This window comes from Lissotriton vulgaris, chromosome 10 (genome assembly GCF_964263255.1).
Source record: "Lissotriton vulgaris chromosome 10, aLisVul1.2, whole genome shotgun sequence".
NCBI classification, from domain to species: domain Eukaryota; kingdom Metazoa; phylum Chordata; class Amphibia; order Caudata; family Salamandridae; genus Lissotriton; species Lissotriton vulgaris.
In genome coordinates, this window is record NC_141698.1 from 807,427,136 (window position 1) to 807,571,314 (window position 144,179).

At 45.9% G+C, this 144,179-nt stretch overlaps 1 long non-coding RNA gene and 1 pseudogene across 1 annotated transcript; one reads left to right on the forward strand and one right to left on the reverse strand.

Moving 5' to 3' along the window:
* Nucleotides 1-49,087: 49,087 nt before the first annotated feature.
* LOC147688816 (uncharacterized) lies at nucleotides 49,088-103,530 on the reverse strand. Its single transcript, XR_015300711.1, has 4 exons — nucleotides 103,475-103,530; nucleotides 66,266-66,350; nucleotides 53,946-54,119; nucleotides 49,088-49,849 (listed from the first exon to the last, which is right to left on the reverse strand). It is a non-coding gene; the product is annotated as an uncharacterized LOC147688816 (long non-coding RNA).
* Nucleotides 103,531-117,526: 13,996 nt separating this feature from the next.
* Nucleotides 117,527-117,961, forward strand: LOC147688817 (small nuclear ribonucleoprotein E pseudogene; annotated as a pseudogene).
* The last annotated feature ends 26,218 nt before the right edge of the window (nucleotides 117,962-144,179 follow it).

Below are 144,179 nucleotides of genomic sequence, written 5' to 3' on the forward strand. Positions count from 1 at the left end.
TGCTGTATTCAAGCGTACCAAATTCATAGCTGACTGATTTTCATTGTGCACATCTGTCTTTTAGGCCAAATGTGTTTTTTAAAGCTTTATTTATTCGATTAATCAGAGACACATAATGCAAAAAGAAGCAATATCTCAAAAATTAATAGTTCCAGTTAAAAAAATAGTAATGTGCAATATAATTCTTGAATGCCATTAAAAGAACATCTTTATCTTAGCAGAATGCATACAACAGACAAACTCTAATGCCCTATAATAAAATCAAGTTCTTATTACTACTACTGATTTATGTGCGTCTATTTTTCCCCTCTTTTCTACATTCTTTACAGATTTTAGTCTTCTCCCCAGATTTGTATACATTTTTGGATAGCCCCTATCCTGAGGGAATAGATTTCTCCCCTTTCTTTAGTACTTCTCATTTTGGCAACCCACTGTGAGAATGTTGGTGAATCCTGTAATCTCCAGATTTGTGAAATCAGGGACTTGGCTATCAGAGAAGCAATAAAAAAACTGTTTTTTCGGACAGTGAAAGTTCGATTAGAAATCCCAAATGAAATATCCATAAAATGGGGATCTAGCTTCGATTAAGGTGCCTACTGATCCACTGAAAGGTCATAGTCCAATAATCTGACAATTTGGGACAAAAAACCAGATATGAAACCAATCCCCTCTTAAATGATTACATCTAAAACAGCCTGATGACATTTCTGAGAACATCTTCTGCAGTTTGTCCGGTGTATAGTATAGCTGCCATTTGGAAAAAAATGCCATTCGTTTAAAACTTGCCCCGTGACTGGCCTTACTGGACCAGCTATTATAATCCTTCCATTGTGCTGCATCAATATGACACCCCGTGGACGCCTATATTTTTAAAAGAGCACTTAGAACTATTTGGTTGTAGAATTGTTGCTGCAGAATTTGATACCAGTTACCCATTCCCAACATTTCCTTAACACATAATGCATAGGTTATGACTTCGGGAAGCGGGCCGTTGGGTAGCTGTAACTTTTTTGCTAGACTAGAAATCTTTTTAGGCTCAAAATTATTGGGTGAGAATTCAATATACCCTCACAAAATATCAGACCGAAACGGAGGCTCTAGCTAATGATAAGAAGCACAAGTTACTACTTGTGTAACGATTTATCTGTAAGAGACATTAGTCAGTGATAGATTCCTTTCCCAGGCGTCAGACAAGATCCGGAAAGTTTTGCTTAGCAGTACCCCTGCACGTCAGTAGGTGGCGTCCTGCGGCTCCGCGTCCGTCACTGGCGTCGTAAGCGCCGAGATGACATCACGGAGACTACTTAGGCACCACCCATGCGCGCTGAAGTCAGTTCTGTACACGACTTTCCGCGCCAGGAACGCAGAGCCATGCAAGATACTGACTATTAGTGCATAAAAGTAGGGCCCTGAAAGGGATGACCTTAACCCTAGCAATCAGTTGGGGAGGATGGGTGGGGCGGTAAGGAATCTATCACTAAGTAATATTTCTTACAGATATATCGTTACACAAGTAGTAACTTGTGCATCTGAAAGAGACATGTTAGTGATAGATTCCTTACCTTAGAATAGATATCCCAGCAATACCAACCCCAGTGGTGGGTCTGCGAACAAGATTACATCAGAAAGTCACAGAGCACAGAACGGCCAAAGAAGCCGTCTCTCCGGACCTGACTGTCAAGGCAGTAGTGCTTGGTAAACGTGTGCAGCGAGGCCCACGTAGCTGCCTGACAAATGTCCTGCAAGGGAACACCGCGTCCCAAGGCAGTAGTGGCTACCGTTGCCCTGGTGGAATGGACATGCAACCCCAGAGGAGGCTCCTTCTTAGCCAAGGAGTAACATGCTTTGATGTACAGAATGACCCACCAGGAAATGGTCCACTTGTGCACGGCCCGACCTTTTTTTGGCACCCACATATCCAACAAAGAGCTGGTCATCCACCTGGAACTGTTGTGTACGCTGCAGATAGAAAGCGAGTGCCCGTTTTGGGTCCAGACGGTGGAGCCTCTCCTCTAAGGAAGAGGATGGTCTGCCCAATGTGGAAGGGCGTGACAAACTTTGGCAAGAAAGAAGGACGGGTCCTCAGAACCACCTTGTCCGGATGAACAGAGAGGAAAGGAGGTGTAGAAGAGAGAGCCTGGAGCCCACTCACCCTTCTGGCAGAGGTGATAGCTACCAGGAAAGTCGTCTTGAGAGTGAGAAGACGTAAGGGACAGTTATGAAGGTGCTCAAAGGGAGCGCACACCAGAAAGGTCAAGACAAGATTCAAGTCCCACTGAGGCTTTATGAAAGGCACCGGTAGAAACCTATGCATAATGTGTTTGAGGTAACGGTTAACAACCAGGGACTTAAAAAGAGAAGGCTGATCTGGAAGCCGTAGAAAGGCGGAGATGGCCAAAATATAACCTTTTAGATTGCACAGAGCAGAGCCCTGCTGGGCCAAAGATAGAAGAAACTGTGCACCATTCCACAAATTTGTTCCACCTGCAGGCGTTTACCGTTTTAGTGGAGGGACGCCTGGCTGCCAAAATAACATCACAGACTTCGGGAGGAAGGTCGAAAGCTGTCAACTGTCGCCGCTCAATCTCCTCGCATGGAGGTGGAGGCTGGACAGATTCAGGTGAAGGACCGTCCCCTGCTGTTGCGACAGATCCTCCCGAAGAGGCAGATGGATCCGGGGAACGACCCCCATGCTGAGTAGCTCAGGATACCAGTATCTGCGTGCCCAATCTGGAGCCACAAGGACGACTAGGGCCCGGTCGCACCTGATCTTCTTCAGCACTCTGGGCAGAAGTGGTATAGGCGGAAAGGCGTTCAACAGACCGCAACTCCACTTGCTACGAAAAGCTTTGCCGAGCGAGTGCCGCCTTGGAAATTCCAACGCACAGAACTGATTACATTTTGCGTTCTCTTCTGTGGCGAATAGATCTAACCAAGTCTCTCCCCACTGCCGAAAGAGACCTTGCGCCACGTCCGAGTTTAGACACCATTCGTGATCCATCAAGCACCGGTGGCTGAGTTTGTCCGCCCTGGCGTTCAGAGAACCTGCCAGGTGTTGAACCACCAAGGTAATGATGTGTTTTATCTAGGAACCCAATTCAATATTGTGACTTTATGCCCCTATACGGCTATAATCAATAATATCCCTATAATGGCATAATAATCAGATCCATATTTCAGTAAATCGCCCTTGCAGTCCAAGGCACGGCAAAAGCTACTTCCTTGGATTCCTAGAGAGCACACCGAGTTCTTTCGACACACCAAACCTCCAGCAACCTGGGAAAGCCCCGCTTGCTTTGTCTTGATTTGTAATAGAACTCCTGCGAGCACAGTAAGAACGGCCAGTTCTTAGTGACATCTTTATTGACGTCTTATGTCCAAACCTTAAGTCAAACTCAGCACCTTTCAGGTATAAATATACCAACGTTGCCGTAAGCAAACACGGGGTGGTGATTCTGGAGCAGAGCAGCTAATCTACTTTCCGAGAGCCCAGCAGAAGCGAGAAGCCCACGGACGCTGCCCCTCCTCTTTGACGCGCTGAGAAAGACGCTGTCTTTTCTCCTGCCGAGAAAATCCTGCTCCGGCGTTTCCAGCCTACCCTTGCGGCTGACTGGGATATCGGATCCTGAGAGGGAGATACCAAGTCAAGTCAAGTCAAGTCAGAATAATTTATATAGCGCGCTACATACCCAGAGGGTCTCAAGGCGCTTGAGGAAGGGTGGGGAATTACTTGTCAAATATCCAAGTTTTAAGTTGCTTTCTGAATGCTAGGTGGTTCTGAGTGAGGCGAAGGTGAATGGGAAGTGAGTTCCAGGTTTTAGCTGCCAGGTAGGAGAAGGATCTTCCTCCCATGGTGGTTTTGTTGATGCGAGGTACGGCAGCAAGGGCTTGGTTGGAGGAGCGTAACTGACGGGAGGGGGTGTAGAAGGAAAGTCGTGTGTTGAGGCATTCGGGTCCAAGTTCGTAGAGTGCTTTGTGTGCGTGGGTTAGGAGGCGGAATGTTATCCTCTTATTGACGGGGAGCCAGTGGAGGTTTTTCAGGTGACTAGAAATGTGGTCTTTACGCGGGATGTCTAGTATGAGTCTGGCTGGTGCGTTCTGGATGCGTTGGAGTTTTTTCTGAAGTTTTGCGGTGGCACCGGCGTATAGGGTGTTACCGTAGTCCAGGCGGCTCGTGACCAGTGCGTGGGTGACCGTTTTTCTAGTTTCGGTGGGGAGCCAGCGAAATGTTTTGTTGAGCATGCGCAGAATGTTGAAGCAAGATGATGAAACGGCGTTGACTTGTCTGTTCATCGAGAGTGAGGAGTCCAGGATGACGCCCAGGTTCCGTGCGTGGTCCGTCGGAATGGGTGCTTTTCCAAGGGCCTCTGGCCACCAAGAGTCATCCCAGGCGGAGGGGGAGGTACCTAAGATAAGGACTTCTGTTTTGTCTGAGTTCAGTTTCAGACGGCTGTGCTTCATCCACTCGGCTACTTCTTTCATTCCTTCATGTAGGTTGGTTTTGGCGGTGTTCGGGTCTTTGGTGAGTGAGAGGATCAGTTGAGTGTCATCAGCGTAGGAGATGATGTTGAGGTTGTGTTGGCGTGCGATGGTCGCGAGGGGACTCATGTATACATTGAAGAGGGTGGGGCTGAGTGAAGATCCTTGTGGCACGCCGCAAATGACTTCAGTGGCCTCTGACTTGAATGGTGGAAGGCGGACTCTCTGAGTTCTTCCGGTAAGGAAGGAGGTGATCCATTCCAGTGCTTTTCCTTGGATTCCGATGTTTCTGAGGCGTTGTAGGAGGGTGCTATGACAGACTGTGTCAAAGGCTGCGGAGAGGTCAAGGAGGATGAGGGCGACTGTATCTCCATTGTCCAGTAGAGTTCGAATGTCGTCTGTTGCTGCGATAAGTGCGGTCTCAGTGCTGTGTTTGGCTTGGAAGCCGGACTGTGAGGAGTCGAGGAATTTGTTGGTTTCGAGGAAGGCGGCGAGCTGGTTGTTGACAGCTTTCTCGATGACTTTGGCCGGGAATGGTAGGAGCGAGATGGGGGGGTAGTTTTTGAGTTCGGTGGGGTCAGCTGTGGGTTTTTTCAGAAGGGCGCTGAGTTCGGCGTGTTTCCAGCTTTCCGGGAAGGTGGCGGAGTTGAGGGAGCAGTTGATGACGTCTCGGAGGTGTGGTGCTATGATGGAGTCTGCTTTGTTGAAGATGTGGTGGGGGCATGGGTCTGTAGGGGATCCTGAGTGAATGGAGGTCATCAGGCGGATGGTGTCCTCAGTGGAGATTGGGTTCCAGTCATTAAGGATGTTCAAGAGGGGTGAGGGTACGGCAGAGGGTTGGGTGGGTTGGTCTCCGGGTTGGTTGTCGAAGCTGTTGTGGATGTCTGCGATTTTGTTGTGGAAGAACGAGGCTAGGGAGTCGCAAAGGGTTTGAGAGGGAGTGATGTCGTTGGAGTTGGCTGAGGGGTTGGTAAATTCTTTGACGATGTTGAATAATTCCTTGCTGTTGTGGGCGTTGTTGTCTAGCCGGTCTTTAAGTGCAGGTTTCTTGGCAGTCCAGATCAGTTGGTGGTGTATGCGGGTGGCATTTTTGAAGGCGTCCCTGGTGCTGGTGTTTGGGTCTTTTTTCCAGGCCTTCTCAAGGGAGCGACAAAGTTTCTTGGATTTCTTAAGATCATCGTTGAACCAGGAAGCGCATTTGCTGCCTGGATTGAGTTGACGTTTTTTCAAAGGTGCTAGGTTATCGGCGCTGTTGGTTAGCCATTGATTGAGGTTAATGGCTGCTTGGTTGGGGTTCGAAGAGTGGGCAGGGGGTTTTGAAGAAGCGATGAGGAAATCTGGTCGATGGTGATTTTGTTCCAGTTTCTTCGCAGAGTAGGTTGAGGATGGTTGTGGGATGTGGTCTTTTTGTAGACAAAGTGAACGCAGCTGTGGTCCGTCCAATGGAGAACTGTGGTGTGACTGAAGGAGATATGTTTGCTGGAGGTGAAGATGGGTCAAGTGTGTGACCTGCGTAGTGGGTGGGGGTGTTAACAAGTTGTTTGAGTCCAAGGTTGGCGAGATTGTCCAGAAGGGTGGTGGCGTTGCTGTCGTTGCTCTTTCCAGGTGAAAATTGAGGTCTCCCAGTAGGATGTAGTCCTCGGAGGGGAGGGCGTGTGGGGTGATAAAGTCAGTGATGTCTTCACTGAATTGTGCCCGGCGTCCAGGTGGCCTATAGAGGAGGGTGCCTCTGAGTGTGGTCTTGGGGTCGGTGTGGATCTGGAAGTGAAGGTATTCGGCGCTAGCCAGGTTGACGTCAGAGGTGGTTGAGATTCGGATGGAATTCTTATGGACGATGGCGATGCCTCCTCCTGTTTGCTTGGTGCGGTCCTTACGGATGATCTTGTATCCTTCCGGGATGGCAATGGTGATGTCTGGGGCTGAGGAGGCGTTCATCCATGTTTCTGTTAGGAAGGCGACGTCCGGAGAGATGGTGTCTAGTAGATTCCAGAGGTCGATGGCGTGTCTGTGGACTGAGCGGGTGTTGAGCAGGATGCATTTTAGGTGGTTGGTGTCGGATCTCTGTTTGGTGTTAGTGGAAGAGGAGTTGGTCTTGGTGCTGTCATACTTGCAGGAGTTGCAAGAGAAGGGTCCATGGGTGTGTCCAGGAGCGACTTGGGTGCAGGTGGGGAGTCGGCCGGGGTTAAGGGCTAAAAGGGTGGAAGCGTTGTATGTAATGCGGGTGGGGTGGGTGGTACGGGGGCCAGGGGGTCTGGCGCTGGGCGCGGTCCAGGCGCGGACAGGCGTAGACGGGCTTACCTTTGGCGCACCTTCGGCGCGGCCGTAGCACGTGGACGCTGCGCGTTGGAACATCAGCTTAAAATGGATAGTGGAGGGGGCGGAGGGTGGGAGGGGCAGCTGGGAGGGTAGGCGGGCCAAGGGAACACACAACAAACCAGAAGCCAAAATGGAGAATTGAAAGTGAAAACGGGGACAGAGCTCGGCTATTACAAATCTCTATTCCACGAGGTAATGCACACAGTAAGCCAGCACAAAAATGCAGAATGCAGATGGCAGCAGCAGTTACAATCAAACGAAGTTGCGGTAAATTGTAGGATGGCAATGCGAGGTTCGGCGCTATGTTACAGTTAATGCGCTATCTCTCGGGGTCAATAGCAGTCACGCGCTATGTCAACACATGAAATCTGATCAAGCGCGAAGTATACAATGCCAAAACAATCAAGCGCTATGTTCCAGTGCTACTTGCAGTCACGCGCTATGTCAACAAGTGAAGTCTAATTAAGCGCTAAGTATATAATGCAGTTAGGCTCGATGTTAAAAGTCCTACGATACCACAAAGATCAGCAGGAGCGTTTCGAGGCTCGGATAGCAGGCAGGCAGAATCTCTGGTTAGGGAGCGTGAGGGGGAGCGACCGCTTAGGATCAAATCCAGGTGGTCACAGTTGCGAAATGGAGGGGGCGAGCGTAGTATTCGTGGGTGGGAGGGGCAGCTGGGAGGGTAGGCGGGCCAAGGGAACACACAACAAACCAGAAGCCAAAATGGAGAATTGAAAGTGAAAACGGGGACAGAGCTCGGCTATTACAAATCTCTATTCCACGAGGTAATGCACACAGTAAGCCAGCACAAAAATGCAGAATGCAGATGGCAGCAGCAGTTACAATCAAACGAAGTTGCGGTAAATTGTATTCTATTCCCAAGGTACAGTGCTGACTAAACCCTTAGAGAGAATTCTTGAACAGATCCTTGGCAACAAACCTACTTAACTTAAACTGCTACTTACTTACTCCTTCCCACGTATTAGGCTTAGGTCAGGTACACCGGGGTAGGTGTTTTTTAGAAGCCCCAGTTGAGAACGTTAGCCTATGTTATGTTATGTTATGTTAAGGGGGTGCTTGTAAAGCGCACTGTCACCGTGGGTTTCCTGGCGCTGATTGTGATTGGATGCTGAGGGGACAGAGGGATTTTAGCTAGATTGAGGGAAAAGCCAGGTTTTTAATGATTTACGGAATTGGATGAGAGTATTGGAAGTCTTGACTGGGGAAGGGAGAGAGTTCCAGAGTATGGGGCCAAGGTATGCGAATCTCCGACCACCAGGCCTACAGAGTTTGATGGGGGGGACAGTCAGGAGGTGTAGGTGTGATGATCAGAGATTGCGAAGGGGACAGTAGGGCTGGATGAGAGATTTCAAGAAAGCAGGGCAAGAACCGGAAAAAGATTTGAAAATAAGACAGCCAAGCTTAAAGGCTGCCCTCAGCCTGACAGGGAGCCTGTGCAATTTGATAAGGAGGGGTTTGGCAGAATGTCATTTCGGTATCCCGAGGGCCAGTCTCGCCGCCTGGTTTTGAATGATTTGCAGCCTATGGATGGAAGATTTAGGCAAACCGTAGTAGATGGAATTTGAGAAATCCAGGCGGGAGAGGACGAGGGCCATGATGACTTGCAGCAGGGCATCGGTGGGAGAAGGTAAGCCACCTTCCTGATCCTGCGCAGCTGGAACATGCAGGAGGAGACCACCGTCCCCACCTGAGGCCCAAGAGATAGTCCGGCGTCAATGGTGACCCCAAGACTTTTCACCGCGGCCACCGGGATAGGAGGGGGACCAAGTTCTGCCGGCCAAAAATGCGAACCCCAGTGGGCAGCGCTCCTACCAGGAAGGAGGAGCTCCGTCTTTCCTGGGTTCAGTTTTAGTTGGTTCTGACACATCCACTGAAGGATATGGGACATGACTGCCTAGAAGTTAGAAATAGCGGAGGGGGAGTTTAAAGGAAAGATGAGTTGCAGGTCGTCCGCGTAATTAAAAACGGTAACGCCCCACTGCCTCAGAGAAAGAAGAAGAGGGCGAAGATAGAGATTGAAAAGAAGAGGGGATAGAGAGGAGCCCTGGGGGACCCCACAAGGCAGGTGCTCGAATGGAGCCCTGAAAGTGCCTAGGCTGAGGGTCTGGGGTCTCCCGGTAAGAAAGGATTTGACCCATGCCAGTGCCAGGCCCTGGATGCCGGCCTGCTCGACACGGCGGAGAAGGATGTTGTGGTCCACCGTGTCGAAGGCGGCCGACAGATCTAATAATACCAAGGCCTGGGGGGTACCCTTGTCAGCTCCGTCTCTCAAGGCATCCAGGACGGCCAGGATCACAGTCTCCGTAGAGTGGCCGGGACGGAAGCCGGCCTGGTTAGCCTCGAGGAAGTTGAGGCTCTCGATGAACCTTGAGAGACAGGCGGTGACATGGGCTTCCAAAATTTTAGAGAAAAAAGGCAAGAGGGAAATAGGACGATAGTTCGCCGGGACGGCAGGATCTGCTCCAGGCTTCTTCAACAGAGGCGCCATGTATATATGTATATATGTTTTATCCATTTTAAAGTGTCCTATGGCTAAGAAACCATATCAATGCTTTTACAGTATTATTTTATAATACTCCTTTTACTGTACGTACTTTACTTCATAATAAGTATTGCAATTGTGGCAATTCATTTCTCTTGCATGAGAAGAAAGACTGCTCAATAAATAATACCTTTTATTGAAAACGCCCGTCTCTCTATTCTCTGCACCCTGGTGAAATTAAATATGCACAACTTACTGAGTGAAATAGCTGTCTATTGTTTCACACAACTCTAGAGATTGACTATTATTCTGAGGGAGCAAAGTTGTCATGTTTATGCGGTTGTCGGAAGCTGAATCCCTTCTTGTCTGAGCCAGGGAAGCTGATCACTTCCTATTCAGTCAAGAAAGTTTCCAGTGACCTCTGAGCTAGCTGGCGCAAACCTAAATTAAGTCTAACATAGTCAGTAGAGACCTAGAAGACCTCAGTCCTACGTCTAAACTGGTGTTTATGTTATTCCAATGCGCAGGGCCTATAGGGAAAATAGGATCTACACTACATGGCACCCAACGTTTGGTAAGGCGATAAAACTGACGCAAGACGTTAGAGTAACTCAGTCGTGCTTTTTGTCACAGACCCTTTCTCCCGTATATACTCCAATAGACGTCTGGAGTGGGTGAAAGGTTAAAATCCGCCGGAACTTAGTAGGAAGAGATTCCTATGTAGAGTTTCTGGTTTAGTCAACGTTGAAGGATACAGTGTTCCAAAATATTGTGCACCTAATCATTTGTTTCCTTGGAAACCTGCTCTGCAAACTTTTATTAAAACAATGTCAGAAAATGGCGATAACAACGAAACCGGTGAAGCCGCAGTAGATGCGAATCAACAGAGTTTTGATGTTACAGGGTTTAATGAACCGGGTGCAATTATCATCCCGGCAAACATAAGAAAAACTATAACTTTAAAACTTATAGAAAACGGACAGTCATCACGAGGTGGTACAGTCATTTTCGTGATAGAGGCACACGAATATCGGCAGACAGAGGTATTCTATTCATGGATAAACTTTCCAGCGGCAAACGCTACAACACACGAATTCCACTATTACAGAATAGAGTAACCACCGGAAGAATATACACCTTTCGAGGATATTGAAATACCACTAAATTACCAAGAGCACCTGCTCTGGTTTAAAGGCACCCTAAAACATAATGATCACATCACCAGGCTCGGTCCACCAGGTAGACCAGGAGCAACGTGGCCGGTTCTAGCCAGCTACACACCACATCCAGACATTGAAAAAATGTCAAGAGAAGAACTTCTAGCACAGCTAAAATTACTAATTAAAATTCACAGACAGTTAGTCCAATATGTAATGCGGACTACAACAGTCCAACTAGCTATTAATATTCCACAGCTGACCTCTCATCAGGGAAACACAAATAAAATTACACCACGGAACATACAATCATGTCTGGGAAAAACACCCGCAAAACGGGAACAAATTCCATTCTGGCTAGCACAGAAAATAACTCAAATAGAGGCAGTATTCCCGAATACTACCCCTATTGAGAAACACAGAATTCTGACTATCTGCCTTCCAATGGGGGTCGCACCACATGTGGAGGACTGTGACACTTGGGGCACAGTCTTTGCTTCCATTTACACAAAAACACATGGTGTTCCGTCTCTGGCAGTAATACCAGAGGTGCTAAAACAAATTCAGAATGACTACGGTCCAGAACCTGCTTTAACTCTTGGTATGAAATTACTGAAAGACTTCAAGCAGGTCTCTGCTATATTATTAGCCAACATAAAAGGAGAAGCAGCATCTGTGGCGATCCGCCAAAAATTGAAAGAAACAGATATAACAGATCAACCAATTGAGCTTGCCAGAATCATAGAAAAATGATATGAGGAACTAGGTAGAGATAGTTTGGGTGGGAAACCGGTAAAACCCCAACTACTTGAAAATCCTGAAAAGATATTTATTAAAAATAATCTAAACACTCCTAAAAAGAGCTGGGATGGAAATAAACAATCCACTCCCAAAGAAAAAGGTTTCCAGTCCAGAGGAAGATCTCCTCGGCGGAGAGAAAGAACTCCGAATCGAGAACACCAGTCTCCCCAAAGGGAGCCCTCTGAAAAAAGATACAACCTTATAAATAGGGATAATTTGAAAAAGCCTGATAGATATCAAGATATTGATACACGTGCCTCTCGATCTCTTTCGCAGAAATCGGAAAGAAGAGGACGGTCAGAACAAAGGGAAGAGCACGCCAAGTCCAAAGACAAGGAACCTGCTCAAAGTAAAAAATTACAGTTTCCAAGAAAGAAGGTAGCCAGTATTAAAATAATCAAACATGCCGAGGATACTGAGGACACAGCTGAAAAATGGAGAGTGGGCACAGATAATGCTAGACAGCACAGCAGAAATCAACATAGCTCGCAAGATCCTAATGAATCATCTGGAGACAGTGGACACGAATGAATACATTCAAGTGGAAACTGCAGATACCAGAGTTAGCGAACCTCATAAAATATACGAAATAACATTGCGTATAGAGGGAGATAAGAATAGGAAAATAAGGGGTCTGTTTTGGGATAACCTCTCAAAAGGCTATGACATCCTGTTAGCTGAGAAAGATTGGCCCCCAGAGTTTGTCAGGGTGTACCCTCATGGCGAAGAAATTATTATACCTGCTTTCTCAAATCATATTCCAATTCACAGAAAATATATATATGCAAGAAAATGGGCAGTAGCTCAAGCACCTGCATTATATAAGAATCATTTAGGATGGGATGAGGACTCTCCTCCTCACAAAATCCAGTTAAAATGTCAACCTACTGCACAAAGGCAGTACCCGATTAAGCAAGAAGCTAAAAAATAAGTCATGGAGATTTTAGATCAACTTGAATACCAAGGGGTGATTGAAACATGCATCTATCAAATGAACAATCCTTTGTTTCCTGTCTCCAAACCAGACGATTCGTATCGTCTAGTCTTGGACTACAGACACCTTAACTCATGTTGCAAAACATTTGCGGTACAAAATTCGCACAGTGCGGCACTAATGAATAACATAGTTCGCAAAAAATACAAAACAACATTAGACATCTCTAATGTGTTCTTTTGTCAAAATATTGCACCGGAAAGCAGATACTTGACCGCTTTCTCAATAATGGGGTCACAGAAAAATTTCTGTAGACTCCCACAGGGATTCAAGAACAGCCCAGGATTATTCTCAGCCAGAGTAACAGAGTTACTACAAATGTATGATGATGAGGCATTATCTTATGTCGATGACATCTATCTCACAGACGACAACTTGGATACTCACTTGAAAAGAGTGAACGCCATAATACTTGGATTCGCAGCAGAGGGTTACAAATTCAACTTTAAAAAGTCACGAATTGCCCATCCAACTGTCCTATTTTTAGGATACGAAATATCAAGTGAAGGCAAAAGCCTAGCAGACAACTTCTTAAAGAAGTGCGCTGTACTCCAAGCACCAAAAACGCTGAAAAACTTACAATCGATTCTAGGTTTCCTGAATTTCGGAAGAACTTACATTCTAAATTATGCAGAGAGAGTTAAACCTCTCTACGAATTAATAAAACCAGATTTTAAACCAATCAACTGGACTCAAAAACACACAGAAATTTTGAGATCACTGCAAATAGACATGTTAGCTAAAACAAAATTAGAAACACGTGACAATACAAGCAACCTTGTAATCCGAGTCATCCCAGGAAGATGCGGATTCACGTACCTGACCTCTAATGAGGAAGAAACAGTACCAATAGCTTACAAATCACATATGTACACACAAGCAGAAAAAACATTCAGTCTCACAGAAAATACTGTAAAGGCAGTTCAAACTGCTGTAGCAAGAGAATGAGCCCTAGCCCAAGGCAAAAGAATAACTGTTTTCACAGCAGAATCAGCCTTCGAGGCACTATTCAGCCCAGTAAACCTAAAAACAGTGGCACTTGATCTGAAATGGATACAGTGGGAAAATTCTCTTGATACAAAAAAAGTGACATACTATTATGTCCCGAACATGAAAAAACTGAATGATTTGCAATATGAAGAAGAATATCCTCTGCCAATCTAAATTCTGCCTCTCCAACAATACTCTTGTATAATCTATACAGACAGATTTGTACAGCATTACAATGTAGATGATAAATCCTACAATGCAGCCTGCGCAATTGTTAAAGGTCGCTGGCTCTGCGGTACATTCAGAGCGAAAATAACAAAAACTGAATCACTGAGAAACTGTTCGGCTCAGCGAGCTGAAATCAGATCTTTAAAGATGGCGCTTGAAAATGCGGAACGTGAATTCCTGACACTAATAGTGTGCGATTCGCAATTCTGTGTCAAATCTTACAATAATGATTTGCACAACTGGGTTCAAAATGATTACAAAGACGACACAGGTGCCACAATCAAGCATAAAATGCTTTGGGAACAAGTAGTTCTTTTACAGAAAGAACTACAAAAGACTCACGTGATACACACTCTGAGTCATCAACGTGATGGCGTTCACGTTGCAGGGAATTCATTGGCTAATACAGCCACAAAAAAGCGTTCAGAAAAGTACATAGACGGGGAAACAATGCTGGCGGTAAAAACATCTTCAAAAGGCAACTGTGCAGCACTACCCGTGAACTATCCACTCAATTATACATACATAGTTGACGCAAACTCCGTTCCTTTTGCTCGAATCCCTGGAGTGGGGGATAGGGTAATTCCAAACACGAACCGGAGAGTCTTATTAATAGCAGATGCACACATGGGTGAAGGTCCAAGGCACAAACAGATGAAGGAATCTCTGACAGAATTACAATCAGAATACTGGTGGCCGGGGATGAGCCTGCAACATTATAAATTTGCGAAGAGCCGTCCAGACTGCAACAGAGACCGCAGTAACGAGCCAACCGGAGTATTGCCATGGCCATTTCTGTAGTTAGCATAAGGCTATCTATACATAAAATCCAGCGTCCTATTAATTCCTTTTAAAGACTAAAATCACTTAAGAATGTAGCCCCAGCGCTCGGCCGACGCCAGAACTGTTATAAAAGATTTGCGAGTCTTTATCGGCACATACGCAATTGCCATGCTTCATTCTGACCAGGGCCCTGCTTTTAGCTCTCGAGCTTATAAGGAGGCGATGACCAGCATGGGCATTGGATTGCCGTACTCTTGTCCCTTCCATCCTGAGGGAAACGGGGTTGTGGAAAGAAAAAACCGAGACATAAAGCAATCTATAACGGCAAAGGTATTAGGTTCGGGTGATCGGTGGGTCCAGCATTTAACAAGTGTCCAACGTAGTCTTAATAATCTGCCAAGAAATTCTCTAAAAGGTTTCAGCCCGTACGAACTATTGTTCGGAACTAGAATGTATGTTCAGGACTTAGATAGTCATGCTTCAGTGGTAGAAGATAAGAAAAAATGCTTTGACATCAAAGATCGTTTGGCTGTTTTACAGGACTTAAATGAAACAAGAAAAGCCCTGAGCAACATAATGTTAAAACAGCAGCCAACAACCACTGAAGACACACAACCTGTCCCAGCAAGACCTGTCTGGATTCCAATGATTGGGGATCTGGTCAGAGAGAAAATAGCTGTTAAGAAGGAATTTGGGCCTTCTTACAGAAAAGCAGTACCTGTCTTAGCAATCAACGGAACAAGATCAGTTGTACTACCGCCCCTTGCTGGTAAAAAGGAGAACCGAGTTGTATCCATCGACCTGGTAAAACCACAATCATGCGGCCAATAATAAGTAGTAGGCCAAGTGGACTCCCAAGAAATAGCAGAATACCAAAATTTGCTACAATCCAAGAGGTTCAAACTGAGAGACTAATCACATTTGATAAACCTGCACTGAATAAAAAAGGGCTATGCAGAAATGCCATGGAACTTGTGCCTCTTGAAACCCAAATTGAAACAGTTCGTCAAGAAACACCAGTCTACAATGATGTAGCATCAGAATGTGCTAATGAAAGGCAAATTGAAAAAACAATTCCAACAATTGACAGAACTGCATCTGGCTACTTCATCAATTTCGATAACTTTTCTGAAGATCAAAGCGAGCCTAAAGTAACGCCAGCAACAAAGACTTTTAAAGACAAAGCAATAGTACTCTTTCATCAACTCAAAGAAACCTATATCATTTCTCCATGGTTAGAATTTTGGATTGTGCTAGGGGTATTTTTCCTCCTGCTTTGGCTCATCATGGTACTTTGTTTGGGAAAATTCATTGAGGGAAAATACAGTACAATGGACACAGCAAGTCAGAACATCAACTTAGTTCTGAAGCCACACAAGTCATCTCACATCGAGAAAAGAGAACTGTCATCAGTGAATATCACAGCAATTCCAATACCCGGCGGGGTAGTTTGGTACAAAACAGATTACGAAATATATGGACCGGTCGAACTCTTGAAATATCCTCATCAGTTTAAGTTTTCTTTAAGTGACTTTGTAAAACCAAGTACATTCTCTGATGATTGGGATTTTGAAAGCATAAATAATATGATGTCAGATTTAGTATTATCAGCAAAATTTACAGAACATGATTATTTGCAAGGGTCATCGAATTATGAACAGATGTATTGCTATACCCACTATGCAGACCACTATTTGCATAAATCTGCTCAACCTAGAAATGTTTTTACATATAATCAATGGGAACATTGTGCAACTCCACCTAAAAGCAGTTCAAAAACATTCTATGAGAAATTCCAATACTTCTCAGGGTTTAACACAAGTGATGCAGAAACATTTTATTATAAACTGTTAGATAAAACAGGGAAAAAAACATGCTGACAAATACCAAACTGATTTATTCTGAAACATTTTATGAACAAATTATTACATTTGGTTTTGATTTCTGGAAAAACAACATTGAAACAAAAACAATCTGGGGTACAAAAGAATGGCAGGTACAAGGCCTAGAAGCATTATTTCGAGCCTGCATGATACCAGAACAAATAATGTTCTTGAATGACACCATTCAACAAACTACCTGTTTTTGCCCAGCCAAAATCAAAGACTTAAACAAACCGTCTATTCCAAAGCCAATACCTGATAACACAACCACAGATATTGAGATAGACGTATCCAAAATTTTACATTAAAATAGGACACATCCTGATTGGAAAAAGTAGTTAATCTGGCCAACCGCATACAAATAAATGTCAAGATAGATTCCTGAACAACACACAGGGGTTAAAAATGACCAGACCAGACCCTAGATACTCCCAGAGACAACATCCAGGGATAGTAACAACATACAGTGTAGGGAAACTATGCCTTGAATGGCTACAAACATCCACACTGGCAGAAATTAAGCAACACTTGTCTTTACTTAAAGATGGTGCTGACTTGCGCGATTTCATAATGGGACCACGCAAACAGCGTCAAAAACTTTTCATAGAGGCCAGTATATACGCTGCTTACAACGAGGCATGGAAAGTGACTCAAATTGAGACAGCAGAGAAAATACGAGAAATTGATCGTATTAATTTGGGAAAATCACTTTCTGTTGTGGACAACGGGTTAATGACGGTGTCCTCCAGAATATATTCACTGGACAGTATTGTATCATCTGCTATAGATATAATAGCTCAGGACTTGTTAATGTTACAACATGGACAGTCCCAATTACGTTCTATTGTACAGCTTGGCTGGACGTTGCAAAACCTGCGTTCAGGCTATGTGCCTTGGCGTTTAATCAACACAACGTCATTGTTCTCTATCTTTAACCTTACTGATAAACAAATCAGTTTGGCACAGAAAGGAGCAGACTATACGATTCTGAGCATTGAAAAACTTGAGAGATTACCATTGACAATGTCAGAAAGACCTGTCATTGAATGGATAATACACGGGATTATCACAATTCCGATAGCAACTTTCCAATTTAAAAAATGCCAAGAGTATATACCAGCAGGCCAGTATGAAAGGTTGGGTAAAGGGTACATTAAGTCATCATGGAAATTACCTTATACACACACGTTATAGTGACAAAAACCAGAATGTATTTCTTAGTGGTAATAATTGTAAACAATCACTAAGCGGTATATTTCTGTGCCAAGGTATTAATTTACATGGGGCCTGTGAGGGGACTTCAAATAACCTTTCATGCCACCAGCACGGCACACCTGCAACACAGACAGAGCCATTCTTTAGACAACTTTCTAACAGGAGTTACGTTCTAATAACGGACCACAGCTGTTGTGGCATGGTGCCAGGGAAAGCATATCTCATAAGCGTTAGTTCCATGGTCACTTGCTGTATGCAAGCATTGTATCCAAACGGCCCTGGAGACTCAGAGGCGACGATTTGGCCTCCGTTGAATATCTCTTCTATACGAATTGATACTTTAAGCAGAATGAAGTCTGTGCTTTTACAGACAACAGTGCCCATCACGTCATCAAATGAAACGTATGATCTTCAAGTTGCAAGGACAACGGCAGAGATACATACACTTTTATCAACTAATTGCCCCGTGCATTTCGTAGAAATGCTAAGACAAATCCTAAATATGTCAGATGCCAGTTGTATCTCAAATGTATTTAAGACAATTTTTTCGGGACTATTAACACCCTTCGGTTTTTGGTGGCCTACCACTACTTTTGGGACTCGTGGCAGGAATCTTATTTTTGACTCTTCTTCTCCGATATGGCAACCCAAAACGCAGACATGGCTCCAGCAACAATGGAAGAAACGATCTTAGCAATACGCTACCGGGACCGCATAACTAAAGTCCTTGGATTAGCCCGGCTAAGAGATCTGAATATGACCTGGTTTCTTTCATTCAGACCTATATGGCAAAACTGCATCTTACCTGTGCCTTGATGTATGCTATGCGGAGAAGAATGCGTGTTAGACACCTGTCTTACACTGCAATCAGCAGTACCAATGGATATCAATACTTTGCTAAGTCCTGTAACGGCTCATGCATCGTGTTGTCCCCAGCGGTTACCAATCCTGATGACTGCATTTGTTGAGACTTCTGCACTACGATTAGGTGGTGGCAGTGAAGCAAGAAATGAGAGCAACATCACCCAGGTACGACCTTCTGTGAGCATTGCTGATCCTGAAATCGATGATAGCAATCATTCTCACGACTGCCCAGTTACAGCATTATCATCCTTGGTCGAACTTTCACCTGAAGCTGTAGACTGTTTTTTTGCGCATCTATCTGAAGTCATGTTCTCCCCTGAACCAAAAGAATAACTTTTAAGCAAACCGGCACACAGCCTTCCCATGAACTCTGAATTCGGCCTTCAGCTTTGAAAAACAAAAGAAACTGAAAACATTTGGAACTATTTTTTCCCCTGAAAACGAAATTATTTTTTCCAAATTCCCAAATTTTTTTTTTTGGGCACACGTACTCTGCTTACAGTAGAACTATTCATAAAGAACAGAGCTTCTATTTTTAGCAAATCTAGAGACAATATGTTACCGCAGCCTCTAGCACACTGACAAGCAATTTCATTTATATGTGATGAAATAGTCTCGACCTTCTTTTCTCTAATTAAGAGACATTTCATGTGTAATTTTCGCAAATTGTTCAGCTAAAGATATATGCAATTTTTTTGTATGATTACACTGCTTAAAAACGTAAAGTACCTATAACGTTCCGTGTATTTCGCATGTACCATTTCGAATGCAAAATGTATTTTGGGGTGGGTTGGAATACACATGCATCTTTATTGCTTAGTTTTTAGTAATTTATGGACATAAAATCGTGGAGTGGGTGATGTGTTTTATCTAGGAACCCGATTCAATATTGTGACTTTATGCCCCCATACGGCTATAATCAATAATATCCCTATAATAGTATAATAATCAGAACTATATTTCAGTAAATCGCCCTTGCAGTCCAAGGCACGGCAAAAGCTACTTCCTTGGATTCCTAGAGAGCACACCAAGTTCTTTCGACACACCAAACCTCCAGCAACCTGGGAAAGCCCCGCTTGTTTTGTTTTGATTTGTAATAGAACTCCTGCGAGCACTGTAAGAACGGCCAGTTCTTAGTGACATCTTTATTGACGTCTTATGTCCACACCTTAAGTCAAACTCGGCACCTTTCAGGTATAAATATACCAACGTTGCCTTAAGCAAACACGCGGTGGTGATTCTGGAGCAGAGCAGCTAATCTACTTTCCGAGAGCCCAGCAGAAGCGAGAAGCCCACAGACGCTGACCCTCCTCTTTGACGCGCTGAGAAAGACGCTGTCTTTTCTCCTGCCGAGAAAATCCAGCTCCGGCGTTTCCAGCCTACCCTTGCGGGTGACTGGGATATCGGGTCCTGAGAGGGAGATACCAGACCTCCTACATTCTATTCCCAAGGTACAGTGCTGACTAAACCCTTAGAGAGAATTCTTGAACAGATCCTTGGCAACAAACCTAGTTAACTTAAACTGCTACTTACTTACTCCTTCCCACGTATTAGGCTTAGGTCAGGTACACCGGGGTAGGCGTATTTTAGAAGCACCAGTTGAGCACGTTAGCCTATGTATATATGTTTTATCCATTTTAAAGTGTCTTATGGCTAAGAAACCATATCAATGCTTTTACAGTATTATTTCATAATACTCCTTTTACTGTACATACTTTACTTCACAATAAGTATCGCAATTGTGGCAATTCATTTCTCTTGCATGAGAAGGAAGACTGCTCAATAAATAATACCTTTTATTGAAAACACCCGTCTCTCTATTCTCTGCACCCTGGTGAAATTAAATATGCACAACTGACTGAGTGAAATAGCTGTCTATTGTTTCACACGACTCTTGAGATTGACTCTTATTCTGAGGGAGCAAAGTTGTCATGTTTATGCGGTTGTCAGAAGCTGAATCCCTTCTTGTCTGAGCCAGGGGAGCTGATCACTTCCTATTCAGTCAAGAAAGTTTCCAGTGACCTCTGAGCTAGCTGGCGCAAACCTAAATTAAGTCTAACATAGTCAGTAGAGACCTAGAAGACCTCAGTTCTACGTCTAAACTGCTGTTTATGTTATTCCAATGCGCAGGGCCTATAGGGAAAATAGGAACTACACTACAGTAATACTTTGACGTTCCAGCCACGTCCAGAGGCATAGAGCCTCCTGACATAGGGTCCAGGACCCCACCCGCCCTGTTTGTTGCAATACCACATGGCGGTGGTGTTGTCCATGAACACCTGCACCACACTTCACCGGACAGAGGGAAGGAAGTGGGTGTCCCACTTGTGGGACACCCCCGCGCCGCACGGCCACCAGCTGCTGCGTGTGCCCCAGTGCCTGCCTCCTGCCTCAGCGCCGGCCTCGCTGCCGCCTTGAGCGCTCCCCTTGGTTTTCGCCGGTTTTTGGCCGTAATTTGTGCTTGTTTTCTTTGTATGCCCTATGATCGTTTGTTAACTGTTTTGCCTCCGTTTTGACCTGCATTGTTGCCTGTATTTTTTGTACCTTTTCTTCTTCGTGTTTTGCCCTCCATTTGTGCATTTGTGCTTGTCTCCTTCCTGTTTGCCCGCCTACCTCGCCGCCCCCCGCTCTCCCTCCCCGCTCCCGCTTCCCGCCACCGCCATTAGCCCCGCCCCTTTTCTCTTCTGTTCCCTCCCCGCTCCCGCCTCCCAGCTGCTCCGCCCACCCGCGCACTTCGCCTTTAAATGGCGACCGTGCGAACGCGCAGCGGTCACGCGCTGCGGGAGCGCCGATTGTGCGCCGAAGGCGCGCCAAAGGTAAGCCCGTCCGCGCCAGGACCCCTGGCCCCCGAAGACCCCGACCGACCCGCCTGACGTACTCCGCCGCCACCCTCACCGCACTCAACTCCGGCCGACTCCCAGAATGCCACCAAGCCACTCCACGACGTACCCACGGACCTTTCAGCTGCCACGCCTGCAAGTTCTCCTGCATCCGGACCAGCCTCGCACCAGCACCCGCCAAGTCGAACACCAGCAGCACCCACCTCAAGTGCATCCTGCTCAACTCCCGCTCCGTCCACAGACACGCCATCGAACTCTGGAACCTCCTAAACGCCACAGCCCCTGACGTTGCCTTCCTCACAGAGACCTGGATGAACGCCTCTTCAGCTCCCGACATCGCCATCGCTATCCCAGAGGGCTACAAGATCGTCCGGAGGGACCGAAACGCCAACCAGATGGGAGGAGGCATCGCCATCATCCACAGGAACACCATCCGTCTCACGACCAGCACCGACAACACCCTGACCAGCGCCGAACACCTGCATTTCCAGATCCACACCAACCCGAACACCACCCTCAGAGGCACCCTGATCTACCGACCCCCTGGACCACGCACACAATTCAGCGAGGACATCGCCGACTTCGTCAGCCCGCATGCCCTCCCCTCCGCTGACTACATCCTCCTGGGAGACCTCAACTTCCATCTAGAGAACAACAACGACCGCAACACCAGCACCCTGCTCGACAACCTTGCCAACCTGGGACTCAAGCAACTGGTGTCCACCCCCACCCACCTCGCCGGACACACACTCGACGCAGTCTTCTCTTCCAGCACAGACATCGACTTCAGCCACGCCACAGAGCTTCAATGGACGGACCACAGCTGCGTCCACTTCACCTTCAAGAGAACGACGACCCACCAACACCAGCAACAGGCCGCCCACAGAAGCTGGAACAAGATCACAGCAGACCAGCTCGCCACCTCCCTGAGCCAGCACCCTCCTGCCAGCTCAGCGAACCCCAGCCAGGCCGCCGACAACCTCACGAAGTGGATCAGCAACTGTGCGGACGAACTCGCCCCACTGAGGACCCTGCCTAGCAGACCCGGCAGCAAGAAGGCTCCATGGTTCACCGACGAACTCAAGAGCTCCAAGAAGAACTGCCGAGCCCTCGAGAAAGCCTGGAGAAAGGAACCGACACCGGACAACAGGACCTCCTTCAAACTTGCCACCCGGAAACACCACCAGCTGATCCGCGCCGCCAAGAAAACAGCATTCAAGGACCGGTTGGACAACAACGCACACAACTGCAAGGAACTCTTCAACATCGTGAAAGAGCTTTCCAACCCCAGCGCAGGAAACAACGACATCACCCCATCGCAAGACCTCTGCAACTCCCTCGCTTCATACTTCCACAACAAGATCGCGGACATACACAACAGCTTCTACAACCAACCAACGCACACCATGACCGAACAACCACCCCCCACCACCACCCTCCACGCCTGGACCCCGATCAGCACCGAAGACACCATCCGCACGATGAACTCCATCCACTCCGGATCACCGACCGACCCCTGCCCTCACCACGTCTTCAACAAGGCCGACGCTGTCATCGCACCCCACCTGCGAGACATCATCAACACATCCTTCGACACCACCATCTTCCCTGAGAGCTGGAAACACGCCGAACTCAGCGCTCTACTCAAGAAACCTACTGCGGACCCCACCGACCTCAAGAACTACCGCCCCATCTCGCTCCTCCCGTTTCCAGCCAAAGTCATCGAGAAGACCGTCAACAAGCAGATGGCCGCCTTCCTCGAGACGAACGGATCCCTCGACCCCTCACAGTCCGGCTTCCGAGCCAATCACAGCACCGAGACCGCCCTCATCGCCGCCACCGATGACATCCGAGCCCTGATGGACAATGGAGAAACAGCGGCCCTCATCCTCCTAGACCTCTCCGCGGCATTCGACACGGTCTGCCACCGCACCCTAGTACGGCGCCTCAGCAACATCGGAATCCAGGACAAGGCGCTGGAATGGATCATCTCCTTCCTCAACGGAAGAACACAGAGAGTCCGCCTACCACCGTACAAGTCAGAGGCCTCCGAAGTCATCTGCGGCGTCCCTCAAGGATCATCTCTGAGCCCCACCCTCTTCAACGTCTACATGAGCCCCCTCGCGGCCATCGTACGCAAACACAACCTCAGCATAATCTCCTACGCCGACGACACCCAGCTGATCCTCTCCCTGACCAACGACCCCACCGCCGCCAGAGCCAACCTACACGAAGGGATGAAAGAGGTAGCCGAGTGGATGACGACCAGCCGCCTGAAACTGAACTCGGACAAGACGGAGGTCCTCATCCTGGGCCCCTCACCCTCCGCCTGGGACGACTCCTGGTGGCCTCCCGCCCTGGGCACCGCACCCAAACCGACAGACCATGCACGCAACCTGGGCTTCATCCTGGACTCCTCCCTCTCCATGACCAGGCAAGTCAACAACGTCTCCTCGTCGTGCTTCAACATCCTACGCATGCTACGGAAGATCTTCTGGTGGATCCCCACCGAGACCAGGAAGACCGTCACCCAGGCCCTCGTCACCAGCCGACTGGACTACGGCAACGCCCTCTACGCCGGTACCACCGCCAAGCTCCAGAAGAGACTCCAGCGGATCCAGAACGCCTCAGCCAGACTCATCCTCGACACCCCACGAACCAGCCACATCTCCGGACATCTGAGAGACCTTCACTGGCTCCCCGTCAACAAAAGAATCACCTTCCGCCTCCTCACCCACGCACACAAAGCCCTACACGACCAAGGCCCGAGCTACCTCAACAGCCGAGTCAACTTCTACGCTCCCAAACGCCACCTCCGATCAGCCAACCACGCCCTCGCCGCCGTCCCCCGCATCCGAAGAGCGACTACAGGAGGAAGGTCCTTCTCCTACCTGGCCGCCAAGACCTGGAACTCCCTCCTGACCAACCTGCGCCTGACCCAAGACCACCTCTCCTTCAGGAAGAAGCTGAAGACCTGGCTGTTCGAGCAGTAGCGGCACCCCCCCCCCCCCCAGCGCCTTGAGACCCTACGGGTATGTAGCGCGCTTTATAAGTGTCATTGATTGATTGATTGATTGAAGGAATGCCTTCAGTGCAAGTCAGATCGCCCGCAGCTCCAAAAGGTTGATATGGAGCCGGGACTCCGCCGGAGACCAGAGACCCCTGATCTCCACCTCTCCCAAGTGGCCTCCCCATCCCAGGAGGGACACATCCGTCACCACTGTGTGCTCCGGTTGGGGAAGAGAGAGGGATCTGCCACTGACACAATCTCGATTCGTGAGCCACCACTGCAATTGTTGAGCAGTGCCCTCCGAGATCTGGACATGATTGGACAGGTTGCCCTTATGCTGCACCCACTGGAACTTCAGATCCCACTGCAGAGCCCGTATATGCCATCTGGCATGTGGCACCAGCAAGATGCAGGAGGCCATCAGGCCCAGAAGCCGGAGGGTCAATCTGACAAACCCGGGATAGAGGCTGAAAGATCGGTATCATACCCTGAATATCCCAGACTCGCTATTCGGGAGGATAAACCCGAAACAGTAGTGTGGAATCCAGAACCGCTCTGATAAGGGGGAGCTTCTGAGAGGGACTCAGGTGCGACTTCGGCATGTTGATGGAGAACTCCAGCAGATGTAGGAGGTCGGCCGTAGTCTGAAGGCGGCTGACGACTGTTTGGGACGAGCCCGCCTTCAACAACCAGTCGTCGAGGTAGGGGAAGACTGACACCCCTGACCTGCGCAGGTGAACTGTGACCACCGCCATTACCTTCGTGAACATCCGAGGAGCGCTGGTAAGGCCGAAGGGGAGCACAGCAAACTGAAAATGCTCCTGGCCTACCATGAACCGCAGGTAACGCCAGTGGGCCGGCAGGACGGAGATGTGAAAATAAGAGTCCTGCAAGTCCAACGCTACCATCCAGTCACCAGGGTCGAGGGCAGCCAGGACCTGAGCCAGAGTCAGCATTTTGAATTTCTCCTCCTCAAGCGATTGACATCCCGGAGGTCTAAGATGGGGCACAGACCCCCCCCCCCTTGTCCTTCTTGGGGACCAGAAAGTAGTGGGAATAACAACCACTCCCTACTTCCTGCCTGGGAACGCACTCAAAGGCCCCCTTGGCCAAGAGGGCTGTGACTTCCTGTTGGAGAAGAACCAAATGATCCCCCAACATTCAGTGGCACGGAGGTGGCATGGCTGGAGGGGAGGACTGAAAGGGAAGGGTGTAACCCTTGCGGATTATCTGCAGCACCCACTTGTCGGATGTGATATCGCACCAGTGGGGGAGGTGGTGGCGGATCCTGACACCCACCCTCGTGGGGTGCTCCACGAAGTTCAGACTAGGAAAGTTTGGAGGTAGGAGCAGCAGGGGTGGAGGTGGACTGACCCACACGCTGATTCCCAGACCCACCAGAAGCCGCGACCAAGGCAGAGCTGAGGCTGGTTCTGCACAGGCTTGTTGAAGGTACGTGCCTGGGTGCCTCTGCCCTGGTCACGAAAGGAACGAAAACCAGGAGTGGCCGGGTTCTTTGCAGAAAGACCCAAAGATTTGGCTGTGGCCCGTAAGTCCTTAAAGCGCTCCAGTGCACTGTCGGCCTTATCGCCAAACGAGCGGGTGCCATCAAAGGGCATGTCCATGAGTGAACTCTGGACATCGGGTGAGAACCCAGTCAAACGCAACCAGGCGTGGTGTCGCAACGCCACAGTTGTAGAAAACGCCCCGTCCAACGAGTTGGCGGTGTCCAAACCACACCGAAGGTACACAGACAAAATATCGAGTTTTAAATTTTGATATACAATTATATCGAAGTTTAAATATCGATGGGACAAAATATCGAAGGTAAGTAATATCGACAGTCTTAATATCGATATTAGTATGATATCAGTAATATCGAAGTTTTAAATATCGATGTCAATAATATCGAAATAAATAACTTCGATGTTACTAATATCAATTTTTAAATAAATTTAGTGTATATTATATTGTATTTATTATGTTTTATTATTTATTTTTAATGTAATTTAATTAAATATTGTCTTTTACTACTGTAGCGGGTTGTGGGTTTATAGGGGAATAGGGTGGGAAGTAATTTAATTATGTTAAATTAATTATTAATTAGTAGGAATTATTAATTAATTAATTGAGAATGAATTTTTAATTAATTTTAATTAATTGATTACTTGATAAATATGTTCTGTAGCGGGTTATGGGTTTATAGGGGAATAGGGTGGGAAGTAATTAAATAATAATTAATTAATTAATATATGTTTGTACATATTTTAATGAATAATTAATTGGTAATTAATTTATATTAATTAGTTAATTAATTAATATAATTTTGTACATATTTTTATTTATTAATTAGTTGGTAATTAATTAACAATAATTAGTTAATTACATTAATTAGAGTAATTATTTTTATATATAATTTTTTGTTATTCTTAATTAATTAATTGGGAAAAATAATATTAATTATTAAATTAAATTAATTACAGCTAATGTGCTAATATATTTACTTTATTGTTATTGTTAATTAATAATTAATTGGTAATTAAATAATAATAATTAATTTTGGGTAAAGGAGTATTTTTAGGGTTCAGGGTCAGTTTTCAGTTTTTGGGTAAAGGGGTATTTTTAGGGTTCAGGGTCAGTTTTCAGTTCTTGGGTAAAGGGGTATTTTTAGGGTTCAGGGTCAGTTTTCAGTTTTTGGGTAAAGGGGTATTTTTAGGGTTCAGGGTCAGTTTTCAGTTTTTGGGTAAAGGGGTATTTTTAGGGTTCAGGGTCAGTTTTCAGTTTTTGGGTAAAGGGGTATTTTTAGGGTTCAGGGTCAGTTTTCAGTTTTTGGGTAAAGGGGTATTTTTAGGGTTCAGGGTCAGTTTTCAGTTCTTGGGTAAAGGGGTATTTTTAGGGTTCAGGGTCATTTTTCAGTTTTTGGTAAAGGGGTATTTTTAGGGTTCAGGGTCAGTTTTCAGTTTTTGGGTAAAGGGGTATTTTTAGGGTTCAGGGTCAGTTTTGGGTTTTTGGGGTACAGGGATATTTTTAGGGTTCAGGGTCAGTTTTCAGGTTTTGGGTAAAGGGGTATTTTTAGGGTTCAGGGTCAGTTTTGGGTTTTTGGGGTACAGGGATATTTTTAGGGTTCAGGGTCAGTTTTGGGTTTTTGGGGTACAGGCGTACAGGGTAAAAATATTTTTTTTTTACATTAAATCAATTAAATGAAATTAAAAAAAAAACATTACATTAAATTATTAAGTGTTTAATTTATTTTAAATGTATATGTATTAGTTTTAATTTTGTTTTAATATTTTTATTTAATATTTGTAAAATTATATGTATTTTAAAATTATTTTTACATTATTATTAATACATTTAAAAAACGATATTTGTAATTTCGATATTTTTGTACTACGATATTATTTTTTCGATATTTTTGTACTTACCTTTATGAAGATATGACTCCGATATTTTTGATGTCGATATTTTTGTGCCGATATTTTTGTATTTCGATATTCTGTCTGTCGATATTATGTCAGACATTCACACCGAATGGTGAACTTAGCCGCATCCTTACCATCAGCAATCGCCTGAGAAAGGACAGCCTGGACCTCCTCAGGACACTGAGGCAACACCTGAGCAACAGTATCTAATACCGCGTGGGAGTAGCGGTCCAATAAGCAGGCTGTGTTCAACGACCGCAGCGCCCAGCTGGCCGAAGAGAACAACCGCTTACCAAACTGTTCCAGTTTCTTAGAGTCCTTATTCGGCGGGGCCATGGGAAAGGCACTCTGCGACGTCGAGGCCTCAATGACCGGACTCTCAGTGGGATGAGGGGTCAGAAAGGCGGGGTCACCCGGCGCGTCTGGCAACATTCTTATCCACACCGGCACCCAATGGTGGCCGCAACCAAGTGTCCAAGAGGGCTTCGGTAAGGGCATCATTGAAGGGAAGCAACGGCTCCGACGAAGTAGATGTCATCTGAAGCACCTCGGTGAGGAGGTTAGTTTTGAGGGCCACCAGGGGGATGTCGAGGTTAAGGGCCTCAGCAGCCCGACGGAGCACTATCGTGTAGGACGCACCTTCCTCCATCGTAGGCGAGGGAGAGGCAAACCCCGGGTCAGAAGAGACATCGAGGTCGCCTGCGTTTTCCAGGTCGTCCACTCAAACCTGCTCGGAATCACATTGCCGGGCAAGAGGGTCCTCAGACCCCTCCCAGTCCTCGTCCACCTCCGGAGCAGGAGGAGGCGGTCGCGGCTGCATAACCGGAGCCGGAGAAGGGACAAACGGTGTCGGAAACAGCACCGAGAACGGTGCCGGCCGGGGCCAGACTGGCGCCGCCTCCCAATGCAGGTCCCAGGTAGGAACAAAATGGTCCTGGAACCGAGGCAAGGGTGGAATGAACGGCACCCACTGCAGAGCCGAGGGAGGCACTGGGGCTGGAGCCGGCAGAGCTGGACCTCGTGGCGCCAGGGCCGGAGGATCTGGACACAGGACCGCGGGGCCCAAAGGCACGCCGGCCGGAGCCCAAGGCCTAAAAAGGCGGTCCATAGAAGCAAGAAACTCTTGCACCTGTTTGGGAGTCACCAACGGACCTGGGTAAGGCGGTTAGACCGCGGGGCTCCCAGGCTACAGAGGAGCCACAGGGGTAGAACCCCTGTCTCCCTCGTCCGCATCCGAGGAGCGGCGGGGGGACGTCGGAGAGCGAACGCGCTTCTTCGACTTCTTTTTGTGGTGTCACTTACCGCAATCCGAGGGCGAAGACTTGGAGCCCGAGGAGCGACGACTTCGGTCCCGCAAGCGGTCCCAGGGAACGGCCCCTAGACCCAGAGCGGCTGTTTGATGAATGCCTGACCTCCAGCAACTTCCGGCGCCGCTCCCTCATGGCCTTCGGGGCCATGGCTCGACAGTCCCGGCAGGCCCGAGGGTTGTGATCAGTCTCCAGGCAGTAGAGGCAAACATCATGGGGGTCCGCCACCGACATATTACGGCGGCAGGCCCCCCAAGACTTAAATCCAGGCATCCCTACGTGCACCAGGAGAAACAAGGGGTGAGACAAAAAGTCTCAAAAAGCAGTCAAAAGGGGGCGTGGCCAAGATGGCGGCTCGGTAGGACGTGTTCCATGGAGGCTCCCCGTACCCGATCCCCCGACCGGGCTTCCAAGCGGACCTACTCCCTACTGAGCCCGCCACTGACAGCTGGTAATGCCGAAGGGGAGCACAGCAAATTGAAAATGCTCCTGGCCTACCATGAACCGCAGGTAACGCCAGTGGGCCGGCAGGACAGAGATGTGAAAATAAGCGTCCTGCAAGTCCAACGCTACCATCCAGTCACCAGGGTCGAGGGCAGCCAGGACCTGAGCCAGAGTCAGCATTTTGAATTTCTCCTCCTCAAGCGATTGACATCCCGGAGGTCTAAGATGGGGCACAGAACCCCCCCTTGTCCTTCTTGGGGACCAGAAAGTAGTGGGAATAACAACCACTCCCTACTTCCTGCCTGGGAACGCACTCAAAGGCCCCCTTGGCCAAGAGGGCTGTGACTTCCTGTTGGAGAAGAACCAAATGATCCCCCAACATGCAGTTGGGTCCGCCACCGACATATTACGGCGGCAGGCCCCCCAAGACTTAAATCCAGGCATCCCTACGTGCACCAGGAGAAACAAGGGGTGAGACTAAAAGTCTCAAAAAGCAGTCAAAAGGGGGCGTGGCCAAGATGGCGGCTCGGTAGGACGTGTTCCCTGGAGGCTCCCCGTACCCGATCCCCCGACCGGGCTTCCAAGCGAACCTACTCCCTACTGAGCCTGCCACTGAAAATTGAAAATACGAATTGAAAATTGAAAATACGAGTGGTCCCGTTTTAAAACGATGTGAAAAATAGCTCACACGGACCGTGACTCATGCCAGACGGGACTCGGCCGTTCGAGAGTGAGCAGCGCAATCCTCTCGCTTATTTGACTTGTGATTGACCTTCCGGCATTCCATACCAGGTTGTGACTTATTTGCCTCCTGTGAATCCTGAACCCCCCTGTTCACCCTCCCTTCCCTGTCTTGATAAAGACCCGCCGTGACCACCAATCGGGGCACAACAGGGTCGAAACGGCGACGCATAACACTGGTCAAGATACCTCCAGGAACGATCATAGTAACCATCTGTCTCCTTGGAGTTTTAATTAAGAACACAGACCGCCAATTCAAAATTGTTTTTCCCCCCCTTTCCCTGTGTATAGTACTGTATATAATTGTAAATAAGTGTCACTCCATATATTGCACTATTCACTTTGTTCACTTATAGTCACTTTTCACATGTTCTTAGAATTTGTATAAAATAAAATGGAATAAAGTAATTCCGGTGTTTTACAAATGTGACTTTGTTTCCTATATAAATACCTTGAACTACATTCGTTTTCAGAGAGGTTTCATTCAATTTAATTGCACTTGAATTATTACATTGTGTTTTTGAGCTAACCTAGCCTCTTCTTAAAAGCAATTTATTCGGTTACCCGACAGAACCACTCTTGTTTTTAACCACGCCTACCCAGGTTCTGAGGGACACAGGGTTACCCCTTTTTGTTAAAACGATGAATTCCATGGGCCATCGGGTGAGGGGACGAGAACGTTCAGTGGAGGTCACACTAGTACACCACGCACACACGGCTATACACACCGGACAGGGAGGGGGGGGAGGGTAGGGGTCAGTTCTAAGGACAGGGTAGTTGGGGTTAGGGAGGTTTAATGGGAGGCAGGGGGTGGGGGAGATTTGAAAGACAGTTTTCTCAAATGAGACTCATGCCCTCATGCGGGTCTTCATGGCACATTGCCCAGTATCCAGCTTTCTGGTAAGTGCAGCGGACTTTGGGGCGGTACTGCACCGGGGCTATGTCTATCGGTTTACTGTATTGTTTTATTTGAATGCAACTGTCAATAAAATATATTTGATCAAAAAAAAGCAGTCAAAAAATGACTTGGGTACGTGCTCTATCCGGATCTGCGCTTGCTGGCGCAGAAAAAGAAAGAACTGACGTCAGTGCGTATGGGTGGCGCCTAAGTAGTCTCCGTGATGTCATCTTGGCGCTTCCGACGCCAGTGGCGGTCGCGTAGCCACAGGACGCCACCTACTAGCGCGCAGGGGTGCTGCTAAGCAAAACTTTCCAGATCCATTCTGACGCCTGGGGATTATTCTAAGGTAAGGAATCTATCACTAACGTGTCTCTTTCAGATCCCTAAGGTTTGTCAGAAATAGCTGGAGTTTAAGACTGGGGAGGCATAGTTTACAGCTAAGAAAATCAGGTGCCAGTCTTCGGTAAAATTACAATTATGACACACTTTGAGGATGACTGGAATTGCGAGGAAGATGTACAAGCAACATCACTGTATTTTCTGAGACAGATCTGGGGAGAACACTGTTCTTCTGCAAGAAGAACATAGTCACTGCTTGTTTGCTCCCTATGTAGTGGCAGTAAGAGAGACCCCAATGCATAATCACAACTGATGACCTTAAAAGAGTCTGCTGGACAACAGAACAACCCTCCAACATGATAACAATCACCAGTATGCTATCGGTAATAAGATGTTCATTCTTCTTTTACCCTGATCTCTGGGAGTCCCTCTATTGTGCCACCATATGTCAGATGATCCATTAACGTTTTATGGGTGTGAGCCAAAGCCAAGACCCTCCATCTCTCTCCCCCCCAGCAGATTTTCTCTCTCATTGATAATTCTTTGACTAGATATTTTGACACAGGTTCCAGAGCAGGCATAGAATCAGTGGTTATCAACAGCATTCAGAAGAATTTGATTGTCTTTCCTGCACTAAACACTGCCTCCTGCTCAATTATGAGCTTGATTCAAAGGTGCGATAGGACAATTAGGAGCCCTGAATACTGACAAGTATATGAATAAAACTGCCATTAGCTCCCATCCTTTTAACTTTTCACCCTCATTCTAGGTGGTTTTGCTTAGTGCACCTGCGCTCAAATTTGAAAAGTATTTCAAAAGCTCACACAATAGTAGTTCAAGGTATTCTGTTTGCTCTACCCACTGATCCATACAACACTGCTAATCTAATACTTCTTCTGAACAGGTAATTTTCTCTGCATACTTTCAATCCTTCTGCTAAAGCACCACAACTTCAACTCTGCATACCCTCTAAATTCTTTTGACAATACTTGGCTAATCATCAAACACTATGTCTCATGTGCACACAGAGGACTCAATAAACTGTTTTTCTTTTTTTTTATTCTTTCACATTTACTCCCTTGCCTTAAACTCTTCTAGTGAGGCCCCTTTCCAATCTCTTATGTCTCTTGGTTAATATCCCATCATTATGCCAAACAATATTTCCCCCTTCTCTGCCAGATACTACTACTTCCTCATCCCTTTCTGCTTCACATTTATCATCCAAAATGGATGTTATCTGTGAATATTTTTCACCAGTGTCTGATTAAATATCCAAACGTGTACTTGTCAATTCAAATATATTCAACTCCACCCTTATTACAACCACTAATCCACAGGCGCTAAAGTTTCCTGATCATTCTTTTTCACTCCTCACTGCTAATCTGAATTGTTCACTCTTCGATACAGTAGATCCTGGAATCCTTCTCCAACATGCAAAAACTGCGGGTATTTTAGGAACAGCATACAAATGGCTACATTCTGTCTTACAAGCAATATATTTATCACTCTTTAAAGATACTGAGGTAAAAACTGATTGTGAAGTTCTTCAATGGTCTGTACTTTCACCTCACTTATTTAACATCTATTTGTAACCTTTGATTAAGGAGTTGGTAAGAATTTGGTTGTTGTGTTTTCATTTATGCTGACAACTCTCAAGTTTTACTTTGCTTGGAGAACCAGAATGAACCCCAATTAGTGTTTTATGATTTGTTGCGCTTAATTTAAAATTCTTGAGGTGCACATTTAATCGGCTGCTGAATCAGGTTTTTGTACTTTGTACTCTTGACTTTGGTCTTTCTCTGATTTCTTCCAAAGAGCACTTTTCCCGATTCCAGCTACATTTGACCTGTTAGCTTTAAACATGAAGAATAACATTCCCTTGTGTAAGCTCTTTGTTCCCAAATATTTCATTTTAAGCCAGAGGCTACCTACCATTATGCATATTATCTTTTAATACCTCTGTCTGTGGCACCTTTAAAGAGCATTCAACAATAAACAATCTAGAGTTAGACACTATAGTCCATATGTAACCCCATCTCAGAACACTTCGGGCCCGATGTAGGTAATCCCAGATTACCGATTCTTAAATACCGAATCATACCGATTCTGTATTTAAGAACTGGCAATTGGGATGTAGGTAATTTTACCGAATCGGTATGATTCAGTAATTAATGAATCAGTATTTACCGATTCTGTAATTGCCATTGATTCCTATGGGCATTGAGGCCCATAGGAATCAATGTCAATTACCGAATCGGTAAATACCGATTCTGTAAAATTACCGAAATTGCAAGGGGGACAGGGTGTCACTTTGACACCCTGTTGCACCCCTTATTCTGGCTTGTGTGCCCTAAGGGCATGTATGTGTGCCACATGGCACAGATGTGCATGTACACAGGAATTTGTTATTTACCATGACATAATATGTCATGGTATATAACGAATTCTTAAGGGCCGGTGGCACTGTTTTCAGTGCCACCTAAATCACAAATTTGAGATTCTGTAAATTTACAGATTCGGTAATTTACAAAATCGGTAAATTTACCGATTCTGTAAATATACCGAATCGGTAAATTTAAGGCCCCCTACATCTCAATCACCAAATACCGGTCGGTAACGGCCGAAATCGGCCGTTACCCACCGGTATTTGGTGACCTACATCTGGCCCAACCTCTTTTAAATGCTGCTCAACGACAGATAAGTACCTTTATTGTTTGAAGATGTTGTTTGTTTGAATAGAAAAAATGTGCATTTGACATTACGTGTGTATTTATGAAAGAAACGTGTCAGGTTAAGTAACTTTGGGGTAATTTCATAACACTTCTAATTTACAGAAGCACATTATTTAGAAACAGGTGACTTTTGAGCATTCAAGGGCCCGATATAGGTAATTCCGATTTACCGACTCTTAAATACCGAATCATACTGATTCGGTATTTAAGAGTAGGTAAATAGGAAGGGGGCAGATGTAGGTAATTCATATTTTAGAATTACCGAATCTGTAAGATTCGGTATTTACCGATTCGGTAAATACTGAATCGGTATTTCCTATTGTTTCCTATGGGCCTTGAAGCCCCTAGGAATCAATGGGAAATACCGATTCGGTATTTACAGAATCGGTAAATACCGAATCCTGGCAGGGGGAACGGGGTGTCACTTTGACACCCTGTAGCACCCCAATTGCAGGCTTGTGTGCCATGTGGCACACATACATGCCCTAAGGGCATGTCTGTGTGTCACATGGCATAGGTGTACATGCAAATATGTGCATGTACACTGGAATTCGGTATTTTACGAGCCAATAGGATTGGATGGTAAAATAAGAATTTCTAAGGGCCTGTGGCACTGAAAACTGTGCCACCTACATCTGGAATTACAGATTTGGTAAATATACCGAGTCGGTATTTTACCGATTCTGTAAATTTACCGATTCAGGAAATTTACAGAATCGGTAAAATTGGGGCCCCCTACATCTCAAAAAACAATTACCGGTCGGTAATGGCCGAAATCGGCCGTTACCGACCGGTAATTGGCGACCTACATCTGGCCCTTGGTGCACTCTTTTGACGGTCAGGTTGCTGTGTAAACAAAAAGATGAGGACAGTGTCAGACCGGCCGAGTGTTTGAAGTGAAGGCATGTAGGCTTCATTTTTACGGCGTCGGATCGTTTGTAATGGCCCAAGGGAAGCATGCAGGCCTTACTGGTGTTGTAGCTGTGATGTACAGGCTTGAGCTCTTTGCGCTTTCGAGACGCATTAGCTCACGGCCTCAAAAAGAGCAAAAGAAGGCTAGATTCATGAGAGGATCTGGTGAGTTTTAACCTCCCTCTTGAATTGGGCAAAAATACATGGAAATAAATCAGTATACGTGAGCGGGTATCTCAGAATGTTGTCAAAAGAAAGGGTAAGGAGATTAATCCAATCAGTTTTCCACTCGAGGGGTTCTGTATTTGAGATAAGTGGGACAGTTTGGCAAATAGTGTCTAATTGTTACGTTAGATAATTAGTAGTTTCAGTTAGGTGGTTAACAATTTTTGTTATTGTATATTAATGGGGAAATTCATTTTTAGGAAGGTATTTTGAGGAGAAATATTAGATTTTGAGACAGTGCAAATAGGCGTTTTAGAAATAGAAAGTAGATATGGAGTCAGAGCAAGGAAACCGTGTTGGTGGATCTTTGATAGATGAGGAGAAGGTGAGGAAAATAATCCAACAGGAAGTAAAGAATAACGTTCAGGAATCCGTGGTAAATATTCTAGGGAATAAAAGAAGGAAAGAGACAGAGTCTGGTGAGGAATTTATTTTCCTGTCTGAGGAGGAAGAGAATTTGGTAGGAATTGGAGGAGAGAGACTGGAAAAAACTAAACATGTGGAAGACTTTTATTTGTCTAAAAAGGGAAAAGATGGTCTGAATTCCATCAAAAAGAGAGGTGTCCTTCATGGCACACAGAGAATGGGTGTCCCCAGCAGCACACAAAGAAAAGATGTCCTTCGCGACATGCAAGGTGATGTAAGAAGAAAAGGTGATGGGAGTTTTACACCCGAGAATAGTAAAAAGTATGATGAGCTTATTTTGGACTTGCAATAGGATAAGGAATTTGATAATGAATTTGATAATTTAGAGAATGTAGCGTTTACAGAGGTGCTTAGGGATCCATTGAGAGAGAAGATGTTTTCTCCCTTCAATAAAAGACACCTAAGAAGTGGTGACTGGTGGTCCAGGGAGCATGTAAGCAGATTAGGGAGCATGTGAGTAGATGTATTAAGGAATCAATCATTCAATCAAGAATTTTTAGAGTGCACTAATTACCCGTAAGGGTCTCAAGGCGCTGGGAGGAAAAAAGGGGGGCGCTACTGGTCGAACAGCCAGGTCTTGAGTAGCCTCCTGGAGGTCAGCAGGTCTTGGGTCTGTCGTAGGCTCAGTGGGAGGGTGTTCCAGGTCATGGTGGCGGGGTGGAAGAAGGATCTGCCGCCGGTGGTGGTTCTTCGGATGCAAGATACAGCGGCGAGGGTGAGGTCCGCAGAACGGAGCTGGCGGCTGGGGATGTAGAAGAAGAGTTATCTATTGAGGTAGGCTGGGCTGGTCTTGTGGAGTGCCTTGTGTGCGTGGATGAGGAGCTTGAAGGAAATCCTCTTGTTGATGGGGAGCCAGTGCAGGTTTCTCAGGTGAGGGGTGATGTGGCTGTGGCGTGGTACATCAAGGATCAGGTGAGCAGGGGCGTTTTGAATGCGTTGCAGTTGTTTGATGAGCTTGGCCGGGGCTCCCGCTTAGAGGGCGTTTCCATAGTCGAGTATGCTACTGACGAGGGCCTGGGTGACTGTTCTTGTATCTGTCGGGATCCACCTGTAGATCATGCGGAGCATGCGGAGGGTGTTGAAGCAGGAGGAGGAGACTGCGTTGACTTGCTTGGTCATGGAGAGTGTTGAGTCAAGGATGACTCCAAGGTTGGGTGCATGGTCGGTGGGTATCAGGGCTGCTCCCAGTGCCGTAGGCCACCAGGAGTCGTCCCAGGCTGAAGGGTTGGAGCCAAGGATGAGGACCTCCGTCTTGCCTGTGTTCAGCTTCAGTCGGCTGATCTTCATCCAGTTGGTGATGGCCTTCTTTCCTTTGTTGGGGTTGGATTGGGCGGTGAGGGGGTCCTTAGTGAGGGAGAGGATCAGTTGAGTGACGTCGGCGTAGGAGATTATATTGAGGTCGTGCTGTTGGGCGACTTGTGCGAGCGGGGCCATGTAGATGTTTAACAGTGTCGGGCTGAGGGATGATCCCTGGGGTACGCCGCAGATTATCTTGGAGGCTTCGGATCGGAATGGGGGGGAGGGGGACGCTCTGGGTTCTGCCGCAGAGGACGGAGGTGGTCCATTCCAGGGCCTTGTCCCGGATCCCTGCGTCGTGGAGGCCTGTGCGTAATGTGCGGTGGTAGGCAGTGTAGAAGGCGGCGGAGAGGTCCAGGAGGATGAGGGCCGTGGTCTCACCATTGTCCAGCAGGGTCCTGATGTTGTCGGTGGCGGTGATGAGGGCAGTCTCAGTGCTGTGGTTGCTGCGGAACCCTGACTGAGATGGGTCCAGGATGTTGTTTTCTTCGAGGTATCGGGTTAGCTGTCTGTTGACGATCTTCTCAAGGACCTTGGCTGGGAACAGAAGCAGGGAGATGGGCCGGAAGTTCTTGAGGTCTCTCAGGTCCGCCTTAGGTTTTTTGAGTAGGGCGTTGATCTCGGCATGTTTCCAGTTCTCTGGCAAGGTCGTGGTCTCGAAGGAGAGATTGATGACGTTGCGCAGGTGAGGTGCGATGGAGCTGCTGGCTTTGTTGAAGATGTGATGCGGGAGTGGGTCTGAAGGGGAGCCGGAGTGGATTGTGCTCATGGTCTTGATGGTGTTGTCTATGTTCACGTTGGCCCAGGCTGGCATGGGGTCGTGGTCGATGGTGTGCGGGGGACTGGAGTGTCGATGTCTGTTGGGGCTGTCTGGGTGTTGAAGCTGTTGTGGGTTGTCAGCAATCTTGCGGTGGAGCAAGGTGGCGAGGGAGTCGCACAGGGCTTGCGACGGCGAGATGTCATTGGTGTTGGAGCTGGGGTTGGAGAGTTCCTTTACGATGTTGAAGAGCTCCTTGCTGTTGTGTGCGTTGTTGTGAAAGCGGTCTTTGAAAGAGGTCCTCTTGGCAGACCTGATGAGTTGATGGTGTTTGCGGATGGCGTCTTGTGGGCTGCGAGGCTGTACGGTGTCTTTTCATCGTGCCATTTCTTCTCTAGTTTCCGGCAGGTTCGCTTGGAGGCTAGGAGTTCTGGGGTGAACCAGCTAGCTCTCTTGCTGGTGTCTCTGTGGGTGGGTTTCTTCAGCGGGTGAGGGTGTTGATAGTTGATCCAGCATCTGAGGTTGCAGGCAGCGTCATCGATGTTGGAAGTGTCAGTGGGTGGGCTGAGAACGAGGTTTGCGTGTAGTTGGTCTTCAGTGATTTTGCTCCAGCAGCGGTGGGGGATCTTTTGGGTGTGGTGGTGTGTGGTGGGTTTCTGGAAGGTGAAGTGGATGCAGCGGTGGTCGGTCCAGAGGAGTTCGTGGTGTGGCTGAAGGAGACGTGGGAGCTTGAGGAGAAGACGGGGTTGAGCGTGAGGCGGGTGGAATGGGTAGGCGTTGTAACAAGCTGCCTCAGTCCGAGGTAGTCGATCAGGGTGGTGGAGTTGCTGTTGTTGTTGTTGTTGTTCTCAAGGTGAAAGTTCAGGTCTCCGAGGAGGATGTAGTCGTGGAGGTCAGGGCGTGCATGCTGATGAAGTCGGCAATGGATACGCTGAATTGGGGTCGGGGTCCGGGGGGTCTGTAGATGAGTGGTTTGAATAGAGAAAACAGCAAAGTGCTTTGTAAGTAAACTTTTTTGAGTCATTATGAAGGACAAGGGATGGAGACTAGTGATCAATCTCAGCAAGTTAAATCGTTGGTATACAGAATTTTAAAAATGGCGGGAATCCATTATATGAGAGATCTGTTATTAAGAGATGATTGGTTGGTGAAACTAGATCTAAAGGATGCTAGAAAGGAGAGTCAGAAGTAATTACAATTCAGTTAGAGGGGATATTCATATGAATTTCAATGCCTTCTGTTTGGACTTTCATCAGCCCCATGTTGTTTTGCGAACGTCATGAGAGTAGTAATGGCATATTTGAGGGAAAGAGGTTTAGAAATGATTGAGTATTTGGAGGACATCTTGATTATGTCCGAGGATATGAACAATATGAACTGAAGAGAGATTTGGCGCAGGTGATGAGCAGGTTGAAAGGGTTAGGATTCATAGTAAATAGAGAGAAGTCCATTTTGGAACCGATATTGAGATTGGAGTTTTTAGGGGATTCCTAGTGAATATGAAGGATGTGATTTTACAACTTCCAGAAAAGAAGGTAAAGATGATAAGGAAGGAGATTTTGCAGATGTTAAAGAGGGAGTTTTAATCAATAGGATATCTGGCACGGATGATAGGTTTGTTATCTTCTTCAATACAAGCAATCTTTCCAGGACCTCTACATTATCATGCTTTCCAGAGGTTGAAGGGAGATGCTTTAAGGAAAGGGCTTTGGTATGGAAACAGGATACCCTTCAGTTTAGAGGCAAAGGAGGAGTTAATATCGTGGCTGAACAATATGCACTCTTGGAATGGCTGGACCATTTTTGTATGTACCCTGACTTTTGTGTTAGAAACAGATGCAAGCCTGAGATTATGGGGAGCTCGTTTGGGAGCTCAGGAGGCAGGAGGAGTTTGGACACAGGAGGAGAGAATACGACATGTAAATTGTCTGGAGTTGACAGTAGAGCTTTATGCGTTGAAAAGTTTCAAAGACGTTTTGAAGGGACATATAGTGTTGATGAGCATGGAAAAAGTGTCAGCAGTTGTGTATATCAACAGATTAGGAGGGTGCAGATCCCAGGGGTAATCAAACGTTTCCTGGAATTTTTGTCTGGAACATAGAAATAAATATGGCAGCAAATTGGATTTCAAGACATTTGGGGGATCACAGCCATTGGCAATTGGATTGCAGTTGTTTTTGCAAAATAGACCAGATTTTGTGACTGTTGGAGGTGGATCTGCTTGTGACCAGGTTGACTTGTCAGTTGGGAACTTATTATAGTTGGATGCCCGATCCTGCAGCGAGTGCAGTGAATGCATTTCAACAGGTATGGAAAGGAAGGAGAGCTTATGCATTTCATGCTTGCGCAATGTTACATCATGTTGTTGAAGGTAACGGAGGAGAGAAGTCAGTTAGTTTTGGTGACACTTATTTGGGTGTCGTGGGTTTGGTTTCTGACTGTGATGGCGTTGGCATGTGTAGTATCTTATTTGATACCGGTAGGAGAAGGTCTTTTAAGAAACAGCATAGGAGGGGAGCATCCTTTGCTTCAGGTTGGAGTGTTGAACCTTCTTGTTTGAAGGGTGTCAGGAGATCTGGTTGTCTGCAGGGACTTTTGAACAGAGCTGTAGAATTATTGGAGGAGTCCTAGGCTCCAGGGACCAGAAGATGATATAAAGGGATATGGAGAATATGGGCTTGTTGGTGCTTTTAGAGGAGTCTTGATCCTGTGCAGGTTCCTGCTGTGGAAGTGATACATTTCTTAGTATGAAAAAGTTACAGGACTATGAATTGTTTCAGATCAGCAATTTTGGCAGGACATGGTCAGGTGGCTGGTAGGTCAATTAGTAGGAATGTGTTGGTATGTAGAGTTATGAAAAGTATGAGGTTGAGGAGACCACCCAGGGCAGGATATGATGTTTTGTGGGATGTGAAAATAGTTTTAACATTATTTCAGGGATGGCCTATGGATAGATTTTTGAGTTTAAAACAGCTTTCTGGAGAATCATGTACACTTTTATGTTTGGTGTCATGCAGGAGGCCTTCCGATGTAAGAGCATTGGAAGATAAGTAGTAGATTTAAGGTCCACAGGGAACACATTTTGAAATATGGAAGAGAATTAAGACCATGTCGGAATCGGCTTTTTACCCAAGATTTCCAGAGAGAACACATTGTGTGTGGTAAACTGTTTGCATGAGTATGAGGGGAGAATGATGGAACATAGGAGGCATGTAGAAGATCAATTATTTATTTCATATGTTAAGCTACACAACGCTCTGAGTACGGCAACAATTGCCAGATAGGCCAATAACATTATAAGGCAATGAGCAATTGATGTGGAAAAATGTAAACCCTTATTCACTGAGAGGTGCAATTGTGAGAATGTTGTATATGTCTGGTGCGCATTTGGAGGAGATTCTTAAGGAGGCTGATTGGTTGATGCAGGAACATTTGTAAGGCATTATTTTAGGCCAAACATGCATAATGGAAGCCTCCAGTCCTGAAATAAAATGGCAATTCTCCAAAGGAGTTGAATAGAGATTCAAAATTTCATTGAAGACACGAAGGCTAACAATATCCAGCCCTCCATGACCCTGGAATAAAAGATACAAAAAAATGCAAAAGGTAACAGGGAGTATAAGTTGTATTTAAAGTGTTAAAAATTTCAAATCAGTTTATGTATTAATAGTATATTTTGGAATTGTTTAATACATTAGAAATGTACGAATATGGAATAGGATTTAGTGTTCAGTAGAGTTTGGATTAGTGACATAGTTGATGTTCTTTGTAGAGACCTCATAGAGAAGAAAGAAGTTCAGGAGTCAGTGGATAATTGGGGAAAAAAGTTATGTAGGAGAAGTGCTTATTCGCTGCTTTTAAAGGGGAAAAGTGTTCTGAGATAGGGTTACTTATGGACTATATTGTTCTAACTCTAGATTGATTATTGCATCAAAAAGGGAAGAAGGCAATAGGGCTATCAGAATAATTGCACCAGTATCTTATCCATCTAATCAGTAACAGAAAAAAGACTCAACTCTCCTACTGCCCATGATTCAATACATGGAAAGCCTTTTTTTGCAAAGATAAAACAGGAGTCCATTGCATCACTAATTGAGATTCCCGTATATTCGGGTTATATTTGATGGACTATTTGCCGACATTCTAGATTGTTTATTGTTAAATGTTCTTTAAATGTGCTGCAGAGAGTGGCATTACAAGATATTATGCATAATGTTAGCCTCTGTGTCTTTAATAAAATCTTGATTCAATATTCATTTCATTTGGAGAATCGCCATTTTCAGCTACGGCATAGAAATATCTATCGTTTTACACTTTCCTATTCAAAGTTCTGAAAGAGTTTTTCTTCCTCTCTTTTATATGCGGCCAATTTATAAGGCACTGTCCCTCATCCTCTTGTAATTCTCAACAATGGGTATTCCATTTTTCCTTCCTCAACTTTTGTTTGTTTGTTCATATGCTTTACATAGCACTTGTATGCATTTGGGAGAACTCTGTGGCACCCCAAGTATATAAAAAGTCCAGATTAAAGCAATATCCAGACACTCCATGTGCAAATTGAGCATCATGTATCAAGAGGTACGTTCTAGTTGTTTTGGCCACATTAGTATGCATATATCACAGGTATTCGTTCCATGTTGAGATGTTTCCCTAGCCTTCATTCCTCGTGGACCACCTGCCACCTTAAGAAAGTCATGAGCTTCTTATTTTATTGAGCATTTATGTATGCTAATCTAAAGCCCTTGGTAAAGAAGTAAACTCTACTTACCTGTAACACCAGTTTTCAATCACTGGGATCTTTGTTAAATTCATAACCAAGCCCTGCTCCTCCCCAGCAGCGTCAAGAAGAATATACAGCCTATACCATTCAGATGTCAAAAGGAACAGAGAGACTTATTGTCTCTGATGATGGGGAAACTTACAATTACAGCTCACATTTTTCTCTAGGTTAGGCTTCATGCAGAAGAGAAAATGTTATTTGCGTTTTTTTCTCATTTATAGGTTCAAATCTTTTTATTAGGGTGTTGACAGGCCAAATAACCAAAGTTGAACCACTTGAAAGCAAAAAATGTGTTTTACATGGCAGAATACGCTTCACCTTATAAACTTCACACCCATATTATATTGGTCATCTTTGCCTAAGCTTGGCACCAGCGATGCATTCTTCCCCAAAAGAGTACATGAGTAGGACCAGAGGTCACAGGGTGAGGGAATTATGGAATGAAAAATGAAAGGTAGAAGATAACAAAGGGAACAAACCTCTTACAAAATGGAGTAAAACGTAATCAAATCCCCTGCCCCAACCAAATGGGAAGAAAACAGTTCCAAGCAGTTCTAATACACCATAGTCTTTTGCATTCAACATCACTGCAGTCTTCAGTGTGGGTTTACGATAAAGTATCCCTCAGCGCCCAGCTTTATTTTAATCCAACATGGCAGAATATTTCTAACCCTGGTCGGAGCTCCATGTGCCCACCCAGAGGTGCATCTATGGAAATGGACAGCCTCTCCCATATGGTCACTCTACACTGGTTCTGGGGCAGCTCCCCCACCCACAGGGATTGGTGCTAGCATGACAAGAGAGACTATAGAAGGGGCTGGCCTGGTTATGACCTTCATCTGCCTGTGACAAGGGAGGCCTCCTTTAGGACTGCTACACCGCCGCAGACATGCAAGACCTGGATCCCAGGACCATCAACAACAACTAGTGCCACATATCTCCATGCACCACCAGAGGACTGTTCTGTTGCCAGCACTGCTGCTTCAGCTACAATCCCAAAGCAAATAACAATGCCGGAGACACCATAAACACGACTGCATTCGCCACGCCGACAGAGACAGCCACGGCACAACTCCAGTGCATTCTACGCAATGCACTATCACTCTGCAAACATGCCACTGAGATCTGGTACACTATCTCATCGCTCACCATGGATGTCATCTTCCTCACAAAGACTTGGCTAAACCCTGACTCTGTATCGGACATCACAAGCCCGAAGTCTACAAACGAACACACTGAGACTTAATCAACAAACACAGAGGTGAAATTGACACCATCCGCTGCATGACCTCCTCAGACGACTCCACCCCGATAATAGAGCATCTCAACTTCCAACTTTCCACTGATGGAAAATGCACCATCAGAAGCACCCTTGCCTACAGACCACCAGGATCACGCTCCAGCTTCTGCCACGTCATCCCTGTCCTCATCACCCCGATCGCCATAGATTTAGAGCACAGCATCTTCCTAGGGGATCTTAACTTCCACCTTGACAACCCCAGTGACACCAACACATCCAACCTCCTGGAAAGCATGATCAACATGGGCTTCAAGCAACTTGTCACCGACCCTACCCACATCGATAGACACCCTCTACCCCATTTTACATCGAGTAACAGAGCCAAGTACAACTACAGCTCACCTGGATCGCCCACGACAGCGTCCACCTCACCATCTAAGGACCTACCAACACTGGCACCATGCCCCCAGCTCCACGTGCAGAAACTGGAAAAAGGTGTCAAAAGACCAGAGGAACGACACTCTCAACACCCACCTCCCAGACACAACATTGAACCCATAACATGCTGCGAAGAACTTCTGCCAGTGGATCACAGAATGTAAAGAAACAAACACCCCACAGAGTCATCCAAAATAAAAAGGACTTGTCACACCCCACCTCAAAAAGCTACACTAGCTCGCGATCCAGAAGAAATACCAGTTCAAGCTGTTGACCCATGCATACAACAGCGTGCAAAACGAAAGACTAGCCAACATCAACAAACGCATGACCTTCCACTAACCAACCAGACACCTATGATCAGTCTCCCTCTTCATTGCAGACACCCATGGGTCCGCTGGGGCAACAGTGAGGACGCTCCTTCTCACACCAGGCAGCCAAAGCTTGGAACAACTTTCCCCTGCACCTCATCACTCCGGCAATTCAAGAAAGGGCTCAAGGCCTGGCTGTTCGATTGAACAGATCAGCACGAAGAAGTTAGCAACTACAGCATCTTGAGACCCGCATGGGTGATTTGACGCAGTTTATAAATCCTTGGTTGATTGACTGAAGACTACCAAATGGCTGGGCATAAACCCCAGGCCATCCTGTCAAGGGAAGGACAACACCTCTCCACATCAAAGGCCCTTTGTCCCTGTCCTTGGAGCAATTCACACCTCACTACAGGAAAGCCATCAGCTGTAAAGTGACAGTTGGAATTCCTACAGAAAGCCCTTAGTGGTTTTAGGTAGGGAAAAGGGGATTTCTCTAAAATACCTTTTCCTTAAGAGTTGTATACAATTTAGCTTTACAATTAATTTTGTCTACTAAAGAGAGTCCTTTAAATATTTATCTGGCTGTTACCAATCTGAATTTAGCATTATTAAGTGTTATAATAATTCAATGTTTTGATAGGGAAGCAGCCACTCTTGTTACAGTACAAATAGCGTTTAGACTTTTACCCTGTAAGGGCATGTTGAACATTAAACTTTACATGGCCTACTTTTAAATATCATGGACCCTGCTTTTATGGGCATTAAGGCCCACCTTAGAGGTGACTTATTAACACTTAAAAGGAAGGTTTAGACCGGTCAAAGGGGTTTATTTTGATAGGTTGAATTAGAAATTTTAAAACTGCTCTGCCATGCCTGGGGTCAGGTTTGCTGGGTCACTACAGTGGGTGGCAAAATGGATGCTGCAGCCCACTGGTGACAGTGGCCCGAGTACACTTTGCTAACATATACCAGGGGATTATATGTGTAAATGTAAATGTGTATGTATAGGCATTTATATAGCGCACTACTTACCCGTAGGGTCCCAAGGCGCTTCGACCGCTGCGAAACCCTTCCTGGCTTCCCTGAGAGATGGTCCTTTAATGGGTACCTCCAGGGTGAGACCAGGCATCCCCGGCGGTCTGGTGGGGCCGTTAGTGAAGATGAGGCAAGCTAATGCCCAGAGTTGCCGAGTGTGAACGCTGATCAGAGTGGGCACCGAGGCGAGAGAATTATCGAGTCCGCTGACCCTGGTCCAGAAACCTGCCGCGCCGGGAATCGAACCCTGGTCCCGGGCCGTCCTCTGCTCTCGGGTCTGCCGCCTCTAACCAGTGAGCCACACTACTTCACTAATGTGTCAAATGTGCTAATCGTTGTATACCAATTTCATTATGTGTAAAGAGGGAGCACAAGCAATTCACCCCAGGTTAGCAGGGATAAAGTGCACAGATGTCTAAGGCCAACAAGACAGTCAAGAAAAAATCTGGGGGAATGCCACACAAAGGATGGTCAATTACAACAAGTTCAATCAGGATGGGGGTGATGTGATCATATTACTTCAGACTTTGAATGAGATGTCCTGAGGCATGTAGGATGCCCGCAAGGGTTGCGAGTGTGGAGGTTGGGAGGCCATTGAGCAGTGTATTACCACCATTCAGATGCAAGAGTATGAGGGCTTCAAAAGCAGCTCTCCAGTCGCTTACTGAAAGAAACAGTCTTAAGTTCTTTAGGCACGAGAGGTCGTACCAGGCCGCCTTTGTGTTTTTTAGCAATGTATTACTTGAAGCTGAGTTTGGTGTTCATGGTGAACCCAAGTGACTTGGCATTCAATTAAAACAGATGTTTGAAGCCAACAAGGTTCATGTCATTGAGCAATATTTGTACTGTTCTTGTTTGATGTTCTTGGCAAATAGCATATATTCAGACTTGGTTGGGTTGTGCTTCAGGTAGGTGATGGGTATTCAGGTCTGAATGATGCAGAGGCAGTGTTTAATCATGGGATGTCTGAAGCAGAGGAGGCTTTCAATTTGAGTTGTGTATCATTGGTGAATCTTGATACTGTGGTCTGTGAGTAGATATGCAAAGGTTGAAGCTGACAAGAGACCGAATGGAAACCTGGGGTAGGCTGTGGGTAATAGGAATTTTTTGGGACCCAGTGATGCCCATGTGAACAAACTGGTGTAATTTCTAAAAGTATGAGGGGAAGCAGTGAAGGACAATGCAGGTGAATCCCATTTGAGACTTCAATAATCAATTTGTTCTCACTCAGATCCTTTTCTGCCTGCACATCATAGGATATTGTGCTATTCTTTAGATTTGTGTGGTTAGCTTTATAATATGTCTATATAGTTTATACTGCAATTTATTGTTTAATTTTTCTATTTATATTTTTTTATTGGACTTTTTTTATTAGTACTCATGATCTTTTATTTTCTATTTGTACTGCATTTTAATAAAAAGCTCTCCAATTTTCCTGGGGTCTACCTAGTGCTGTATAAAACCATAAATACTTTAATAAAACTAGCTTGGAGAAGATGAGCTTCAAGTTGCTTTAGAAACTGACACGGACCTTGTAATGGACATCGTGTGAAATAGAATCCCATGCCCTGTGCACTCTGTGAAGTGAAAATATTCTGATGTAGGTTACACCAACAAGGGTAAAGTTAAAAACATAAATTCTAGGCTTCTGTAACAAAGTACGTAATGTGAGAAACCTCAGAGGCAAAGACTTTATGCACTCCAAACTGTGTCTGCAGCACATTTGCAGGTCCGTCGAATTCTGTAGCAATAAAAGTAGTTTATGGTGATTACAAATGATCAAAGCTGTAAAAATATGTTCTACTCCTCTTAGGCAAGATTCACAATAATTTATTTCAATAAAGCAAGCTGGATGATGAAGGAAGTGGTTAAAGTAATTTGATGTTTTAGCAAAAACTTGGTTAGTATTCATAAACATGGACAAACTCCATATACCACTATGATACCAGGGTGACGCATTTGAGAGAAATATTACTTGTGGCCCATGGGACTCATTTATGAGGCTACCATTATATATATTGAACCCGTATGAATTATTTTGCATACTCTAAATTAATCAGATCGAATGAACAAATAAATGTACAAAAGGCCACTTTAAAAAAAAAATGCTTTTTTCTAGTTGCATATAACACTGTAGTCAAACAAAAAACATTAGGGTGCAAAAAGCACAGTGCTCCTATCGGTGTGTAGGTTTGCAGTTCAACATAAAATCGCTAGTGTATCAAAGGTTAGTCATATTTAAATGGATCTAGTATAAGCTAAAAATGTATTGTCAAAACGATACATCTTGGGTTGCAGTTCGATCCATATTTTGAAAAAAGTGGCCTTTTGTACATTTATTTCATCATTCGATGTGATCAATTGAAATGTATGCAAATTAATGAATTGTTTAAGTCATACAAGTTGATTTATACGATACTAGTCAAATAAATGAGTCCTATAGCAAAAACTTGGATCATCAATTTAACATCCAGAGCACCGGGAAAAGTTCTTACTTAAAAGTACAAACAGTAAAAACATTAGGAGGACTATTCTTTTCCAACTGCCTTGGTGACTCAACATAAGATGATAATGTCATCATAAAATGCTGTGCTGTAGTGGAACACACATCACATTCTACTTATTTTTATCATATTTTCTATTATAGCCCATTTTACCAATTGACAGTGTTTTAATTCCCTGTTCTTCCCTTCTTAATTCTTTAGGTCTGTGGTCTACCTCGTTAGCAATTCTTCAAAACACACAAAAAGTACAGAGAAAGGGGACTTTGGGTCACCTCTTATCACCCACTTGCTAACCTGTTTTTTTATTGGTTTATCATTGCTTAGATGGATTGTCCTTTAAGACCATAGCATTTAGTCGAAGGGTATATAGTCCTACACAGGATTTGATGATGGGCCAGCAAGTAAGCATTTTATTAGGCTAGAACCTGTGTCTGCTATTTTGCTGACATGACATCATTTAAATTGCTGGTTCGTGTTTTTTGTGCTTCATAAGTGCATAATATTTTAATGCACTAACTTGTTGGAAAGGCGCAGTGTAATTTGTTAATCTCTCTTGTACATCATTTTGTTTTATTTTGTAACCACAATAATATGATTATGGATTTTCAGCTTTTTCTATTGGCAAAGACATGCACACTTAGGCTGTTCTTAAAGATTCAATGAAAATACAGAACCCTAGTCAAAAGAATCTACAATGCAATATGTTGGGGTGTATGCTTTTTAGCTTTACCACTTACAATGCAAACGTTATCTTCGTACTCTTTTTGATGACACACTTGTTTGGGGTTCAGCAAAACTCTGCTAATGACGTCTATTCACCACAGGGGCTGCACTTCCAGCTTTGAAATTTTTGTGGATCATGATCACTTCATTGCCGAATTTTCTCTCTGACAGCTGGAAACAGCACACAAAGTGGCCCTAGTATTACCAAACACTTTCTCTAACAACAATCCAGACCTATTAGCTTTACAAATGCTTGTTTTAAGGTTTGTGTGTCCAATAAGTATTTCTAGTACCTGGTCTCTTTTGTGCATTAAACATATGTTATGTTACCCAATGATGTAGGGGATTATTGGGATATTTTTGGTGTTTTTATGGTTATTTGTGACTGTGTAGACATTAAAGTCTATCAGACATATTAATGAAGTCACAAATTCATGCAAGGGAAAGTAATAAAAAGTACCCATTAAACTTCTGAAACCTAGTAATTTTGGGACATAGCTTTATTGTGTTTAGCGTGTATTTAACCGATTTGCTCCACAGTTAATATTCTTAACTCTGTTTGAACACTAAACATGAAGTAGTTTGATCAGAATCGGATTTATTTATACAAAAACCTCTTTTCGTTGATCTTTGGCAGTTGTGTCCTATTCCCAACTAAGCTGACATTCAGGAAATTTGAAAGCAATATAAATAAAATTAATTCCTTTGCAACTATGAGACAAAGTTTAAAATTATAAACAAGTTCCCCATTATGTTGCCGTTTGTTGTAGAGCAGTTCAACAGCATAACTTAAAGGATTACAGTGCGTAAATAGGCAAAACATATCAACTTTCATGTTAGCAAGTTAATTGTAAAGGTTATGAAGTGTGGATTGACAGTTTTTTATTCCACACATTTATCTCATGACCAGAGTTTATTTATTTAGTTGTAAAGGGCAACAAACAAAGAATTAAAATGATAGTAGCTAAGTAAAAGCAGAACTAGAGCGAGTGGTAGGGTGAAAAGATGGCGGAGTTTGTACGAAGAATGATTTTCCACTGTGGCACTCAAAGCATGCTATCACCAGTCGTCATCAATCGCTGCTCGTTCTGCTTTATGTACTTCTTGCTGCAGCAGCGCTTTCAAGAGAAATTCAATGTTGTTGATACCATGTCTCAAGCCGTTGCTATTCTTCATTATCTGCCTTTTACCAAATCGGCCAATCGGTCGGACACCACGGCCCACATACCAAAATGGATCAATCTCAGGACCTGCAACAAAAAATAAATGAATCACCTAAATAACTTTCACATCATTGTGGGAGTACATACAACCAACAGTGGCTATGTTCTTCAGATATGAATATGAAAGATTAAGTGTGTACAGTGATTACTTTGTCACTGAACAAATAAAACAATAAATCGTTCAAAGCTTTAGTTCCATAAACACAATTCATGATTTTTAGTTTTAAGGTTTACATAGATTCTGAAACAAAATCTACATGTAAAAATTTCAATATTTTCTAAACACATTTTGTAAAAAATGTAATCACATTTTTCAAGCGTAAGTAATCCTCTTTAATATTCTGTAATAGTGCAAGCTTCATCTCACACCTATTTTCCAGATGTAGAGTGCAACAACTTGCACTACTCAAAAGAATCCAGAAATTTAATTATGGCTATAAAGCCCTTGTTGGAACCGGGACTGCCGGTCCACTTAGGGTAGCATGGTTCTGGGTGGAAAGGCTAAATCAGGAAGGCGACTGTGTTGTGCTTGCATCACACTCACTACAACACCCCAGTGCAAACCCACCAAAAATGACACCACACCTTCTGAGTTGTTTAGTAAAAATATTGAAGCTTAATCTCTTTATATTGTGAAGGTCAAATGAGTATTTCAATATTCAGCAAATTGTTCTTGGTCATTCTTTTCAAAAGTTAAATACAGTATCTGGACAGTACATCAAATCACTTATGGCAGACCAAACACCCAAATCTTAAATACATTCAGCTTGAGCTACAGTAGACAATATTCATTGAATGGTTTAACTGTATCTGGGTGTTATTTCTCTGATCAACAAGGTACATTGACTAATAGCATAACAAATGTGTGCCACTGTCAAGCATAAAAGATTAATGACATTCCATGTCAGCAGGGTTTTTCCTTCTTCTCATTCTGAATTAATCTGGAGAAGACATTTATTCTCGAGTCACCGATAAAGGAGAGTTTGAGGTCACTTCCCCTTTACCATTGGGCAGAAATATGCTTAAGCGGGATCTATCTCTGGGGGAGTCGGAGGATTATTATCTACTCCCACAAATCTAAACCGCTTCAGCGCGGCACGAATTTTCACGCTGTGCTGAAGATTCTAAAACGGGCGTGGTCGTGACCGAACGGTTCTGTCACCAGCACAGCTCAACCGACACTCCTTGGCAGCCCTCCCTCTCCCTACACAGTTTCACTTCTTTCCTTCTCTACCCTTCGCTATGGGGGTTCCCGGTTTACCTCTGCGCTCGGCCGGCCTTCTTCAGTTTACCGGGGATCGAGTCGGCAGTCCGGTCTTCCTCCTACTTCCCCGCTCGGGTCTTAACACTCTACCCGAAGCAGAGCGGGGACTGAGACTGGACCGCGTTGTAACTTTTCCTGGGCCTCGCAGCTGTCAGGCCACACCCCGCGCACTCTCCCAATCCGCTGGGGAGTCAGCTGCGGGACAACCTGGCACCGCTGACAAGCCGCCCTACTTCCGCCACAGCAGAGCGCCGTCTTGACAAGAAGAAGCAATCCGCTGGGCAGGAGTCCGGTTGCTAAGTGACCCCACCCAGAGTCTCTCCCCGGCTGGCGCTGCTCCACCTCACCTCATGCCTTGAGCGGGAATCGCTCAATCACGCGATCTCGGCGACACAAAAGCTCAGGAAGGCATGAAGAAAGGGGTAAATACAAGAGCTTTATCCAAGACAATGGGGTCAGAGCTAGCGATCTGTAACCTCAGGTAGTACAGCACCTCACCAATGAGGCAAATCGGCCAGTCAGAGCAAGCTTTATATCTCCAGGCTATTCCAGGGGGTTTAATCAAGGTTCCTGCTTCCGCTTGACAAATTCTCCAGCAGCACCACCCTCAAAGGTTCCTGAGGTAGAGCCAGATCACTCTCACCGGTTAGTCATATAGTTTAGTTCTTTTCATCTGGTGGACATCTGGGTATGGTACTCTCTCCTTTTCCTCCAGCAAGTTCAGATCAGCAGGAAGGAGGGAAGCCCCCACTACTAACTAGCAGCCCCTAAGAGCAATCAAGTCAGCCTGAGTCACAATCCCCCTACTCTACAGTCTACACTCCAGCCAACCTAGACATGAACAAAATGGCCGCCCAGTGTCCACCCTTATATAGCCTGGGCCCTGATCACTAGAATGGCCTGGAAGGTTCTGGAACTCTCCAATGTTATCCTATGGCCCAAAAGCTCTGAGGTAATTCCTGACAGGCGTCCATCTTAGGAACCCGTCCACCATTTTAGGAAGGCGCACCTGTACCTCAGCACTGGATAGCAGTGGTGGGGCACCCGGAGACCTAAAGCCACATAAACAAAAAAGGGCTGGTGGACAAAAATAATGGGAGGCAGAAAGGGACCAAAAAAAAAATATATATAAGGGGAGTCCACCCAAAAAGCTGACAGGTCTAACAGCCCTCAACCAAAAATGTAGGTGAATTTTGCTTTATGATCGTAGGCAACAGTTTTAGTGATGGGAATTGCTCATATGTCATCAATCAAGGATCACTGCAGCTGCACCCAAAAAGAAAAAATTATGTGGCCAATTCTCCAAGTTTTTTTTGAGTGTGTGAAGTAATACAACAGAAGTATTACGGAATGTATCGCCCTCATCTGCTCTATGATTTTTGTTCCCACAATTACAAGCTATTACTCTTTTGTCCACTTAGGCATGTGAAATACGTCCAATGCCTCACTGGACCCTACAGTGTACACTGACATATAGAGAGCTTCTATCTCCATTTTTAAGTGATATTATAGCTCAATAGCTCATACATTTTGGCCTGTTTTGTCTCACATCAAGGTCAGATGTCTTCACTGTCTTCTGTGAAATACCTGAAGGAGCTACAAAGAATACTCTGCTGTGTTAGCAGTGGCAGGAGAGCCAACAACCTGAGGTATTTTAGATTAGGGACTAAACTCAGCTGCAGGCACTAGCTTGCTATTCCCTGCCCTATTCTTGTATGCCTGCTCACCTCGATCCTCTATTTGTGTCCCTCCCAGTTTCTCCTTTCTTCTTCAGGACACAATCTTATGCTAAGCTTTTATGCATCACTCTTTTTCTCTTAAACTTCCAATTGTTTCCCCCCAGGTACAGGACTTAGCTTTACCATGTTCAATTTTATTTCCCAAATATTGATCCTCACACCTCCTTTCCCACATCTTAACTATTGTTCTGCGCCTTTGTTGCTTTACCCCAACTTCACACCACACCACCCACGTACTGTGATGGACTCTCTATCCCTTTTGGCTTCAATGTAATCCCGGTTTTGAAACATATGCACAGTCTTTATACTTATCTCTCTTTCCTTGTTAGAGGTTATGTTTTCCTCCCATCCACGTGCTCCAGCCCTGGGGTCTTCCCTAGCTCCAGCAGTACATGCCCTTCCAGTTTCAGTTTGATACTGGGGTTTATTTTTAACAAATTATAGCTTCTGATGTATGTCCCTTACTCTTTCTGCTGTACAGACTGTTTCCCTTGAAAATGTTCAGCGAAAATGATATACGAGTAGAAATAAAATTGCACAACTCTGTTCTTCCGACCAGCCGTTCGATTTCTGTGTGTATATATATAGTATATGCCTGAAATTAGTTAATCCAGTTTTATATACTTTTATATTAACATCCAGTACTATAATGCCTACTTTTGGAAGGAGCTTTGGTAATATAAACAGAGCTGATATTATCCTGCTCTTTTGTCTAAAAAAGAGGAGTACAGTTTGACATGCTGCAAAAATGAAACACATTTAATGGTCAATGTCACATCATGTGTACATTATTTAAATGTAATTAAAAAAATATTTCTTAAATCCTATTAGTTATTAAATGTTGTAATTTATGCCATGTTTCTTGGCGCTGGTTACATCTTTATTTTGTTGTCAATCAGTTTTTTAAAATTTTTATGTGTTTTAAGCATTTAATTCATTTAGTACAATAAAACAACCTAATGGTTATAGATATACTCTACCTAAATAATTGCCGCTCTAACATAAACATAAGACTATTTCACGATTACATCACAATATGTGGTGGAGTGCAAAGTTGAGCATGCTCCTCAGAGACAAGAACAGCCACCACAATCTTTAAAGAGACAGCCAAAATACTTACTTCTGTTGTCAATCTGATGACTGAGTGATCGGCTTTGGACGGAGGTAAAACCAAGTGATACCATCAGCAGTAAAATGCAGACAATGCCTAATTTGAACTGCTTGTGCTCTTGTGAATACTGATATGCAGTTGCCCAAGACACTGAATGGAACATGGTGCAAAAACTGCAGAACACTGAAAGAAAACAAGAAACGTCAATGTAAAAAACATAACAAACAAGCACTGGCCAAGCCAGCAGGTTTCAATTTCGAGCAAAGCTAATAGCTCTGGCGTTTTGCTAGAGCAAGTGTTTGGCACTAGTTGAATAACTTTTCATGTGTTGCTTTCATTTATCCTTGATAATCCCATAATAAAGCAAAGTATGCGGCTACTGCAATTTAGAAGTTGGAAATAGGGTCTTTTCATGCTAAACAAACTGCATTAGCAGAACTAAGGGTAACCTCAAAGAAAAGTGTTACAAATAGCATCCACAAGAGGAAGTTTGCATTGTAAGTGGTTCACTTAAAAGGCATAAACAGCATAGAAATACATAGTAGATACTTTTTAACATGGGCAAGTATTTTCGCTGCAGCTATTAGAAAGATTACGTGTATGCTCGTCTTTCCTTTATCCATTAACAAACTGCTAATCCATGAACATATTATCAAAACAGTAATTAGTGAATAGCCTTTGTCTGCCATCAAGGCCAACAGGACTTTTTTCCCCAAAACAAAACTGACATAAACCAGCAATCAAAATATCATCATGTCAATAAATATATCAAAGAACGCACAAACTCTGAATTATAAACTGAAGGTCATGCTGCTTCTGTAGTTCAAGAAAGGACTACTTGAGCACCATCACTAAATGGAACTCATATGGGACAACGTAATAATCTACAAAATGCCATGATGTTGATTGGCAGCCCATCCAAGCAATGACAAACGTGAAAAATAATAAAGGCCAGTGGCTGAAGTGAGCTGACCCAAAGCCCATTTTCTCTAAACTGTTTCTTATATGTTCTTTTTGCATGTACTAGTGTTGGGACAAGAAAGACATCTGCATGAATGCTTGACTACTCTTGAAACTAGTGTCCTGACTTTTTCTTCACCCCTCGCATCACCCTAATCTAGCATGAACCAAGAGGCCCAAGTTTGTACGAGGTAATGAGGTCAAGAACATGTTCAGGTCCCTGGTGGGACACAAAGTGTGCTCTTGCAGTGGCCATAGGACTCAGTAGTGGCCGACAAACAGGAAATGCTGGGGCCGGTAGATGGGGTGCGGAGGAGCTTGGTGAGGGTTCATAATAAAAAAAAATAAGACTTACCTGAAGCTGCCAGCTTCCTCTCGTCTCGGTGTTCCTCTGCTTCTTGGTCCTAGCAGACACTGGGACAGCATCGGAGACTTCCTGTGCAATCGCTGTGCTACTCTCATGCTATTAGCAAGCATGAGAGCAGCCCAGGGATTAGCCTGAATGGGTTTGGTTTAACACTCGATCAGGCACAGGGAGTTGGAGAGAACTAACTGCGCATGTCTGTTTTGCCGGTCTAAGATACCCAGACAAACAAACATGCACACTTAGAAGTACACATACCACTTCATTCTTCCTCCCTCCCATGGTCTGGCCCTGACCCCCACTATACACGCTAGTTCAGCCAGCAGCTGAAAAATAAAAATAATAAAATACGGTTTTCTTTTTCAGCTGCTGGCTCTGAGCCTGTGGAGCGTCGCTGCTCTGCCATTGCGGAGGAGCTGCCGCTGATAGTACTGTCAACGACGTGGGTAAGTCATAAGAGATGATGGCATCACACTATTGTAATGTTCCTCTTCATCATTCCATGCATGTTTTGACTTTGTGTTGTGCAGTGAGTGTGTAACCCATTTATGGCAGTAGTGTGAGACTGTGTGTGGGGAGTCTGAATACTGGCACCACTAGCATCAATTTTGAATATACCTTGGTTTTGCATGGCAGGAGATGGAGGGTGGCCATAGCTTACCCAGACAGGTTAAGTATATTGCTTGCATTCCTGTGAGGGAGATGGCCCGAGAGATACCCTCGGAAAATCAGTAAGGACCTTGTTTTAAAGGCCTGCTGATTAGTATTGAATTAGCACTGCCATTTGATGGAAGGTATGGGTGAGACAGCAGTTTTTGTTATACAATGTGAGGAAGTTTCTAGGCAGGATCTGCTTTTATGTCTGTCCCTGATTACTGCTTCAGTACAGAGGAAGACAGCCACGTGCAGAAATTTCCCACTTTATTGCACCCTTGTTTTGGATACTCCTTCACAGAGCCAGCTTCACTGCTACCAGTTGTGAGAGCCATCACCTTACACAAAGCCTGTGTCTGGGAAGCAGCCAGAAAATAATATATGAAAGATAAACAATCCTAACCAGTTATGAAACCTTAGACAGTGGATCCACAGTTCCTATCTGTAGAATGAATATAAAAGTGGGATACACACCACCCGCTTTGTTCTAGTTCAGTGTTGTACTTGACCAAGGAAGTGAGGGCTCTGCAGAGTACTCTAAGGACTGCTGTAAAACCAGGGATGGTTTCTGCATGACAGCCAGTCTCCCAATGGTGAAAGGACATCACCTGAAGCCTGCACTTTCTGCCGAGAGTCTACCAAGGAAGCCTGAATCCTGGGAGTCAGAAGTAGACTGCCTGGGTCTATAGGAAGGCAGACAGTCTCCTCGCAGAAGATGTTGGACAGCCTCTCTGAGCGGTTCTTGCTGTGACATTTGCCAATATTTTTAGTGCCAAGTATCATGGTGGTTTCAGCATCCTGCATAGTGGCTGAGAGTGTGATGCTCTTGGCATCGGAAAGCCGAAGTCGTCAATGATGAGGAAGCTTTTATCAGCTCGGAAGCCCCACTGCCATATTAAAAAACTTGTCTACACCTGGGTCTGGGAGGCCATTGCTGCCAATCATGAATGCTGCCATTTGAGTCTGCCATGCTGATTCAACGCAGAGGTTGAGTTCTGAGTGAGGTCACTGCCACAGCACCCATGGTTACCAGAGCTGCAGGAGTGGCAATGCTGAATGCACCTGTCCGCATCACCCGAACTGTGACTACAGTGAGCAGGTAAAAGTAAGGCCTAACTGTGAGTAGAGGAAGAGACTGCTTGTGCAAAAGTATTGTGCCGTATGAACTTAAGACTCTTGCCAGGTGAACTGGAATTGGATAACACAACTAGACAATGGGATGCTTCTGATACTTCTGAGTAATCGATTTCTATACCCATGTTATACAAAAGCTATGCACTGGGGGTTCTAGATATTAGAAAACGCTGCTAACGAAGAGAGGATATCAAAAGGCCTGTAGAACCTCACAGAATATCGCAACTGAGATTACCACCCTGTAACTGAAAACCATATTGAGCTGTGTAGTATTTTGTATGGCTGTGATATTAAAGTACCTTTTTGACTAAATGATAAGCACTGGGCTAGACAATAGGTTACTCTGTCTGTTGGTTGACAGTTGGGTTCTGAGCTCTTGCCCCCACACTACCTCACTGAGAAACCTTTGACTGCTTGTCCTGTCTAATCCCTCAGAGTTAAGTGTGGAAAGGTTGCACTTGAGCCAGTTTGCAGAGAGGTAGCGGGACGGACTCCAGGTCACCAGTGGCGAACAACCTCAACCACCACAGTTGGGGGACAGTGAGCCATGTCTGACCTGTGACTCCCTGAACAGGGACTGACAATTAGTAACATTGAGTCTCCCAGATAGCTAGAAATGGGATGGTCATCGTTTGAGAATCAAAGGAGATCAGGCTATTACACTTTTCAAATTTCCCACTGTAGAACATACTATTCATTTATGCAATTTCTTTAGCAATATAGGATTTTTACAGAAATGCTGAACACAACTAGTAATATAATTGTACAATGGTACATAGCCCAATACCAGAGATGGTAGGAATAAATAAAGAAAGTCATGGGTTTGGTGGATGGAAATAGATGGCAATGACTAGACAATAGATATCAATGACTAGAAAATGTGCACATATAAAGTTATTTACACTGGTTGATTAACTCAGAAAATTAGAAGTCTGCAAGGTATTAGTCATTATAGCATTCAAATGAGAGATGGTGAGCCATGAGAAAGGTCTTGAACTCCTCGAACAAAGTTAGTGTGAAAAACCAATGGTGTGGGTGATGATTCAAGGAAATCCACAGTTCGGTTATCTAAAAGAAAGGAAGCAAGTAAAAGTAACATGTAATATGCTCTGTGATGCAGCATTTCCCACTGCAGACTTACAAGGCATTCCTGTGGCCAAATGAGACAGATACCTGTTCAGAGCTTTTTTCTAAATAGACAATGATTTGCTTCATGCTTAGTTGGTGGGATAATCATGGTGAGAAGAGGTGGATCTGCTTGTGAATTTTGGGGCATACAGGTATGGTGAGATGATATGGGGTGTCTGGTAGCAGGCATTGCCAGGAAGACCAATAGGAAACGGATAATGCTGATGGTGAAGGAATTTTTGATAGCACGTTTATGCCAGCTGTTTAGGACAGGTTTTGTGTGCAAGAAGGCAGGATACAAATTACTCTAATCAGGGAGGGATGATCCAAGGCAAGGTGTTTTGTGTGCCAAGTGTCAGCAGAATTTTAATAGTGCCAAGTAAAATGTAAATATTTACCAACAGTGGCCCAAAAGGGCAATCTTACCGAAAGTATGCACCAGTGTAGTCATATTGTAAATAACATTTGGCCCAGTTAGCTCCCATCTTCACTTTCTGCTCAGCGCTTCAAGCGGCTATCATCAAAGCTCCAAGACACAGCAGAAATGGTAATCTTGTGATGTTCAATGATATGAGATGATGCAATGTACCAAACATCAAAATAATGACTGGCTGCTAACCAAGCTGATGCACTTTCTTCCAACTAAGCGATGACTTGGCAAACTAAGAAGACAAACTGAAAGCAGGATTTTAACAATTAGATTTTTAGGTTGATATAGCCAACTCAATTGATCCGCAGACAAATTAGACCTGTTGTGAATATTCTAGAGTAGGCCATAAAAAGACTGCTGGAAAAACTCCTTATGGTCGAGCAGAAGCAAGAATCACACTGAATTCCATGTATTGGCACTCACATTGAAACATATTTTACAGAAAACCATCTCAAGGTTGCAGAAAAACCAAATGTGTTAGAAGACTTGCAGTTTGGACCAAACGGTATTGGGATGGGTAAAGAGAAGGAGTTAATTTAATGATTCTTAAAGGTTTCCTCCCCGAACCAAATTTTCCCTGCCTGCATCCTCTGCTGTTAGCTGATCATGCAGTGAAGTTTGGGAGTCGTAGTACTCCTAGATCAGCTTTACATCGGTGTGGGGCACTTAGAATTCTACCTTTCTGAGGATATAAATGCTGGCTTATTCAGATTTTCCACACAGGTGCCAGTGCAAGTGACCGCAGAATGTTGCTTTAGCTACTATTGACTAAATAGAAGGTTTTCAGTTAGCAGTGTAGTTAGGAATTGTGAGGAAAGTGGTTTATTATATGGTGTGGTTGTGCAACCTCACCTTGTTATAAAGTCACTGTTCCATACCACGTCCGGTCAGGTTTGTTTGGAAACCCTTTACCCAGTCCCGGGTAGCTGTAGCTCAGAGCAGTCAGGTTTTATCAAAGGAACAAGTGTATAGTAGTAAGAAGTACCAAAACAGTTGAATAAGAAAAAAACACAATACAATCAAAATCCTACACTATTTCATAAAAATGGGCTTTATTTTTATCTCCAAATAGCCTCCTCAATGACAAAAATCCACCAGGAGGTTCTGAAGATATGAAATTATGAAAAATAACAGTTTTTTACTCAATGCAATAACTAATTGAAATCTACTGTGACTCATGGTTTCGGCTTAGCCATAACAGGTACCTTTGATAACAGCTATAAGGGCACTCTTGTGGAGACTAACTCTGGCAGGGAGCCAGTCAGAGGGATCAAAAAGGTCCTGCTGAACAGTTATCTTGCAGTTAAAGCAGTCTCCAGTCCAGTTCCAAGGGTCTATGGGTGAACCCCTATAGAATTAAATAAGGCTTTTCTGGATGTTGAAGATGCTCAAGGATGCTGAGCCATTGTTGAGGGTCTACCTGTTGTCAACCTTTGATCCACAAACACAGCGAGGCAAATTTGGCCTCAGTGGTCAATGTCCCACGAAGTCTGGGTGAAGTCCAGCACAAAACCAGTTGCCACTGGTCCCTGGTTACAGCAAAACCAGGGGTTCCTTTCACTTGCAGTAACTTCTATACTAGGCGGCCCAAATTGCACTGCAACAACTCTCTTGGATCCAGCACACTTGTGTACTGCTTTTGAGGGTCGGCCTATGTCTCCCAGGCTGCACTATTGCATTCATCAGCAATGAAGCTTCTGGGCGCTGGGCTCTCAGAGGAGCAGGCTTCTCAACGGTTATGATCTTGTGGATGTAACAGGAAGTCAGCAAAGTGGCTCTTGGAGTCCCCTTCTTTGTCTGGGGCTGTGGGGTGACTTTTCCTCAAGTGGGACATCACAGGCACAGTCCCGTCTTTGCTATACCAAGATGCTGCAGGTGCAGTCCAGCCTCCTTGCTGGGTCCAGGAAACAGCAGGGCAGTTCTTCAGTACTCTCACCAGTTCAGAGGGGTGTCACTTTAATGCCCACTATGGAAGAGGTGGTGACTAAGGAGCGTATGAGCTACAAGGTCCCCTCCACCTGATGAGAACTTCCTGTGAAGTGTTGTATTTAGCTAGGCCTGAATGCACTACGTTGCCCACTCCCAACATCACAGAATCCTTCTCTTGGTTTGTATGCAGCTCCCTAGCCCAACCCAGAGGTGTGGCTATTGGGGGGCTACACGCCCTCAGAAAAAGCGGCTTGACAACGGCTTCTCACTCTTTGCCGTAGATGCCAGCATGTCTGCTAAAACAAAAGAGCAACCGCTCTCAAATGTTACTACCATTTGCCCTTCAAAGGCGGCTACTGTTTTCAACTCACCTTTTGGGCTCACACCCAATCTGGCCCTCCTACAAGAAGGAGGTCACACCTTTACTCTTGGCAGATCACCTGCTCCTCTTTCTGGGAGTTGTTCTCACTTCCCCCGCTGGAAGCACGGAGGCTGTCTCAAATACAACAGATTGTGTGCAACTGTACACTGCTACTGGAAACTTTGGCAACAATGTGGCAAATTTGCCATTTGTATGAATTAAATTTGACTTGAGCAACAAGCCGAGTTTAATGTAACAATGTATTTGATACCTTGAAGTACCATGCATAGTAGTCCCATTTGGAAGTTAAATCTGCTGATTTGTTAGCCTGCAACTCCATATGGGCTACCAGCCTTTCCACGTGACAATGCAGTGTTTCTACTGTTAGGATATTCAAAGTAAATAAAACACACGCCCATCTTCTTAAGAATGCACCCTGCCTTTAGGGATCAGTAGGCCTCCCTTAGAGGTGACTTATAAATGCTAAAAAAGAAGATCTTGGATTTCCCATTGGTTTAAATGGTAAAGCCAAGATAGCAAAGCCAAGTTAGAAGTTTAAAATTACCTTACCAGCTGGCAATGGTAGACTGGTAATTCAGTTTTGCCACAATTGTGATGGCACAACAAGTACTCCAGTCCACAAAGAACACTTAATTTCAAGGCCCTGGGTAACCCTGGGACAGTATACCAGGGACTTGTAAGTAAGTGGACTTATGCCAATTAGACATATACCTTTTTAAGAGTCAGAGCAGTGGCGCTGGGGCGTGATTGGAAGGACTTTCAGAGTTGAAAAACCAGCAACATCAGTCCAGAAACTCTTGAGTGATTATACAAAAAGAGGTATTTCTTTACAGGAAAAATCCAGAGGATGCTCATTTTATAGCTGATAGAATACAAATGGCGTTCCATATTAGAAACGTTTGCAATGTCTTGCCTGTATTGGGAATAGACCTAAAATAAACACCTGCTGGCTCAATGCAGTTTTAAATCAAGATGCTATTGTGCCCGGGACAATTAATTTATTCAAGTTATTTCCAGAATTTAATTGCGTAACTATACTTTTCGGTGCAATGTGTAGAAAAATAATTGGACTGCCGATATCACCCTATTGCATTGTGACGTTGAGATTTTAAAATACCAGATACAAATATAGTCAGGCTTTAATAACTAAGGTGATCATAAGCAAATAATCCTATGTTATATCAACAATAACTTCCTACAGCAGTATATTCTTTTCATGCTACCCTAAAAATAAACTTCATGTACATTTCAAAGCACAAAGCAAAAATGTAAGAGTTGGTACTCACTTGCTTATAACTGGTCTTTGGTATTGTAGCAGAGAGATCGTTTGTGAGCAACCAGTAAACCTAAGATTATAGTTGCTTATATACTCACAAACTTACGTTCAGCTTAGAAACTATATACACATCACAATTACGCCAAGATAGGACTTTATGTTTTTGTCGTAGGTGGGTGTAAGAAAATTATTTATTAGTTAGATTTATTAAGTAGCAAATTCACAATATAGTCATGTCCAACACACAAATTCAATAAATAAGCCTGGACTAATTCCTGGTAGCTATGTGTGGCACAGAGTAGATCAGCTTAACTTAAGGAAAGGTGTGTAAAATATTTAGCACTACTTTAGAATAAGTGAAAACACAACACAATAAAAATATCACAACCAGATTCTGAAAATAGAGAAAAATGCAATCAGAAAAAGGACACAAAAGTGACTAAAATGCAATGGGGGGGTAGAGATAATACTTTTGGACGGTTTTAAGGCAAAAAGCACCAAGAAAAAGTAGATCACCAATAAGAAGTCGCTGTTTGCGTTTGACTGGACCCTAGGCATACTTTCAGGCTGACCGCGATGTAGAATAGGACAGATACACCAAGTGGGTCGTCCCAATCAAAGATTTGACCTTCTGACTCAGTCTCTGAAATGGAATTCAAAATCCTTGAGCAGAGCTACCAGCGAATTTGTTTTGAAGTCATCTGACAAAGTCTGCTGAAGTCTTTGATTTTGGCAGGAAATTCTCATAGCGAGAGCTTTCAATTTTTGTGCCCACCAAAGCTCTCCCATTGGTCCTATACTTTTCAAGACTTCATACAGACAGGTTTAATATCTTTGGGTTTAGTTTCTTGTTATGGTTCTCAGAATTCTCCAGCAGGGTGAGCCTGGAATCTGTAACTAACGAAGTTTTCTGGTAGTCAGTCACCTTTGTCGCAAGGTCCGGTTGACGCTCGGAAGTCTTGGAAGTCCAAATATTCTTTCATTTCCAGCTTTTCAGCCTTTCAAAGCAGTTCCTCTTGTTCGCTTCTAAGGCTCCCAGGACCGCAGTTATGGGCCAGGGTGCATTCTAGCAGAGGCCACCAGCAGGGTACATTCAAGGTCCAGTTACTATTTGTCACTCCAGGAAAAAGGCAGTTTGCAGTGTGTTGTGTCTCTATAGTCAAACAGTCCTGGGCACAAGTGGGAGCAGGTCCAGCCCCTCAGGTCTCCACACAGGTCACAGACAGCCGGTTCACTCCTCTTCTGTTCTTCCATATGTCAGATGTGTTCTGATGAGTTGTGGGGGATGTGCCACGTTTATAGCATTCACTAGCCATTGCACCAACATCCTACAACACTCCAATGGCAGCCATCTCTGTGTTTTGCTCAGTGATCTGAGCAGGCCATAGGAGGTCCACCTAGCCAAGAAGGCCATGCGATTTGCCCCCAGAGAGAAGAGTTATTACCCACCACCAACACCTCTGTTTTGTCTCTGTTCAACTCAAGGCAGCTTGCCACCATCCAGTCGGCCACCTGTTCCAAGCGCATGTTGGGTCTCCTAGAGGTGGAAGGAGTATCTAGAGACATGGAGATGACAATTTGGATGTCGTCCGCATATAACACCATGGTGAAACCATGTGCCCCGATAATATCAGACAGTGGTTTCACATAGATTTTGAAAAGCGTAGGACTGAACACTGAGCCCTGTGGAACTCCACATTCCACTTTCATCTTTTTTGCTAGAAAAGTGCCTTTACTAACTTGAAAGCTTGTCTTTGTTAAGAAGGCTGTTAGCTACTTTGGAGCAGGCCCTGAAATCTCCATTTTTTTCATCCCTTCTCTCAGGACTGAGTTAAAGACGGTGTCAAAGGCTGCGCTCAAGTCTAGAATGATTAGCGAAGCCACCCCTCCTTGATCTGTAGTCATTCTCATTTCTTCAGTTGCCAGTAATAAGGTGGTTTCTGTACTGCACCGAGGGCAAAAGCTGAAAGGAGTCGCAGATATCGTTTCTGCTCTGAGAGAAGATTTCACACCTCATTAAGGGGAAGTGCTGACAGAGGGCAGCTGTTGGCAGTCTAATGTTAGTTAGCATGCTGGGACTTCAGGCAGACTTTTTAAAAGTTATGTTTCCCATATATTTATCAAAAATCCCGACTTCACCTTTGAATTGGGCTTTTAATAAATATTAAAACAGTGGTTGAATAATTTTTTGTCTTATCCAAAATAAGTCCTAACAAAAATAGTTTTTTAATTGCACTTTAGTTTCCCTCAGAGGATCCACTAGTGCTCTGTATGGTGAAAATCACTTTTTTGGGATAGTCACTGTAGGATCATGTCTACACTAAAAAATTGCATATGTCACATACAAGGCATCCATTGGCCCCAAGGCCTACTTAAAGGTGACGTGTTTAATATTTAAAAGTACGTTTCTTTCTTGTTGAAAAGAGAATTTTTTCACAGGTTTGCCCACACGTTTAAAAGCAGCAGCAGTCAGGCTCACTGGTAGGCCTGAAGCCATGTTTTTGTTGATTTAATGGGTGACACAACAAGTGCTGAAGTCCACAGGGGACATTTAACTTTCCATGCACCATTCATTATGGCCATACATGAAAGTTAGATATGCAATTAGGTGTGAGTTAAAGCACACACACTAGGTACTGGACTGCAGTGCCCCAAGGGTGCAGAGTTAAAAAAAACAGCAGTATCAATCCACAGCAAATGAGGATGATCAGGCAAAAGGCATGCTTTCTCATTGTACGTCTGATGTGGCCATTAAAATACATCAGGTGCAGGATTAAGCACTTACATTGTATTCATATAGAAACTATATGGGGCATGCCTCAGTGTTTTAGCAAATTGATGGTTTAGAGTTCTAAGTACTATACAAACGTCTGACACTTAAACCTGATTTGGTTAATAAAGACTAACAAAATCACTATACATATATGAAGCCTAAAACCATGCAAAGTAGATTTAGGGGCCACTGCCATGTATTGAGGGATTTGCACACAGTCTGCTGAGTATGGTTCTAAAAGCAAGGAGGGTGTGGGTAAGATGCCATCCCAACACCCAGCTTCTGCTATGAATAGTTGAGGATTTGAGCAATGCAAACATAACTCCCCAACTGAATGCACTGCTCAGGACCTCACAAGTTATGTCTAATGGCCTGAGCCTCTCAACACAAGTGTGGGACACAAGCCAGGACCACTACCCAGAATGTACTGGGCATATCCAAAGGATATGATTAGTGAGGTGTGGGGAAGCGATTGTGTGGTATGTATTTAATATTTTCAAAGGAATTTGATGGCACAGCTCCTAGTGTTCTCCAAATAACCATCATCGAAGTTCTCAAAGGCAGTTTTGGAAGTACCACATGGAAAGAGCTCCCAAATCAAATTTGATGCTTATTTATAATCACCTTTAGCACTGAAAAATATGTATAGATTTAAGTTCTACAGACTCCCATTGTATCTCCTTTCATTTTGACATCTAATACGAACTTTGATAGTAAGGCTTTACAAATGCAAATTATTGCAAACCCTTGGCTGACACTTGTTTCACAATTTTGTATTACAATCACAAGGCTGAAAATACAGCGACCAAAGATTAAGTATATCATAACCTACTAATAACGTAAATAATAACATAAATAATTACACAAAGTAATCATAAACCGCAATTCATCTGTGTTGCATATGCCTCTTCAAGTAGCAACATATTCTAATGCTTCTCTCCATTCATTGAATACAAAAGACAGATCAGACCTCTACCAATTGAAGTACCCTAGTAAATTTCATCTTAACTGTGATATCACTCATTATCCTTTCAAAAACAAGGATACAAAACCTATCAAATAAACGCCTCAACCGATTTTTAGGTTCAAAAAAATCAGCCTTTTCAAATGAACTACATTAGATCACCCAAAAAATCAATCATGCTATTTAGGCAGAGATAAAAACCAAACAATGACAGAAACGCACTTAAGTGGAATCTGGGGCCATTTAAACAACAGGGTCTTTACTATTTGCTACAGTGGCACATGTTCCTCCGAGTTTCTCATATGTTCCATGAGCATGTTCACTACGTCACTTACCCCTTTAATCTCTTAAACAGTTGATGTTTTCAAATTGATTGTCATCCTGATCAAGACAATTTCTTTTTACTCTTTCACCGTTTTTCTAAAAAAGAAAATTATACCATATCTTTCAAACTTAAAATGAACTAACCATACATTACTGAAAAATAACATAAAAAGCCAAACGTTGCTATATCCAGCACTGCCACTTCTTACCTGCATATGCTGCATGCTCTTCTTGGCCTCAGATTTATACTGCTGAACTGCTCCTATTAATCACACACATTTGAATAGCGCATTTCATGCTCAAACATTACTGGAGGACAGGAAGTAGAACAACAGAGTTCTCATGGTTGAACCCCTTCCATTGGCGCTGCCTCTTTTTGGCGCATTACTATATAAAGCATTTATCCATGCTATATAAAGCATTTATCCATGTTAGCTTCACATTGCTCGAAAGATAAACCTTTAATTGCACCATACTTTCTGGTGATGTTGAATTATAATAAAAACAGAAGCAAACATCAACAACTGTCTAAATTCAAAACAAAAAAGCAAAACAAGGTAGAAAAATGTACCCAGTGGACTTTGGGAATAGACAGTCCTAATTGCAGCTAGACTAAACTCCCAGCTGTAGTAGTATTAGCTCTACCTGCATCAAAGTTCTGAAGTCTAGAATTGAGTTTAAGTCAATCAAAAGGAATTACACGTTGGGAACGAGAGAGGATCCTGACAAGTGATGGAAAACAATGAGGTAACGCCGTGTTCCTAAGATTCTGGGTAATGATCCAACAGAAAATAATACTTTTTTAAAATCATTATTTGGAAGTACAGCCTTAGGGTTATACATACAGACTATTGGCATCACTGAGAGTCTACAAAATTGTTTAAAGAGCTAAAATGTACAACATATTATAATACACAAAAGCGGACAGGAAATAAAACAATTGTCATTCAAATACATGTATCATCATGTTTTAGATCTCTAGTTAAAAACAGGGTGCTATATTACATAGTGAAGTTAAGATGCAGTGCTCATCTGTGTCAAACATGCAAGGAAAGTGGAATCAGCACACAAAACAAGAATGGTGTCCCATAGTAGACAAACAGGAACTGCAAATCAATCGGGTATCTATGTTCCAAAACCATCACTGGCAGGAGAAGACATTCCGAAAATAATACTGGCACTTAATGGGGTCTTAATCGTCACAAGTCAAACTATAATTCGTGATGTGATAAGCAGATACCTAGTCAAACAATGGTCAGGAAATTTGTAACAAGTCTCAAATTCCAATGTGAATGGAAGAGCATTACTTCAGGTGAGGAACAAATAATCTTCAATTTAAATAAAATGCATGGAGTAATGGACCTACAGAGCACTCTCACTGTCAATACTATGAATATTCTGGAAACGTTGCGTTCCTCGGATTGTTTGCAGTATAGTTAAAGGCCAATTCAATTGTCAATTATTTGGCCCTCTTTTGCTGTTTTCTGTTTATTAGACAACTGAAGTTGTAGCCTTGACCTGAAAGGCCTGAAACAGGGGCTGTAATTCCCATCTTCTCTTTTCTCCCTTTCTTTCTTCACTCTTTCTTTCTTCCTCTTTTTATGGTTTTTCTCCCCTTTTCTCCTTTTCTCCCTCTCGTCTTTTTCTCTTCCCTTTAAATAAAATCCTTAAAAGCTTTTTTCCCTTAGTAATTTTTTCTTTGTCCCTTCTGGGACATTTTCTTCATTGGTATATTTTATTACATTCATATTGTTTTCATTGCTATTTTTCATTACATTTTCTGTATTGTTGTTTACATTGCTTATATACTTTAATAAAGCTTTCTAAACTTAAAAAAGAGTGAATGTGTGGCAAAAAGTCTGTGACGGCTTCTTTTTTTACTCAAATTCGCCTTTCCAGTGGAGGTGAGAGTTAAAGTGTATGCAAGAAGAAAAAGCTACTTACCTTCAGCTATGATGATTCTGGTGTATATATAATCTTCCTGCAGAGTCCTCATCTTATGAAGGAATATCCTTTCAGGAATCAGAGTGGTCTGAAAAACTCTTTCCCAGCAATGGCTTTCCAGCACCGCCAGGTGGCGACATGGGACTTAAGCCATGGCTTGGCTCACGGGACATGACACCATCAGAGTATATTGGCGTCAATCCCTGTAATGTTTTCACCACGGAGGGGTGTTGAGAGGAATCGTGAGGTCATTAAAGACAAAAGCAATACATAGCGTGTTTGCATACCTTGAAAGTCATGACTCAAACTCTTAGTAGAGGAGGCAGGGTGGTGAGATATCTGCAGGAAGAAAGTATTCACCAGAAAATAGTTACCAAATGTATATAGGTTTTTCTTCTGATGAATACATCTTCCTGGGGATTCCTCACATTATGAATGAGTCCTAAAGCAGTAACTCCCTGGGATGTGGAACTGAGTGGTGCTGTCTTATCAAGGCCTTTATATAACAGTCCTGCCATAGACTCCATCGCAATACACATTAGCTGTGAGACTGGAATGTTTAGGTGGTCATGGCCATCATGTTATCCAGGTGGCCACCCCAGGCATCCACGACATTGGTAGCTTGCACCTGCCAAGAGTTGTAAGGAAAACCATGCACATGTTTGAAGGGGTACATCCACTAGCGCAGATCCAGATAAACTGATGGGAGGTTCTTTACTGGAACCAAGCGCCTCCCTAGATACTGGAGTCACTGCAGTGTCAGGAAGCCCTCTAGGGGCCTCCTCTGCCGTCTGGCATAAGGCAGCAACAGTATGCATGAGTCAACGTACATGTGCAACCTGCTGAATGGGAGATGGTGAGACTGTCTGCAAGATAAGCGGGGTGCTGGTCATGTCGTCTATGGAAATGATGCTGCTGTTTTTTAAAGATGGTGCAGTCTAGCAAGGGGAGATAATGTAGTTCCATCAGGATGGGGTGATGTGCACTTAAGTTGGGGGCAACACTTTCACTCTCCGGTCGCCCAACAATGGAAATACATGAACTTCTGACCATTGTAGTGAATCCACTACAGGTTACAGTTTTACGAAAACGTGGCGCTCTCATCATCCTGAACTGCATGAGATGAAGTGATCATGCTGGGGTCCTAAATGGTAGTCCTAAATGGAAGTGTAAGGGAGTGGAGTCATAGAGGTTTTCAGGTAGCAGAGCAGGCAGACAAAGACTGGATCTGCTGCTGCTGATGGAGTTGGCATCACACGGTTCCAAACCTGCCTCGATAGGAGATGTACATTTGTTGGGGTGTCTAGATCACCTGAGAAGCCTGCCTCTGTGTGGACTGCATCACCCTTGAATAGCCTAAAAAATATTTATACTGTTAATGAAGCTTTCTTGCTTGGGAGGCTAGGGCCAGCAAGTCACAACTTTACTGGTTGTTCGGGGAAGGATTTGGTCTCCTCACCGAACAGCTGTTCTCAATTGAAGGGCATGTCCGTAACAGTTTCCTGTGCATCTCTTTAGAAGCCAATAGAACGCATCCAAACGTGACGGTGCAACATATCGGTCACAGATTGAGCCACTGCATCTGTGGAGTTGAGCTCACACATGAGAATCTGTTTGGAGGGCGTCAAACCATTGTTGACCTAACCAGTTGAAGGCTTCTTCATATTGTACGATAGGCTGATCGCTGTGAGTTTTGCCTACTCCCACAGGCCAAGGACAAATCCAAGAGAGCCTCAAAAAATGGAAGCAAGGGCTCCGCAATCAAGGAGTGGGGATGTATGATCTTCATCAAAATGTTCCACTTTGCCTTCACAAAGGGGAAGGCTTGTTCAAGGTTTCAGCTGCTTTTTATATTACATTGGTGAACTAAAAGCTTTGTCTGACGAAGAGCCACTAGGGTAAGTGGAGGATGATCACTTCTTGTGAAGTACCCAGGCCACCTGCATTTTGTAAGGCGAAATACAAGCAAGCACCAGTGTTATAGTGAGAAGGGTAGTTCTCAGCTTCAAAACCAGCATCTTCTGTGCAACAATAATCCTTATCAGGCAGAGTAAGGTCCTCAGGAATTGTGTTAAATGACTCTTGCGTCTGGGCAAATCTATGAGCCCTGGGAAGATGTTACAGAAAGTGTGTTATTGAAGCTTGCCATCACTTTTTCTTTCACAACTTTGAAGGCTTTGAGGATGGTGATGTAGTTGGCTCCAAGGATGGCATTTGTGTCAATGCCAAAAGAGGCTTCAACCAAATGTGGACCAGTGCGTTAGCAGGCTTTGACTTCTTAGTTGCTGGAGTTTAAAAAAATGTCATATTGGAAAGCTTTGGTGTTGGAGTAGCCATAGTTCCCAACATGCAGGATCATGCTCATTCTTTTGGGGTGATTGGGATCATTAAGGTTGGGGTGCGTAGTAGCTCAGAGGGTATACAAGCCATTTTGAACAAATTCAGCATTGCCAGATGCACAGTGCCAGTTGATGGAGCCAGGAAATCTGTTATAATTTAAACATCTGGATCTTGTCCGATGATGAGGAAGAGTCCAAGACCAGGGAACAGCATCATGACTCCAAACAGTCCCAGGAGCAGTACAGATTCTAAAAGGAAGGAGGGGCCTGCTTCTTCCTATGACACTTGTTGTGCTTTTTGAAGGAGGATCTTTTGGGAGATCGTATCATAACATGGAAGTTATCTAGAGATGAAGGTGATTGCTTTAGCGCTTCCATGAGGGCCATGACCAAAAACAACATGGCATCCCACCCCGAAACGCTTTTGGTGCATCAAGGGACAGAAGTTAATGGCAGTGGCATCATAATCTGAGCCGAAACCCCATATGCATATGCCATTTGGGTCCAACAATGACATCTTCTTTTGGCATTTGCAGGAGGGTTTAAGCCCAAAGAATTTTGGGGGACATATTTGATTAAGTCGCCGTCAAAAGCTGATGAATTCTGGCAGTGAGGCACAGAGAGCTCCCTACCAAGTCAATGAGGCACAGAAAGGAAGTAACTGAAGCCCAGCAAGCCGGTCAGTATCTTATACACTTCTATATCATCATGCCTGGTTGATGCAGCATGGCACCACCTGGTGGCGCTGGAAACTCATTGCTGAGAAGTTTTACAGAGCAGTCAGACATCCAGACGGATATTCCCTTACAAGGTGATGAATCGGCATGAAGATGTATCCAAACTGTTGAAGAACGTGAAGGATGTAGCATTTCTTGGAAGTCTTAACAGTAGATGTTTTCCACAAATAAGAGACTAACAAATATGACGTAATGCTTTCCAGAAATCCACAAACACCCAATGACATTCTGTTGTGTGCTATTGACTTAAAGGCAGTATTAATTAAATTACTGCATTTGAACTTCTCTGTGGGAGCTGGAATGTTTTGGAGGTAACACTTTTTCCTCAATTATCCCGTCCAGCAAGATTTTAGAACTATTTAAATTGGATGATACCACATTGTAAGGATTGAGTAATCAACTGGATTACATCAATGATTTGCTGAGATATTAACACACATTAAGCACCATTCCACAAGAAGGATGCAGCACCCCCACCTTCTTACTTTTATTAATTTTTAAATGCTTCTTTGTCTTCCTTTAGTTTGACATAGAGATTTTCCGTAGCATGCAGATCACCATAATAACTTTCTATCATGCCTTTTTTAACAAATGTATAATGGGTTTTTGCCACAGATGTTAACTTGATTACAGCTAATCCATATATGCGGGCCACTTATACAAATTATCACTACTATAAAATGTAATAATGGTAACCAATACTGCCCAGTTCTTCCTGACGTGGGCACAATAATTGAGTTAAGACCCCTCAAGTCAATTTTCGTATGTGTTCTGTGGTCAATTGCTACTTGAGATCCAAATAAGGCTCCTTGTGATTTATCTATTTCAAACATTGTCAGGGTTACTTGCGGAAGATGTCTCACCTCTGATGCCTAGTTGAAAGTCGACATATGCAGAAGAAAACAGCATCAACAAAGGTATAGTCAAAGAGTAACCTGTTTTTTTATCTAAACAGCCACCGGTATGTCTTTTGGATGCATGGTGTTAAAACAGATGGCGTGCTTAAGAGACGTTTGACAGATGGACACTGCGAGCCTCCTCCCGAGGAAACTAGGAATTAATGAAGTGAGTATAAAGAATGAGGTGAACAAAGCTCCCCAAGGGCTTCCTTGTTGATCTTGTTGGGAATATTAATGACCAGCATGATCCTGCAAAGCAATGATCCAGGTTTCTTGAAAAGTCTGTAACGTGGCAAGATATGGCATCTAGAAAACTCGACAGAAGTTAAATGTTTACTAAGCCTAGCAATGCTCCGTGAGAGGAAAGACCAGTGGCTATTTAGCTGCAGTTTCAAGAATGATCATTGCTGAATCTGGGCCATAGTATTCCAGAAAGCAACCAAGGACAGAAATCAACCATGGACCGTGTGTAATATAAAACAAATTGGCTTCGAATGAGGCTGTTATAAACACTCAGTACCGTGCTTGTGGTCTTACATGGGTTCATAGGCTGCGGAGCAGACACATTCTCCCAATGGGGCATTCCTGGACTATAGACTGGAAGAAACTGCAAAACCGGAGGAGGTCTTCTCAAGGGTTTGTAACTTACTCAGTGTACAAAGCCCCATGTCCCTCTGGTTACATCAGTGACAGTTTCCACTGCTGGTGCAACCACAGGAACAAAGGGGGCTCTTTAAATGTAGTTGATAGCCATAAGACTGAACCTCCTTTTCTTGGTGGTGCACTCCTAATTTAAGCTATTTTTAATTTTTTTGTCTTTGATATATTTATTAACTGTGCCAAAGAATCAAAAATTGCTTGAATGGCTCCTCAACTGTGCGTACTTCCAGTAATGCACAAGTTACTTACCTTTGGTAACGATATATCTGTAAGAAACAGTAGTTAGTATTAGATTCCTTACCTGGGAAATATCCCCAGGCGTCAGAATGGATCCGGAATTTTTTTGCGTAGCAGTACCCATGCGCGTCGGTAGGTGTCTTCCGCGGCTCCGCGTCCGTCGTCGGCGCCGTGATGACGTCGTCGAGCACTTAAACGCCGCCTCCGCGCGCTGACGTCAGTTCTTATACACAGCTTTTATGCGCCAGAAACGCAGAGCGATGATAAAAACCAACACTGGTGCCATGAAACTAGGGCCCTGAAAGGGGATGACCTTAACGCTAGATATCGGTTCGCAGAACAGGGAGGATGGGTGGGGCGGGAAAGGAATCTAATTCTAACTACTGTTTCTTACAGATATATCGTTACCGAAGGTAAGTAACTTGTGCATCTGAAAAAAACAGGTTAGTATTAGATTCCTTACCTTAGAATAGATACCCCAGCAATACCAACCCCAGTGGTGGGTCTGCGAACCAATAATCACACCAGAAAGTCCTGGAGGACAGAACGGCCAAAGAAGCCATCCCTCCGGACTTGGCTGTCCAGGTAGTAGTGTCTTGCAAACGTGTGCAGCGAGGCCCACGTAGCTGCCTGACAAATGTCCTGCAAGGGGACTCCCCGGCCCAGGGCAGTAGTAGCTGCCCTGACCCGAGTGGAATGGGCCCTCAGACTAACAGGAGGCTCCTTTTTAGCCAAAGAGTAGCATGCCTTGATGCACAACACGACCCACCGAGAGATGGTTCGTTTGTGCACCGCCCGCCCCTTCTTCGCGCCCACGTAACCAACTAAGAGTTGGTCATCCACCCGGAACTGGCGTGTGCGATCTAGATAGAATGATAGCGCATGTTTTGGGTCCAGGCGGTGGAGCCGCTCTTCCTCTTTAGAGGGATGCGGAAAGAAGGTGGGCAAGGTGATGGACTGCCCGATGTGAAAGGCTGTGACTACCTTGGGCAGGAAAGAGGGTCTTGTCCACAACACAACCTTGTACGGATGGACAGCAGGAGCTTCTGAGAGGGACACAGGTGTGACTTTGGCACATTGGTGGAGAACTCCAGCAGGAGCAGGAGGTCGGCCGTAGTCTGGAGGTGGCTGACGACTGTCTGGGGCGAGCCCGCCTTCAACAACCAGTCGTCGAGGTAGGGGAAGACTGAAACCACTAACCTGCGCAGATGAGCTGCGACCACCGCCATCACTTTCGTGAACACCCGTGGGGCGCTGGTAAGGCCGAAGGGGAGCACGGTAAACTGAAAGTGCTCATGGCCTTCCGTGAACCGCAGGTAACGCCGGTGGGCCGGCAGGAAGGGGATGTGAAAATAAGCGTCCTGCAAGTCCAAAGCTACCATCCAGTCTCCAAGGTCCAGGGCAGCTAAGACCTGAGCCAATGTCAGCATCTTGAACTTCTCCTTCCGGAGGAAGCCGTCGACATTCCGTAGGTCCAAGATAGGGCGAAGGCCCCCTTTGCCCTTCTTTGGTACCAGAAAGTAGTAGGAGTAACAACCACACCCTACTTCTGGCCCAGGAATGCGCTCGATGGCCCCCATGGCCAAGAGGGCCGCAACTTCCTCTTGTAGATGTTTCAAGTGATCCCCCGACACGCGGTGGCACTGCAGTGGCATGGCTGGAGGGGCCGCCTCGAAGGGGAGGGAGTAGCCCCTTCAGACGATTTGCAGCACCCACCTGTCCGATGTGACAGTGCACCAGTGGAGGTGGTGATGGCGAACTCTGCCCCCCACTGGCGTCACATGGGCCTGAAAGCTCGGACTAGGAGGGTTTTGAGGCAGATGCTGCAGGGGTAGGTGTGGACTGACCTCGCCGTTGTCCCCGACCGCCGCCACGGCGGTTTCCATGTCCGCCACCGCGCTGGAAGGTAGTCTGCGGCGCGTGGCTGGCAGAACATGTGGGGGTGCCCCTTCCTTGTCCACGAAAGGCAGCCGTTTGCTGGCGCCGGGCCGAGAGGCCCAAGTACTTGGCCGTAGCCCTGGAGTCCTTAAAGCGCTCAAGCGCATGGTCTGACTTGTCGCCAAAGAGGCGACGGCCATCGAACGGCATGTCCATAAGTGTGTTTTGGACATCAGACGAAAAGTTGGCAGACCTCAACCAGGCGTGGCGACAAATCGCCACCGTCGTTGCCATTGCTCTGCCTAGTAAGTCAGTAGTGTCCAGCCCACACCGGATGGAATAACGCGCCGCATCTCGACCCTCCACAAGGGCTTGGCCGAGTTTAGCCTGGAGCTCCACCGGGCATTCTGGCAGCACGTCCGCGACCGTATCTCACAGAGAGTGGGTGTGGCGGCCCAAGAGGCATGCGGTGTTGACTGACCGCAATCCTAAACTTAGGGAGGAGAACACTTTCTTCCCGTATTGCTCGTACCTCTTGGATTCCCGGTTGCGGGAGCTGACGGGAATGCGGTCTGGGAATTAGAGGCCTGGATGACCAGGCTCTCGGGGGTGGGGTGGGTAGACCGAAAGCAAGTGTCGCCCGGAGCCGGGCGGTGGCGCCTGGCCAGGTTCCTATCCAAAGGCTGACCTGTGGCAGGCTTGGCCCAAGTGCCCAGAAGAACGTCTGATAAGGCCTCATTAAACGGCAGCAGAGGCTCGGCCGAGCTTGCCTGCATTTAAGAACTTCAGTGAGGAGGTTAGTCCTCACGGCCGCGACAGGGAGCTCAAGGCCCAAGACTATAGGCAGCCCCCTCCTCCATAGCCACGCTAGGAGGAGAGACAAAACCAGTGTCGGGCGAAGTGTCCAGACTACTGGCCTCCCCAAGCTCTCCTGTCCAGTCCGCAGCAGACACACTCACGTGCCAGAGGGTCCTCACACCCCTCCCAATCCCCCTCGTCACCCATCGCCTGGTATTCAGACTCAAAGGATGGGGCCGGGTCGGAGAAATAAAAATCTCCAAGTGACTTCGAATACGGCGCCGGACCCAAATCGAGGGCAGGACCAGGGACGTCATCGTCCTGGGACGGCGCCGTGGGCGACACCCTAGGGGCAGGGGCCGGCCCCGGCAAGGTCGTGAGGTCGACCTGCAAAGACCCGGATCTGGAGCCGGATCCAGTGGGACCCTGCGGCGTCGGGACCGAAGTCGCCGACGGCACCAGAGCACCCGACGGCCCGCGTGGGGACCCAGTCGGGCCGCTTGGCCCGAAGGTGCAAATTTTTTAAATAGCTGAAGGGAAAATCTCTACAAGTCTCTAGGCATTTTAGCAATTACTCTCCCATATGGCAATTTACACTCTGCTAGGGACTGTCACTTCTAGGGGTACGTTTACATGTAATTTTCTTACTATTACGTTAGCAGGTTAGTTTTGAGGATTATTCTAATATTCTAAACTGTACCTTGAGAAAATGGTCACACGCTACATGAGCCAGAATACGATATACCCTGGGGAGTTAATAAATAATTTAAAGAATTAAAATTAGATAATTTCTAGCATGTATTTTGTTCAAGCAGGCTTATGTACTCACTCAAAAAAGACCATCTGTGTAGCCAAACTGAACAGGAGAGAATAACTGCTGTTGAATTAATGCCTTGTGTGTATATTTCCTGCTAGGCAACGGAAAATGTGGCAGTATAAAATTATGTAAGTGGTTAAGAACCGTGGCACATTAGAACATTTAATATTTTATATTTGTTCATATTCATTATTTGAAAAACATGAGAACAACGCAAAGGAAAATAAGCCATTGCTGGTGTGGAGGGGGGGGGGTGAAGACTTTATGCTTCTGTTGCTTTTATGTCTTTTTTAATTACTGCTGAAAACACTTCATACTACTTTACTCACATGAAGAAAGAGTACAGGACCAATCTGCCAATTGGGAAGCAATACATGACAAGGGACGACCAAAGCAGCAGACAGGTAGGAGAGCTGTACCCATTATTTTTTAATGCAATGTACTTATGCGTTAGGTGTGGAGTTCTTAAGCCCCGAAGAAGACCGTTGAGAATTTTTGGCACACAATTTGGTCCAAACATGTTGGCAATGTGTGGTTAGGTGAAAAATCAATTGTCAACTTCTTACCATGCTTTTTGTTTGTTTTTAACACATACCAATAAATAAAAAGAGAAATTCTATGGGTATACCCATAGGTATTTCTAATGTAAGATCTGTACCCCTGTAACTCTCCTGAAGGAAAAATTACCTAAGAACTCCCAGGTTTGGTTGAGTCCACTGGAGTAGTTTGATCTTACTCAGCTGTGTTGGCTTGCCAAGGATGAAACATGCCACGATAAGCTGTGATGGAGGCAACCTCTCAAATATCTCTTTTGAGCACGTAGGTGAGGCTATTTTCCACTCGGAGAAACCAAAATCAGTAAGTTCCTTTGATACTCAAGCACCCAGTGTGTTTTCAAAGTGAAGACCAAAAGAAGAAATGTGATGGCAGACCTTAGTATGCAATGCCTTCGAACAGGAAACATGATAGCTGTACCCAGCATGAGATATGTGTTTGTTTAATAACGTACAACTCTCCCGGAAGGGTATCCTGGTGCTGAAGTAGGAGTTGTATGCTGGACGAGGGTTGGTGGCTGGGTGAAGAGCCAGGTCTTCAGTTTCTTGTGTAATTCAAGAACTGAGGAGACTCTGATGTGCAGGGGCATGTTCCAGGCCTTCGGAGTAAGGTAGAAGGCATGACGGGTGGATCTGTGTATGAATTATTATTTAAGCAGCCTGATCCACATCACACCCGAAAATCACCCTGGGGTAAGGCAGCCCTGATATACAGCAAAAAGCAAATAGGATTTGTATGTATAACATGTACACATGTTTAATGTGTGAACATTTAATCAGAATTACTATTACTACAATCACCCGCACTATTATCAACAGCAATATTAATACCTTGAGCTCCATTCCCACCAGTATCGATCTCACCAGTTCAAAAATACTCTGGACAGTGTCACCACCACCAGTATCAATACCATTGCACCATGAGCACCAAAACCCCACCAGCATTACAATTACCATCAACAGAATTACCACCACAGCATACCAAGAACCACTGATACCATGCTTAAAATCACAACATGCACCACCTAGCACTAATACCAACATTACCCAAAACACAACCACCAGTACCATCTTACGAATAGCAATACCAGCACCAATATCGCCACAAACCCCCACTGTCTTTGAGATGTACTCCCTATCCGCTAGGGATGAAGGAAAAGACCCAGGAATACATCTTGAGGAACAGACTCTCAGGTTAAGGGTGAGAAGACAAAAAGAGTGGATCACCCGGAGCCGGCCTATATCATCTAGCAATTGGTCCAGAGAATGACATAGGTTTCTGCCAAATCTCTAAAACTGTCTCAGTCAACGGCTCACTGAAAGGAAACAATGGCTCTAATGTTAAAGAAGTAAAATGAAGGACCTCTGTAAGCAAATTAGATTTTAGCTCAGTAGATGAAAAGGCAGTTTCAACATGTCAGCAGCCTTTCTAATGACTGAATGGTAACATGGTAACACTGCCATATCTGAAGCCGTCCACCAAAGCAGATAGAGGAGAGGGCCCCGACCTGGAGAGACGCGCTCAGAGAAGTTTCATCCGGCGCTCCCGCCGCGCCTTCGGCTTCAACTGTTGACAGGCCTCACAATCAGTGGTGCTGTGATCCTCCCCAAACACCACATTCAAATGAGGTGCGGGTCCGTCGCCGAGTTAAGACGCCCACAAAATGTGCAAGTTTTAAAGCCTGAAGGTATTCGCACACTGGTCCACCAAAAAGAATGCAAGAAAAAGGGGCCCTAAACAGGCCCGAGCAAGAACCGGATCTGCGTTGCACGCGGACAAGGAAAAAACTGACGTAGGCGCCCCGGGGGGGGGGGGGGGGGGGGGGGTGAGGGGGGTTCTGGGGGGCGGGTCTAATGTGACCTTGCTGATGTCACGTATGCGGCCGATGCCTGGGCGGAGTCGCACGATGTCGCCCCGGCGCGCAGGAATGCTGTGGCAAAAAAGTTTCCGGATCCAGTCTCACGCCTGGGAGTAATTCTACGTGAAGGAATCTGCGGCTAGTAGTCTATCAGATATGCTGAACACAGCATTAAACAAATTGGAAGGGCCCCTGGAGCAGGGAAAGCTGGATACTCCTGTTCTTGTCGAGGAGGTGGAGCAGGAGGAGGAACAGGATTCACCTCCAGCACCGGATCAGGATGTCCAGGCGAAGTTGGTTGCAGCCTTGGACTCGAAGGCGATGCCTAAAAGGCTACTGGTGATGGGGCCAGCGTAACCTCACCTCTATCTTCATGTGACTTCGGATGTGGAGATACCAACTTCGGAGACCCATTTCTTGAAGAATGACATCAAGAACCATGACGCAGTTTCTTCCTATGCTCACTCTTCCCTGACTTTGAGGAATGGGGAGACAGTGACTCCGAACACTGGCAAGTCTTTCGACACCCTCTCTTCTCCTGTCTTGCCTTGGGAATGAGGAGTTTCACCGCCCTCTCCTTCAGCGCTTAGTGGTTCATCTTCTGGCATGATGAACAGGTGTGGACGTCATGGTCAGTACTCAAACACCAAAGACAATCATCACGAGGGTCAATGATCTCTGCAAGGCGTCAACCAAGATTTCCTAAGTGGAAACATTTTTCCCTGCAACAATGTTGCAATTCCGGAAAATACGTTGAAAGACTCCAAACTCTATGGAAAGCATATGAGAAAACGGTTATTTACTGAAGGCGCAAAAAAAGGGAACTGACAAAGCACATCAACGAAGGCTTATTATAGCTCCAGGGATGTCACATGGTGCTGCATGCAGAGCCATAGGCATTGTGACGCCCTTGTCGACGTGAGAGAGCGGTCACGAAACGTTTCCTGGGAGTGCTGGCGCATTGGGCATATTCAAAATGTGAGGAATGTGCAGGTAGATGGATCCATCGGAAGTGTTCTGCTGGATCGTAAGAGTATTCAGGATCCACTGATACAATTTTTCCACTGCTGGAGGCTAAAGGCAAGAGGAATGGGTCTTGGCACATTCTAATAACTAGCTTTGGTGTAGGTGCACAGAATCCATCGCCCCAATAAATTTCTCTTTTTTGGATATCTGAACTCAAATAAGCTCCTCTGACTATACATGCCATTGTAAGATCCCTGTATTTTATACAAGTGATTTGATTGCATTTTATGCACCCAAAATGATAACTTTTGTGAAATGCTGAGTTTCACCCAATGACATGTAACCATGTCACACACCACGTCAGCTGTAATGGTGTTACAAATTTTGATTTAAACCCTTCATTTTGTTGGATTCTGGTGGGCTTTGTAATAAATGAATCCCATCGCATAATGTGTATCCGCTAACAGATTATGAGTCGCTGAATTTAAATAAATCCCAAGACTTGCTTGAATAGAAATAAAGAAATATTCCTGATTAAAGATACAAACCATCTACTACTGTCCTGGAAGAGCTATAGTACTTCATTGAATGCCTTTAAGGCTTAAAGCAGCAATCTTAATAAAATACTAGTTACACTTAAGGTGTAACTAGTATTTTATTAAGATTGTACAAGGAAAGGTGATCTAGAAGCATTAGGTCTTCTAGATCACCTTTGGTGCCTGCCACACTGTGAGGGTTTTATAGGGGTACCCTAGGTATCTCTTCGACCACCAACCGTAGGCCGCAGGGTGAAGGCGAGTCGGAAAAGCCGGCACGGAAAGGCTGTGGGAAACAGACATTGTAATCCCAACGGCGGAAAAGCCGTCTGTTGGGGGATCACGGTGCGGTTCCGACCGGCTGGAAGACTCCGAGAGCTGGTCAGAACATAGTCGGAATGACCGTCCGGTTTACGTTCTGACCGCGCTCTCTCATGGCAAACCAACCGTGTCAGTGGGAATGCCTCCGACCGCAGTCGGAATGCTTCCGACTACCGGTCAGAGGCTTTATAACTGACTTTATTATCGGTCCCTTAGTCACAACAAACACTTTACAGAAGAAATCTCATTTCCTCTGACTTCACCCAGCACATCATTTGTTTTCCTCAAAAACTACAACCTCTCTGACATCTCAATCATGCGTCCAATTAAAAAAATCCTTCATACAAGCCTCAATATTCTGGACATCAAGGAACAAATGTCTGATCCCACTGATTCCGATGGCAAACAAAACAAGAATTTACAATGCAATGGTTTTGCCTTTGTTAAAGTTAGAGCTATTGGCATTGCTCTTGACATTATTTTTATTTATGTTTTTTTTAACATAAATAAATGGCATTGTCATTTACAATGCCACTAGCTTTATCTCTCGCAAATGACACCCACACAGAGCCCCCCACACACACAGCCACACAGAGCCCCCCACACACACAGCCACACAAAGCTTCCCACACACACAGAGCCCTCCACACACACCCACACAGCACAAGCAGGCAACAGGGGCACACGGAGGCACAAGCAGGCAACAGGGGCACACGGAGGCACAAGCAGGCAACAGGGGCACACGGAGGCACAAGCAGGCAACAGGGGCACACAGAGGCACAAGCAGGCAACAGGGGCACACAGAGGCACAAGCAGGCAACAGGGGCACACAGAGGCACAAGCAGGCAACAGGGGCACACAGAGGCACAAGCAGGCAACAGGGGCACACAGAGGCACACGCAGGCAACAGGGGCACACAGAGGCACACGCAGGCAACAGGGGCACACAGAGGCACACGCAGGCAACAGGGGCACACAGAGGCACAAGCAGGCAACAGGGGCACACAGAGGCACAAGCAGGCAACAGGGGCACACAGAGGCACAAGCAGGCAACAGGGGCACACAGAGGCACAAGCAGGCAACAGGGGCACACAGAGGCACAAGCAGGCAACAGGGGCACACAGAGGCACAAGCAGGCAACAGGGGCACACGGAGGCACAAGCAGGCAACAGGGGCACACGGAGGCACAAGCAGGCAACAGGGGCACACGGAGGTACAAACAGGCAACAGGGGCACACGGAGGTACAAACAGGCAACAGGGGCACACGGAGGCACAAGCAGGCAACAGGGGCACAAGCAGGCAACAGGGGAACGAAAACAGGCACAAGCAGGCAACAGGGGCACGCGGAGGCACAAGCAGGCAACAGGGGCACACGGAGGCACAAGCAGGCAACAGGGGCACACGGAGGCACAAGCAGGCAACAGGGTCATGAAAACAAGCACAAGCAGGCAAAAGGGTCACAAGCATGAATTGTAATTTAGACGGGGCTGAAGTGGAGAACGGTCAGTAGGGAAGTAGTGCGGCTGGTGCAGTGGTACCAGGCCGAAAGGTGAGGGGGGTCCTATGCTTTTGACTATGGCTGTGACGTCGGTTTGTGCTAAACCCCTCTATTTGTCTGTTGCACTTATAAGCTACTCTATTTCCTCTTGCGTTGGCATATTTTATCTTTTCCAGTTTCTTACTCATCATTGTTTTTTTTTTACCTGCAACTCTGTTTGTAGCTCGATCATTTGTAAGGCGCTCTGATACCCACTTGATCACGTCTGCGCTATATAAAACTTTATATAAATAAATAAAATGGAGATGGGGAAAATTGGTTGAATATTCAAAAACCAAAAGCCATAGTGTAAACGTTCTATCACATCATAACAGACCCACCCAACAAACTGAAAGTATTCATCACATGGAGCCAAAGTGACCAACAAATGGGTCAACTGAGAAATGATTGAACCCAAAAAAGGCAAGCTGCCAACTGGAATTTCTATTGCACAGCTCTCTACATGAAACGTGTACGACAAGACAGAAAAGAAACCATAGAATGGGCTACCATAAAGCCATTAAGACATAAGAAAAAGGTCTAATTTGAGACAATGCAAGTTCACTCTGAGGCGGTAAGTGAACCCTCAAGACGCACTAAACGAATATGCATTTTAAAACAAGATTCATATCACAAAGTTATCCAAGGATGCAAATACATGCTTGTGAGTCAAACAGCAGCCTCGTTTTTACATCATGGGAACAAAAACGGTCACGTTCTTACTTCGCACATCTGGTAAAATACTAGATTAAAAAGTAATCATGGGCAGATGATGCTCCTGAACTAAGTAAAACACTAATGTACACGTGAGACTGTCCATTAGAAGTCATCCCTTCGCACACCATTAAGAGTGACAGACTACCAATACAGACTGGCCTCAGAAACGGATTCGTATTCCCCGACTGAAAAAAACCTTCAAGATGCGGTACAGGAGGCCTGGGCATTTCCAATGAGCCATGCGTAGGTGGGTTTTGCACATCGCTGGAACGATCAAAGCGTTCATGAAGCATCACCTAAAACTCGCGATTTCATCTGATTTACATCAGTTCGGAGATTGCTACCGCATACCTTGAGTAAAGCAACTTGCTGACTGGACAAATGTTGTATACGATTATTGCCTTCCCAAAAGCGACTCACGTCCGTTGAATTCAAAGTGAAAGTATGACGTGAATGAACGCCTCCTCTCTGATGGGAATCAATTACTATTTGAATTACAGGAGACACCAATAAGGCATAGAATATCCGCCCTCCTTCGTCAGCCTAGACAACCACCTGCAGATTGAATTAGAAATACCAATTTCGCCCGCCTATACTCCCAGTCACTACATCGCACTGTTTAGTTCTTGATCTATCCTTTAACCACGTTTGCTCTATCACGTCTAAATAGCTGGTAGACGGAGACCTGGAAGAGGCTAACCTGGCATTATACACCATCAAAAGCGAGGGGCCAGGTGGTATTTCTTTTCACTAAGCAGACACTGGGTCTAATTTTCCTCTCTACCGAGGCGACTTCACCCACTTTTCTCGAACAGACTCTGCATTCAGCTGACTGAAGAAATGCGCCTATTAAGAGTACAGCTTAGCACGGGTATTAAGGCCAGCAACAGCCAAGTCGTGTTAGGTAAGCTGCGGTGAGGAAGAAACACATCCAAAACACTACACATGGAGTAAACAACCTCCCTCTGTCTGGGATGATACCCCATTCACAAAGCTCATTGGGCATGGAACACAAGTTGCGCCCCCGCGGCCGTCGCCATTTTAACGGAGGGGGGCGCCTCGCACACTTCCAAGCAGTAAGATGGCGGCGGCCGCTTGTGGCGTCGTTTGTTTTTCCGGCGGCTGGTGCGCGGTGCTCCTGCCGCTCGTTACCTGTATGCGTTCCGCGATGCCCTGTTCTGTACTCGGCGGGCCTGTGCAGCGCAGTCCCTGGCTCTCACAGGAACAGCAAGACTCAGTGTTGCGAAACCGGTTAATGTTAGCTCCCAGCTTAAGATAACCATATTCCCTAACGTGACAGTCAAACTAGTAGTTTCAAAACCACAGTTCCAGCCCGAGAACCATTTTGTACCCGCACACAGATCAGTCCGTCAGCGCGCCCTTATGTATATTTTTCCTCGGTACAATATTCTAGGGACCTGATGGGGGTTAAAAACATCAACAGCCCAAAACGTTATGGGTGATAATGCAGACATCCCTTACACTCAACAAAAGGGGGCCACAAGCAGATGTGCAGCCTTTGAAGCACCAGGCAAATTTACATTATTTTGTGCGATGTCACACTAATGTGTACCTGCAAGAAGGTCTTAAAAGTGCAAGTCTCCTTCGGGCAGTGTTTGCATCTTAGCTGAGAGCCTCACCCCCACGTTGAGAAGCTGGCACCGTCCGGTACGTGATAGGCAGCTATAGCCTATATTGGTTTCTCCTTCAAGTATCAGACGTGGCTAGCGACCATCCCTTTGAGGCACATACGAGTGACAGGTGAGTGCTGAACACAAAAGGCACGAGCACAGAATTACTATTTGCCGAAGCGCGACTACAGCGCAAAATAGCCCCTGAGCGTGTCACTAACAGTTTCAGAAGAGAAGCAGCAAGGTCCGTTTAAAGTGCGTGTATTGAACCAGTTGTATTTTAGCCAGACTTGCTTGTTCTACTTTACTCCTTTGATGTGGCAGAGATTCGGGATGTATGTACTCCGTAAAAAGCTATGGTTGCTTATTACTGCATTTCATGACTCAAGCAGTGCATACTAGACATTTCTTTCAACATGAGTAGCGCACCTAGAGGCTGAGCCGGCCGGACACCCAGGCCGGCCGGCCGGACATGCAGCGAGCGGTCTGCAGGGAGTCCATTTCGCTCACCTTCCGCACCCGACGCTTGAGCAGTGCCTCCGCTGCAAACACTCGCTCCCCAACAGCCGAGAGCTCCATGTCCGTGCTCCATGTCCGTCCCGTTCCCTACAGTGCCGGCAATGCCGGACCAGACACGGGGGCGTTCCCGGCGTCGCGTGACGTCGGCAAAAGCCAAAGAATGTCGGGAACGCCCCCGTGTCTGGTCCGGCATTGACGGACAGGCCCCTCGTCCAATGGCAAGGCTCCGTTTACGGAGCCAGCCAATCAACGACGAGGGCCGAACAAAGCCACACTACAGTTCTCATCAGGTTTTCGCCTGCGCGAAAAAGCTGCGCAGAAAGCGCAGCTTTCGCCAGGCAAAACCTAAAAATCACTGTCATGTCTGCTTCACATGCAGTTCGCTGCCGAGTCCTGATGCTCTTGGTTAGGATGGACGGCTTTACCATCCTCATCAGCATCTTTTACTCCACACTCCTACAGTAAGGTCAACTGAAAAGAATGAAATATATTGCACCTCAAAAACACCTGAACCCCTCTAAAATGAACTCATCAACTTTTCATAGGTACACTTTACTTTAAAATCTTTATTCGATCACTTAGCAGAGATCATAATAGCACAGATTCATTGCCTACACATTATATACAGAATGAAAAATACAAACACTGTTGTACATCCGAAAAGACATTCAGGCCATAATAAAACTGTAATATTGGATGTACCCAGGATGGCTCATTTACACATGTTAAAACCATAGGTGCATTTGTTAATTAAAGGTCTGAAAGAGACTTTAAAAAGTACATTGCCACTCTGCAGCGAGTACAATAATAGCGCCATAAGACAGGAAGAATAAAAGTTTTTTTCTTTCAGTTTGATAAAATGTACAAAACAGTGTAAGGTGGAGATCTGACTGAGGCGACTGATTGTCACATGGACATGGTAACAGGTCTGCATGCTTGTATTGGTTCTCTGGGAAACCTAGCATCAAAGGGATGAGTTTCATGCGAAAGCGCAGCAAAATAAATCCCTGCTGTCTGGACGAGATACAGAATAGATATGAAAAACCTTTCTCTGCTCTTTGTGGGATTAAATCATATGCGATTGACGCGTTTTGGTGCATATTTTTTTCTCTGTGAGTGAATTCGCCCTCTGCTTGAACAACTAGGTTATTTGCTATCTAGAGACCCCACTGCAGGATGCGGGTTCCCTGAATAAGTCACCCTGCCCAATTGCGCTCCTGCCGGCCTTTACATATCTTAGCCAGCTGCTGCTATTGTAAGGCTCCAATGTCATGCGATCACTAATTATGCGCTTCGTTAATTCAACAGTCGAACTGATTATTGGTAATTTGGTCTCCACCCAACTACAAGAGTAAATCAACAGAGAGAACCTTCTGGGGACTGCCACTCTGGATTCAATCCCCTTTGTTGCATAGAGACACCTACCCTTAAGTAGTTTATGATGCCATGCTCACCAACTAAAGACTGACCCCAACAGTCTAATCCTGCTCAGCCCTGTGCAGCATTCAACCTCCAAACGCTGCACCACACCCCAGACACCAGCATGAGCTTCTCTGACACAGTCTTGCATACATTTGCCTCTTACCTCACCAATCAATACCAGGTTGTTCAAAAGGGGACATCCCAATCTCCTGAGGGGATCTATCTGCTTCAATGTCACTTTCAACCTCCATGTGACAAATCTTAGATCCTTACAAACTGAGAACATAAAATATCCACCAACATGCCAATGATGAATAACTCAAATACTCCATTGCTCAACAGTGTCATCAATAGTCCTATCCCACCAGACTAGTGGCATTTGTTTATCAACAGCATCACCAACACTGGCATCTCTAAAAAGTATGCTCCACATCGCAGCACCAAGAATTTGAAGAAGTGCAGGCACATCACATTGCAGGAATTAGATGGCTCCTCTTTCAGACGACCAGAAGACAGGCCTTTCCCATTAATCGAACCCAGGGTCTTGAATAACATACACATCAAATCTAGAACGGCTCCAACATTCAACAAGCATTAGCACCCCACTTAAGAAGAACCTTCATGTGACCTGTCTTGTTGTAAGAGATCTCAAATCCTACCTTTGAGCTATGTCCACATTCGAGCTCCACTGGTATGCAGCTGGGTTCACACTACAGAAGTACTACCACATACAGACAAAGGATTACAAGCAGGAAACACATGGAACGATTTGATTGTCCTATGCAAATTTTTAACACTAAAAATTAAAGATCAAAAAGGATTCTGTATAATTGTAAGTGTAAAACATACTGATGTGAGGGTCTAAATGACAGACTTATTTACTTTCTTTGAAAAGATGATTTACATTGGATATTGCACTAGCAGTTGTGATAATGACATTGAACAATCTCCAAAGAGTTTATTTTCAAGATTATATAATTTGTCTTTCCGTTCTATAGGTGGTTGCTCTAAGAACTCCCTGTTTTAACGCTCAAATGATGGATGGGGTTTTACATTTTCAAGAATGGATGAATTCTACTAGAAGTTATGTATGTTTCTATATACTTCAGTCTCAGCACTTTTAAATATTTTATTTTTCTCCTGTGAGAAACAATCTGACTAGAATGAAGCCCTACCTTAGTGCTTTTGCTGTCCCACTGCATTGATCTTCAGAGGTCGGAGGCCTGTTTTTTTTGGCCCCGTTTTCATGTCCTAACTTAGTATTGTCTGCTGGTATTTTTGAAAGTTAACACCGAGAGTGACCACAAACATAGTTCTTGTTTCATGTAGTGATGGCCTGTGAATAGACGCCACTGGACAGTGTTACAGAGCTACCAAAAGGTTTGTTTGTGATGGCCATTCTTTACCGTCCAATGGAAGCTGTTATGACTCTTGTTGAGAAGGTCGTAGATATTTCAAAGTTAACCCCTGCAGTCACCGTACAACCATAAAAGTGGACACCAAAATATACCAGTTTAGTGGTCCAAAAAGACTCCAGAAATTCATAGGTCACTCGTCAAATTCCTATGTCACATCTATCATAGAGGCGATCCACTCTAATGTACCTCTGAGAGAATGAATGTATTCCTGTTATCCTACAGATGGCTCATCTTGCAGCAATCATCACATTCTTCTTCTAGCAATACATTTGGAACAAAACCAGTGCATTGAAAGTGAGTTAGGTCAAAATGTGCAAAATCCGATCTTCCATCCAAACCACTAAAGCGAAAAAGCCAAACCAGCATGAGGGAGCGGCTGACCCAAAGAACACTCAGTGTAGAACAAGTTACTTACTTTCGGTAAAGATATATCTGTAAGAAACATTTGTAGTGATAGATTCCTTACCTTAGAATTAACCCCAGGCGTCAGACTGGATCCGGAAAGTTTATCAGCAGTACCCCTGCACGTCAGTAGGTGTCGTCGTGCGGGTCCGCGTGAGTTGTTGGCGTCGTCGCCGAGATGACATCACAGAAGCTACTTATACGCGCCCACTTGCGCGGACGTCAGTTCTGCACACGACTTTCTGCGCCAGGAACGCAGAGCCATGCAAGAAACTGACCACTGGTGCCTTGAAACTAGGGCCCTGTAAGGGAAGACCTTAACCCTAGAAATCAATTTGCAAAACGGGGAGGATGGGTGGGGCGGTAAGGAATCTATCACTACTAATTTTTCTTACAGATATATCGTTACTGAAGGTAAGTAACTTGTGCAGCTGAAAGAAACACGTAGTGATAGAATCCTTACCTTAGAATAGATACCCCAGCAATACCAACCCCGGTGGTGGGTCTGCGAACCAAGATCACACCAGAAAGTCCTGGAGAACAGAACGGCCAAAGAAGCCGTCTCTCCGGACTTGGCTGTCCAGGCAGTAATGCTTGGTAAACATGTGCAGGGAGGCCCACGTAGCTGCCTGACAGATGTCTTGCAAGGGAATTCCCCATCCCAAAGCAGTAGTGACTGCCGTCACCCTGGTAGAATGGGCGCGCAGTCTCACCGTAGGCTCCTTTTTAGCCAAAGAATAACAAGCCTTTATGCACAGAACGACCCACCGAGAGATGGTCCACTTGTGCACGGCCGACCTTTCTTGGTGCCCACGTAGCCAACAAAGAGCTGGTCTATCCTCCCGGAACTGTTGTGTGTGGTTCAGGTAGAACTAGAGCGCACGTTTTGGGTCAAGACGGTGGAGCCTCTCTTTCTATTTTGAGGGATGGTGAAAGAAGGTGGGCAAAGTGATGGTTTGCCTGATGTGAAAGGCAGTGACAACCTTTGGCAGACAAGATGGATGAGTTCTGAGAACTACTTTGTCCAGATGAACAGAGAGAAAAGGAGGTTTAGAAGAAAGCCTGAAGCTCATTCACTCTTCTGGCAGATGTGATGGCCACCAGGAAAGCGGTCTTTAAAGTGAGAAGACAAAGAGGACAGTTGTGAAGTGGCTCAAAGGAAGCACAGATCAGATATGTCAGAACCAGGTTCAAATCCCACTGAGGCATGATGAATGAAACAGGAGGAAAAAGATGAGCAATGCCTATTAAGAAAATTTTTACAACAGGGGACTTGAAAAGGGAAGGTTGATCTGGAAGCCGTAAAAAGAAAGAAATGGCCGAAAGATAGCCCTTGATGGTGCCTAGAGCAGAGCACTGCTGGGCCAAATAAAGGAGGAATAGAAGGACCTCTGAAAGAGGGGCAGAAAGGGGATCCACAGCCATGGCTGTGCACCATGCTACAAACTTATTCCACCTGCAGGCGTATACCGTCTTAGTGGAGGGACACCGGGCTGTCAAGATTACATCACAAAGTTCGGGAGGCAGGTCAAAAGACGTCAACTGCCACCAATCAATCTCCACGCAAGGAGGTGGAGGCTGGACAGGTTTGGGTGGAGGACCGTCCCCTGTTGCTGCGACAGAAGATCCTCCCGAAGAGGCAGTCAGATCGGAGGATTGATAGCCATGCTGAGTAGCTGAGGATAACATACTCTTCGAGTCCAGTCCGGAGCCACAAGAATGACTTGGGCCCGGTCTTGCTTGATCTTCTTCAGTACACTGGGTAGAAGTGGTATCGGCGGAAAGGCGTATAGTAGACCGCAACTCCACTCGCGACGAAAAGCGTCGTCTAGCGAGTGCCGCCTTGGAAATTCCAACGCGCAGAACTGACAACATTACGCGTTCTCTTCGGTGCCGAATAGATCTATCCAAGGCTCTCCCCACTACTGAAAGAGACCTTGCGCCACGTCAGAGTTCAGACGCCATTCGGGATCCATTATGCACCGCGGCTGAGTTTGTCTGCCCTGGCGTTCAGAGTACCCACCAAGTGTTGAACCACCAGTGAAATGCCCTGATGTTCCAGCCATGTCCAAAGGCGCAGATCCTCCAGAGCTGGGGTCCATGACCCCATCCTGCCCTGTTTGTTGCAGTATCACATGGCGGTGGTGTTGTCCGTGAACACTTGCACTACTCTTCCCCGGACAGAGGGAAGGAATGCCTTCAGTGCAAACTGGATCGCCGAAGCTCCAGAAGGTTGATGTGGAGCCCGGACTCTGCCGGAGACCAGAGGCATCTGATCTCCGCCTCTCCCAAGTGGCCACCCCATCCCAGAGGGGACGCGTCCGTCACAACTGTGTGTTCTGGTTTGGGAAGGGAGAGGGATCTGCCATTGACACAATCGAGATTCGTAAACCACCACTGCAATTGTCGTGCAGTGCCCTCTGAGATGTGGACGTGATGGGGCAGGGATGTGGAAACATGCATCCTGCAAGTCCAACGCTACCATCAAGTCTCCAGGGTCAAGGGCAGACAAGACCTGAGCTAGCATCAACATCTTGAACTTCTCATTCCGGAGGAAGCGGCTGATGTTCCTGAGGTCTAAGGTAGGATGCAGAAAGTAGTGGGAATAACAACCACAACAACAGGTAATGTTGCGCCAGTGGGGAGATGATGGCGAATCCTGCCTCCCACTGGCGTTTGATGGGCCTGAGTGCAGACTAGGAAGGCTTTGAAGTGGATGCTGCAGGTGTGGAGGTTTACTGACACGCCCACAGGCCCACAGAACCGCCTCGGCGGTTCCCATACCACACTGAAGTTGTTGTTGCGCAGGCCTGTGGCTCTGAAATTAACTTGTTGGGGCACCCCTTCGGTGGCCCGAAAGGAGCGAAAAGCAGAAGGCGGAGGAGGGCAAGTGGCTGACAGACCCAAGGACTTGGATGTTGCCCGCGAGTCCTTAAAGCACTCCAACGCATTATCTGCTTTATTGCCGAAAAGGCAAATGGCCATCAAAGGGCATGTCCATCAGAGTGTTCTGGACATCCCCCGAGAAGCCAGTTGTTCTCAGCCAGGCATGGTGCCGAAGCACCACCGTCATAGAAATCGCCCTGCCCAGTGAATCGGTGGTATCAAGCCCACAACAAATGGTGAACTTAGCTGTGTCTCTTCCAGCTACTATAGCTTGAGAGAGTACTGTCCAGGCCTCCTCCGGACAGTTGGGCAGCACCTGTGCAACTGTGTCCCACACAGATTGGGAATAATGGCCCAAGAGGCATGCAGTGTTCACCGACCGCAGCCCTAAGCTAGCAGATGAATACAGCTTCTTGCCAAGCTGCTCCAGCTTCTTGGATTCCGTATCGGGAGGTGTGGAAGGGAACGCACTCTGAGAAGCAGAGGCTTGGACAACCAAGCTCTCAGGAGTGGAGTGTTGAAAGAGGGGGCCGCCTGGAGCCAGGGGATGGTGTCGGGCCACGTTCCTGTCCACAAGAGCCCCTGTGTTGGGCCTGGACCAAGTGCCCAAAAGAAAGTCCAAAAGTCAATCAATCACAGAACTTGTAAAGCACACTACTTACCCGTGAGGGTCTCAAGACGCTGCGTGGGGTTGGTGGCTCCAGCTACTGCTCGACGAGCCAGGTCTTGAGGAGCTTCCTGAAGGTGAGCAGGTCCTGGGTCTGCCGCAAGTGGGTGGGGAGGGTGTTCCAGGTCTTAGCAGCAAGGAAGGAGAAGAACCTGCCTCCGGAGGTGGTACGCTGGATTCGTGGGACGTCGGCGGCTGGCGGAGCGGAGCTGGCGGGCGGGGGTGTAGAAGTTGAGTCTGTTGTTCAGGTAGGCTGGTACGGAGTTGTGGAGTGCTTTGTGAACGTGGGTGAGGAGCTTGAAGGTGATCCTCTTGTTGATGGGGAGCCAGTGAAGGTCTCTGAGGTGGGGGGTGATGTGGCTGAGTCAGGGGAGGTAGAGGATCAGACGGGCCGAGGCGTTCTGGATGCGTTGTAATCGCTGTAGGTGTTTGGTCTGGATTCCCGCGTAGAGTGCGTTGCCGTAGTTCAGCCGGCTGCTGACGAGGGCTTGGGTCACCGTTCTTCTGGTTTTGATTGGGATCCACTTGTAGATCCTGCGAAGCATGCGGAGGGTGTTGTAGCAGGAGGAGGAGACGGCGCTGACCTGCTTGGACATGGAGAGGGAGGAGTCGAGGATGATTCCCAAGTTGCGTGCGTGGTCCGTGGGCGTCGGTGCTGTTCCTAGCGTTGTCGGCCACCAGGAGTCGTCCCAGGCAGACGTGGTGAGACCGAGGATGAGGACGATGGCTGCTCCTCATCCACTCGGCGACTGCCTTCATTCCCTCGTGGAGGATGGTTTTGGCGGTGTGTGGGTCCTTGGTGAGGGAGGGGATGAGCTGGGTGTCGTCGGCGTAGGACATGCTGTTCAGGTCGTGGTGGCGGGCCACTTGAGCGAGGGGGGCCATGTAGATGTTAAACTGCGTCGGGCTGAGGGATGAGCCCTGGGGTATGCCGCAGATGAGGTTGGTAGCTTGGGAACAGTGGGGTGGGAGGCGGACCCTCTGGGTTTTGCCGGCGATCAGTTGGTTCTCTGTGATTTTGCCCCAGCAGCTGTGGGGTAGCTGTTGAGTGTGGTGGTGCGTGGTTGCCTTCTTGAATGTGAAGTGGATGCAGTGGTGGTCGGTCCAGTGGAGTTCGTGGTGTGGTTGAAGGCGGCGTGGGTGCTTGTGGAGAAGATGGGGTCGAGCGTGTGGCCGGAGGCATGGGTGGGTTCGGTGACAAGTTGTCGGAGGCCGAGGTTGGCGAGGTTGTCGATCAGGGTGGCGGAGTTGGTGTCATTGTTGTTTGAGGTGGTATTCAGGTCCTCGAGGAGGATGTAGTCCATGGAGGCGAGTGCGTGGGTGCTGGCGAGGTCGGCGATGGAGTCGCTGAACAGGGCTCAGGGTCGGGGAGGTCTGTAGACGAGTGTTCCTCTGAGAGTGGTGTTGGGGTCGTAGTGGAGGTGTTCGGCGGAGTTGAGAGAGTCGTCTGCGAGGGTGTGGACCTGGATTGTGGCCGATGGCTACTCCTCCTCCGATTTCGTTTGTGCGATCCCTGCGGGTGATATTGTAGCCGTCCGGGATGGCTATGGCGATGTCCGGTGCCGAAGATTCGTTCCACCAGGTCTCGGTCAGGAATGCTACGTCTGGGGCCGTTGTGTCGAGTAGGTCCCAAAGCTCGACGGCGTGTTTGCTTGCGGAGCGGGTGTTAAGGAGTATGCAGCGGAGGTGGTTGGCTCCGGTCCTTGGAGGCTTGGTGGTTCTGTCACAGGAGAAGTTGCAGGTGTGGCAGGAGAAGGGTCCTTGGGTGCGTTTCGGGACAGCCTGGAAGCAGCGGCGGTCCCGGCTGGAGTTGAGAGCGAGGAAGGCGTTGGCGCTGTATCGGAGTCTAGCGTTGCGGGGGCGCGGGGTCCAGAGGTTCTGGCGCAGGGCGCGGTCCAGGCGCGGACGGGCGCAGACAGGCTTGCCTTTGGTGTGCCAGCGGCGTGCCCGCTTCGCGTTTCCGCACGGCGTCCTCCATAAGAGGCGAAGTGGGAGGGAGGAGCATCTGGGAGGCGAAAGCGGGGCAGCCAATGGGCGTAGGGGGACGGGGACGGGACACAGAAGGCTAAGGGGCGGGGCCAAAGGGGTGCAGCGGCAGGAAGCGGGGAGCGGGTGGTACAGAGGGCAAGGGGCGCTAAGGGCGCCTACAGAACAACTGTCTACAATACAATAAAAATAGAATAAAATACAATAAAAAACAGACGAAAAAGGAACAAAGCAGTCACCAGACCACATGAGCACACAGGACCACGGGAGCACACCGGCGGCGAACTCTCGGCAGAAGGGGGCAGGAATCACGGGCGCACAGGGGGAGCCGTGCGGCGTGGGGGCCGACCTGACCTGTGAGCAGGGTTAAGGGTCATTAAAAGGCAGCAAGGGCTCCAAAGAGGTTGCCGCCAGTTGAAGCAGTTCTGTCAGGAGGTTAGTCCTGACAGCCACTGTAGGAGTTCGAGGTGGAGGGCCTTGGGCCGCCCTACGCAACACCACTGTGCAACTTGCTCACTCCTCCGTAGCCACGGTAGGAGCAGACAGCATGCCAAGTTCGGGTGTGGTCTCAAGACCACTGGCATCCCCCAAATCCTCTGCCCAGTCCAGATCATAGTCACACTGCTGTGTGAAAGGGTCCTCCGATCCCTCCAAGTGCTCTCCTTCCTCCAAAGTCTGCGAAACAGGCTGAAAATAAGGAGGACGGACATGGTGATAAAATAACCCCATTGGCGCCGGAATCAGCGTCAAGGGGCGCCATGTCCGGTTCGGGGCTGAAACCAGGGCCGACGTCGGCGGTAGCACCGGACTACATCAGAGGTGGGGTCGAAACTTGCGCTGAAAGAAAAGAACTAACGTCTGCGCGCCTGGATGACACCTGTATAGGTACCTCGACGACATAACTGACGCTACCGACGACATCACCCGGAGCCAGATGGAGCCACCCGATGGCGCGCACAAGGTGTATTGCTCAGCAAAAGTTTCCGGATCCAGCATGACGCCTGAGAAATTCAAAGGTAAGGAATATGCAGCTAGAAGTCTCTATCATATCAAATAATTGAATGTGTTCAGTAATCGAGAAGGCTTGCAGAGGTGTTATGTTACATACATTTGTATAATGCACTGTTTCTATTTGTATGATCCCGTAGCCCCTTTGGAATTTGGGCACCATTTATGGTTGTGGGATTCTTGTTGAAAATAGTGGTCTGTTATATATGGTTGGTTTTGGATTTATCTTATTGGATAGTGGCCAGCAAGCTTGAAGTAGATCAATGTATAATTTTGCTATGGATAATATTAGGGAGTAGATGCTATTTCCTTTTATGGATATGTGTGGAGCAATAAGCATGTGTGTGTGTGGATGTGTACGTCAAAGGACTTGCAGCTGGTGCTGTTCTGCTGTAATTCTTGGTTGTCTATTGCTTGACATGGTCTTGCTGTTAAGCTTGAAAGCCTCTTTGCTGGTTATATGATTTTAACACAATGGTATGTGACTGTGATATATTTAAATTAACTTATGAATTATTGCAATTTGCATTGGTGAGAGGATGTGTATGCACTGCTGCGGTAGTAAACTTTTAGTCAACAGTATGGCTTGAAGCAGTGTTGAATGTATGACTGAATTGGGGGTTGTGTGTGTTGATATTGAAAGGTTGTATATAGCAAACGAGAGCCCAGGGCGTCTTGGCACTGGTGTCTGCTAGAGAAACAAACCCTGAGGCAAGAGCATATACAGGAGCATATCACCAGGGGTGAGAAAACAGCCAAATCTTAAGATGTTTCCTGAAACTAAGCAGGTAAGATTGATTTTTCAGATGTACTGGTAGATTGTTTCAAAGATGGCACATGATGTGGGCAAAGCTTCTGCCACTCCGTGTGATTTTGTCAATTTTAGGAACATTGACTGTTCTGAAGGTGGCTGAGAGCAAGGTTGTCCTGTGAACATACCAGGAGAACTTCATCTTTAGGTGATCAGGACCTCTGCCATGCAGAGCCTTGTGTGGTAAACAGAGTGCCTTAAAAGCGATTCTATTCTTAACAGGGAGTCAATAAAGTTCCACCAGAAGCTTTGAAACCGTCTCAAACTTGCAGACCCTCCTAAGAAGTCGGGTTGTTGCATTCTGCAGTTTTAAGTTTCTTTAGTGTCAGTTGATAAATGCCTAAATGTAACACATTACGATAGTCCAGCCTGGACAAGACCAGCGCTGTAACCACTGACTTCTATCAATCATAAGGTAAAAAGAGGAAAACCTTTAAGGTGCATAGTAAGTCAAACAAATTAGGTATGTTTGCCAATCTGGGCATTAAAAGAGAGGCTGGAATCAAAAATCGCCCCCAGATTCCTCACTGAGGTTATTTGAGTAGGAGGGAGGCCCAGAGTCTGAGGCTACCACGATTGGACCCAGAAGGTGGTGCCCCTGCCAATAAGAAGGACCTCCCTTTTATCCGAATTGAGCTTAAGACAGTTCTTGTTCATCCACTCAACCAGTACGCCCATACAGCTGTTAAAGCGGTGCGCAGTTTCAGTTACATTACTAGAGACTAACACCGCGATTTAAGTGTCATCCGCGTATGCAACTGATGTAAAGCCAAATGTCGGGGGGGGGGCACATAACTATTAAACAGCGTAAGGCTCAGGGACGAACCCTGAGGGATGCTGCACAGCAATGTGAAAAGCTTAGACACAAAATGCCCCCGGGCAACTGATTGCTCCCCGTCGGAGAGAAAGAAGCACAAGAGGGTTATAGCTGATTCCAAGCTCAGCAAGGCGATCAAGTAAAACAGAATGGCTCACAGTATCAAAACCTGCCGATAGATCCAGCAGGATCCTTGAAGCCTTCCTCCCATTATCCAAACTGCACCTCAGCTCTTCAATTTTTACTACCAGATCTGACTCGGTGCTATGGTATGGCCTAAAGCCAATTTGTGCAGAATCCAAGATCTCATTTGCCTCCAAGAATTCAGAAAATGTGGTGTTCATAGGCTTCTTGATTATTTTTGCAGAGAAAGGGAGGCGGGATATGGGCAGATAGTTCTTCACCCCATTAGCATCCAATGGAAGTTTCTTCAACAGTGAGGTCTTTTTCCATTCAGGAGGGAAGCTGTCTGATCTAATAACGGTGGAGCTACAGTCGCTGCTATGTTATGTATGACTTTTGGCAAGCAGGGATCGGATGTGGCTCCTGATTTGGTTTGGCTAATGAAGTTTGCTTCACCTTCCGCTGACAGAGAAGGGAAATTGCCGAAGATGATCCTAATGGATACTATCCCATTAGCCACCAGGGCCTGGCTTGTGGTCACTTGACTAGAGTTCAATTCTCTATGTATTTCCTCCATAATTTATCACAGAGTGATTGACTGGGGATCAATGTACATCTGGTAATTGGATTGGAGAGAACCTGAACAGTTTTAAACAGTTCTCTAGCTGAGTAGATTTTCTCAGAGAAAAACTTTGCTTTTTCATTAATAATCAGTGTCTTGTATTCCTGAACATATTGGTTATATCTATTCTTTTCTTCAGGGAGAGAATTATTTCTCCATATGTTCTATGGCTTCAGCATTTCTGTTTTAATTCCCTAAGTCTGGACGGAAACCAGGGAGCTGAAGGCCTACCTACGTCCTTGACTTTTAACTGTTTTAGGGGGAGCGAACTTAAAAAGTGCCACCCTAATCCATTCAGTGTAGTTATCAGCTGCTTTATCTATGTTTTTAGTAGCTATGGGCTAGGACCGGTCTACAAGATTAGTCAGTTCCTCTTTATTTTTTATCCCAGGCTTGGACCTTGTTGCTTTGCATAGTTTTAGGAGCAACCAGAATAGAAGGCTGGAGTTTTAAACTAAAATCACCGGCTTTATGATTTGACCAGCTAATGGGAATAGCTTCCAACTGTAGATCATAGTTATTTGAGAAAATGCCATCAAGTGTATGGCCAACTACACTTGTGGCAGAGTTCACCACCTGAATAAGACTGAAACCACTGAAAATGTCCAGTAGTTGTTCCGAACCTTTATTGTTGAGATTTTCCAGATGGAAATTAAATTGCCCAAAACTGTGAAATTAGCTTTCTGCATGTATGACTCCAGAATATCACCTAATGAATCTAAACAAATGTGACTTTCAGGCCAGGTGGCCTGTAGATCAATAGAACATGAAAGGTAAGGTTGCTGGTTAACTTGCATCTAAAGAGTAGGGCTTCACTGTCTGCTATGTTAGCGGGTTCGCAGGCGACTTCGAGGTAGATACAATAGAGCACTGCTAAACCGCCGACACGCGTACCCACTTGGTCTAGTCTAGTGTAGTGATCTTAGTTGATGTTGGCATTAGGCAATTCCACGAGTATAAGAATCAACATGATTACAAAACTTCAATTTTGGGTTTAATAAGAGAGAGAGGGTTAAGTCTAGTAATGGCGGGTCAACAGGCTGAGGAGAGGCAGAACGCTCAGGTGTGCGTGCTGCCGAAAATTGTTCCACAACTCCTTTCTTCCGCATAAGTGGTGGCCAGAGGATGCGGAAGCCCCGCCAAACACAATCAACGCAGTAAGAAATCTAGGGATCAAATTTGATGACACTCTATCATTTAAACAGAAAGCAAGAGAGGTAGCTGGCGCATGTTTCCAAATCATGAAGGGGCTCAGGAAATTTTTTGACCTGATCCCCTTTACAGCCAGACGCACGGTCACTGTGGCACTAATCACTTCTAGATTAGACTACTGCAATAGCCTGTATGCAGGGTCAAATAAATCGGCCCTGCACAGACTGCAGATGGTCCAGAATGCGGCCGCTAGGCTGGTACTTAGATGGCCGAGAAAGTCTTCGGCCTCTGCTGCATTGGATACTCATCACTGGCTCCCGATACATAAACGCATCCTGTTCAAGGTCCTTACCATCACCCATAGGGCCTTTCATATGCAGGGCCCGTTGTATCTCCGCAGAAGTTTTGTGCGATATCACCCCGCCCGTAATCTTAGATCTGCTACAGCCAACCTGCTCATTGTTCCTAAATTTAGATTGGCGACAAAGGGAGGTAAATCCCTGGCAGTGATTGGTGTTAGGGCATGGAATAAATTACCCCACCAGCTACGTGAGATAACACCCGAACAAGGTTTCAGGAAGGTGCTGAAAACCTGGATATATGGCCTGTCGGACTTATCATGTAAAGCTCTGATGTGAATCGCTCCATCTCTGGGGACAGTATAGCTGCTACATCTTCAGCTGGTTTGAGTCAAAGCGCCAAGATGCTCCTTGGAGTGACAGTGCGCTATATAAATATCGCATCGCATCACATCACCTGGCATGCAAAATTGCTGTGACTGCAATGTACATTCTCCAACCCTCTTACCACAATTAACAGTACAGAAGGGTGAGAGCCTACCTATGTTAAACTGCATCAAATGCTCCCCTGTGTACATTAGGGGTGAAAATTGACCAAGGATCCTGGTGCATGGCGCAGACGGGCTTGCCTTTGGTGCGCCCACTGCGGGCGTCCGAAGGCCCATTAAATACAGAGCCTCGACGAAATACGAGGCCGCCTACCAAAATGGCATCTGGTTGTGGCTCGCCCAGTACCCAGCCGCGGTAAAGTGCGAGTGCAGCTAAATACAATTCAGGCAATTGCCCTCTGTGCAAATTTCATGAATTTTATACAATTATTAAAATAAGTTTTCTAAATGGCATTCAACAATTCTAAAACTGTATAATGACCCCTTCTACTAACTCCCTTGCTCAGTGCGGTTTAATGCGTATTGATCGTGTAGGACCAAGTATGACTATAACTTGATATGAATGTGCTGTTGAAGCGCCAACCCTCAGCCAGCTGTGTGACTTGGAACTGTGCTGTGCACATGCAGGTATTGGGCTCTGTGCCTGTTGCGTACTGTTGAAGTAGGGAAAGCATTGGCTAGAACTGGATATGAATGTGCCATTGAGGGGACACATTCCAAGCCTACTTCATGACATGGAGCTGTAGTGGGGTTGTGGAGTTGTCAGGGGTTTGTTTAAAGTGTAGTATTGCAGTATGTCTAGCCCAGCCTGCAGATAACCATTACACCTAATACTCTCCTTTCTACTAGACCGTATAAACATGTTCAAAAGAAACATATGTTGCAATGCAAAGACATAGATCACTGTCCTATTGAGGTAACCCATATGAAGGAAATGGGCTGCAGGCAAAAACTGGGCAAGCTCTAAAAAACTGGCCAGATATTTGATAGGATGCTTCTCTTCCCCAAGCACTAGCGTTAGCTCATATTGGACTCTTATTGGTTAACGAGATTACTGTTTACATAGTATGCATTCTGAAAAATGCTAGAAACTTGACGGTGTTGCTGGTCAACAAATGGCGGCTATGACTAGCACTTGAAATGCTGCTGTATCTGGACATGTGAACATTGTGTATCCTTACCAACAACACGTTTTTCTTTATTTAGAGGAACTTTGCCTGGTCTGAATTTTCGGCTCTTGCACTATCCTCTGTAGAACAAAAGGACCAGCTGTGGATGTCGCTGAGTCGTCACTGTGTCTGTGTGTGACCGATACTAACCATACTTTAGCCTTTACTGCAGTGAGCAATTACCCCAAAGTGCATAACGTGTGTACAGAATGAAATGCACGCATAAGGTGTAAGCGGCTTGTCTAGACAATGGGGTGGCTAAAATCAGATCCCAAAAGAAAAAAATAATCGCATTTTGCATTTAACAATGCTCATCTATCACAAGTGTAGTCTGGGTCCCTTATCACAGCATTTGATCGAGGGTGTGCGTGTCAGATACAGACAGAACATGCAAAAAAGGTAAGCACTCTCAGACATGGTTAGTAGAATGTAAGTTTTAAGACACGATAACTAGACTTAAAATACATCATATGAATGACTTCTTTTTTTAGAGTTTCATGGGAGGAAGAGGAGTTTGGAGAGTTAAGGAATGAGTATTGCTTGCCCACCTGCATGTGTGAAAGACGGGGTAGGAATGTATACAGATCTCATTGATACAAAATTGCTCAAACATAATATTAATTGAATAAAATACCTAACATAGGCCAATACGGTAATAACAGTAACTAAATCCTAAAGTTCACATGTTAAAAAAAAAATGTGAGTATCTTTAACATCTGTTTGTTGGAGCCATTGAATCGGCACCACTTTAAATAATTATGCAATTAGAAGAAATATTACGTTCACGCCCTAATATGGCAGGCAAAAAAAAAAAAAAAATAAGCAAACATCTGCTTTTGAATTATAGAGTGGTCGACTCTGCCGTTCACCCTTCCGAGGTCGGTGAGATGAGCCATGGTCAGACGGTGGGCATACACAACGACAATACTGTTGGCACCAACAAACTATTTACTTTTTAGCATGAGTGCTTATACGTAGACACAACCTTAATTAGGACTTGAAATAGCACAGACAGCGCCGGAGGGCGAAACCAGCCCAAGCGCTTAACAGACGGGTTCTATCGCGACAAGAGCACCATGAACATACGATGCTGTACACACAGGAGCATGGTGGGGTGGGAGCTGTTGAGGCTAGATTATTGTAACCACAAGTAATTGGATTGGGTCGAACTAAACAGAACGCTGTTCTGACGGTTTTAACATTTCATATATTTACACTTTAATACACCGGAAAAGTGATAAGCTCAGAATCAATTATTTAGGCTGGAATTACCCCAGGTTTCCAACCGCAAAGATGTCAGCAATTGAGCAACTCCGCGCGTCATTTCCACACATATAACACTATATATCAGTGACCTGCCTCCGCTTTACCACCCCCCCCCCCCACCTCTGCCTTCAACCCCTCTTTCATTCAATTCAAGGGATGCATATTGTAGAAGTGTTTGCTTTGAAACGGACACGTTTGTAGTAATCGATGTTGCTTAATTCGACAAAATAGCGAATAATAAATATACCTTGGGTGAACTTATGTACCGGGTTACAATTAACACCCAAAAATGTAAGTTGATTACAAGAATTATTGGGCTCAGGAAGCGTGTGGGGAGGGGGTAGTGGGATGAGTGACACCTCACAATCCGCTTTGGCGCTACATCTGTACATCTAAGGAAGGGATCGACTCTAAACACGGGTCGCCCGCCCTTTCCTCTCAGATCTGCTGTGAGTGGATGCATTAGAGCAGAGAGGCCCGTCGAGTGTCTGAGAGCTCGTGGGAGCGCGGCTCGGGAGTGGCGCGGACCCCACACTGACGGGGAGGTGGGAGCTGGGCCAACTCTCTCTGCAGCACATTTGCTACCGATTGGGACTATCAGAGGACGGGAATTGTCAGGGTCAGGACTTTGTTACTGGTGTGAACGATAGGAGGGCCGACTCAGCGTGACATCCTTTTGAAGGACAATAAAGTATCGATGAGTTGGGTGCGAACATTAAATGGTAAAAGTGTGGCAGCAAGTGCTATATGAAGCAAGCTGGTAACAAAAAAACAGAAAGGGAAGGGCGCGAAAAGCTAAGAAAGAGGGATTTGCGTTTGTTTTTACATTTAAATGCGGATCCGTCAATTCATGCTTTCTAGAAGAAGACGGAACGTTAAAGACTTCTCCAAATGTCTCTCACGGCCTACAGCGACTCCACATGCGTGGGACGTGGCCTTTGGCCATAGACTTTACTCCACCCCACTTACTATAACAGTCCACCAGGACTATAGACAACTGCGTGTTCTTTAACAGAGTGGGGTGCGAGCAACTGCAATGTGCCAGCCTTAACTACATGTCCGCTTTTCTGTGCAGACGATAGTTATTATTTAAAATGAAATGCGTGTCTGCCATCTTCAGAGAGCATCATGTAACAAACAAGGCCTGCCAATTACAGCGGGAGAGGGGGGCGGGAGGGGTGCTGGGCTGTGTGCAGTTACCCTCCTGCCCCTGGATGAATTTGGGAATAAACCTCTATTTCACTAGACAGACACCCCTGCACGTTGCAGTACTTCCCGGGGCGCTTCTACAGGTGCGCGTCACGCCAGTTAAGGTCGGTGTTGGTGGTGCCTGGCCGGCGACTCTTAAACACTAACCCCAACTAACACCTCCATATTCATTCGATGTTTGACTTTTAATGCTCAGCATGAACCGTTTTTAAATACTCTGTAAAACAATTTACATCATGAAAATCGAAATATTAAAAAAAAAGATCAGCTTTCAAATGTTATCCCTGCTGATGCCAGCGGTTACCGTGGTACGGAGGGACCGGTTTGGCACAGGGCTGGCTGGCTGTCCATCTGCATTCAGGGATTAAAAAAAAGTGGTTGGAAATTAGGTTAATAGTAAAGGGGCGAACGGATTTCATCACCGTGCAAGCATACAAATAAACTCACCCTATTGAAAAGGGTTGCACCTGCTCTTTATTTCCAGGTGTCGTTGGACTAGTTGCCCAGATCTGAGATGGCACCACGGGTGGAAGTTAGTTTGCCCCGTTCCCACTGTGTAATAAACGCGCGCGGGAAGCATGCGATAGAAAGGCAGCAAACATTCACAGAGCCACGGCAGACTCACCTCCTCCCGCTGGAAGAACGGCGCAGGCGCAGCAGCAGCTTCGGCAACTTCCTTCTGAGGAGCAGGGCGCGCCTCTGCGCTTTTATAAGGGGCCACGAGGTGTGCTTAAGATAAATGGGCGAGGACGTCAGCTGCGTGCGATGCCCACGACGGAGGCAGAGTGGGAAGAAGAGAAAATGAGACACCGGCTCAATTAAAAAGCCACTTGTCAGGGTGGGGGCTTGGACGAGCACGTCCTGAGGCACTCAGTCAAGGTGCCTTGACATATAATTTATAGCGCTTCCTCCCCTTGCTCGAGAAATGGGGCTGTTAACTATGGCAAGGTGGGAGGCTTTAGGCGCAAACTGCGTCAGAGGGATCACTACACCCATCGACCTGCCATCGACCACGCGCAGCCTACAGGTTGTCTAACACAACTCACGGTAACTGACACCATCCAGTTAGTAACACCTCTCTGATGTACCTGCCTAATGCATTGTTTTTGTGTGAGCCGATACACACCTTAATGGGATTTATAAATACACTTCTGAGGCTAGACCGACAGTTAACGTGGCACCCTCGAAACGCATTAGCGCCATCACTCCCAGTCGCTCTTTCACATCTTTAGATGAACTTCGCGTGTTCTCAAATAAAGAACCCCGATTTACTTGACAGACAGCTACGAGCTTGCCCACTGAGTGCGTAAAACGCGATGGTCTTGCGGGGGCTCCCTCTAACTCGACTATAGACATTCTGTGTGTACAGTTACCCTGTATACAATAAATGAAGAAGAGTAACTCAGGCAGGATAAGTCCAATGGGTTTTAACACCTTTTAATCTCCTTATAGCAATGATGGACTGATGAAGATAATGAACAGCCCTGACTTTAAAAGTCTAAGATAATTCGGATTTTAAGTAGAATGTTTTGTACGTTTTATACTTTTTTAAAGATTTTAACAAAAGTTGTACACTGTTTTATTAATAACTAATTATGTACATTATCCTGAATTTTATTCGATTTGGTTTTAAAGACTAAGGTCTAAATAAAACAGAGTTTTTCTCTCTCTCTCTCTCATTCTGTGTGTCCTTAATTACACTGAAATGTTTCTTGGTCTGATGAAAAATCGACTGAGGATAGCCTGAAAATCACAATGAAATGTGGCAAGCAGGAAATGTAACACTTTACAGAAACAAAGAAGGGAGACCAATAACAATCGTCTGACAAAACAATCATACAGATTGAAGGAAGGGAGGATGCTTCTAGCATGGTTGCCCCCACTTTGTGCCTCGTGTCAGTGTGTTTTCGACTTAGTCTGCTTGGACCCTGCTAGTCAGGACGCCAGCAGCTGTGCTTTCTCCCCTAAATTGGTTATGGTAAGTACTTTTGTATCAGAGAAGTGGCCTAGTCCCGGGGTGGCAACTAGGACTACAACACGCACTACAAATTATACAGTATGTACTTTAAACACAAATTTAATGAAGATTCTCTTTTGTTCAATTTTGCACAATATACATTTGAGCATCTAATATTTATGTGTTCTTATTTACATGAAAACAAACGATATTACAACAAAGTTACAATACAACAGACTTTTCTGTGCAACAAATCGCAGAACCCAATGCATTTCTGGACGCTTGGTCCCTTCATCAGGGGTATTCTGTAGAAAGGAAAGGAAAACATTTCAAATGATGCACGTTGGGATCAATGCTGTATATGTTTAAGCGGAACTCTCATATGATTCTCCAATACATCATGCACCCTTCACCAAAGTGTTATGAAAAATGTGTGCAAAAAGCAACACATACTGTCTTCTCACACATAGGTACTAGAGAGTATCAAAAAACAACATCAAGGGAAGAAAAAATACAATAAAGAGAATTTTAATAGCAACAACCTGAAGGACCCGTTTGGGTAGCTTACTATGATACCAAGTCTAGGAATTTCACATACCTGCTCTATAAAGACTGACTCAGCTTATGTTAATGAGAGCCGGTTAAAACTTGCGAGGGTGTAGAGCACCTATAGATGAAAAACAACTGATGACTAACTACCCTACTACATTAATACGGTCAACAATAGATCAAGAGAAGTACCTCAGCTCACCTCTTTGTACAAATGGGGTCACGTAAACAAACGTCGAAACATCACAGTGGAACTGTAATGAAAATTATCAATGTAATGATCAAACTCTCATTATAACAACACCATTAGCTACTTACTGAAAAAGATGGAGGTATCTATTTAATTGACACTGTCCCCGGAAGCAATGTCGCTGTGCTTACGCTTCTAATTGTCAATGAGGATTAATGGCCTCTTGACACCTGGTATCCCGCTTCGAACCTACAAAGTAGGAACAATTGTCAATACCACTCTAGTGCTCTCACGAATTCAAAACTGAACTGACACTCAAATTAAAAGTGTGTCTGAATCTCACCGATTTATTCACCAAACTGCTACCATGTTCGCTGACCTTACGGCTTCATAAACAGGATGTGTCCCTCGCCTTGCAGAACGCTTACTCCATCTGCGCGTCTAATTTAAAAAAAACCTTCCTCCTATTGTCCAGAGCTACGTGGTGACGCGGTTACGTGGAGCCTAGAGACAGAAAGAGGACTTCGAGTCTGCATTTACTAATGTGTAAACAGAAATAAACGATGGAACAGTAGTCACGATGAGTCTGAATCTATCCAAATCTGATTCTGCATAATCACAGTTGTACTCGGCGAAAGAATTAAAGCAAGCCAATATAAAATTCAACAAAATATAAACTTGTGTCTCAGTTCTTAAGAACCCGATGCATCTCGTCTGACAATAAGGTATGCGAAGAAACATTACAGCAAAAAAAACTAATTACGTTCCAAGGGATTATCCTGAAGATCTCCTGGACCAAGAATTGAACCACGCTATTTTTATACCCAGAGAACAATGGTCGAAAAAGGTCAACAAGAAACCTACTAACAGAGTAGTCCTTGTGTCAAAATAGTCCACTGTGTCTACAGAGATAAGAACTATCATCAACAAGCGTTGAAACTTACTAGAGTCAGAAACGGAATTCAACAAGTTGCTTTGTGACAAACCCTTGTTTGCTTACACAAGAGCCCACAATTTAAAAGAATTATTATCCAAAAAGAAGAAACAACAATCAACAACTCAATCCACAACTACTAAAAATGGAACGTCCAAGTGTTGGAATTCTATCCATTGTAATAATGTTATTCTTGGAGACATTCTGCTACATCCCAGGACTGGTGCGGAAATCAAACTAAGGAGCAGCACTAACTGCAATTCTGAAAATGTTGTTTACGCCATGAAATGCCCATGTGGACTGCTATACGTGGGAAAAACTGAGAGGAAGATGAAAATAAGGTTGATGGAACACAAAAGCAAAATTAGAACAAAAAGTACCACCTCCAGTTTGGCAGTACACTGGGAAGAACGATGCCACACCATTGTGCAACTAAAATTTCAAATCATTGAACAAGTATTGAAAACTCCAGGCGTGGACAATTCCAAAATCCTCTTGCAGAGAGAAGTTTTTTGGATCAAGACACTCCAGAACATGATGCCACACGGTCTTAACGACAAATTAGAGATGGCATGTTTTCTTTAGAAACACCCATAAGAAATTTCTGGAATCACTATCGGACCTCTAGGTTCAACATAGGGAGAGACACTTCATGTGCCCCACATACATCATTTAGGCTCATTCGTACATCACTAAACACAGACACACATACGGGGAATATCAATTTATTGAGATGTTTTTATGTCCACAGTGGGTCTTATATAAATGAAATTAGGATGAATAATGGGAGCTTCAAGCACAATGTTTATGTACTGTAATTCGATTTGGTAATGAATTTGAATTCTCGCCATGATCTATCATTTTTATCACTATGTGACTAATATCACTCCTACAGATTATTCACGTTGCATGTGAGTCTTCACAGCACAATTAACCATTTAACCTGATGACATAATTGCACCAGATGTTCACCACTTTTGTTAGAGAACCCGCGCGTTGACAAGCACTGGTTTTTATTTTCATTTAAGTTTACATTTGGTTGAATTTTATTATTGGCTTGCTTTAATTCTTTGGCGAAGTGCAACCTTGATCATGCGGAATAAGATTTGGATAGATTCAGACTCTTCACGACTACCGTTCCGTAGTTTATTTCTCTTTACACATTAGTAAATGCAGACTCAAAGTCTGCTTTCTGTCTCTAGGCTCCACGTAACCGCGTCACCACGTAGCTCTGGACACTAGGAGATCGTTTTTTTTAAATTAGACGCGCAGATGGAGTAAGCGTTCTGCAAGGTGAGGGACACATCCTGTTTACGGAGCAGTCAGGTCGGCGAACATGGTAGCAGTTTGGTGAATTAAACGGTGAGATTCAGACACACTTTTAATTCGAGTGTGTCAGTTTAGTTTTGAATTCGTGAGAGCACTGGAGTGGTATCGACCATTGTTCCTACTTCGTAGGTTCAAAGAGGGACACCAGGTGTCAAGAGGCCATTAATCTGTGTCGACAATTAGAAGCGTAAGCACAGCGACATTGCTTCCAAGGTCAATGTCAATTAAATAGATACCTCCATCTTCTTCAGTAGGTAGCTAATGGTGTTGTTCTAATGAGAGCGTTTCATCATTACATTGATAATTTTCATTACAGTTCCACTATGATGTTTCAACGCTTGTTTTGTTTTGTTTACGTGACCCCATTTGTACAAAGAGGTGAGCTGAGGTACTTCTCTTGATCTATTGTTGACCGTATTAATGTAGTAGGGTAGTTAGTCATCAGTTGTTTTTCATCTATAGGTGCTCTACACCCTCGCAAGTTTTAACCGGCTCTCATTAACATAAGCCGAGTCAGTCTTTATAGAGCAGGTATGTGAAATTCCTAGACTTGGTATCATAGTAAGCTACCGAAACGGTCCTTCAGGATGTTGCTATTAAAATTCTCTTTATTGTATTTTTTCTTCCCTTGATGTTGTTTTTTGATACTCTCTAGTACCTATCTGTGAGAAGACAGTATGTGTTGCTTTTTGCACACATTTTTCAGAACACTTTGGTGAAGGGTGCATGATGTATTGGAGAATCACATGAGAGTTCCGCTTACACATATACAGTACCGATCCCAACATGCATCATTTGAAATGTTTTCCTTTCCTTTCTACAGAATACCCCTGATGAAGGGACCAAGCGTCCCGAAATGCATTGGGTTCCGCGATTTGTTGCACAGAAAAGTCTGTTGTATTGTAACTTTGTTGTAATGTTGTTTGTTTTCATGTAAATAAGAACACGTAAATATTAGATGCTCAAATGTATATTGTGCAAAATTGAACAAAAGAGAATCTTAATTAAATTTGTGTTTAAAGTACATACTGTATAATTTGTAGTACATGTTGTAGTCCTAGTTGCCCGCCGGGACTAGGCCACTTCTCTAGTTTCATACTCATATGCTCCGCAGGCATATTTTCCAACACAGCACAAATATCGAGAAGCATGGTTTAATTTCATCAATAGTGTGCGCTCTTCACCAACATTGTTCAAGTATTTTGGTACCTCCACAATTGGCTACTAGTGTACCCCTGTAAGTCCCTAGTACATGGTACTAAGGTACCCAGGGAATTGCGATTCTCCTATTACCATGACCAGAGAATCTGGATTTCATTAAAGACACGGAGGCTCACATTATGCATACAACTTTTAATGCGTCTCCAAGCAGCCGCAAACATCATAATAGAAAGGTTCCATTGAGAACATTCAAAACAAATAAACTCCAAGAGCCATCAGAAGACTGCCTCTGTCAAGAATTTTATCTTTGAGAATGAAAGAAGATGATTCTGGGGGATTAAAGAGATCTTCATCATAATCGTCATTCAAATCTAGTACATATTCATCAGGGGTGCTATCGGAGTTATCATATCCAAAATCATTGTCGAGCCCAGGGTCATTAGCACTTGGTTTTTGTGTGCCGCTAGGGACACCAGAATATCTTGTGCCACGTTGGACACCATAATATGTTGTGCCGCGGTGGACACCATGATATGTTGTGCCGCGGAGGACACCCATCTGGTTTGAGGTGCGAGGACCTCCCATATATAGCGAGGTGCGAGGACCTCCCATAGTGCTTAAAGGGGGTAAGTCTTGTAAATTTTTAATCTTTTTGGCTTTTTTACCCCCTTTTGATTCATATGAATCTTGAAAATGACCATTGATAAATTCATCTTCATCAGGAGAGATGGTCCTCTTAGAAGATAAAGCTGATCCCATAGGATTGCGCAGATGTGACTGCGTCCTGTCATGTACAACACCAGGGGTAGGGGCAGAGGCACCCTCAGAGTCGGAATCAGACATGTTTCCTCTCTTAATTATTATATAATTAAATAAAAGGGGGTAATGGTTTCACTTGTACAACTAATAGTAGTGGACTAGAACTAAAAAAGAACCTCAAAACAAACTATTTCAAACGATTTTGTTATTGATGCCAAAATGGGTAAAACACATAGGTAATAAGCGTATGGGTTGAAAATAAAGTATCCGTGTATGAGGGAAAGCACAACTGATCGCGGAGGTCGAGTAACGGACTCGTCGTCTCTCGCGCGCGATCAGCTGATGCCTGGCAACCGTGTAACGTGAGGCATTGTGGAAGAGAAAGGACCTTAGCAACGCGCGTACGCGACGTTGTTCCTCCCAAGGGCCATTCCTCTATGTCTCGAGATGAGGCTCGAGCGGCATGAATTCATAACGAAAAAACCATACGGCGAACAGGCGCGAGCGCTAAAAGGCCGAAAATAACATAATGAAGGTGGGGATTATCCGAATATGAGGAGATGTGCAATAAAGTAAGTTTCCAAATAAATCTAAAAAATCGAATATGTAAAGGGACATAAGCAGTCAAAATACTTACGTGGCTGAAAGGGAAAAGGTTATAAAATACCTAAACAGTAGTGAATCAAATTTCCCAACCATAAGAAATCACTAAGATAGCGCAAATCCGACCTAAGAAAGGAGGGAAAAAGGGGGGGATTTCCGTAAATTGGAAATCAGTATCGAAAGGAAAGGGAAGGAAGAGGGAGGGAATGTTAAACACCCTGAAACTCCTTCTATAAAGGAATATAATAATAAACCAACAATGAGAAAGGCAAGAAGTAAAAGGTTACTTATCTGCTCAGAGTCGCATTTAAAAGAGGCAGTCTTCTGATGGCTCTTGGGTTTTATTTGTTTTGAATGTTCTCAATGGAACCTTTCTATTATGATGTTTGCGGCTGCTTGGAGACGCATTAAAAGTTGTATGCATAATGTAGCCTCCGGTCTTGTAATGAAATTCATACACTAGGGGTCTCCCCTGGGCTGCAGCATGTATTATGCCACTCAAGAGAGACCACTCAAACTGTGACTACAGGCCTGCCATCGCAGCCTGTGTAAGCTGGTGTTTGCACCACTTACAACAAATATGTTTCATTATATCGGAGGTTACTACACTTAAAACTTATAAGTCACGACATGTCACAATGCTTGCCTGAAAAACCTTTTAAAATTAACCTTCATTGATTCTGAGACATGGTGTTACGATGTATACAGTGTAATTGAATGCTCGCCTGAAAGTGATTAATGCTATGTCGCCGTAACGCTGCATTGGTGCTTAACTGTGTTCGTGGCCGGCCGATAGGTTGTAGGCCCGTATTTGTTTTGCTTTGAAGCACAATAAAGGTTTTCAAAAACTTATAAGTCACCCCTAAGGCAGGCCCAGGGCTTTAAGTGGTATGAAAAAACTGTGGGGGGTCTCTCAAAGGGGTGTTGCCAGTGTAATTAAGGGTTTGGTTTAAAAACAAGTAAGCTAAAAATCTGTGCTTAGCATAGTGTGCCGCCCGACTTGTATTTTGCTGTTTCTGTCATTATATCCAGATATATGATACGACAAATATCATCATACCTACACGTCAGGACTATTGGCATTGTCAATGGTTGGTAGTTGCATAAGATAAATAAGCAAAAAACACAGTTGATGGACAGAATGTAGAACAATGTCATACATTCACCCCAGTACAAGGATCTGGGCTTAAATTCATCGTTTTTTTGCACTCCACACCATCCTGGGTTAGACACTGGCTATATGCAAATAGCTCTGACCCTGTGCCTCATGGGAACAGTCCAGGCGGAACTACCAAGCCATGTCTTTCCCAGACCGGAATCAAGCATCCAAGGACCGGTTTCTGGCTATCAGCCTTCATCAGCCTGGATAGCTTGACTCCAGTGGTATGGAGAGCCTGGGACTCACGTCTGAGTATACCCAGCACACTCGGGGTGAAAATTGCAAAAAACACAGTTGATGGACAGAATGTAGAACAATGTAATACATTCACCCCAGTACAAGGATCTGGGCCTAAATCCATTGTTTTTTTGCACTCCGCACCACCCTGGGTTAGACACTGGCTATATGCAAATCAACTCTGACCCTGTGCCTCATGGGAACAGTCCAGTCCGAACTACCAAGCCATGTCTTTTCCACACTGGAATAAAGCATCCAAGGACCGGTTTCTGGCTATCAGCCTTCATCAGCCTGGATAGCTTGACTCCAGTGGTGTGGAGAGCCTGGGACTCACGTCTGAGTATACCCAGCACACTCGGGGTGAAAATTGCAAAAAACACAGTTGATGGACAGAATGTAGAACAATGTCATACATTCACCCCAGTACAAGGATCTGGGCCTAAATCCATTGTTTTTTTGCACTCCGCACCACCCTGGGTTAGACACTGGCTATATGCAAATCAACTCTGACCCTGTGCCTCATGGGAACAGTCCAGTCCGAACTACCAAGCCATGTCTTTTCCACACTGGAATAAAGCATCCAAGGACCGGTTTCTGGCTATCAACCTTCATCAGCCTGGATAGCTTGACTCCAGTGGTGTGGAGAGCCTGGGACTCACGTCTGAGTATACCCAGCACACTCGGGGTGAAAATTGCAAAAAACAAAGTTGATGGACAGAATGTAGAACAATGTCGTACATTCACCCCAGTACAAGGATCTGGGCCTAAATCCATCGTTTTTTTGCACTCCACACCACACTGGGTTAGACACTGGCTATATGCAAATCAGCTCTGACCCAGTGCCTCATGGGAACAGTCCAGTCCGAACTACCAAGTCATGTCTTTCCCAGACCAGAATCAAGCATCCAAGGACCGGTTTCTGGCTATCAGCCTTCATCAAACTGGATAGCTTGAAAACAGTGATGGATTAAACCCAGATCTTTTGACTGGGTGTGAGTGTTTGATTGATTCAGATGCTCCGTCCATCACCACCCCCTTTTGTACCGCTTTTGGCCGCCATAAGTGTGGCAGGGTATGCTCAGACGTGAGTCCCTTGCTCACTTTGCCACTGGTTTCAAGCAAGCCGGGCTGAAGACGGCTGGAATGCCAGAAACCGGTTCTCGGAAGCTTGTTTCCGGTCCAGGGAAGACATGGCTTGGCAGTTCGGGCTGGACTGTTTCCATGAGGCACAGGGTCAGACTGATTTGCATATAGTCTTGTCTGAACTGGGGTGGCAGAGTGGGCTAAAGAACGGTGATGGATTAAACCCAGATCTTTTGACTGGGTGTGAGTGTCTGATTGATTCAGATGCTCCGTCCATCACCACCCCCTTTTGTACCGCTTTTGGCCGCCATAAGTGTGGCAGGGTATGCTCAGACGTGAGTCCCTTGCTCTCTTTGCCACTGGATTCAAGCAAGCCGGGCTGAAGATGGCTGGAATGCCAGAAACCGGTTCTCGGAAGCTTGTTTCCGGTCCAGGGAAGACATGGCTTGGCAGTTCGAGCTGGACTGTTTCCATGAGGCACAGGGTCAGACTGATTTGCATATAGCCATGTCTGAACTGGGGTGGCAGAGTGGGCTAAAGAACGGTGATGGATTAAACCCAGATCTTTTGACTGGGTGTGAGTGTTTGATTGATTCAGATGCTGCGTCCATCACCACCCCCTTTTGTACCGCTTTTGGCCGCCATAAGTGTGGCAGGGTATGCTCAGACGTGAGTCCCTTGCTCACTTTGCCACTGGATTCAAGCAAGCCGGGCTGAAGACGGCTGGAATGCCAGAAACCGGTTCTCGGAAGCTTTTTTCCAGTCCAGGGAAGACATGGCTTGGCAGTTCGGGCTGGACTGTTTCCATGAGGCACGGGGTCAGACTGAATTGCATATAGCCATGTCTGAACGGGGGTGGCAGAGTGGGCTAAAGAACGGTGATGGATTAAACACAGATCTTTTGACTGGGTGTGAGTGTTTGATTGATTCAGATGCTCCGTCCATCACCACCCCCTTTTGTACCGCGTAAGATAAATAAGCAGCATCTATGGCTTGTATATAATATTGAAAAAGCTTCCACTTAAAGCCCTGGTGACACCACAACAATGTTGCTGCTCCTGAGTTTCAAAAAGAGAAGGGAAATCCAGAGAGAAAATGACTCTCTAATTGACTTCCCTTCCCCTGCAACACTCACCTGGCATGACGTCATGACGTAACTTCTCCATTAGTGAGAAGTGTGCAGTGTGAGCACACGCACATTGATGTGCCTGCTCTCACTACAGTCTAAGAAAAAATGGACCGCCTGAGCCAGGGCACAAAACAGAGCCCAATAGAGACCTGCTTCGAGGTCCCCTTTAAAAATATCTGGTGCTCAGCACCGTTGAGACCCGGCCCACTTAAAGCCCTGGGCAGATCTTTCAATCCTGAAGGCAGGGTGCTGGGTTATAAATGTGTGGGCGCCCCTGCATGAGCAGGTCAACCCTACAAACCCTGGGGGGATTCTCCAGGCTTTGTAAGTGCGGCCAGCCATTTTGATACATATAGTGGCCATCCATTGTTACAAGATGCCAAACTACATAGTGCTGCACTGAACCCTGTCATGTTTGGCATCATACACTAACACCGATTCATGTGTTGGAAGTATGATCCCATGTACTGGGGGGCTCCCTTGGGGTACCCCCCTGTACTACAGGTAACCGCCTTTCAGGGTCAGCAAGCAAGCTAGTGCTGCTGCCAACCACAGACACAATTCTGCCCTTCTGCTGCTGAGCCAGGCTCGAGAAGGGGAAGGTAGGAGAATAGGTTTCCTGTCACACGGAGGTGTGACCATCTCCCAGACAGGACTTAGTGTATTGGGCTGGGGGTGCTTGCCAGCACCACCAAACTGCTTTGAAGGGCACATTTGGTACCCTCTTGCATACTCCAGGTTGAACCAGTTCATGGAGCCCTTGCTCCCACTCTGGTACGAAACGGGGCAAAGGACATAGGAGTATCCTCCCCTGTCCAGCCCCTCCTCTCGGAGGGACCCCAGAGATACTTCACCCTCTCTTTAAGGTACTTAAGGGCTTGCCTGTGGGTGGGTCCTTAGATTTGTCGTGGGACAAGTCTCAACGAACAAGTTACTTACTTCGGTAACGCATTATCTGGTAGACACTGTTAGACCTGTCTGGCTTTTTGGCGTAGTCCCTCCTATTTTTTTATTTATTTTGTCCCCCTTTTGCCCCTCATACCCTTGATACTTTTTGTCCACTGACTTTTTTATAGGTGTTGGCCAGGGGGATAGGTGTTCTTTCCCCCCTCATAATTTTTCACCTCAGGCCCAGAGGCCTGTTCTGACAGGAAAGTTGGCACCACACAAAATGGTGGCTACCAACTGCCCTAACTGTCACACTCAGAACTTGGCCATAGCCTAGCATAGAGCGTTCTAGAACCTTCTGGTCCATTCTGGACCACTGAGGGTCAGCCTATATAAGGCGGAATGCGGGGCAGCCATTTTGTCTACCTGAGAGAGTCAGCTGGAGGACAGGCTGTAGCTTAAGGTGGGGGTAGGATAGTCAGAGGTTTAGGACCTATTGATTCACCGCCCTTCCTCCCTTGGGTTACTTGACTTGTCCCTGCTGTGTTGGATTGCGGGAGACCCTGGGCGCCTGACCAACCCTTAGTTTGGAAAGTAAGGGGTGTGAGGAGGAGAAGGAGACTGCAGCGCTGTGGAGTGCAGTCCTCTGCCCAGTGGAGAAAGACTCTGTAAAGACTTTGCGGTGTGTGGCTAAGAGGAAGAAGGGTTCCCCCCCAGCCTTTCCAAACAAACCTCCACCTTCTCTCTCATAATTACTTCCCCCCCCCTCCTCTGGTAAAATTCCACCAGTTGGTTCCAAGCTGTTCAAGGACCTTAGCGGGGGAAAATCTACTCCAGGACGTCGTGGGAGAAAGTGCCACCAAGCAGCCCGTCTCCCAACTCCCTCTCCTTACCCTCACCCAAGTTGGGAGCCAGCGTGTATTGAAGGAGGCTTTCGCGCCCCTGCCGGGTGCCCTCTACCTTCGCCTTGGTTGTTCCTAGCCTGGCAGCGGAGGCGCTAAAGGAAGCCGCCGAGTGAAGTGGAATAATTCCGCTTTTGCGCGGAAGAGCAGGAGAGTAGCGTTCCACCCTGGCGCCAGCGTTTTGAGGGCGGAACCGAGGGGAGTGTCCGGAGCCCTGAGGAGAGGCGGCGACTGCAGGAGAGCTCCGCGCAGGACCGGAAGAGGAGTGCGTCCTTCGTTCGTACTGCGGTGAGCTGAGGGGAAGCGTCTCAGAAGACGGTGAGGTGAGCGCCTTCAGGAAGTTAGGCGGGAGGAGCGACGGATCGGCGACGGGGGCGGAGAAATCCCTATCGCCGCTTACAGAGGCTGTGTGGCAGGAAGTTAGGCGGGAGGAGCGTCGGACCGGTGACGGGGGCGGAGGAACCCCCCCCCCCGATTGCCGGTGACATAGACTGTGTGGCAGAGACCTCGGAGGAAGCGGAAGCCCTTTCCCCCAACTGAAGTTGGTTGTCTGAAACAGTAAGGAGGAGGGAAAGGATAAAAGTAAATCGACATTTCGGATGGGCCTTGTTGAGAGTGGTGTTCACTTCTCAGGCTTGGAGTGGGGAAGACTTGTGCCCGAAGGTAAAGCTGCCCTTACCTAGACAGACTTGTGAGGAATTGGGAGCCTGTCAGCAGTTGATGTCTGGGGGAGGTTGTGGGCATATCACCTGCTTAACTTTGGGGACCAGCTGTGGTTGTTATTTCCCTTTTGAATAATGCTGCCAGTGGTAACTGGGGTTGACATATAACTCTGTTCACAGTTGGAAGGTGGGGAGTTGGAGTTGAAGGTCTGAAAACGTTCGCCTGTACCTGCATAGGGGCCAACTCTAGAAAGTGATCCTTTGTGCTTCGCTTTACTAAGAAAGTCAAGTCCAACTAAATTCAGTCTTTGTTAGCTAAGAGCTAGGAAATGTGATGTGGTGCGAGTAAGCCGAAAAGTGAAGTAACTTGACATCTGTAAGGAAATTCATAACTCTACTGTAAAATGTAATGCAATGAAATGTCTTAACTCAGCTAAATAATTAACACAAGAGAGCAAAGAAATATTATTTTTATAAAGCAGTACTTATTTTCCCACATTTTGGTGTAGCGTTTTCTTTTTGAGTGCTATTGCGTGGCTTTACTGTTGGGTGGTCTGCAACCTTTACACTGTGCCTCTGAAATGTATGCCTTGCCCTAGGCCAGGCTACCCCAGTTCCAACAGACACTATGTAGCTGCAGATTCCTTACCTTTGAACTTCCCAGGCATCAGGCAAGATCCAGAAACTTTTGAAGAGAAATATTCCTTTGCGCACGCCATCGGATGGCTCCATTCGGCTCCATGTGACATCGTCGGTTATGACGTTGTGGTACCTATATAGGTGCAAATCAGGCAAATACGTCAGTACTTTTAGTTTTTTCCACACCAGAAGGGCAGATCCATGAAGTAACTGACGTAGTTGTGTGCAAAACTGGTGCCCTGAAAAGGGGAGTAATCCTAGCACTCCAAAATTAGTCCGCAAAGCGGGGAGGCATGGGTGGGGTTGTAAGGAATCTGCAGCTAGATAGAGTCTCTACCAGATAACGCGTTACCGAAGATAATTAACTTGTTCATCTGATAGAGACTTCTAGCTGCAGACTCCTTACCTTTGAATTAGATACCTGAGCCATACATTTCCGGCGGTGGGTTGTGGTCCAATAACTTACTGAAGGGGTCTATGCCGGCGTGCAGTTTGTGGCGTCATTTCCTGCTTCCCTCGCGCTCACCGTGCGTTTGGGCTTGTTTGTCTTCCGGTCTTTCTCAGTCTCAACAGCTGCAGTCATGGCTTACCGTGGGCAAGGTCCGAAGGTGCAGAAAGTGATGGTACAGCCCATTAATCTCAACTTCAGATACCTACAAAATAGTTCCAAAATCCAAGTATTGCTGTATGAACAGGTGAACATGCGGATAGAGGGCTGCATCATTGGATTTAACGAATACATGAACTTGGTGCTTGATGATGCACAAGAAGTTTACTTGAAGACCAAGTCCAGGAAACAGTTGGGTCGTATCATGTTGAAAGGGGACAACATCACTTTACTTCAAAGCGTCACTGTCTAAGCAGCTCCATCCATGAACTGTAGTTTTTCTATCTGCGACCTTGCAGTATCACGTGAACATTTGAAGAAATAGTGCATTCAAGAAAGCATTTGTTTGGTTGGTGGAAGTTGCAGGAGGAACCCGCGTCTTGTTTTGGAGTATCCCAGGCTTATCAATGTTACTGTGTCTTTGATAACTTTGTGTGTTTGTTTTGAAATTATTTTGATAAATAAACCAGACTGTTAGTGGAAAAAAAAAAGAAGTCCTGCAGGACCGAATGGGAAAAATGCCCGTTCTCCAGACCTTACTATTCAGGCAGTAGTGCTTGGCAACCATATGCAAGGATGCCCACATTGCTGAGTGACCGATGTCCAGGACTGGGACACCCCGAGCCAAGGCCATAGTCACAGCCTTTCCAGTGGTGGAATGGACCCTTAATCCCTCAGGGGGCTGCTTCTTAGCCAGAGCACAGCAGATCTTAATGCAGAGAATGATCCAGCAAGAGATGGTCCTTTTCTGCACTGCCCACTGCTTCTTAGCTCCCACATACCCCACAGAGAGTTGGTCAACCATCCGGAACTCTTGTGAAGTCAAGGTAGAATGACAGTGCTCTTTTTGGGTCCAGATGGTAGAGACGCTCCTCTTCCTTAGAGGGATGCAGGGGAGAAGAGAAGGTGGGCAGCGTGATGGATTGACCCAGATGAAATGGGGTCACAACCTTTTGCACAAATGAAGTCTGGGTGCCAAGCACCACTTTGTCTAGAAAAGAGGCATGCAAGACAGTGCCTGCAACTCACTCACCCTCCGGGCAGATGTAATCAGCACTAAAAAGGCTGTCTCGATGGTAAGCAGCCAGAGGGAATAACTAACAAAGAATGTTCGAGTCCCTAAGGCGACTTGGACTCGAGTGTGCACAGCTATATTGACATTATCTCAACAATTTAAATAAATTGTGTTTGACCAGTTCAAATAAAAAAAATTTTCAAACATGCGTTCTTCAATCAATTACGAGCATAGTAAAAATGCATTAAATTCAGAGAGGGGAAGTTATGATGAAGCCCCATGCATTTCGGGACGACTGTCCCTTCGTCAGGGGCAAAACCTGTTGAAAATAAAGTTATTAAGTACAAAGTTGGTTCAACAAGAAAAATCAACAACATTGGTTTTAATCACGATTCAGTCAGTTTCCAAAGTCAACTGAAGTCACCTTTAGCCAGTGTAATCTTAAAGAATGCCATATGTGAGACAACAAGGACCCCCTGATAAGAATCAATTTCCTGGGTCAGGGCAATTAATATGTGTAAACAAAAATACCCAGGCAAAATACCAGTACCTACTAGCACATTAAAGGTGGCATGTGCCACACACGTAGTAATAATAGTCAACTCCTGTTTTTACATTTTAATTCCTCATACAAAACATGATATTTGATAAAATCGATATATATTTATAAACACATGATAAAATATTCCAGCATTATAGCATATGCATAACTTCATACATACAACATTAATTACATATAAAAACTGTTGGATGGTTTCCTGTCTACGCGTTTCGACACTAGGGTGTGTCTTCCTCAGGACTGTACCATCATAGTGCTGTGAAAAATGATTTAAAAAAGATATTTTTACAATTTTGTATTTCAGTGCAAAAACAGGTCATATTTTGTGGTTACATGTGCTAGTCTGTGGTTATTACCAATGATAATACCGCCTAAATAAATATAATAGCTTTTGACATCTATTTATCAGCTACTTCACACAAATCAATACTATCGACCTAATATATCTCTGTCCCCTAAAGTAAGTAAAATATATAAACAAATAATTAAATATCTTTTTTAAATCATTTTTCACAGCACTATGATGGTACAGTCCTGAGGAAGACACACCCTAGTGTCGAAACGCGTAGACAGGAAACCATCCAACAGTTTTTATATGTAATTAATGTTGTATGTATGAAGTTATGCATATGCTATAATGCTGGAATATTTTATCATGTGTTTATAAATATATATCGATTTTATCAAATATCATGTTTTGTATGAGGAATTAAAATGTATTCCATGTGTAAAAACAGGAGTTGACTATTATTACTACGTGTGTGGCATATGCCACCTTTAATGTGCTAGTAGGTACTGGTATTTTGCCTGGGTATTTTTGTTTACACATCTTAAAGAATGCCAACATGTACTCCTGGCACGAAAACCAAGTGTCATTTTGTTAAAAAATTGTTTGAACCACCGTGGAGGGAACATCAAGTGTACATGTCACAGGCAAAGTTTATAGTAGATCCTCTTACTTACAAATAAAATATTTTTTCAATTTCTAAAATGGATGGTGCTATCACCACCTAATACCTAGAAAAACATGACAACAACCGGAGTGACTCTACTGTCCTGATTTGTTTAGCATCATGTCACCATCGGATATAGTAGTCAACTGTCTACCTTGAAAAACACCTCGTATGGTGTGTGCCCGTGCTCAATCAGAATCAGCCAGAAGACCACGAATGATCCTTCAACTTTCTGTATCAAACACATCAAACCAACTTTAAGTAAGTTGATTGGGAGACTAGTTACAATATTTGATAAACGTGGAAACTAGGCTGATATTTACCTGAATCTTTCAAAGACGCAACTCGCACTCGCCATGTGGTCAAACTTCCAAATTCAAGTGACGTTACGACCCCTCCCTGGCAGAGAAATAGACACACTGTACTGAAGAATGGTCTTAAAACTGTCCAGCTCAATCGGGCACTAAGTACATACCTCAAACTTTAACGTATAACGCGTCGAAGTGTCCCCACTCGTTCAAAGGTTCAACTGCACTTCCGAGCTGCCGGTTATCAAAACGCAGCAGGATCTCGTGAAATTTGATGAGTAATTATGTTTCAAACACAAATAAAAAGCACAGAGTAAAAATAAATATACTCTTGAATAAAACTCCAACAAACTGGTCAAACACAATTTATTTAAATTGTTGACATAAAGTCAATATAGCAGTGCACGTTCGAGTCCAAGTCGCCTTAGGGACTCGGGCACTCTTTGTTAGTTATTCCACATGTTAGGCAGGCATTCTATGAGCGTGGCACGCTTATCCACCTATTTATTTATAAGTTTTGTATAGCGCGAACATGACCCAAGTGGGTATCAGAGCGCTTTACATAAGGATGAAGAAGAAATAGGAACACAGCTCAAAAAGACAAAACAATTGCCCTGGCGATGGAGCCGCTAGCGGCATGGGTCCGTATGGATGCGCAGTTGAAGGGCTTTGAGTGGGCTCCAGGGGCCTCTGATAGAATAGCGTTGTATGTTGACGATGTCCTCTTTTTTCTGACAGACTTGAACAGGTCGGGCCGAGAATACTGGAGGTCATGAGTCTTCGGCGAATCCTCCGGACTGTATATGAACCCCCGGAAGTCCACGATATGGATACTGGGAAACGCCGAAGCGGTGGGGCCCTGGGCTGACATGCTGCAGAAGGCAGATGGAGAGCTCAAATACCTGGGAGTGTTCCTCACGGACGCGCCCGTGGTGTCATGGGAAAGGAACCTGGCACCGATTTGGGAGCGCGCGCGATCGGACATGAAACTCTGGTCCCGTATGCCCCTCACGATCTATGGCCGATCGGCAATCTTCAAGATGGTCTCACTACCACGGTTGCTCTACCAGCTGCAAAACCACCCATATTCGATTGCGACCAGATGGTTCGCGCAGGTAAATTCTGCACTGGGACAGTTTCTGTGTAGGGGGGGGGAGGGGGGGGGGGGGGGGGTAAGGCGGTCCGGGTAGCGATTCGTACATGCTTTCTGTCCACATACTGTGGGGGATTGGCGACCTCCGATATTCTCTCTAATCACCAAGCCTCCCATCTCCTGATCTTGAATGAGTGGTGGTATGGGGACAGAGGAGATCTGGCGTACGCACTGGAGCGGCGCTTGATGGAGCCACACACCCTACACACGTTGCTGTATTCGGCGCCGTTGCGGAGGGATCTGCCGCCGGTTACGAAACTAGTCTTTAGTGTCTGGCGACACTCCTTGAAGCGCATGGGGTGGTGGAATAAGCTGACGGATGAGAACCCTTTGTGGCACAACGGACGCTTGCCGGAGCTCGCAACGTTACTGGGCTTTCGGGATTGGGATGCCATTGGGATCTTGACCCTAGGGGATGTAGTGCGGAATGGTACGCTTAAGTCTTTTACGGACCTGCAGAAGGAATTCCACATGCCTCGATCTCAATTCTTCCGCTACATCGAGCTCCGTCATGCCTTTTCCCCAAGCTTGGTGGGCATTGAGGCGCTCCTGGAGTTTAGCCCCATGGAGGCCAAAGTTTTTATGGGAGATTTGGAGACTAAAAAGATTTCGAGGATATACCAGACCCTGGTCACTCATAGTGCTCAGTCGACGGACAGGTTGCGAGGAGTTTGGGAGGAGGACGTTGGCGCCCTTGAGGAAGAAGACTGGAGGGAGGCCCTTGCGGCCCCACGTGGGGCCGCGATAGCCATGCGTCTACGGCTCATTCAATTTAAATTTCTGCTTCGCGTCTATTTTACTCGGGCCCGGTTGTGGCGGGCGGGTCTGATCGCCTCCCCGGGGTGTCTCCGATGTGGTCAGGAGGAAGGCACCTTTTTCCATACGGTATGGTCATGCACTGCCCTGGACCGCTTTTGGCGAGGGGTTTTCGCTTGCATGTCAGAAGTGTTGGGGTGGATGCTCACGCGCACCCCGCGGTTGGCCCTTCTCCATGTGATGGATGGGATAGGTGGCAACCTCTATAAACGGCATCTGCTGCTCCTGGGCCTTACCCTGGCGAAACGGGACATCGCCAGGAGCTGGAAAAATGATCGGGGGCCCCCGCTCTCTGCATGGAGGAATGGTCTAGATTTTAACATGGGGCTTGAACAGCCCATCTTTGTTGCCCGTGGGTGCCTGCGGATGCATTATAAAATATGGAAGAGGTGGGCGGACTATAGAGGATTGTGGCTAGATCCCCCGAGTGAGTTGAATGATCCCTCTGGTGATTGATGTGAGAGGCGCTGACTGTGGGGTTGGGTCCTGCTTGGCATGGGTACTCCCGAGAGGCGCGGGGCCAGGGGGAGGACTCTGTTCCGGGTGCTCCTCTGTGTAGATGTGGCTTGCTACGTATGATTCATTGGTATCTCATGCCTTGAGCTAGGTGGTCATAAGCGCAATCTGGGGTGGGTGGGTGGGGAGGGGGGTAGGTTAATTGGCTCAACGGACTCAGTTCTCTGGTGGAGGAACCTGTTTCTCTGTTAAGCCCAATGCCCGCTTGAACTTTATATATTGCTGTTGCAGTGGCCTCTGGGGTGCAGAGCCCTGTGCCATTAGATGGGCGTTTTGAACGAGATTTTTATTAGACAAGAATGTATTTCCTTTATTTGGGTGCCTAACGCAGATGCACACAGAGAAATAAGGCGGACGCTGCTACATGTTTTGTTGTCCATTTAAAGGCTGAGCCAAGGGGGTGGGGGTGGGGGTTGGGTTTTGTTTCCTTTTTAGGTTCCTTATACGTTAATTGAGAACTGATATATAGTCACAATACAACTGGACGATATGTCTGATTTATGCATGATGTGCTACCCTCAAATTCAAGGTACTAAAATGTAAATCATGTCTAGGTCTCCTCGCGGATCTGCATTCTATCTTGTCACAATTCCGTCGGGGGGGGTGGGGGGGGGATGCACAGTCTGCTTATGTACTGTAATGTTTTGTTCTGCAATAAAATATGTTTAAAAAAAAAAGACAAAACAAGGTACAAGTAGGTCAATGTGTCACAAGAGTAAAAATTACATAGTGGAGGAAAATAGGTAGAAGACTATGGTAGCAGGAAAATTAGGACAATATTCATCAAGAACAAAAGGGACATTATGGCAGGCAACAGTAGGTCGCAACAGATGACATGTAATAGTTAGGATATCCAAAAAGTCTCGAGGTAAGAGGAGCAAGGTTTCTAGATCAACGCATTGTTTATTGGTAGTGCTTTCACTTCCCCTTTGATCGAAAAGGTGGATGGAATAAGCCTTGTCTCCACTGGAAGGGCGTTCCAGAATCTCGGGGCAATGCCTGAGAATGTATGGTTGTAGATTTTAAGCTTATTGAATTTCTTTGGTTCGAGCAGCAAGGTGCCGTGCTCCTTGTGGGCTGGGAGCCCCCAGAAAGTTCCAGCTTATTTGCCAGGTAGAGTGGAGTATTAAAGAGAAGAGCTCTATGGGTCAGACAAGCAATCTTTAATTGGATCCTTGCTTCAAAGGGAAGCCAGTAGAGTGATTTCAGATCCGGCGAGATGTGGTTGGTTTTCTTAGAACCCGTGATGAGTCTCGTAGCCGCATTTAGCGAAGCTCTGATGGGGGCTAAACTAAGTTTTGGCAGTCCGCATAAAGTAGCACTGCCATATTCTAGTCTGGAGATTTGAAGTTCTCATGGAGCAGGTAGGGTTTGAGTTTTCTTAGGATGCACAGCTGGAAGTTCGCTCCTTTGGTAGATGCTCTGATGTGCTCTTGCATGTTTTGGTTTTTATCAAGCAGAATTCCAAGTGATTTTGTGGAGTCAATGAGGTGTGGTGTGCAGTTGAGTGCGGTGAGATTAGAGAGATATTTCACAACAGTGGGGGTTTGCCTAGCCGGTGCAATGAGGAGGAATTCTGTCTTGAGGGCGTTTAGTTTGAAGTGGTTGGAGGTAAGCCAGTTTAGGGTTTTGAGCAGGGTTCCGTTGAGAGCATTGATGTCCTCGGGGGAGGATATTTTCATGTATAGCTGGGTGTCATTGGCGTACATGTGATATTGAATGTTGGAGGCTTTAAGAATTACCGTCAGTGGTTCCAGGAAAAGGTTAAAGAGTGTTGGGGAGAGTGAGGACCCTTGGGGAACACCCAGCATGCAGGGACTGGGGTTGGATAGAGTCTGATTGTAGTCCAGGATCTCGCCTTGACAGAGAGAGGCGTTGATGATCTTGGACCAGAGCGGTGCTAGTGAGCCTATCGAACAAGTTACTTACCTTCGGTAACGATATATCTGTAAGAAACATTAGTTAGTATTAGATTCCTTACCTTAGAATATCCCCAGGCGTCAGTCTGGATCCGGAAACTTTTGCGTAGCAGTACGCCTGCGCGTCGGTAGGCGTCGTCTGCAGGCCTCCCCTGCGGCTCCGCGTCCGTCGTCGGCGTCCTGCGCCGTGATGACGTCGCTGGAGTATATAGACGCCGCCTCCGCGCGCTGACGTCAGTTCTTTGTACACAGCTTTTCCGCGCCAGAACACGCAGAGCCATGTGAGAACCAACACTGGTGCCATTTGACCCTAGGTATCAGTTCGCAGAACGGGGAGGATGGGTGGGTTTGGTAAGGAATCCAATACTAACTAATGTTTCTTACAGATATATTGTTACCGAAGGTAAGTAACTTGTTCATCTGAAAGAAACACGTTAGTATTAGATTCCTTACCTTAGAATAGATACCCCAGCAATACCAACCCCGGTGGTGGGTCTGCGAACCAATACATTCCTACACCAGAAAGTCCTGGAGGACAGAACGGCCAAAGAAGCCATCCCTCCGGACTTGACTGTCCAGGCTGTAGTGCCTCGCAAAGGTGTGCAGCGAGGCCCACGTAGCCGCCTGGCAAATGTCCTGCAAGGGGACTCCCCGGCCCAGGGCAGTAGTAGCCGCCGTGGCCCGAGTGGAATGGGCCCTCAGCCCAACAGGAGGCTCCTTCCGAGCCAAAGAGTAGCATGCTTTGATGCACAGAACGACCCACCGAGAGATGGTCCGTTTATGTACCGCCCATCCCTTCTTCGCACCCACGTAGCCAACAAACAGTTGGTCATCCACCCGGAACTGGCGTGTGCGATCCATATAAAATGAAAGCGCACGTTTTGGGTCCAGACGATGGAGCCGCTCTTCATCCTTTGAAGGATGCGGAGGCGGGAAGAAGGAGGAGGGGAGGGTGATGGACTGCCCGATGTGAAAAGCAGAATCTACTTTGGGCAGGAAAGAAGGTCTAGTCCTTAGAACCACCTTGTCAGGATGAATGGACAGGAAAGGAGGTTTGACAGAAAGAGCCTGGAGCTCACTCACTCTCCTGGCAGAGGTGATGGCAACCAGGAAAGCCGTCTTTAAAGTCAGGAGACGGAGAGGACAAGAATGAAGGGGCTCAAAGGGAGCACACATCAAAAAGGTTAGAACCAGGTTCAAGTCCCACTGAGGCATCACAAACGGAACAGGTGGATACATGTGTGTGATGCCCTTCAAGAATCTCTTTACAATTGGGGACTTGAACAAAGAAGGCTGATCAGGAAGCCTTAGAAAGGCTGAAAGGGCCGAAAGGTAGCCCTTGATAGTGCCCAGAGCAGAGCCCAGCTGGGCCCAGCTCGGCAAGAGAGAAAAGAAAAAGAAGAACCTCGGAAAGAGGGGCAGAAAGAGGATCCACAGCCTTTGCTGTGCACCATGCCACAAATCTGTTCCACCGACAGGCGTATACCGACTTTGTGGAGGGACGCCTGGCTGCCAGAATTACATCACAGACTTCAGGAGGCAAGTCAAATGGCCTCAACTGCCGCCGCTCAATCTCCAAGCATGGAGGTGGAGACTGGACAGGTTCGGGTGGAGGACCGTCCCCTGCTGCTGCGACAGAAGGTCCTCCTGAAGGGGCAGGCGGATCGGGGGACCGACTGACATGCTGAGTAGCTCGGGATACCAGTACCTTCGAGCCCAGTCCGGAGCCACAAGGATAACTTGGGCCTGGTCGCGCCTGATCTTCTTCAGCACTCTGGGCAGAAGTGGTATAGGCGGAAAGTTGTATAACAGACCGCAACTCCACTCGCGCCGAAAGGCGTCGCCGTGCGAGTGCCGTCTTGGAAACTCCAACGCGCAGAACTGATGACATTGCGCGTTCTCTTCTGTGGCAAATAGATCTAACCAAGGCTCTCCCCATTGCAGAAAGAGGCCTTGCGCCACGTCCGAGTTCAGACGCCATTCGTGATCCATCGAGCACCGACGGCTGAGTTCGTCCGCCCTGGCGTTCAGAGAACCTGCCAGGTGTTGAACCGTCAAAGTCACGCCCTGACGTTCCAGCCACTGCCAGAGGCGCAGAGCCTCCTGGCAAAGGGTCAACGACCCCACCCCGCCCTGTTTGTTGCAGTACCACATGGCGGTGGTGTTGTCCGTGAACACCTGCACTACACTCCCGTTGACAAAGGGGAGGAATGCCTTCAGTGCTAGACGAATCGCCCGTAGCTCCAACAGGTTGATATGGAGCCGGGACTCCGCCGGAGACCAGATGCCTTTGATCTCCGCCTCTCCCAAGTGGCCTCCCCAGCCCTGGAGGGACGCGTCCATCACAACAACGTGCTCCGGTTGGGGAAGGGAGAGGGATCTGCCTCTGACCCAATCGCGGTCCGTAAGCCACCACTGCAGTGGTCTCGCAGTGCCCTCCGAGATCAAGACGTGGTCGGACAAGTTGCCCTGATGCTGGGCCCACTGAAACTTCAGGTCCCACTGCAGAGCCCGCATCCGCCACCGGGCGTGATGCACCAGAAGGATGCAGGAAGCCATCAGCCCCAGCAGCCGCAGCGTCAACCTGACCGAAACCCGGGATAGCGGCTGAAAGATGGGAATCAAAGCCTGTATATCCCGGACCCGCCGTTCCGGAGGATAAACCCGAAACTGCGCCGAGTCCAGAACCGCTCCGATGAAAAGGAGCTTTTGAGCTGGACACAGGTGTGAATTCGGCACACTGATGGAGGACCCCAGCTCGTGCAAGAGGTCTGCCGTCATCTGAAGGTGGTGGACGACTGTCTGGGGCGAGCCCGCCTTCAACAACCAGTCGTCTAGGTAGGGGAAGACTGAAACCCCTAACCTGCGCAGATGGGCTGCGACCACCGCCAACACCTTTGTGAACACCCGTGGGGCGCTGGTAAGGCGGAAGGGGAGCACGATAAACTGAAAGTGCTCCTGGCCTACCGTGAACCGCAGGTAACGCCGGTGGGCCGGCAGGACGGGGATGTGAAAATACGCATCCTGCAAGTCCAACGCTACCATCCAGTCTTGCGGGTCTAGAGCAGCCAAGACCTGAGCTAATGTCAACATCTTGAACTTCTCCTTCCGGAGGAAGCGGTTGACGTTCCGTAGATCCAAGATAGGACGTAGGCCCCCTTTGTCCTTCTTGGGCACCAGAAAGTAGTGGGAATAGCAACCAAGCCCTACTTCTGGCCCAGGAACGCGCTCGATGGCCCCCTTGGCCAAGAGGGCCATAACTTCCTCCTGCAGAAGTGCCAAGTGGTCCCCCGACACACGGTGGTTCTGAGGTGGCATGGCTGGAGGATTGGTCTCGAAGGGCAGGGAGTAGCCCCTTCGGACGAGTTGCAGCACCCACCTGTCCGATGTGATTGCGCGCCAGCGGGCATGGTGATGGCGAACCCTGCCACCCACTGGCGTCACATGGGCCTGAAAGCACGGACTAGGAGGATTTGGAGGCTGATGCTGCGGGGGGAGGTGTGGCCTGACCCCGCCGTTGACCCCGACCGCCTCCACGGCGGTTTCCACGGCTGCCACCGCGTTGATAAGATTGTTGCGGCACGTGGCTGGCAGCACGTGTGGGGACGCCCCTTCCTTGGCCACGAAAGGAGTGAAACGAACCTGTTTGCTGGCGCTGGGTCGAGAGACCCAAGGACTTGGCCGTGACCCTGGAGTCCTTGAAGCGCTCCAGCGCTTGGTCCGCCTTGTCACCAAACAGGCGACAGCCATCAAACGGCATGTCCATCAAGGCATTCTGGACATCTGCCGAAAAGTTGGCGGATCTCAGCCAGGCGTGGCGACGAATCGCCACCGTCGTGGACATCGCTCTGCCCAGCGAGTCGGTCGTATCAAGACCACACCGTATGGAATATTTTGCTGCGTCTCGGCCCTCAGACACAGCCTTGCCGAGCTTCGCCCGCACCTCCAAGGGGCATTCTGGCAGCAGTTCCGTGACCGTATCCCACACAGAGTGGGTGTAGCGGCCTAAGAGGCAAGCGGTGTTGCAAGACCGCAGTCCCAAACTCAGGGACGAGAAGACCTTCTTGCCATACTGGTCATACCTCTTAGATTCCCGGTCGGGCGGGGCCGACGGGAATGCAGTCTGGGAAGTCGAGGCCTGGATCACCAGACTCTCAGGGGTGGGATGGGTGGACAGGATTTGGCGTCGTCCGGGCACGGACGGTGGCGTCTGGCCACGTTCCTATCAACAGGCGAACCTGAAGAGGGCCTGGACCACGTGCCCAAAAGAACGTCTGACAAGGCTTCGTTAAATGGCAGCAGTGGCTCCTGTGGGCATGACTGCGGTTTGAAGACCTCAGTGAGGATGTTAGGCCTCACGGCCGCGACGGGGAGCTCAAGGTGTAAGGCCTTGGCAGCCCTCATCAACACCACTGAATAAGCAGCCCCCTCCTCCGATGCCACGGAAGGAGGCGAGACAAAGCCAGGGTTAGGAGAGTCGTCCAGACCACTGGCATCACCCAAATCACCTGTCCAGTCCACGTCATACTGACACTCACGTGACAGAGGGTCCTCAGAGCCCTCCCAACCCTCTCCGTACTCTACATCATCTCCATATTCGGAGTCAACAATGTAGACCGGCTCCTCGGGGTTCACAGGCCCCATCGGCGTCCGGATTCGGGGAGGGCATGGGGACGACGCCGGCCGGAGCCGGCACCGGACAACCGGCGTCACGCGGGGACGGCGTCGGGGGTAACCCCGATGGAATCGGCGCTGGAGAGGCCGGAAGACCAGCCGGCGTCGATCCCGAAGGCCCCTGCGGCGCCGGGGTCGGAGCCGTCGGCGGCACCGGGGCCGAGCACCCGATGGCGTCGAGGCAGGGACACCCGAACCGCCAGGGACCCCGGACGGTAGCACTGGGCCCGAAGGCGCCGTAGGCCCCGTCGGAGGAGTGAGCGCCCTCATGGCCATGAGGAACGCCTCAATCTCCTCGGGCGTCGCGCCTAGCCCAGGGACCGGAGGGTATGGAGCAGGCCGCGCCGGCGACTCTCGCGGAGCCGCGGGGGTGGAGTCACCCGAACCCCCGGCCGCGTTGCGCGAGCGTCAGGGGGAGTCGGAGGTACGATGACGACGCCCCGACTTCTTGTGCTTCCTACCTGAGGAACCAGACGAATGGTGACGACTTCCGGAGCACTCGGCAAGGCTCCACGACCGCTCCCTCGAACGCTCCCTGGACCTCCGGCCGGACCGGGACCGCTCTCGATGCGGGGCCGACACCCGGAGCTCGAGCAGCTTGCGGGACCGCTCCCGTCTAGCTTTATTAGTCAAGGCCCGGCAATCGACGCAGGCGTCCACGTCGTGGTCGGGGCCCAGGCACCGGAGGCAGAGTCGGTGATGGTCCGTGACGGACATCGTGCGGTCACAACCGTCACAATTCTTGAAACCGGGCATCCTACCGGCACCAAAAAAGTATAAGAAGTTTACAAAACTTGGTCAAAAGACCGGAGTACTGCTCTTCGGATCTGCGCTTACTGGCGCGGAAAAAAGAAGAACTGACGTCAGCGCGCGGAGGCGGCGTCTATATACTCCAGCGACGTCATCACGGCGCACGACGCCGATGACGGACGCGGAGCCGCAGGGGACGCCTGCAGACGACGCCTACCGACGCGCAGGGGTACTGCTACGCAAAAGTTTCCGGATCCAGACTGACGCCTGGGGATATTCTAAGGTAAGGAATCTAATACTAACGTGTTTCTTTATTGAAGTTGGGGAGAGGGGGTCATTGAAGTGGTTTGACGGTTTAATGGTCGAGAGAGTGTTGAGGATGGTAATGTCATTGAGGGGTGTGAATTGGCTCCAAGAGGCATTGTTTTTGGGAGAGAGAACAGACCAGCTGGGCGAGGGTGTGGAGAGGGAGGGGCAGGAGGGGGTGAGAGGAAGAGTGCAGCAAACCGTAGGTAAGATTCGATCTAGTTTGGCCTTTCTAGGAAGAAGTCAGCAACCGCTTCGCAATTTGACTGCGGACGAGCAAATTGCTGAGATTGGGTGGGTGCATTGTTGGATTGTGTTTTAAACAGCTCAAATAGTCGTTTCGGGCGATTTCTTGCATTGTCAAGTTGGGCTTTGAAGAAGGAAAGTTTTGTGGTTCTAATGAGTTTGTTGTATTTACTTCTTTTGAGTCTAAGGATTTTTAGCAGACCTATCTTGTTGAACTTGAGTTATCGAAATTATAAGGAAGTGCGCAATCCATTCATTATTTCCATTGGATTTCTTTCTGACTAAAGATTGCAGCACTCAAAACCAAACATGTCTTTTGAATCTATAGCAAATATCACTGATAATCGCGCCTCAACAAAGGCTTATCCTGCTGAGCAAGCCAATGAAAATGTACAGCTTGACTCAAGAAACCAAATCTTTCGAAGTACAAAGTGGCTCAATAACGCAACAACTAAAACAACTTGAATTTCTATCATGGAGAGAGTTAAACCAACAACTACATGTATCCATCTCATTCAATACCATAATGTAAAACGGATACCTCACAGCTTAAGACTCGTGATTAAACCTGTGCTATACAGATTGCAACATAACCAGCCGTTCATGGAAAAGTAGTATGCGATTTTAAACAAGTGTTCACTTGACTTGATCCTACTATTAATAGAAGAACTATCCAAAACCATTCAGGAACTGGAAGAAGAAATTCACAGTACAAAGTGTGACCTTTCACAAAGAATGGACGAAGGACACTGGAAACAGTTTCTCAAAGAGCTTAACACCAAGCTAGAAGTTTATGGTAAAGAGTTGCAAGAAACAAAACTAAGAAAGTTTAAGCGTGATACAATAGATTACCAACTAAATGAGGCTTACACATGGGCCAAAGTATATGCCCAAACGAGGTTTACTAGAAGAACTAACATTTCATCAGAAGAAAGCATAGCATCTGAGAAGGATACTGATTCCGCAGGAGCACCATTGAAGTCTTAAACATCTAGATTTGAGTCAACATCTAAGGGACAATCAACAAAGAAAGCAGTGAACGCGCCATTACTAGTTCCTCTACAATGTCTTTTTTATCCCTGTCCATGGATCCAGGGAAACCACCGGACCAACTACGAGAAAAAAAAAGCTCCAAGCGAAAAAAAAATAGGAGAGGACAAAGAAGGAAACATCGAAAAAAGCATAAAGGAGCCAGAACAAAGCTTCACAATAATTATTTCTTCAGTCGACTTAACAGATGCGCAGCAGGTGACACTAAACAAAGGAACATCCTTCGTACCAACATATAACAGCACAGACCTTGAAAACGAGATTGCTTTTTTAAAATTCATGAGTGTTGAGGTTGAAGAATATCTTCACTAACGTCATACCTGTTGATACATCCAGCAAGGAACCAGACACACACGTTTTAAGCCAAAGAGCACATTCATGGCTCCAGTATCACATAAAATACTTGATACATTTGAATTACTGGTGAAGAAAGACATGAGTAAACCCAACTATGCAAAGGCAAAGAAAAGCAAACACTTGAGTCGTGCAGAACAAAGCACCCTGCAAAGTTTGTCAAGAAGGCCGGAAATAATATTTCAGAAAGCTGATAAAGGAGGTGGTCTAGTAATGATGGATCGCAAATTCTATGTCGCTAAAGTGAATGAACATGTTAATGACAATACCATCTATACAGGACAGGAAATGGATTCAACTACAGAAATATCAAACCTCCTTGGAAAGATTCTAACTAAAGCTGTCAACTTGAACTGGATAGATGAAACCACCAAATGTACCTTACCACTAATTTTCCCAGACGTCCCAAACGGTATATTTTTTACCTAAAATACATAAAAGCCTCCCAAATCCACCTTTCAGACTGATCGTGTCAGGTTGGAGTTCAGTATTTAAAGCACCAGGGTGGTACATCGATACTCAACTCTAACCCTTGGTCAAAAGCTGGAAAACATATATTGAAGACAAAACTGATTTTCTAAGAAGCATTACATCCTTACCTCAAAGAGGATATGAAGAATGGTACCTTTGCACAATTGAAGTTTTGGCACTCTATACCACATTCCAGTGGTGTAGAAGCAGTAGAATGGGCATCACTGAGACAATCTCAAGATAATAATCAAAATATTTTTGCAGTGGAACTATTGCAATGTTTTCTTCATCACATGGAATTAACAATTTTATTTGCAACTCAACGGAACATCAATGGGTTTTCCAGGAGCTCCAGTAATTGCCAACACTTTCATGGCCAAATTTGAATATGACCACATTCTGAGAAACTCCGCATTGAAGATTGGATTAATCATCTTTCGACGTTACATCAATGATTTCTTTTTAATTTGGAATCACACGTAAGAATCATTATTGGAGAACATCAGAATCTTGAACACTAAAGATCCCAGATTACAATTCACCCACACCATCAATAAGAAAGAAATAGCAAATCTTGATGTCTGGATAGAATTGGTTTTGCAAAAGATCACAACCAGAATGTATAAAAAACCCACGGATAGGAACAATTTACTGATGTACTGGAGTTTTCACCCTCCGTACTAGTCAAGAATTTGCCATACTCGCAGTTCCTGAGGACCCGCAGGATAACTTCAGAAATAAATACTTGTGAAAGTACTATAGAACAACAAATAACTAAGTATATGGAAAGAGGATATCCCAAGGGCTTGTTGGACACACACGCAGAACAAGCATTGTCTCATGAAAGAGAGGACCTACTACAAAAAAAACCTAATAAAACAACAAACAGAATGGTATTTGTCTCTCGATTTTTCACAGTGTCAAAAGAGATGAAGAGAACTATATGCCAAAGGTGAGAACTTCATGAGGAAGAGCCGGATTATCATGGAATTTACACAGAGAAACCTCTCTTCGCTCACACAACATCACATAACCTAAAAGAAATTCTAACACAGCATCAAAAGAATGCTCTCACAAGAAAGACAGGCACGAAGAAATGCTACAACTGCATTCACTGCAACAACGTGATAGAGGGTGACACATTAATGCACCCCAGAACAGGAGGATGAATTAAAGTCAGACAATTGGCAGATTGCAATACTAATAATGTTGTATATTCCATCAAATGTCCATGCGGTCTACTATATATAGGGAAGACTGAAAGAAAAATTAAGATTCCTTTTACTGAACATAAGAGTAAAATTAGAAATAAAAATACTACATCAAACTTGGCCACTCATTGGGAGCAGAATCGACATACAATAGCTCAACTAAAGTTCCAAATTATAGAACAAGTGTCTATGATAGAATGCGCTGATAATTCCAGAAAACTCTTTCAAAGAGAAGCATTTTGGATAAAAAAAATTACACACCCTATCGCCATTTGGTTTGAATGACAAGTTTAAAATGGCATGTTTTCTATAAGTCAGTCATTAAATCACCAGAGATGATTAGTAATATGTAGGTCCGTACTAGAGCAACTACATACTTATAAAAAGTTATCAGTACACCCACACACAAGGGCATAATGCATTCATAACAACTAATATTGATATATCATGTATAATTGTCATGAGGAATGTCCTTCATTGTGATGGATAATATATACATTCAAATGTTTGTACATGTAATAGTAATACTCACAGTATGGCCGAACTGTTACAATAGTAAATGGAACACCTTTAATGTGTACCATAAGAGAAAAAACCTGATAAGCATACCTTTTGTATATGCCTCATTTACAGTAGGAAGGTTGCATGTTCAATGCGACATGTGATTAGTCAGCATTATACAGAAATTGAGTTTTGGCTAGTGAAGCTTTTACATGTGAAGCCACAGAAAATGTTGTTGGAATATCGATTGATTCGGAGACCTTTTAGGTTCCATTTGTGGATGGGTCTTTACAGGTTGTTCAGTTGTCAAATAGATTGATTTATAAAGTTGCAATGTTCCACATTGAAGCCTTTTTTGGTTATCTTTTCCAAGATATTTACAACAAGGGGTGGTGAGGGACAGAGTCTCTGAATTAAACAGAATACTCTCACCCAGTCAAGAGATCAGGGCTAGATCCAACACCGTTTTTTAGCTCACTGCACCATCCCAGTTTCAGACCTGGCTGTATGCAAATTAGTCTGTTCCTGTCCCAGTGCATGATGGGAACAGGGCAAACCAAACTACAAAAGCCAATTCTTACACTGGGAAGGAAACAAGCTACCGGGGACCGGTTTCTGGCATTTCAGCCGTCTTCGGCCCGGCTTGCTTGAATCCTGATGGTGCAATGAGCAAGGGACTCACATCTGAGTATACCCTTCCACGCTTAGGTTGGACAAAAATATTTACAACAAGGGGTGGTGAGGGACAGAGTCTCTGAATTAAACAGAATACTCTCACCCAGTCAAGAGATCAGGGCTAGATCCAACACCGTTTTTTAGCTCACTGCACCATCCCAGTTTCAGAACCTGGCTGTATGCAAATTAGTCTGTTCCTGTCCCAGTGCATGATGGGAACAGGGCAAACCAAACTACAAAAGCCAATTCTTACACTGGGAAGGAAACAAGCTACCGGGGACCGGTTTCTGGCATTTCAGCCGTCTTCGGCCCAGCTTGCTTGAATCCTGATGGTGCAATGAGCAAGGGACTCACATCTGAGTATACCCTTCCACGCTTAGGGTGGACAAAAATATTTACAACAAGGGGTGGTGAGGGACAGAGTCTCTGAATTAAACAGAATACTCTCACCCAGTCAAGAGATCAGGGCTAGATCCAACACCGTTTTTTAGCTCACTGCACCATCCCAGTTTCAGAACCTGGCTGTATGCAAATTAGTCTGTTCCTGTCCCAGTGCATGATGGGAACAGGGCAAACCAAACTACAAAAGCCAATTCTTACACTGGGAAGGAAACAAGCTACCGGGGACCGGTTTCTGGCATTTCAGCCGTCTTCGGCCCGGCTTGCTTGAATCCTGATGGTGCAATGAGCAAGGGACTCACATCTGAGTATACCCTTCCACGCTTAGGGTGGACAAAAATATTTACAACAAGGGGTGGTGAGGGACAGAGTCTCTGAATTAAACAGAATACTCTCACCCAGTCAAGAGATCAGGGCTAGATCCAACACCGTTTTTTAGCTCACTGCACCATCCCAGTTTCAGAACCTGGCTGTATGCAAATTAGTCTGTTCCTGTCCCAGTGCATGATGGGAACAGGGCAAACCAAACTACAAAAGCCAATTCTTACACTGGGAAGGAAACAAGCTACCGGGGACCGGTTTCTGGCATTTCAGCCGTCTTCGGCCCGGCTTGCTTGAATCCTGATGGTGCAATGAGCAAGGGACTCACATCTGAGTATACCCTTCCACGCTTAGGGTGGACAAAAATATTTACAACAAGGGGTGGTGAGGGACAGAGTCTCTGAATTAAACAGAATACTCTCACCCAGTCAAGAGATCAGGGCTAGATCCAACACCGTTTTTTAGCTCACTGCACCCCTTTTCTAAATCGATTTTGGCCACTATAGGTGTGGCAGGGTATACTCAGACATGAGTCCCTTTCTCACTGCTCCATCAGGATTCAAGCAAGCCGGGCCGAAGAAGGCTGAAATGCCAGAAACCGGTCCCCGGTAGCTTGTCTCCTTTCTGGTGAAGAATTGGCTTGGTAGTTTAGTCTGCCCTGTTCCCATGATGCACTGGGCCAGGGACAGACTGATTTGCATATAGCCAGGTTCTGAGCTGGGATGGGGCAGTGAGATAAATAACGGTGATGGATCAAGCCCTGATCTTTGGACTGGGTAAGAGTGGTCTGCTTAACTCAGACACTCTGTTCATCACCACCCCCTTTTCTAAATCTTTTCCAAGATGGCGCTTAGACTATGTGTTCATTCTGGTTATCGCAAGACTCACAAGGTGAGCGTTACATTCGTACGCGTAATTAGAGGAGATGTAATAGGTATATTGATCTATCTGTTGAGTTCCAGCTTCTATTCGTGGTTGAAGGACGGATAAATTAAGTTTGCTCTGGTGCCAACATGACAGGGTTATTGACTTACTCCATTCCAAGATGGCTCTTAGTTTATGTTGTTTCTTTGGGTATCGCGAGATCCCGCTGGGTTTTGCTAATCGGCAGCTCGGGAGTCCAGTTGAACCATTGAACAAGCAGGGAGACTTAGACGTGGTGTACGTTAAAGTTTGAGGTATGCACTTAGCGCCCGATTGATCTGGACAGTTATAAGACCATTGTTCAGTACCGTGTATGATGTGTCTATTTCTCTGCCAGGGAGGGGTGGCAACGTCACGGGAATTCGGAAGTTTGACTCCACAGCGAGCGCGAGTTGAGTCTTTGAAATATTTAGGTAAATCTCAGCCTAGTTTCCACGTTTCTTTATCAAATTTTGTAACTAGTCTCCCAATCAACCTACTTAATGATGGTTTGATGTTTTTGATACAGAAAGTTGAAGGCTCGTTCATGGTCTTCTAGCTGATTCAGATTGAGAAGGGGCACACACCATACAAGGTGTTTATCAAGGTAGACATTTGACTAATATATCGGATGGTGACATGATGTTAAAAAAAATCAGGACAGTAGTCTCATTCCGGTTGTTGTCTCATGTTTTTCTAGGCATTAGTTGGTGTTAATACCATCCATTTTGGAAGTTGCAAAAGAGTTACTTACCTTCAGTAACAATGTATCTGGTAGCGACACAGTCTGGCCGCAGATTCCTTAACTTAGAATATCCCCATGCGTCAGACTGGATCCAGAGAATTTTTTCTTAGCAGCACCTCTGTGCACTGGGGGACGGCGCCGCATGGCTCTGCCCTGACGTCGTCCTCTGACATGACGTCGTCCTCTGACATGACGTCAGTGGAGCCTTATAAGTCCCTCCCGTTGCGCTGAGGTCAGTTTTCTTCGGAGAAACTTTTCCGCGTATAACGCAAAGCTATTACCAAAACTGTGAGAGTGTGGGAACAGTGTTCCAAAAAAGATGAAAAATCTATGAAACAATGACAAAAAGAACTGAATGGTGAGAAACATCACCATAAATGACAGCGAAAGACCACTGTATACTGAAAGGAAAAGCGCAGAGCACCGCTCTGAGAAACAGCCCCGCCAAGGCGAAGACTTTGCCCTCCCATGAGGCAAAACGGCATTTGAGAAGAGTGTCATGGCAGATGACAGGAAGTCGGCAACCACAAGATGTAACCATGAAGGGCAACAGGACCGGAACAACATGACTACCGACAACTGACCACAGGTCGGCAACAACAGGGAATGCCACACACCCTGTAAAAGACCTATTGACTTAGGCACAGTCAAATAGACCCTGAACCAATAGACTGAAAAGAGTTAAGAAACCCCAAAATAATGGGGAGAAGACGGGGGTAGGTGGAAGGGAGGGAAGAAAACATGATTTGGCCCCACACTGGAAGAACCAGGGTGTAGGGGAGTAAAAGTATGTAGGAACCTACCACCCAAACAGGATAATGCGCGGAGAAGATCAAGTAAAACAGAATGAATCATCCTGCCCAGGTGGAAGGTGAAAGAAGCTACCTCGAAGGAGGACAAAGTCACCTGGAAGGAGACGAGTGGAGGAAACCCAACCTGAAAAGGTCCTCGCAGAGCGGGGCGGATGGGTGGGTGGTAAGGAATCTGCGGCTAGACTGTGTCTCTACCAGATACATCATTACCGAAGGTAAGTAACTCGTTCATCTGATGGAGACATCTAGCTGCAGATTCCTTAACTTAGATACCAAAGCCATATCCCATAGGAGGGACTGCGACTGGAACCCACCAAGTTCTAAGGGAACGGAGTCAACAAGTTGGCTAACATACAGTGGGGACAGTAATGCCAGCGTGGCTGACACCAGACCATTAAGCTCTGTAAAAAGCGGAAAACAATGGGAGGCAAAGGCACCATAATCCGTCAAGGGACGGCACAAAAACTCTGCAGTGCAGACAGGGATAAAAGGAAGTACACATAAGCAACAATATATAGTGCGAGAACCACACCATATATATGTAAATGCCCAATGAAAGGCAGCGTTAAAAGCACAGATGAGATGCAACAACAGGTAGTCAGCCGGCAAACAGGACCCGGCAGGCCGGACACAAACACAAGGCTCGCTCCCATGAGAAGGCTGAGGCAAAAAAACAGTGGCACCGCAGCAAGGAAAAACCGTGTCTGCGTGAGATCTACATCAAGACATGTACACATCCAGGAAAAAAAAGTATTTTTTTGTTAAACGGAATAGAAGGCAGCACCCAAGGTACTAACACTACTGGTGAAGCAGAGCCAGACAGAACAATGTCCAGATACGGAAGCAACATCAGCCACCCGTTCAGGAGGATCCTCGGTCCCCCACGAGACAGACGGGGAGACTGAACGCTGCACGAATGAGGAGTGAGTTAGTACCACACATTCATGGAGTAACAGGAGATTCAATAGAGAACCACATACAAGACCTCACAAGGACTGTGAGTATCCAGAAGAGAACACTGCCACTGAGAACAGTAGCTGGAGCCCGTAGTAGAAGTGTTTGAACTCCTGCACGGCAAGGGGAACTGGAAAACCCCTTATTGGGAGAGCCTAGGAAAGTAGGGCACAAGGCAACGTACAGTATGGACGTATTGTAGTGTAGTTCCTATTTTCCCAATAGGCTCTGCGCATTGGAATAACAAACAGCAGTGTAGACGTAGGACTGAGGTCATCTAGGTCTCTACTGACTATGTTAAACTTAATTTAGATTTGCGCCAGCTAGGTCAGAGGTCACTGGAAACTTTCTAGAATGAATAGGGAGGGACAAGCTCCCCTGGCTCAGACAAGAAGGGATTCAGTTTCCGACAACCGCATAAACATGACAACTTTGCTCCCTCAGAATAAGAGTGTATCTCTAGAGTCGTGTGAAAACAATAGACAGCTATTTCACTCAGTCAGCAGTGCATACTTAGTTTCACCAGAATGCAGAGAAATAGAAAGACGGGAGTTTTTCAATAAAAGGTGTTATTTATTGAGCAGTCTTCTTCCTCATGCAAGAGAAATTAATTGCCACAATTGCAATACTTAAAGTAAAGTAAAGTGCGTACAGTAAAAGTAGTATTATGAAATAATACTGTAAAAGCATTGATATGGTTTCTTAGCCATATGATACTTTAAAATGGATAAAATATATACATACATAAATACATTAACTAACGTACTCAACTGGTGCTTCTAACTAAGCCTACCCCGGTGTACCTGACCTAAGCCTAATACGTGGGATGGGACGAGTAAGTAGCAGTTTTAAGTTAAGTTGGTTAAGATAATTTTGCCAAGAATCTGCATCAAGAATTCTCTTAAGGGTTTAGTCAGCTCCGTACCTTGGTTATAGAATGTGGGAGGTCTGGTATCTCTTTCCTCAGGACTCCATATTCCAGCAACCCGCAAGGGTAGGCTGGAAACACCGGAGCTGGATTTTCTCGGCTGGAGAAAAAGACAGCATCTCTCTCAGTGCGTCAAACAGGAGGGGCAGCTTCCGTGGGCACTCGCATAAGCTGGGCTCTCGGGCAAGTAGATGGCCGCTCTGCTCCAAACCACTGTGTGTTTGCTTATGCTTAACCTCACAAGGGCATACATTGGGAATATAGAATTAGGGTCCTAGATATGAACACAACACCTAATCCACGGATTGATGTTGTCCATCATTACTAAAAACTAAGCAATAGTAAACATTCAATGATGCATGTGTTTTTTCCGACCCACCCCAAAATACATAGTTCGCATTTGAAATGGTATAAGGTAAATACACAAAAAAGGAGTGTTTGTACTGTACGCTTTTCAAGCAGTGTCATCATTCAGATAAATGCATATATATATCAGCTGAATGAATTGCGAAAATAACACATGAAATGGCTCTAAATACAGAAAAGAAGGTCGAGACCATTTCATCACATATTTATACAAATTGATGTATATGTGCTAGAGGCTGAGGTAAAATATTGTCTCTAGTATCCTAAAATAGAAGCTCTGTTCTCTAAGAATAGTTCTACTTTAAGCAGAGTACCATGTGCCAAAATAAAAGGTAAATATTTTGAAAATATGGGCAAAAATAATTTTGCTTTCAGGGGAAAAGTTCCAAATATTTTCTGTAGCTCTGTTTATCAAAAACTGAAGGCCGAATTCAGAGTTCAGGGAACGCTGTGTGCTCATTGTTTTTATTTAAGAGTTATTCTCGTTGACTGGAGAGAACATTATTTCAGACAGACCTGCAAAGGATTGGTCTACCACATCAGGTGAAAGTTCGACCAAGTTTGAAAATGCTGCAACTGTGCAGTTCTCTGTGTGATTGCTATCATCGATGGTTGGATTAGCAATGCTCACAGAAGGCTGTACCTGTTTGGTGCTGCTTTCCTCTCGTACCTCACCGCCACCTACTCGTAGTGGTGAAGTCTCAACGAATGCCGTAATCAGAATCGGTAGCCGCTGGGGACAACACGATGCATGAGTCATTACCGGACCTAGTAAAGTATCGATTTCCAATGTTACTGCTGATTGTAGTGTAACGATTTACAAAAAGGGGGTGGTGATGAAAAGAGTGTCTGAGTTAAACAGACCACTCTTACCCAGTCCAAAGATCAGGGCTTGATCCATCACTGTTATTTATCTCACTGCCCCATCCCAGCTCAGAACCTGGCTATATGCAAATCAGTCTGTCCATGGCCCAGTGCATCATGGGAACAGGGCAGACTAAACTACCAAGCCAATTCTTCACCAGAAAGGAGACAAGCTACCGGGGACCGGTTTCTGGCATTTCAGCCTTCTTCGGCCCAGCGTGCTTGAATCCTGATGGAGCAGTGAGAAAGGGACTCATGTCTGAGTATACCCTGCCACACCTATAGTGGCCAAAAATGATTTACAAAAAGGGGGTGGTGATGAACAGAGTGTCTGAGTTAAACAGACCACTCTTACCCAGTCCAAAGATCAGGGCTTGATCCATCACCGTTATTTATCTCACTGCCCCATCCCAGCTCAGAACCTGGCTATATGCAAATCAGTCTGTCCCTGGCCCAGTGCATCATGGGAACAGGGCAGACTAAACTACCAAGCCAATTCTTCACCAGAAAGGAGACAAGCTACCGGGGACCGGTTTCTGGCATTTCAGCCTTCTTCGGCCCGGCTTGCTTGAATCCTGATGGAGCAGTGAGAAAGGGACTCATGTCTGAGTATACCCTGCCACACCTATAGTGGCCAAAAACGATTTACAAAAAGGGGGTGGTGATGAACAGAGTGTCTGAGTTAAACAGACCACTCTTACCCAGTCCAAAGATCAGGGCTTGATCCATCACCATTATTTATCTCACTGCCCCATCCCAGCTCAGAACCTGGCTATATGCAAATCAGTCTGTCCCTGGCCCAGTGCATCATGGGAACAGGGCAGACTAAACTACCAAGCCAATTCTTCACCAGAAAGGAGACAAGCTACCGGGGACCGGTTTCTGGCATTTCAGCCTTCTTCGGCCCGGCTTGCTTGAATCCTGATGGAGCAGTGAGAAAGGGACTCATGTCTGAGTATACCCTGCCACACCTATAGTGGCCAAAAACGATTTACAAAAAGGGGGTGGTGATGAACAGAGTGTCTGAGTTAAAGAGACCACTCTTACCCAGTCCAAAGATCAGGGCTTGATCCATCACCGTTATTTATCTCACTGCCCCATCCCAGCTCAGAACCTGGCTATAAGCAGTGAGCTAAAAAACGGTGTTGGATCTAGCCCTGATCTCTTGACTGGGTGAGAGCTTTCTGCTTAATTCAGAGACTCTGTCCCTCACCACCCCTTGTTGTAAATATTTTTGTCCACCCTAAGCGTGGAAGGGTATTCTCAGATGTGAGACCCTTGCTCATTGCACCATCAGGATTCAAGCAAACCGGGCCGAAGACAGCTGTAATGCCAGAAACCGGTCCCCGGGAGCTTGTTTCCTTCCCAGTGTAAGAATTGGCTTTTGTAGTTTGGTTTGCCCTGTTCCCATCATGCACTGGGACAGGAACAGACTAATTTGCATACAGCCAGGTTCTGAAACTGGGATGGTGCAGTGAGCTAAAAAACGGTGTTGGATCTAGCCCTGATCTCTTGACTGGGTGAGAGCTTTCTGCTTAATTCAGAGACTCTGTCCCTCACCACCACTTGTTGTAAATATTTTTGTCCACCCTAAGCGTGAAAGGGTATTCTCAGATGTGAGACCCTTGCTCATTGCACCATCAGGATTCAAGCAAACCGGGCCAAAGACGGCTGTAATGCCAGAAACCGGTCCCCGGGAGCTTGTTTCCTTCCCAGTGTAAGAATTGGCTTTTGTAGTTTGGTTTGCCCTGTTCCCATCATGCACTGGGACAGGAACAGACTAATTTGCATACAGCCAGGTTCTGAAACTGGGATGGTGCAGTGAGCTAAAAAACGGTGTTTGATCTAGCCCTGATCTCTTGACTGGGTGAGAGCTTTCTGCTTAATTCAGAGACTCTGTCCCTCACCACCCCTTGTTGTAAAGATTGTAGTGTAAGACAGACGTCCAACACGCATTCTTCTCCGCATAGCAGACATCGAAGCACAGGTATAATGCAATCTTGCCAGATCGGTCTGAATGAAAGAAACCATGTTGTTCTTGGATCTCTTAGCCGGGCCAATCAGAGGACCTTAGTGATACGGTCTCTGTATCGTATTGCTAGGATCGTTTCTTCCATCATTGCTAGAGTCTTGCCTGTGGATTGGCTTGCCATATCGGAGCAGAAGGAGCAAAAATAAAACTCCTGCCACGAGTCCCAAGATTATGGGTAGGCCGCCGAAGACAGAATGGACAAAATTCTGTTTCAAAGGGTGCTAACAGTCCCAAAAAAATTGTCTTAAATACATGTGCGATGCCACTGGTATCAGACATGTTTAACCCCTTCGATGCTCATGACGGAACGGTTCCGTCATGAGGCACAGTGGAGCTGTGCTGATGACGGAACCGTTCCGTCATGACCACACCCATTATAATTGTTCCTCAGCACCGGAAGAGAATATGTCCAGCAGCAATGTGGTTAAGATTTGGCTTAACACTTCTACGAAATGTACGGGGCAATTTGTTGATAAAAGGGTTTGTATCTCTGCTGCTGTCCTTGCAAATTGCAGATCATATGTTTCTTTTGATGACGTTAAAGGCACAGTTGTTTGTAAAAGAATAGACTTCATTCTGCTTAAAGTATCAATTCGAATAGAAGAGATATTCAACCGAGGCCATAACGCAGCCCCCATATCTGGATTGCTGTGTGGATACAATACTTGCATACAGCAAATGGCCCTGGAAGTTACAGTTGTCAGATAGGCTTTTCCTGGCAGCATGCCACAACAGCTGTGG